Source organism: Coregonus lavaretus (assembly GCF_964263955.1).
Source record: "Coregonus lavaretus genome assembly, chromosome: 11".
Classification (NCBI taxonomy): Eukaryota; Metazoa; Chordata; class Actinopteri; order Salmoniformes; family Salmonidae; genus Coregonus; species Coregonus lavaretus.
In genome coordinates this window covers 51,586,303-51,721,980 of record NC_139998.1, presented here as the reverse complement: position 1 = coordinate 51,721,980, position 135,678 = coordinate 51,586,303, and the positions used below count along the sequence as shown (strand labels likewise).

Here is a 135,678-nt window from a genome sequence, read left to right as displayed (position 1 = left end):
AGATGCTGTCTTTGAAGACGGCATTGTTGCTCGCTTTGACTACTGCTAAGCGTGTCAGTGATTTGTGTGCTCTTTTGATAAGACCCGACTGCCTTGCCATTAATGGTGATTTGAGCAGAGCGGTGTTACGTCCTAACCCGGCATTTATGCCGAAGGTTATTAAGAGCTCATATAGATCACAGACCGTGGAGCTGTGGGCGTGTTACGTTGAGCGCACAGCAGTGATTAGGTCATCGCCTCAGCTGTTTGTGTCACGCCCTGGCTCTGGGGACAATGTTATGTTGAGCCAGGGTGTGTAATTCTATGTTTGATTTTCTATGTTGGGCTGAGTGACTCCCAATCAGAGGCAACGAGTGTCAGCTGGGTGTCTCTGATTGGGAGCCATATTTAACTGTCTGTCTTTCACTTTGTGTTTGTGGTTTCTTGTTCGTATTTGGTTGTGTAAACCGTAGACATCACGTTATCGTCTGTTGTTTTGTTCATTCATTAAATAATATGTTCACCTTCAACGCTGCGCATTGGTCTCTCCCTGACGATCGTGAAAGAAGAAACCACCAAAACCAGACCAAGCAGCGTGTCCAGGAGCCATCGCTAACAGATCTCCGTGGCAACCTCGACTGGGTCAAGCCTAGTGAGGAGCAGAGAGGGTGGACTTGGGCACAGTGGAGGAAGAGCTTAGACTGGGTCAAGCCGAATGAGGAGCTGAAGGGCGTCGATTGGAAGCAGAAGAGCGAGAGCTGGGCGAGAACGATGGAGGCCTGGCCCACGGGGAGGAGAGAACCCCAGAAATTCTTTAGGGGGGGGCTCACGACGTCGGACCAGCAGGAGGCCGCGATAGAGCGGTCCAGTGGGTTGCCAGAGGAGGCCGCCGGGTTATGGGGGCCACTGGTCGAAGAGGGGATGGAGGAAGTAGAGGCACGGCGAGAGGTACTGGCGTGTGTTGCCAGTCCGGTCCGGCCCGTTCCAGATCCCGGTGTAGGGCCAGTGGTGTGTGTCCCCAGTACAGTCCGGCCCATCCAAGCTCCCCGCACCAAGCCAGTGGTGTGCGTCGTCAGTCCGGCACGGCCCGTGCCTGCTCTCCGCACCAAGTCTATGGTGCGTTTCGTCAGCCCTGTCCGGCCCGTTCCTGCTCTCCGCACCAAGTCTGTGGTGCGCGTCGCCAGCCCAGTCCGGCCCATCCAAGCTCCCCGCACCAAGCCAGTGGTGTGCGTCGTCAGTCCGGCACGGCCCGTGCCTGCTCTCCGCACCAAGTCTATGGTGCGTTTCATCAGCCCTGTCCGGCCCGTTCCTGCTCTCCGCACCAAGTCTGTGGTGCACGTCGCCAGCCCGGTCCGGCCCATCCAAGCTCCCCGCACCAAGTCAGGGGTGCGCTTCGTCAGCCCGGTCCGGCCCGTTCCTGCTCCCCGCACCAAGTCAGTGGTGTGCTTCGTCAGCCCAGTCCGGCCTGTTTCTGCTCCACGCACCAAGCCTACGGTGTGCGTCGTCAGCCTGGTAAGGACCATTCCTCCTCCACGCACCAGGCCAGGGGTGCGCGTCGTCAGTCCAGCACAACCCGTGCCTGGGTCATGTCCGGAGCCGGATCCGCCGCCTAGGCGGAGTGCCCACCCGGTCCCTCCCCTGTGGGATTTAGTTGGCGCGGTCGGAGTCCGCGCCTTTAGGGGGGGGTACTGTCACGCCCTGGCTCTGGGGACAATGTTATGTTGAGCCAGGGTGTGTAATTCTATGTTTGATTTTCTATGTTGGGCTGAGTGACTCCCAATCAGAGGAAACGAGTGTCAGCTGGGTGTCTCTGATTGGGAGCCATATTTAACTGTCTGTCTTTCACTTTGTGTTTGTGGTTTCTTGTTCGTATTTGGTTGTGTAAACCGTAGACATCACGTTATCGTCTGTTGTTTTGTTCATTCATTAAATAATATGTTCACCTTCAACGCTGCGCATTGGTCTCTCCCTGACGATCGTGACAGTTTGTTTGTCACGGTGCGGCTGCACTAGGTAGACCACTTTCGAAACAGCGTCTGTCTCATTGGCTTTGCAAAGGCATTGAGACAGTTTATGAGGCAGCGGGGCGACAATTGCCTCAGGGTATAAGAGCCCACTCCACTCGTGGAGTAGCGGCTTCTACTGCCCATTTCAGAGGAACAGGGGTAGAGGATATTTGTGCAGCGGCGTCGTGGTCGTCACCGTCTCCATTTATCAGTTTCTATCTCTTGGATATGTCTTCTAACTCTTTGGCTTGGTCTGTACTCAGCGTAGCTGATGGGAGACCTTGAGCTAGGAGAAAGGAATGCAGGACTAAAGAGGTAGGTCTCTTTCAGGTCCGCTCCTGTTAGAGGGAGACATATATGACATGACTCCTGAATGACATGTTCAGTACAGTAGAGGGAATGTTATTAATCTGCCCACCAGTGTTACTGAGTTGGGGCAGGATGATGAGGGAAATAGTTTTTGTAACTTTGTTACATTACTATTAGACCGGTCATAAAATATTGACGGAATTGTGACGTCATCTATCTGCTGGTTCAGATTAGTATGATTCATATTCTGGTTATCTGCCCACTAGACATTGGCAATGCCATTGGACTAGGTGGGGTGGATTTGTACCGAGGACACAGTAAATTGTGACACAGTGTGTCACATTACTGTGGGACTTGGTCGCAGCCATTGCTAGGCCCGACCTTTTCATTTAAGTGGGAAGTGTTGGGCTCGGCAGGGAGTACATTTGGTAGAGCATGGCGCTTGTAACGCCAGGGTAGTGGGTTCGATCCCCGGGACCACCCATACACAAAAATGTATGCACGCATGACTGTAAGTCGCTTTGGATAAAAGTGTCTGCTAAATGGCATATTATATTATATTATTATAAAAAAGATGCTGGAGGAAACAGGTACAAAAGAGCTATATCCACAGTAAAAACGAGTCCTATATCAACATAACCTGAAAGGCCGCTCAGCAAGGAAGAAGCCACTGCTCCAAAACCGCCATAAAAAAGCCAGACTACGGTTTGCAACTGCACGTGGGGACAAAGATCGTACTTTTTGGAGAAATGTCCACTGGTCTGATGAAACAAAAATAGAACTGTTTGGCCATAATGACCATTGTTATGTTTGGAGGAAAAAGGGGGTAAGCTTGCAAGCCGAAGAACACCATCCCAACCGTGAAGCACGGGGCAGGCAGCATCATGCTGTGGGGGTGCTTTGCTGCAGGAGTGACTGGTGCACTTCACAAAATAGATGGCATCATGAGGAAGGAAAATTATGTGGATATATTGAAGCAACATCTCAAGACATCAGTCAGGAAGTTAAAGCTTGGTCGCAAATGGGTCTTCCGAATGGACAATGACCCCAAGCATACTTCCAAAGTTGTGGCAAAATGGCTTACGGACAACAAAGTCTAGATATTGGAGTGGCCATCACAAATCCCTGACCTCAATCCTATAGACAATTTTTGGGCAGAACTGAAAAAGCGTGTGCGAGCAAGGAGGCCTACAAACCTGACTCAGTTACACCAGCTCTGTCAGGAGGAATGGGCCAAAATTCACCCAACTTATTGTGGGAAGCTTGTGGAAGGCTACCTGAAACGTTTGACCCAAGTTAAACAATTTAAAGGCAATGCTACCAAATACTAATTGAGTTTATGTAAACTTCTGACCCACTGGGAATGTGATGAAAGAAATAAAAGCTGAAATCAATTATTCTCTCTACTATTATTCTGACATTTCACATTCTTAAGATAAAGTGGTGATCATAACTGACCTAAGACAGGGAATGTTTACTAGGAATAAATGTCAGGAATTGCGCAAAACTGAGTTTAAATGTATTTGGCTAAGGTGTATGTAAACTTCCAACTTCAACTGTAGCTGTTATAAAGGCTTTATGAGTGCATGATTAAGGACACCTACAGTAAAGTGTTACAAGCTAACTATTTTCTCATGTCCTTTGTTTGAGCATAATACTGTACATTTGACATTTTGGCATTACTGCTGTGGAGTATGTAGAACAGTGAATACACTGTAAGACCAGGGACTCCCATTTACAATATTTGGAAACTCCAGAAGAAGGGATCTAATTCTGCACTAGACAAGATACGAAACACCATCATGGTGTTTTCAACCTTTTCCGGGTTAGTGCTCCCAGTCTCTGGCAAGGTGCTGCACAACTCTTGATTATGTGGTGTTACAACACACCATGTCATGTTTCAGAACACCTCAGGATGAACGTTTCAGAACACCTCAGGATGAATGTTTCAGAACACCTCAGGATGAATGTTTCAGAACACCTCAGGATGAACGTTTCAGAACACCTCAGGATGAAGGTTTCAGAACACCTCAGGATGAACGTTTCAGAACACCTCAGGATGAATGTTTCAGAACACCTCAGGATGAATGTTTCAGAACACCTCAGGATGAACGTTTCAGAACACCTCAGGATGAAGGTTTCAGAACACCTCAGGATGAAGGTTTCAGAACACCTCAGGATGAATGTTTCAGAACACCTCAGGATGAAGGTTTCAGAACACCTCAGGATGAATGTTTCAGAACACCTCAGGATGAAGGTTTCAGAACACCTCAGGATGAACGTTTCAGAACACCTCAGGATGAACGTTTCAGAACAACTTAAATCTGTCCCAATACCCTCACAACCATGTGTTTCAATACTCCAGCAAAGTTAAGCTTTCATCTCCTTTCAAGGTGGTGGCAGCTCAGTTGCAACTCGTTTTAAGTGTTACAAAGCACTTCATTTTAACAGCGTGTACAGCCGATTTCTTTGGAATTCCCTTTCGTGAATTAAAATGTTTGGATTGGCCAGTTTGCAATGACTCCCTATTTACTGAAAATATTCGGACGATTCAAACTCTAACCCTATAACCTATGACAGCTGTTTTTAAGGCATTGTTCTCATGACTTATGGGAATGGGGAAAAACAGTGTTGCTATTTCCTGTCCATACTTTCGCTCTCTTTTCCCTCAGATCACGTGTTTGATGTGAGCTATTTGTGTGTGTGTCAGTGATGTGAATAGTGTGATCTCTAACCACTATTATGGGAGCTCAATGTACTGGAAAGGCTTAATCACCAGTCACCATTGTGATGAACTTGGTGCTTTTCAGCAATTCATTCTCTTTTGTTCGCTGTTTGTTTTATTTTGGCGTGGAATTTATTTGCCTGGCTACCCAAACTCCTTGCTCCGACCAAACTCTACGCCACGCCCACAGACGTTAGTTTCTGCTCCGCAATGAGTCTGGATCTGAGTACCTAACCGACGATTTCTGGAACGGAAAAACATTCTAGCCATTCTGATTGGTCCCAGAAACCGATGGGTTGGACCAGAGCCAGAACACATTTGGGTAAAGTGGCGTTTTGAAAATTCGGCATTGGCTTTGATACTCTGATTGGTTAGAGATGTTCCAATCGCTGATTACTTTATTTTGTACAACACCCGTCATTTTGAAGTCACCACAAACAACTTCAATGATGGCGGTCTCAGACTGAAGTATGTAATGAATGATAGAGCAGCGAAATAATTCAGTTTGAGTCATCAGGCAAGGAATTTATGTCATTAATTATGTCGTTAAATATCCAAAGTATTTTGAATTTGTGCCCTTTCAGATTTGATAACCCTTTCAGGGACTTAATCCTAGTACTTTGTTTTTCAAAGTACTTATAGTTCTAAAATCTGCAAACACAATTGTAATGGGATAAAGCAATTGTATTGAAGAATAGGCAACTTTCTTCAATGTTGATAAATGAATCCCTTATACAATGTTTCATATTGATTCTGTTTTTAAAACTGAAGAATAATATACTGTCATTATAAGTTACTGTCCCTTTCCGTTTGACCTACACCTCAAACCACTCATCGGGAATGCTAACTATGTCCCAATCATTGTGGTTTTGTTTGTCATGGCAGTTTGTGAAATTACTGGCTCTATTTTTTTGAAGGACCATTGGAAAGATCATTTCGAAACGATAATGTGTTACTACACTATGAATGATATTGAGAAATGTGTGGCAGCTTCCTGTTTTTAGGATGGCAAAGGAGGTAGTCCAGCAATACTTAAACATATCTGTCCTTATTGTCCTGTGATTCTTGTTTCTGCTTTTTTCAATGTGTTGACACATTTGAGTGATAGAAATGTGTCTTGTGATGTGTGGGGTCACCCAAAACAAATAACATTTTCATCAAACACACCTGTTGGCCTACCAATATGTCTCTCAGCAATTAAATAGATATGAGCCTATTAGGATCACTCAGAATGGCAAATTTGTATAAAGATGGTACAATTCAGATATGAGGTCATTGTTTTAGCACGATCCACTGACTGTTTAAACTATGGCGCGAAACATGGTTCAATGTGCCAATAAATCAGCAAAATCGATGTTTTCGGTTTTTCAAATTGCCGGCGTCTTGAACCTAAAATTGGGATCATGTATACTCTGCTAATGACCATACAAAAAAAGAGTAACGGAGAGCAATGTACAATACGGCGAAGTTAGCAAAATGAGGAAGTGCATGGGGGCCGCCATCTTTACACACCTCCACTATTACTAGTGGGAGTGGCAGGAATAAGATAATCTTATGACAATAAGATATTTTTATTCAGGTGGTTAGGCCTACTTTCCCCGGCTGCAAAAACAGTATGACCTCTATCAACTGGAACATTTCTGTCAACCTAATAAGCCATGATCCCTTTCTTCCCCACTCTTTAGATGCAGCCTATCTCTGTATAGCTGAAAACGTGCATACTGTCACCATATGGCCATGACTTTAAGTATATGTTATGACTTTATCCTGTGATAAAGAATTGCAAATGGCTAGGATGAATAAAAAGTTGCTTTGCTTATACTGTAGCAGGGGAATGTACCAACTGCTACGGGGAAACATGGTTCACCCAACATCATTGAGAAATGGTTTGCTAATTCTGTGTAGTCATCAATACTACTGACAAGAGTTAGCCTAAATCTGTAATGCTCTGGCCCTTTGGACCAATGTAGTGGCTGTCCTCTCCCCCTAAGATAACCATTATTGGTGTCTGTAGTTCAACCCTCACACCACTGGCAGGAGATTAGATATGCATAATGAATACAGTGCCTTGCAAAAGTATTCATCCCCCTTGGCGTTTTTCCTATTTTGTTGCATTACAACCTGTAATTTAACAGATTTTAATTTTAATTTGGATTTCATGTAATGGACATACATAAAATAGTCCAAATTGGTGAAGTGAAATGAAATGAAAAAAATTACTTGTATCAAAGACTTATAAAAAAAAAATAACGGAAAAGTGCTGCGTGCGTATGAATTCACCCCCTTTGCTATGAAGAACCTAAATAAGATCTGGTGCAACCAATTACCTTCAGAAGTCACATAATTAGTTAAATAAAGTCCACCTGTGTGTAATCTAAGTGTCACATGATCTGTCACATGATCTCAGTATACATACACCTGTTCTGAAAGGCCCCAGAGTCTGCAACACCACTAAGCAAGGGGCACCACCAAGCAAGCGGCACCATGAAGACCAAGGAGCTCTCCAAACAGGTCAGGGACAAAGTTGTGGAGAAGTACAGATCAGGGTTGGGTTATAAAAAAATATCAGAAACTTTGAACATCCCACGGAGCACCATTAAATCCATTATTAAAAAATGGAAAGAATATGGCCCCACAACAAACCTGCCAAGAGAGGGCCGCCTACCAAAACTCACAGACCAGGCAAGGAGGGCATTCATCAGAGAGGCAACAAAGAGACCAAAGATAACCCTGAAGGAGCTGCAAAGCTCCACAGCGGAGATTGGAGTATCTGTCCATAGGACCACTTTAAGCTATACACTCCACAGAGGTGGGTTTACGGAAGAGTGGCCAGAAAAATGCTATGTCTGGCGCAAACCCAACACCTCTCATTACCCAAGAACACCATCCCCACAGTGATGCATGGTGGTGGCAGCATCATGCTGTGGGGATGTTTTTAATCGGCAGGGACTGGGAAACTGGTCAGAATTGATAAAATGATGGATGGTGCTAAATACAGGGAAAGTCTTGAGGGAAACCTGTTTCAGTCTTCCAGAGATTTGAGACTGGGACGGAGGTTCACCTTCCAGCAGGACAATGACCCTAAGCATACTGCTAAAGCAACACTCAAGTTGTTTAAGGGGAAACATTTCAATGTCTTGGAATGGCCTAGTCAAAGCCCAGACCTCAAGCCAATTGAGAATCTGTGGTATGACTTACAGATTGCTGTACACCAGCGGAACCCATCCAACTTGAAGTAGCTGGAGCAGTTTTGCCTTGAAGAATGGGCAAAAATCCCAGTGGCTTGTTGTGCCAAGCTTATAGAAACATATGCCAAGAGACTTGCAGCTGTAATTGCTACAAAAGGTGGCTCTACAAAGTATTGACTTTGGGGGGGGGGGGGGGGGGGGGGGGGGTGAATAGTTATGCACGCTCAAGTTTTCTGTTTTTTTGTCTTATTTTTTGTTTGTTTCACCCCCCCAAAAAATGTGCATCTTCAAAGTGGTAGGCATGTTGTTTAAATCAAATGATACAAACCCCCCCAAAAAAATCCAGGTTGTGAGGCAACAAAAAAAAAAAAGAATGAATACTTTCCCAACCCACTGTAAATTGTCAGTGACAGTCTTCTAAATCTAAAATAACTTCAGACAATGTTGGCTTTATATTGACACCTTTCCAAGGTTTTATTCCACTATTCTTGTCTGAACTGTTTCACCACAATATTGTACTTTTAATGACTCAAGTGAAAATGCAGTATCAAAACAAGCGACACATAATCTACTCCTTTGCTAAGGAAGAGGCTCCAGTTTATTGTGGTGTTTCTGCTTCCTGATATTATGGAGTGTTTCCTGTTTGTGAGTAGTGCTCCTAGGGCTTTCATTGCCTGGTTGAGACGGTACATCCTGTACATGGTAGCCGGAATCAGGACCACGCCTGTGGCCACCAGCAGGATATGGAGGGTCATTTACATTTACATTTTAGTCATTTAGCAGACGCTCTTATCCAGAGTGACTTACATTTACATTTACATTTTAGTCATTTAGCAGACGCTCTTATCCAGAGCGACTTACAGGAGCAATTAGGGTTAAGTGCCTTGCTCAAGGGCACATTTACGTCATTTAGCAGACGCTCTTATCCAGAGCGACTTACAAATTGGTGCATTCACCCTATAGCCAGTGGGAAAACCACTTTACACCTTTTTTTTTTTTTTTTTTTTGGGGGGGGGGGGGGGGGGGGTAGAAGGATTACTTGATCTTATCCCAGGTATTCCTTAAAGAGGTGGGGTTTCAAATGTCTCCGGAAGGTGGTGAGTGACTCCGCTGTCCTGAGGGAGCTTGTTCCACCATTGGGGTGCCAGAGCAGCGAACAGTTTTGACTGGGCTGAGCGGGAACTATGCTTCCGCAGAGGAAGGGGAGCCAGCAGGCCAGAGGTGGATGAACGCAATGCCCTCGTTTGGGTGTAGGGACTGATCAGAGCCCGAAGGTACGGAGGTGCCGTTCTCCTCACTGCTCCATAGGCAAGCACCATGGTCTTGTAACGGATGCGAGCTTCAACTGGAAGCCAGTGGAGTGTGCGGAGGAGGGGGGTGACGTGAGAGAACTTGGGAAGGTTGAACACCAGACGGGCTGCGGCATTCTGGATGAGTTGTAGGGGTTTAATGGCACAGGCAGGGAGGCCAGCCAACAGCGAGTTGCAGTAATCCAGACGGGAGATGACAAGTGCCAGGATTAGGACCTGTGCCGCTTCCTGTGTAAGGCAGGGTCGTACTCTCCGAATGTTGTAGAGCATGAACCTGCAGGATCGGGTCACCGCCTTGATGTTAGCGGAGAACGACAGGGTGTTGTCCAGGGTCACGCCAAGGCTCTTCGCACTCTGGGAGGAGGACACAACGGAGTTGTCAACCGTGATGGCGAGATCATGGAACGGGCAGTCCTTCCCCGGGAGGAAGAGCAGCTCCGTCTTGCCAGGGTTCAGCTTGAGGTGGTGATCCGTCATCCATACTGATATGTCTGCCAGACATGCAGAGATGCGATTCGCCACCTGGTTATCAGAAGGGGGAAAGGAGAAGATTAGTTGTGTATCGTCAGCGTAGCAATGATAGGAGAGGCCATGTGAGGATATGACAGAGCCAAGTGACTTGGTGTATAGGGAGAATAGGAGAGGGCCTAGAACTGAGCCCTGGGGGACACCAGTGGTGAGAGCACGTGGTGCGGAGACAGCTTCTCGCCACGCCACTTGGTAGGAGCTACCGGTCAGGTAGGACGCAATCCAGGAGTGAGCCGCGCCGGAGATGCCCAGCTCGGAGAGGGTGGAGAGGAGGATCTGATGGTTCACAGTATCAAAGGCAGCAGACAGGTCTAGAAGGACAAGAGCAGAGGAGAGAGAGTTAGCTTTAGCAGTGCGGAGAGCCTCCGTGACACAGAGAAGAGCAGTCTCAGTTGAATGACCAGTCCTGAAACCTGACTGGTTTGGATCAAGAAGGTCATTCTGAGAGAGATAGCAAGAGAGTTGGCTAAAGACGGCACGCTCAATAGTTTTGGAAAGAAAAGAAAGAAGGGATACTGGTCTGTAGTTGTTGACATCAGTGGGATCGAGTGTTGGTTTTTTGAGAAGGGGTGCAACTCTCGCTCTCTTGAAGACGGAAGGGACATGGCCAGCGGTCAAGGATGAGTTGATCGAGGTGAGGTAGGGGAGAAGGTCACCGGAGATGGTCTGGAGAAGAGAGGAGGGGATGGGGTCAAGCGGGCAGGTTGTTGGGCGGCCTGCAGTCACAAGTCGCAGGATTTCATCTGGAGAGAGAGGGGAGAAAGAAGTCAAAGCATAGGGTAGGGCAGTGTGAGTAGGACCAGCAGTGTCATTAGACTTAACAAACGAGGATCGGATGTCGTCAACCTTCTTTTCAAAGTGGTTGACGAAGTCATCCACAGAGAGAGAGGAGGGGGGGGAGGATTCAGCAGGGAGGAAAATGTGGCAAAGAGCTTCATAGGGTTAGAGGCAGATGCTTGGAATTTAGAGTGGTAGAAAGTGGCCTTAGCAGCAGAAACAGATGAAGAAAATGTAGAGAGGAGGGAGTGAAAAGATGCCAGGTCGGCAGGGAGTTTAGTTTTCTTCCTCTGAGCTCTGTTCTGTGAGCTGTTCTGTGAGCACGCAATGAGTCATCAAGCCACGGAGCTGGAGGGGAGGACCGAGCCGGCTGGGAGGATAGGGGACACAGAGAGTCAAAGGATGCAGAAAGGGAGGAGAGGAGGGTTGAGGAGGCAGAATCAGGAGATTGGAGGGAGAAGGCTTGAGCAGAGGGAAGAGATGATAGGATGGAAGAGGAGAGAGTAGTGGGAGAGAGAGAGCGAAGGTTGCGGCGGCGCATTACCATCTGTGTAGGGGCAGAGTGAGTAGTGTTGGAGGAGAGCGAGAGAGATAAGGAAACAAAGTAGTGGTCGGAGACATGGAGGGGAGTTGCAGTGAGATTAGTAGAAGAGCAGCATCTAGTAAAGATGAGGTCAAGCGTATTGCCTGCCTTGTGAGTAGGGGGGGACGGTGAGAGGGTGAGGTCAAAAGAGGAGAGGAGTGGAAAGAAGGAGGCAGAGAGAAATGAGTCAAATGTGGACGTAGGGAGGTTGAAATCCCCCAAAACTGTGAGGGGTGAGCCATCCTCAGGAAAGGAACTTATCAAGGCAGTTAGTGAGTGCATACATTTTCATATCCTAGCATATGCCCCGTCGGACGGGGAGAGATTCAGAGCTCAGAGGTTAGAATGTGTGGTCGTCGTCGAGAATGTCAGTGGTCAGTGTGGTGGTTGGAGTGCCCATGAATACCCTTGTGGTGATTCTGACACTCTCAGTAGGAGCTTCTGTTTGTTGGATTGATGGAGCCTCGGACGCAGACTCTGTCTCCCTGGGAGCTGATGCTTCAACCATACTAGAAACATTAATGAATTCAGTCGAAGAGTGGGTGGTTCAGCTGCTTGAGGATGTGGTAACATACAGTTGAAGACGGAAGTTTACATACATCTTAGCAAAATACATTTAAACTCTGTTTTTCACAATTCCTGAAATTGAATCCTAGTAAAACTTCCCTGTCTTAGCTCAGTTAGGATCACCACTTTATTTTAAGAATGTGAAATGTCAGAATAATACTAGAAAGAATGATTTATTTCAGCTTTTATTTCTTCCATCACATTCCCAGTGGGTCAGAAGTTTACATACACTCAATTAGTATTTGGTAGCATTGCCTTTAAATTGTTTAACTTGGGTCAAACATTTCAGGTAGTCTTCCACAAGATTCCCACAATAAGTTGGGTGAATTTCCTCCTGACAGAGCTGGTGTAACTGAGTCAGGTTTGAAGGCCTCCTTGCTCGCACACGCTTTTTTAGTTCTGCCCACACATTTTCTATAGGATTGAGGTCAGGGCTTTGTGATGGCCACTCCAATACCTTGACTTTGTTGTCCTTAAGCCATTTTTCCACAACTTTGGAAGTATGCTTGGGGTCATTGCCCATTTGGAAGACCCATTTTCAACTAAGCTTTAACTTCCTGACTGATGTCTTGAGATGTTGCTTCAATATATCCACATAATTTTCCTTCCTCATGATGCCATCTATTTTGTGAAGTGCACCAATCCCTCCTGCAGCAAAGCACCCCAACAGCATGACGCTGTCACCCCTGTGCTTCACGTTGGGATGGTGTTCTTCGGCTTGCAAGCCTACCCCCTTTTTCCTCCAAACATAACGATGGTCATTATGGCCAAACAGTTCTACTTTTGTTCAATCAGACCAGAGGACATTTCTCCAAAAAGTACGACCTTTGTCCCCATGTGCAGTTGCAAATCGTGGTCTGTCTTTTTTATGGCGGTTTTGGAGCAGTGGCTTCTTCCTTGCTGAGCAGCCTTTCAGGTTATGTCGATATAGGACTCGTTTTACTGTGGATATACAGTCGTGGTCAAAAGTTTTGAGAATGACAAGTATTGGTCTTCATATAGTTTGCCGCTTCAGTGTTTTTAGATATTTTTGTCAGATGTTACTATGGTATACTGAAGTATAATTACAAGCATTCCATAAGTGTCAAAGGCTTTTATTGACAATTACATTAAGTTTATGCAAAGAGTCAATATTTGCAGTGTTGACCCTTCTTTTTCAAGACCTCTGCAATCCCCCCTGGCATGTTGTCAATTAACTTTTTGTTTGTCCACCCGCCTCTTGAGGATTGACCACAAATTCTCAATGGGATTAAGGTCTGGGGAGTTTCCTGGCCATGGACCCAAAATGTCAATGTTTTGTTCCCCGAGCCACTTAATTATCACTTTTGCCTCATGGGAAGGTGCTCCATCATGCTGGAAAAGGCATTGTTTGTCACCAAACTGTTCTTGGATGGTTGGGAGAAGTTGCTCTCGGAGGATGTGTTGGTACCATTCTTTATTCATGGCTGTGTTCTTAGGCAAAATTGTGAGTGAGCCCACTCCCTTGGCTGAGAAGCAACCCCACACATGAATGGTCTCAGGATGCTTTACTGTTGGCATGACACAGGACTGATGGTAGCGCTCACCTTGTCTTCTCCGGACAAGCTTTTTTCCGGATGCCCCAAACAATCTAAAAGGGGATTCATCAGAGAATTGACTTTGCCCCAGTCCTCAGCAGTCCAATCCCTGTACATTTTGCAGAATATCAGTCTATCCCTGATGTTCTTCCTGGAGAGAAGTGGCTTCCTCGCTGCCTTTCTCACACCTGCCTGCTGCCATTCCTGAGCAAGCTCTGCACTGGTGGTGCCCCGATCCCGCAGCTGAATCAACTTTAGGAGACGGTCCTGGCGCTTGCTGGACTTGCTTGGGCGCCCTGAAGCCTTCTTCACAACAATTTAACCACTCTCATTGAAGTTCTTGATGATCCGATAAAGGGTTGATTTAGGTGCAATCTTACTAGCAGCAATATCCTTGCCTGTGAAGCCCTTTTTGTGCAAAGCAATGATGACGACATGTTTCCTTGCAGATAACCATGGTTAACAGAGGAAGAACAATGATTTCAAGCACCACCCTCCTTTTAAAGCTTCCAGTCTGTTATTCTAACTCAATCAGCATGACAGAGTGATCTCCAGCCTTGTTCTCGTCAACACTCTCACCTGTGTTAACGAGAGAATCACTGACACGATGTCAGCTGGTCCTTTTGTGGCAGGGCTGAAATGCAGTGGAAATGTTTTGTGGGGATTAAGTTCATTTTCATGGCAAAGAGGGACTCTGATCACTCTTCATAACATTCTGGAGTATATGCAAATTGCCATCATAAAAACTGAGGCAGCAGAATTTGTGAAAATTAATATTTGTGTCATTCTCAAAACTTTTGACCACAACTGTAGATACTTTTGTACCTGTTTCCTCCAGCATCTTCACAAGGTCCTTTGCTGTTGTTCTGGGATTGATTTGCACTTTTCGCACCAAAGTACGTTCATCTCTAGGATCCTGAGCGGGATGAAGGCTGTGTGGTCCCATGGTGTTTATACTTGCGTACTATTGTTTGTACGGATGAATTTGGTACCTTCAGGCGTTTGGAAATTGCTCCCAATGATGAACCAGACTTGTGGAGGTCTACAACATTTTTTTTCTGAGGTCTTGGCCGATTTCTTTTGATTTTCCCATGATGTCAAGCAAAGAGGCACTGAGTTTGAAGGTAGGTGTTGAAATACATCCACAGGTACACCTCCAATTGACTCAAATGATGTCAATTAGCTTATCAGAAGCTTCTAAAGCCATGACAACTTTTTCTGGACTTTTCCAAGCTGTTTAAAGGCACAGTCAACTTAGTGTATGTAAACTTCTGACCCACTGGAATTGTGATAGTGAAATAATCTGTCTGTAAACAATTGTTGGAAAAATTACTTGTGTCATGCACAAAGTAAATGTCCTCACTGACATGCCAAAACTATAGTTTGTTAACAAGAAATTTGTGGAGTGGTTGAAAAATGAGTTTTAATGACTCAACCTAAGTGCATGTAAATTTCCGACTTCAACTGTAACACTTAAACTCTTCATGTAGTAGTGAGCAGTGGATGGAACAGATTACCACATATCACATCCGTCCGATCACTAACCACAAGTTGCTTAAGGGCCCAGAACACCTGGGGCGGGATGTGGGCGATCTGGTTGTTGTGCAGTTTGAGCTCCAGGTTGGCCAGCTCATCGAAGGTTCCTTCCTCCAGCTTGTTGTTGTAGAGCATGAGTGTTACGAACCCTGTGGCTTTAAAAGTACGCCGACAACCAAAAAGCTACCATCAAACACAAAAATGTTTATTGTAAACACACAGTAAATGTTTGGGGAAATGGGGCTGAGCAAGACACAAGGAATGAAACAATAATGTCAAAAACCCCTAAACTGATCTTGCCTGCCTCAAGAACCACTAAGCTTACTACTAACTACACAAATAAACAGTGGGTGGTCCGCTCAGGTCTAACTAGTGTTTTTAGACAAAGTTTTCCTACGGGTAGTGTATGCCCAAAGGCAACTTGCTAAAAATCCCCTTTTCCAGGAACAAACAAACAACATAGTTACCATATGGAGTAAAAAGCAAATGAGTGAGTACACAAAAACCACAACTGACTGGCTTTTTAAAACCATGGGATGTGACATGGTAATTAAAAACCAGAAACAGGATGTGCAATACAGAGGAGTGTCCACTGATTGGTCCACCTCAGCAATCAGCAGACGAACGGATGTCGGACACACCAACGACCACCAATCAGGAAAACAAGGGACACCTGTGATTAGGGCAGAAGGAGAGGAGAAACAAATACACACACAGGATACCTGTATCCGTAACAATTAGGAACTGAAGCCATGTCAGTGAGTGGCACACGGTTGGGGGCAGCTGCTGCAGGCAGTTCCCCCCCCCCAGGTTGAGGAGGACGACGTCGGAGGCAAGTTGAGCGATGGCGTTGTTGCTGACCTCCAGCTCGGTCAGGCTGGCCAAACCTCAAACAGCACGGGCCAATGGACTGCAGACGGTTGGCGTCCAAATGGAGCTGCTCCAGGCTGACCAGGGAGGGAGGTTGACTTTGAAGGACAGCATGACGGAAAGGAGTTGCAAAGCCACGTGGAAGGCATTGCTCAGTTGCCCCAATCACTTCCACCAAGGGTTAGCTAGCGGTGATTTTAAGTTAGTTGAAGTTTGGCTGTTTAAAGAAAACCAAACAATTGAATAGTTTCTCCTGGCCCATAGACTACTTTTCCATTGTAAAATACTGAACTTCCTCTTTAATTGGCTTCATTCACAATTTCAGAAGACTAGCCTAATTACCAATATAAAACCTTTCCCTCAATCTTCTTGTTTACTTTAAAGACTTGGAAATAATTCATATTCAGTAGCATTAAGCAAAATACAGTACTATAGTTACTGTATTACAGAATAATGGAAAGTAGTAGTAGCAATGAAATCTGCCCACCTTTCAAATGAGACACACCACAGCAGTCTTCCTCTATGTTGTGATGTTTTTGTTTCTTATATGCCTGGTATTTGAGAGACTTGGAGGATATATCACCATTTCCATATCGTTTTTTTGGGAGGGTGCTAGGACCATATGCAAACCTGTGTTCCGGTCAAAAGGCTGAACATGGGAAGATAAGACCCATATTACAACATGTCAGTTATAGACTGGATGGTAGCCAATGCTGCTCCCTGTTCCCCGTAACATCCACTGAACCGTCCTTTCTTATTTTGGGTCTGCTTGCGTGCATTTGTGTGAGGCTGCAAGCTTTGCTGTTTTGTCTGCGTTTTTATGTTTTGATTAGGCCATCCGTGATCAATAGTTCAACCTATCCTGTTGTCAGCTCTACCATTCTACAGCTGCAGGTGAGTCAGTGGTGCTTCACGGTCACAAGTCACCAGTTTCTCTCTGAATATCCATTTGTTGTTTTCTGACAGTGTAGCTGATGGCACAGTTTCCCAGAGGCTTCCTTCCACTCTCATCCATCTCTCTACATGATTCAGATAGAGACTTATCAGTAAAGCTGCCCTTTGTTCAGGCCCGACCTATGACTCAGCTCCCATACGCACCACCACAGTGACAATGGGGAGGAGAGGCAGAGACCATGGCAGCAAAACAAAGTCAAAAGCAAATTCCATACCTACTATAATTATAACTATAACCGTACTATAATTAGGATACATAGTGTTACCACACAATTTACTAGTTTCTTTATTGCAAGCATGAAAAAATATGGTGTATTACTCTACTGTACATAATAGCCAGGATTGTTTCTAACTGTTTGACTTCATCTCTTTTGACTGAGTGACACATTTTTATAACTCAGTCCAATAATAATATCTGCCAGAATGAGTCCAGAGAAAATATTTATCTTGTACTAAACTGCCCATCATCCTATCAGTTTTTCTTCCTGAAATAACAATTACACATTTAGCCAAGACAAAGGTTAGCATGATAATATATTATTTATTCAATGTTGGAAACAGTAACACATTCAAAAAGCAATACCTTATAATATTTGACTGTGGAAAGTAACATGAATTGCGTCACCGCCCCCATTTACCACTAGGGGAAGACAAAGTCAATGTGTTGAGAAGAGGACGGTTCCTTCGAATGTGGAAACTTTATGGACCAAGGCCTTTGCCAGCAGATCTTTGGTTAAGACAACAACACTCTCCATCTTAGAGAAATGCTAGTAAACCCTAGTCATCTCAGATGTTCAATTCCTGTAGTAGCATCTGATGCAGTATATCCAATACAGAACTGATGAGGTCATTATGCATTAAATACAACACCAATGAAATGTCACTTATGCCCACCGTGATGTAGACCCCGAAATCATTGCACCTTTATAAATACCTGTAGACATCAGGTATATGACAACTTCAGCAATACAATGTGTGATGAGTGCATTAGTTACGTTACAACATTTCGAGAATTGGTGATGGTAACGGAGGAGTTGTGTTGATGTCTGTGAGCGTGGTGAGTCTTAAGGCATTGGAGGGTTAGGGCGACGCAGCAGGACTCAGGACTCAGTAGAGGCTCTCTCCCTTAGGCTGTCATACACAGTACTTCCAGAAACAATCTGTGGACACAGAAAAAAAACGCTGTTCAGTCTCTCTTGCTCTATTAGAGGGAGGAATATATCATTTTGTTTTAAAACTAAGTCCACTACAGTAAATAAAATGTGTTACGACTAGAAGATTATTGCGATAATAATAAGCAATAAATAACTTGCACTCACCCCTTTTCCTTGGAATGGACTTGTCCTCTGCTAATATGTTGGATGACAGCTCCAGACCCTCCTTCAAAGCCTCTAGCTGCAATGAGAGAACACTGGTCACAGACGGCCAAAGGAACACTGTGCTGGTCTCTGTGGAAGGTGCCTTTTGCTGGTGAATCATACAAAGATGACATCCAAAGGGAATTTCTCCAGAGAATGTACAAAGTACCTCAGTCAAAGGTAGCTGTGTTTATCTGTTCGTCTCATGAACCCATAAAAAGTATCTTATCTGCTAAGGATATGACTGCACATCACTGCACATCTAATATTTTACTGTATTTTGTAACAAAAAACCCTTTAATGCCCTACCTCCACCAACTCTGCTAGTTTGTTGTCCAAGTGTAAACCTGCAGAGAAGCAAATCAGATAACATCACAACAAACCTGAGAAACACTTGGTCAACCCATGTGTAGTATTATACGGCATCATCTACATGAGTATGTGTAGTGATATTTATGTGCTGCTATACTGTAAATGCCTTACCTAAAGCGTAATTTCTTTCAACAGGTTCTAAGCTTTTATGTAGTAACAACGCTAGAATCTTGTTCTGGCCATCTGTGCCTTCCCTTGGGTGATAAACATGGTTTCCTGGATATGTGGGAAATGAAAATGCATATGTGATTACTATAAACAAATCTAGAATGACACAATATTCACTTAAAACTGATCCACATTCACAGTGTAGTATTCACAGTATTGCTAGAAGAACAATTGAATTGGCAAGCAAAAACATTGTTTTCCACATAATACCAGTAACACATTCATCCTCTTTACATATGATTCGGAACTATCGAGTCATGTTCTGCATGATAATGTATTCTCTGAGCTTGTCAATAATTAAATTATTAATATATGAAAGATGAATGGCTTGTCAAATGTAACGACTATTGAAACTACCTGTTGCACATCTTGTGTGCAATTTGCCCCAATTATTCACCAGGAGAGCTTTCTCATGCCTAAATTTTAACAACAAACAGTGCATGCAAGCCAGTGATGGAAAGGAGCCCGTGGTTGCATCCTCAGATTGTCTACATCGTCAGGTAGTCTATGCCTCAGAAAACCCAGCTAGTACACGCAACAAGCTACCACATTCACCAAGCCAGCAGACTCACCAGGGTTGAAGATGCTTCTCCCCTCCACACTGACTACCCCTTGTAGGAGCAGAAAGGCTACCAGTCCCAGCCAGTAGTTCACAGAGACAGCCCTGTCCATGACAACGAAGCAACTGTCCCAAAGAAGTGTTCAAGTATCAGCTGGTTCTCAACCTGCCCAAAGGATCTACTGCCTTTGGTCCATCCCAACCATACTTTTATCCTCTCTGACGTGGAAGGAGGAGACGGGGGCTCAGCCCCCGGTGCACTCAATCAATAGGTAGTCACCGTGAATTTCGTCTATGGACCACTGTCCTTTGCAAGAGGGATGTTGTAGTGTCTGACCAGCCTGGTCTCATAGACTAGATGTAAGATAGTAAATGTAAATCGGGGACACTCAAATTAGTATGATATGTTATGTTTGGTATGGTTACATAAGACAGATTGTTACTAAAGGCAAAAACAAAAGTATGATGGTTGGTCGGGGTGGATGGGTGGGCATATAACGCGACTGTCTAGCAACCCAAAGGTTGTGAGTTCAAATCTCATTACAGACAACTTCAGCATTTTAGCAACTTTTCAACTACTTTCTACTTTTTAGCTACTTTGCAACTACTTAGCATATTAGTTAACCCTTCCCCTAACCCTAACCTAAATCCATTTAGCTAACCCTTCCCCTAACCATAGGGCGGCGCAAAATTGGCCCAGCGTCGTCCGGGTTTGGCCATCATTGTAAATAAGAATTTGTTCTTAACTGACTTGCCTAGTTAAATGAAGGTTAAATAAAAATAACAAATAAATAAACCTTAACCCTTTTAGCTAACCTTAACACTAACCTTAACCCCTAGCCTAGCTAACATTAGCCAGCTAGCTAGAGTTCATAACATATCATATGTTTTGCAAATTCGTAACATAGTGTACATTTAGCAAATTCCTAACATATTGTACGTTTTGCTAACTCGTAACCTATAATATGAATTGTAATTCGTAACATATCATACGAAATGGGTGATGGACATCCACAAATTAATACATACCATACGAAACCTAACATATCATACTAAATGGAGTGTCTCGGCTGTACGTACAGAATAATACAAAAATACTCAGAGACCAGGTTGGGCTGACAGAAATATGACGATCTGGATCTGGGGCCAGAGGCCCTTCATCAACGTGACAGATACAAAGCCAGCAGAGTGAGGAAGTTGTCAATCACCTATTATTTACGGGAGTGGACAGTCAGATGTTCCTGGCACTTTCAGTCCTTTACTTTTATATGAATGAGCTCCTTAAGAATGTAGAGGGAGAATCTTGGACAGGGGTAAGAGTATGAGAAGGGAATTGATTCTGTCCCTATAAAGTGCACCATGCCCGGAGATGAGCTCTTCAGTCTTGGCTCCAGGTCTGAGCATCAGCACCAATGTGGAGCTGATTGAACATCCATCACGAGGTCAAACCACGCGACCCTGGCCTGTCTGTTGCATCCGGAATTCACGACTCAATGCCTGTGTCAGTGTAATGGCTGCTGTATTTATGTACGGTAGTTTTAGTTAAATTAAGTGTCTGGCACTCATTGTGTTTGGCTTGTTTCCCTCATAAAGCTTATTGGCTGCTATTTCATTGACGCCTTGTGTCTTCCGCTGAGGAAGTTATTGATGGCTAGTCGTGTCTTTCATCCAGAAATCCATCACATATCCATCTCCTTATGATACGGATTTTGGAACTTGAGGACGTAGAGAACTTGGTTGAGTGAGCCACAGTGAATGATATTGCATCTTGTGAAGGAGTTCAGTCATTTTGTTGAAAATATAATCAATATCTTGATGGATCTCCAGGCATGACTCACATTGCAGAGGACAACATTCTTAGACACTGTGTGTTCTTCTGTACGATGCTCTTCTGGAATCATTCAAATCAAATTGTATTTGTCACATGCGCCGAATAAAACAGATGTAGACCTTACCGTGAAATGCTTGGACCATGATAGTTTGTTGGTGATGTGGACACCAAGGAACTTGAAGCTCTCGACCTTCTTCACTACAGCCCTGTCGATGAGAATGGGGGCGTGATCGGCTCTCCTTTTCCTGTAGTCCACGATCATCTCCTTTGTCTTGATCACGTTGAGGGAGAGATTGTTGTCCTGGCACCACACTGCCAGGTCTCTGACCTTCTCCCTATAGGCTGTCTCATCGTTGTCGGTGATCAGGCCTACCACTGTTGTGTCGTCGGCAAACTTCATGGCTACAGACGTGAGTGCTATGGGTCGGTAGTCATTTAGGCAGGTGACCTTGGTGTTCTTGGGCACAGGGACTATGGTGGTCTGCTTGAAACATTCAACAGATTACGTTCTATAATGTTGTCAAAGCAGACGTTACTGGTTTGACAGATTGGCCTGACAAATTGTTCTTATATGAGAGTCATATCTGATATACTTGGAGTGTTATCTCTATAGTGAATGTCTATTTAGATTTATACAACGGGTGGGTCTAATCCTGGATACTGATTGGTTAAAACCGCATTCCAGCCGGTGTCTATTTAGAATGACATGGCTTATCTTTTCATTTTGTTGGGATGATAAGTCATTTGACAATCCATTTGATGACCTTGTTTAGAGAACAGAGAGATCAAGACTACCAAGCAGTGTTTCCAATCTGTCAGTCTGGTTCATACCATGAACTCCAGGAGCTCTGCATCTCCATGTATTGATTTATAAGGTGGCTGTGTGTGTGCAGGATGAGGAGCACCAACATGAGTGGCTATGTGTGTGTAGGAGGAGCAGTAACATGATTTATCTAAGGTGGCTGCTGTGCAGGAGGAGGAGGAGCAGTAACTCATTTGATCAATCAATATGTGAAGAGGTCAGTGCCATTCAAAAGTGAAGGCCCACTGACATCTGCAAAAAATGTTTTACATACACCTGTATGCAGAGGATACTGTTATGCATGCTATTGCCCCCACGGTTGACCAAGCGCTTTCAAAGCTACAATCGGCCTTTATTGCTTTGCAGAAAGCCTTTGTTGAACTGAAATTGGTGCTTAATGCAGGTAAAAACCAAGCATATGTTATTTTCCAAAACACTTTAAAATGTATCTGATGATTTACAGTATGCATTATGTACATTGGATGGTGCACACATTGATCGTGTCCCTGTTTATAAATATCTGGGCATCTGGATTGACGAAAAGCTATCTTTCAAAAACCATATTGATGATTTAGTTAAGAAGTTAAGAATTCAAAATGTGCTTCCTGTATAGGAATAGGTCATGCCTTTCATTAAATAGCAGAAAACAAATCATTCAGTCAACATTCTATAAGAACGCAGCTGCCACTGTACTGAAGCCATTGGACGCAGTTTATCACTACCGCTTTATTATGGGCGACATGTTCAGTGCACATTTACATTTTTACACATCACTACATTCTGTATCAGAAAGTAGGCTGGCCCTCTTTGAAGTCTCATGGATTGATGCATTGCACTCTTATTGTTTAGAAAGCCTTGCACAAACATTTGCAGTACCTTACTTCATTGTTAACCTATAGATGTACGAGTTACCAGACCCGGTCTCAGGGATGGCTAACTCCGGAGATCCGTTCCATCTCCACTGATTTAAGTAAATCTGCTTTTAGTTTTTTTGCACCTTACGTGTGGAATAATCTCAAAATCAAAAATGTGATGATTTGGTTCCTCTATTCAGACAGCTGATTTAAATGCGTTTGTTTTCTATGAATGTGTTTTGTATCTATGTTTTGCTTTTCATAGTGTATCGATATGTATATTCTTTGTAATTAAAGGGCTCTTCTGTAAAAGAGACCTCTCTGTCAAAATAAAGGTTCATAAAATAAAATAAAAAACAAGGAACACTCAAAGACCATTAGCTTTATGCTATGGTGGTGCATTATGGTTATCTGGTAATAGCATAATTGATTGAACTGCCAATAAACTAAAACACTTTAATTGGCCTCATCTGTCACAATCATTCTCACACAGTGTAACTTTTAGACAGCCAGGGCTTTGATAATTATTATGCTTGTGTAATTTGGTCCTGCATTTAACAGGGGAAGCAACTGTGACATCCATGCAGAAAGGAATATTGTGACATATGCTATCAGAAACCGTGCGTGTGTGTCCGTGTCCTCCCCAGTGAAGATTTAAATCAAACAATTCATTTTGAAAACTGATTGAAATGCAATTTGCTGGGACTGGAGATGGTTCTCAAAATTGTCAACAACTATCTTATTCATTACTAATTAGGTATTGTTAGGTAAAAACCCAAGTGATTACAACTATGTCGTGTGCAAATCAGGACATGTTTTTATGTTGATGTTACACTTTCACTTTCTGTTTAGTTTTTACATAGATAAATAGCCTAATCTCCTCTATTGTCTTTCATTCCTCACATATTCAGCAGTGAATGATATGACCCGCCCTGCGTCCCGTAGCTGGCCTTGAAGCTAGCCAGCAAACTAGCCAAAAAGCTAGCTAATGAAATCCACAGCTGCAAAGGAGGAGGAGGAAGAAATAGTGGGAGGGTCTGTGAAAGAGATGCCCACAAGAATCGGACTGGCGAAGCGAGGTTTCGAGGCGGCTAGTTAACTACCGAAACTAATCAAAGGGACACCCGTACCAGTACTGGAATCATCAATTGGGTTTATGACAAAAAACTATAAATCAGATTCCGGTACTGTAACCTTCGGGAAATCGTAATTCAACGTGAACGGCTTTGACACCTCGCTGACAACATGGCTGAATTTAGCATCGATCAGAACAAACTGCCTGGAGTAAAAGAAGGTAAGGTTTGCTAGGTAGCTACTTAGCAGCCAGCTAGATAAACTGTAGCTAGAGCTAGCCTTGCTTGTTTACACCTGTCTGACAGGTGGTTCTTTTTCACATTTTAGGTGTCAAGTGCCTGCATCCTATATGCTTCATATATGTTTGTTTTGTCAAATAGCAAGCTAGCCAATTTACTTAACAGTGACCCAGTGTAACGTTAGCTATCTGACTTTCATGTTTTTGCTGGTTAGCTAACTGGGGACAAATACATTCACACGTGATTCTGGAATTTGGAGTGATTGTGCGAGTTTTTAACTGTCTGGCAGCTAACGTAGCTAGCTGTCTGTAGAGGTGGCAATGGAGTGTCGACTTTTACTGCAAACAGTCTGCTTTCCCCTGGCTAGCTAGTTATTGTATTCAAGGGCATTCTGGTGGTTTGCATGTCAAGTGGTTGAGCCAGATGCTGTCCCTCAATCTCTCCAGGAATGCCGTCTGGACATCTAAAGATATAACGTTTCTCCCCACCTGTTCCCTTGACAGATGAATATACAGATTGTTGGACAGTGCTATGTTGTCCCACCTAGTTATGTAGACAAAAATATGCAATGTTAGTGTGCAAAACATTCCCAAACTAATTTCCTTTACTCACAATTAAAGGTTTCCTCAAAGTGGCCTAGCTAAAGGTGATTTAGTTTTGGGCCACAACAAAATGTTATTCAGAATTTGAAGAGTGGTGGAGATTGGCCAGCCCTAATTCTTCTCCAAAACAATAGCACATACAGTGTCAAAAAAAAAAAAACGCATGTCAAAAATGTTATAAATTGATATGCATTTTAATGAGGGAAATAAGTATTTGACCTCCTCTCAATCAGAAAGATTTCTGGCTCCCAGGTGTCTTTTACACAGGGAACGAGCTGAGATTAGGAGAACACTCATAAAGGGAGTGCTCCTAATCTCAGCTTGTTACCTGTATAAAAGACACCTGTCCACAGAAGCAATCAATCAATCAGATTCCAAACGCTCCACCATGGCCAAGACCAAAGAGCTCTCCAAGGATGTCAGGTACAAGATTGTAGACCTACACAAGGCTGGAATGGGCTACAAGACCATCGCCAAGCAGCTTGGTGAGAAGGTGACAAGTTGGTGCGATTATTCGCAAATGGAAGAAACACAAAATAACTGTCAATCTCCCTCGGCCTGGGGCTCCATGCAAGATCTCACCTCGTGGAGTTGCAATGATCATGAGAACGGTGAGGAATCAGCCCAGAACTACACAGGAGGATCTTGTCAATGATCTCAAGGCAGCTGGGACCATAGTCACCAAGAAAACAATTGCTAACACACTACGCCGTGAAGGACTGAAATCCTGCAGCACCCGCAAGGTCCCCCTGCTCAAGAAAGCACATATACATGCCCGTCTGAAGTTTGCCAATGAACATCTGAATGATTCAGAGGAGAACTGGGTGAAAGTGTTGTGGTCAGATGAGACCAAAATGGAGCTCTTTGGCATCAACTCAACTCGCCGTGTTTGGAGTAGGAGGAATGCTGCATATGACCCCAAGAACACCATCCCCACCGTCAAACATGGAGGTGGAAACATTATGCTTTGGGGGGGTCTTTCTGCTAAGGGGACAGGACAACTTCACCGCATCAAAGGGACGATGGACGGGGCCATGTACCATCAAGTCTTGGGTGAGAACCTCCTTCCCTCAGCCAGTGCATTGAAAATGGGTCGTGGATGGTATTCCAGCATGACAATGACCGAAAACACACGGCCAAGGAAACAAAGGAGTGGCTCAAGAAGAAGCACATTAAGGTCCTGGAGTGGCCTAGCCAGTCTCCAGACCTTAATCCCATAGAAAATCTGTGGAGGGAGCTGAAGGTTTGAGTTGCCAAATGTCAGGCTCGAAACCTTAATGACTTGGAGAAGATCTGCAAAGAGGAGTGGAACAAAATCCCTCCTGAGATGTGTGCAAACCTGGTGGCCAACTACAAGAAACGTCTGACCTCTGTGATTGCCAACAAGGGTTTTGCCACCAAGTACTAAGTCATGTTTTGCAGAGGGGTCAAATACTTATTTCCCTCATTTAAAATGCAAATCAATTTATAACATTTTTGACACGTGTTTTTCTGGATTTTTTTGTTGTTATTCTCTGTCTCACTGTTCAAATAAACCTACCATAAAATTTATTGACTGATCACTTATTTGTCAGTGGGCAAACGCACAAAATCAGCAGGGGATCAAATACTTTTTTCCCTCACTGTAACAGCTGTTGAGATATGAGTGGACAATACAGACAGACCATATCACACTTAAAACAATCCCTTTGTTTGGATATCTCCTTCAAATATCCTGTTCCTCTGTATGCTTTCAATCTGTTCGGATTGGGGATGTGGAACGCACTGTCTCTTCCTGCGATTGGGAAACAGCTGCATGGAACATTTGACATGCTGGTCTGGAAGAGAGCACGAAGGGAGAACGTGCCTTTCCATTGCTCTGCGGCTGTCTCCAGAGAACCATCCAAGTGATACATATGGTTGTTTGAGATGGTTCCCCCCCTATTTGTTAATTTCTTTCTGCTTACATATGACAAAAGGATTTATATTCACAGGGAAAATAAGAACTTATTGCTAGCCTCGGTTAACCCACACTGTTGCGTCCAAAAGTTATTTATTCCAGGCCTGATCTAGGCCTATTCCTAGGCGTGCAACCTCAGCACGTTTCATGGTAGACAGTCATTTTGCTTTGTTCTTTGTCCTTGATCCATGCCTGATACAGTAGAGGGCCATGCAATGAAACATTGACTAGACATTGAGGCACATTTAATGGAGAAATAACAATGTTCAGTAGGCTAAGTCAGTGCTAGATTGAATCTCCTGGGGGTTTTGTTCGATTTAAGAGATTAGGCATATGGTTGAAATGAGGTCAGTGTTAATCAAAGCTTATGTGAGCCTGCCTGGGGTGGGGGTTTTATGGAACGGGACCTAGTTCATCCTCTCTCACTACGACACAGCCATCTATCTAACCCCCCCCCCCCCCCCCCCCCCCATTCGGCCCATTATCTATTAACCCCAGTGGAGCTGCCCTGCCCAGCAGTGACATGTCAGGGGAGTTTGATTCACTATGGGGCTTTCCATTAATCATATAGGCTCTGGGTTGTCTTCACATTGCACTACAGCAGCTGACACACACAGTGATTTGAGAAATACTGCTGCACAGTGTGTGGACTGCTGCTTTTGTCATTAATTATGTATGATATGGATGAGGTCATCTCTGAGAACAGATTGTGGCTTGCCTTGCTGTGTGAGGTTGAACTGTGGCAGGCTCGCTAAAATGCTTTCGAGTAGCAGAGAGAGGGAGGAGAAATAGTCAAATGTAGGCCTAAATGGTCAGTGGGATAACCAAGTTGACATAGCCTAAAGATGGCCCTATGTCCCCGAGATTGGTAGGGCTATTTGAATATTATTCGAAAGAAACATCTGATATGGTAGTCAAATTAGGCTAGACGTTAGCCACACACTGCCAGTAACAGATACAGTGAGGGGGGGAAAAGTATTTGATCCCCTGCTGATTTTGTACGTTTGCCCACTGACAAAGAAATGATCAGTCTATAATTTTAATGGTAGGTTTATTTGAACAGTGAGAGACAGAATAACAACAAAAAGATCCAGAAAAACGCATGTAAATGTTTTTATAAATTGATTTGCATTTTAATGAGGGAAATAAGTATTTGACCCCCTCTCAATCAGAAAGATTTCTGGCTCCCAGGTGTCTTTTTATACAGGTAACGAGCTGAGATTAGGAGCACACTTTTAAAGGGAGTGCTCCTAATCTCAGTTTGTTACCTGTATAAAAGACACCTGTCCACAGAAGCAATCAATCAATCAGATTCCAAACTCTCCACTATGGCCAAGACCAAAGAGCTCTCCAAGGATGTCAGGGACAAGATTGTAGACCTACACAAGGCTGGAATGGGCTACAAGACCATCGCCAAGCAGCTTGGTGAGAAGGTGACAACAGTTGGTGCGATTATTCGCAAATGAAAGAAACACAAAATAACTGTCAAATCCCTCTGCCTGGGGCTCCATGCAAGATCTCACCTCGTGGAGTTGCAATTATCATGAGAACGGTGAGGAATCAGCCCAGAACTACACGGAGGATCTTGTCAATGATCTCAAGGCAGCTGGGACCATAGTCACCAAGAAAACAATTGGTAACACACTACGCCCTGAAGGACTGAAATTCTGCAGCGCCCGCAAGGTCCCCCTGCTCAAGAAAGCACATATACATGCTCGTCTGAAGTTTGCCAATGAACATCTGAATGATTCAGATGAGACCAAAATGGAGCTCTTTGGCATCAACTCAACTCGCCGTGTTTGGAGGAGGAGGAAGGCTGCCTATGACCCTAAGAACACCATCCCCACCGTCAAACATGGAGGTGGAAACATTATGCTTTGGGGGTGTTTTTCTGCTAAGGGGACAGGACAACTTCACAGCATCAAAGGGACGATGGATGGTGCCATGTTCCGTCAAATATTGGCTGAGAACCTCCTTCCCTCAGCCAGTGCATTGAAAATGGGTCATGGATGGGTATTCCAGCATGACAATGACCCAAAATGCACAGCCAAGGCAACAAAGGAGTGGCTCAAGAAGAAGCACATTAAGGTCCTGGAGTGGCCTAGCCAGTCTCCAGACCTTAATCCCATAGAAAATCTGTGGAGAGAGCTGAAGTTTCGAGTTGCCAAACGTCAGGCTCGAAACCTTAATGCCTTGGAGAAGATCTGCAAAGAGGAGTGGGACAAAATCCCTCCTGAGATGTGTGCAAACCTGGTGGCCAACTACAAGAAACGTCTGACCTCTGTGAAGGGTTTTGCCACCAAGTACTAAGTCATGTTTTGCAGAGGGGTCAAATACTTATTTCCCTCATTAAAATGCAAATCAATTTATAAAATTTTTGACATGCGTTTTTCTGGATTTTGTTGTTGTTATTCTGTCTCTCACTGTTCAAATAAACCTACCATTAAAATTATAGACTGATCATTTCTTTGTCAGTGGGCAAACGTACAAAATCAGCAGGGGATCAAATGCTTTTTTTCCTCACTGTAGGTACATGGTTAATTACTTATTTATAATCACAGCTTTTTTTGTATCCTCCGCTAAAATGTCCACCACAGTTTTGCGCCAGTAATAGCAAATTCACTTAATAGCACTTCCAGATTGATTCCATTCCAGTTAAACAGAAGAGGCTTAAGTACAGTTTATCCAGCCTATGAAACAGAAGCCATTTTGAATGTTCTTCAGCAAACATTACCTGTGTTACTCACCTTGAGCATGTTCTAGATGAAAACAGCCCCTACGGCTACAGGGCTCTACACAAGTGTATCTGCTTTGTTTGACTGATGGAGTTAAATGCAAAAAGACATTGGCATGTCTTTTCGAATAATCATTTTCTTGTTGGGTGTCAACTGATTGAGATGGGTTGTGGTGCATACAGGTTTATGAGAAATGCACTAGAACTTAGTTCCCTGTAGCCAATTGGCCCATACGTACAGTAGGCTAATGCCTATTATGGTTTGTTTGCTATGACCGGCTTTTTGTGATTAGGGTAGGGCTGTGAAGGTCATGGAATTTTGGGTGACGGTAATTGGCCAGCCAAATGACTGAGGTCTCCGTAATAATCGTTCGAAAAGCAAAAAAGAAAGCTCATTTCGTCCGCTCCTGACTGCACGTGCTGCCATAGAAGTAGAACGAATAGAAAGGACGTCCCCATTCACGTCAATGAGGGCATAATGGGTGAACTTTTGCCCATACGAGCAAAGCTAGGTCGAAAATATACAGGTTAAGACAACTTTGTTACAAATCTGGGACCGGCATCGTTAATTAGCATAGTTGGTCCCATTGTTGCAAAGAGTTATGGTATATTTGAATCCCGTTGTCTTAACCTTTGTCATATTCAACCTAGGAGCAAAGCAGGAAGTAAAAGCCGGAAGTGTACCCCATAGAAATAACAATGAATCAAAAGGGTGTCTCCATTCAAGTCAATGATTGCATAATAGGTGAACTGGCATCCATTTTGAGTGTACCCATGTCAGGAAGTAAAATCAGAAAGTGTACCCTTCAATCTGTGCTGTGATTTATTGAGTCAACTCAACTGACATTACAAAAAATACATTCCATTGCATGAGCCACATCAGTTAGCATCATTTGGGGGGGTTGTGGGTTCGATTCCCACGGGGGGCCAGTATGAAAAAAATATATATACAGTGGGGAAAAAAAGTATTTAGTCAGCCACCAATTGTGCAAGTTCTCCCACTTAAAAAGATGCGAGAGGCCTGTAATTTTCATCATAGGTACACGTCAACTATGACAGACAAAATGATTTTAAAAAAATCCAGAAAATCACATTGTAGGATTTTTAATGAATTGATTTGCAAATTATGGTGGAAAATAAGTATTTGGTCAATAACAAAAGTTTCTCAATACTTTGTTATATACCCTTTGTTGGCAATGACACAGGTCAAACGTTTTCTGTAAGTCTTCACAAGGTTTTCACACACTATTGCTGGTATTTTGGCCCATTCCTCCATGCAGATCTCCTCTAGAGCAGTGATGTTTTGGGGCTGTCGCTGGGCAACACGGACTTTCAACTCCCTCCAAAGATTTTCTATGGGGTTGAGATCTGGAGACTGGCTAGGCCACTCCAGGACCTTGAAATGCTTCTTACGAAGCCACTCCTTCGTTGCCCGGGCGGTTTGTTTGGGATCATTGTCATGCTGAAAGACCCAGCCATGCTTCATCTTCAATGCCCTTGCTGATGGAAGGAGGTTTTCACTCAAAATCTCACGATACATGGCCCCATTCATTCTTTCCTTTACACGGATCAGTCGTCCTGGTCCCTTTGCAGAAAAACAGCCCCAAAGCATGATGTTTCCACCCCCATGCTTCACAGTAGGTATGGTGTTCTTTGGATGCAACTCAGCATTCTTTGTCCTCCAAACACGACGAGTTGAGTTTTTGCCAAAAAGTTATATTTTGTTTTCATCTGACCATATGACATTCTCCCAATCCTCTTCTGGATCATCCAAATGCACTCTAGCAAACTTCAGACGGGCCTGGACATGTACTGGCTTAAGCAGGGGGACACGTCTGCACTGCAGGATTTGAGTCCCTGGCGGCGTAGTGTGTTACTGATGGTAGGCTTTGTTACTTTGGTCCCAGCTCTCTGCAGGTCATTCACTAGGTCCCCCCGTGTGGTTCTGGGATTTTTGCTCACCGTTCTTGTGATCATTTGACCCCACGGGGTGAGATCTTGCGTGGAGCCCCAGATCGAGGGAGATTATCAGTGGTCTTGTATGTCTTCCATTTCCTAATAATTGCTCCCACAGTTGATTTCTTCAAACCAAGCTGCTTACCTATTGCAGATTCAGTCTTCCCAGCCTGGTGCAGGTCTACAATTTTGTTTCTGGTGTCCTTTGACAGCTCTTTGGTCTTGGCCATAGTGGAGTTTGGAGTGTGACTGTTTGAGGTAGTGGACAGGTGTCTTTTATACTGATAACAAGTTCAAACAGGTGCCATTAATACAGGTAACGAGTGGAGGACAGAGGAGCCTCTTAAATAAGAAGTTACAGGTCTGTGAGAGCCAGAAATCTTGCTTGTTTGTAGGTGACCAAATACTTATTTTCCACCATAATTTGCAAATAAATTCATTAAAAATCCTGCAATGTGATTTTTCTGGATTATTTTTTCTCAATTTGTCTGTCATAGTTGACGTGTACCTATGATGAAAATTACAGGCCTCTCTCATCTTTTTAAGTGGGAGAACTTGCACAATTGGTGGCTGACTGGTCGGCTATGAAAAGCCAACTGAGATTTATTCCTGATTATTATTTGACCATGCTTGTCACTTATGAACATTTTTGAACATCTTGGCATGGTTCTGTTATAATCTTCACCCGGCACAGCCAGAAGAGGACTGGCCACCCCTCATAGCCTGGTTCCTCTCTAGGTTTCTTCCTAGGTTTTCACCTTTCTAGGGAGTTTTTCCTAGCCACCGTGCTTCTACACCTGCATTACTAGCTGTTTGGGGTTTTAGGCTGGGTTTCTGTACAGCACTTCGAGATATTAGCTGATGTAAGAAGGGCTATATAAAATAAAATTGATTGATTGATTGACTAAATACTTATTTTCCCCACTGTATATATATATATATACTGTAAGTCGCTCTGGGTAAGAGCGTCTGCTAAATGACACAAATTTGAATGAACATTCTACATTACCATGGCAAACCCGCATCAGTTGATAGAACATTCCAAAATACCATGGAAATTATTGCATCACAGTACCAGGCAGCCATTGCGAGTGTACCCATGAGTTTACCAGCCAGGTTTAGAGGTTCCAAGCCCATTCTATTAATCGTTTGCTTGTTTTAGCAAGGGGCAACAAAGTTTCATCACCTTGTTAAAGCTGACGGCTTTTATTTATTTTTACGGTTATGACGGTTATTATATTTTCATGACTGTCTTCATCCATAACCGTCGCTTATACGGTAATTGTGCCAGCCCTAGATTAGGGTTAGCCTATACAATCTGGTTGATCCCCTTAAGTGATGAAGATTATGCAAATAATGCTGGTTATCATATGAATATCACGTCAGCACTACTGTTAACGCTAGCTTGCATGATGACTGTTGGTTCAGTTCTCGTTCAAGTGATACCTAAGGGAAAACCTACAGTGCTAACTGCCAGAGATGTCCATCATCACAGACAGACTTTCAGATTCCTTCCATGAGTTCCACTCTTCTGTCTGTCATTTCTGCTCATGTGATTCTTCTTGTTCTCTTGATCTGATTGGTCTTAAGCTTTGGCACTTTGCCACTTCGCATCTGCTTAGTCTCCGTCTGGCATTCTGAATGCTTTTTAACAGTGTTGTGCTGCCTGTTTGGAAGCTGCTGCCTCCCTCCTCTTCCCCATAAACTAATTAAAAGGTTTGCATGTCCTCAGCAAAAGTTAATGTGGTGTCAGAAGTGGCCCAACATGTGCCAGATACAGCAAATAAAGAGCTTTGCTATTCTGACTAAGAAGGCTCATTATAGCAAACTCTTCTGACTTGGCCATGCTGTTGTGCCTTTTCAGTTCTTAGACTTAATAACTTATTACTGTCCGTGTGCTTTTCTACCTTTCTAAAATGTAGATTTACCACAGCAAGCGTAGGCTTGATCTAGGTAGGCCTATACACAGTCCAGAAAACGATGTGGCCTAGCCTAATTCTAAATGAGCAAAACTGTTGTTGATTGTTAAAAAAAAAACTTGCCGCTGCCAACAGAGTAAAATCATCAATTTTTATTTAGCCTAGCTGATTTCACCATGAAAGAACAGGTTCGCTTGCTCAAGCCCAGTTTGAGTTCATGCTTTTCTCTTTATTTACAGAGCGATTTTAAAATACAGGCTCTTCTTTTAGGGGCCCTATTTGAGACATGGGCTGGTTCAGCTTCTCCTTTGTCTTATAGCTCTCTGAACAGGTATTAGACAGCGATGGCTTGTTAGTGCAGCAATCGTCCTTTTGACTACCAAGCAGGTCATGGACTTCCCCCTCTGTGGGCCTGATATTGTTACAACGGCCTTGCCATTGCTCCAATTGATGCTGTAGTTCAGCCCCAATAGCCACCGTCAGTGCAAAGTGTAAGATTAGTACGCAAGGTTAAATTGGGGAGCTTGTGTTATTAGGGTTACAAAACCCTTGTTGGTTGGGCTTTTGGTGCTCTGTTCAAGTTCATTTCCTGCCCTTGATCGGGGCGTATCTGTTGTTATCAGTGCTGTATTAGAACATCATGTGTAGGTGGTGTGCACAATGTCTCGTAACATGGAACAATGGTTATCAAGCTGAGTTCATACAGCACCAACAAAAACAGCTTCTCAACAGGCCTTTTGGTCTGTGTTTCCATAAGAACTTCAGCCATATCGCAACAACAGACATAGCTGTGACACAGACATAATATCGCAACAACATAGACATAGATGGCGTATTTAGTAGAAATCGGTACAAAACACCTCAAGATAAAAACATAATATTCAAAAGACTAAATATTAGCATTTCATATATTCGCAGTTAATATAATTCAATCTGGATAATAACACAAAACAGATCATAAGGCTAGAGAAATATATCGACAAATATTACAACAACACGCAACACCCAAATATGACTGAAGACAAGCGTGGAGAGCCAATCCCCAAAAGGAAACGCGACTCATCGACTGATACAGATGATATATGCTTTTCACCACTGGGTATGGTAAGTGTGGAAAGCGACCTGTTGAAGTCGATAAATGACAAATTGGGCATACTAGAATTGGTCAGTAAAGAGTTGAAAGCGAGTCTTCAAATGAGTGACGAAAAAGCTTTGGTAATGGAGAAAGAAACCAAAGAATTAAAAGTGACAGTCTCTAAAATGGAAACGGACGTTAGGGAACTAAAAAAGCAGAACAACCATCTGAGAGAAGCCTTACTAGACATCCAAACTAGATCGATGTGGGAAAATCTTGTACTTACGGATATTCAGGAAAAGGAGGGAGAAATAACCGATAATATTATGAAGGACTTCCTGCATACAGCGCTACAAATCCCACTCGAGGCTGTCGATAAAATTCAACTCGAACGTGTACATCGTTTCGGAAAAAGAGGACAGAAATATGAGCGCCCAATCGTTGCCAAATTTGCTTTTTTTAAGGATAAAGCTATGGTGAAAAGCCTAGGAAAAATACTTGCTGGCACGAAAATAGGCATGAATGATCAGTTCCCGAGGGAGATTGTAGAAAGGCGCAAAGTTCTGTATCCAATCTTCAAGGAAAACAGATTAAAAGGGAAACGTGTTGCACTAGTGGTGGATAAATTATATATTGACAACCAAATGTTCAGAGACACAAAGACTACTCCATGGCTATTCTAAAAGTTGTAATAGAGGAGTCAAATATTGGAGCACCTGATACTAGCAATGATAGGGATTGTAATATTAAATAACATTTATAGTAAGTATAGTATTTTATAAAAGGATAAAACGATATAACAAGCAGAATAATACATCTTTAAATACAAATAATTAGAACATGTTTTTTTTGGCGGGAGGTTGTTGTTTTGGCGGATGGTTGTTGTGGTTGGTCCTGTGTTCTCTCTGGCGTCCTTTCCCCCTTGCGGCAGATGTGGATGCGGGTGCGTTTGCACGCTCGGCCCTTTTCTTCCGCAGTCAACCATGTGGTGTGCATTTTTGTGTTTGAAAAGGTGCGGCGTTAAGTGAGTGAGAGGGGAAATGGTTGCATATCCCAGAGCCGACCGGGGGTCTATGAGCAGGGGTAGTGAGAGAGCTTTCAATTTTGTGTAGATGAGGGATATACATTTTTAAATATAGTATACATCTAATCTAATTTTTCATTGTCCTATCATGATGGAAAGATCCCTAAACCTATAACCTGGACACCCACCTGAGCGACCCATACACCAAAGAGAAGTTCCCATCTCTTTTATGGACCTGCTGTGAATATGCAGCCTAAACAGATAAATAAATGCGGTCAGAGACCTACTTGAGCAGCACCGCCCCCTCAAGATTCTGAGCCTGCCTGGCAGGGTTGGTCCTACAAAGCCAGAGCCCCCTGATGGGAGAGCATAATATACAAGGAAATTCTTAAAGCTGCTAATGAGAACCTTGACGACCTTTTACCTAGCCGGTGGGGATTCCGGTGGGGTACACCCACCCAGGTAGTGGCAGTGCTGGCAACACTGGCTGCAGTAACCCATGGGGAGGGGGTCACACTCGGACAATCAGAGAGTGGGTTTATCATTGTGGCACAAAATAATCAAAGGTCTGACCGCATGGAGATGCTTGGGAAAATGGTTACAACAGGGGATCAGAGTGTTTGTGTCTCAGGTGAAGAGGGTGGATCTGATCTCCATCACCTAGGACTTGACATAGATTAAGTAGATTAATCAAATCTCACATTGTTATCAATTTCTGCTCAATCTGCATGCTTTGTCAATCAGCTTTAACTGTATGTGCACTCGTAAATCAAGTTATTTCTCGAGTTGGGCTCTGGAATATAACAGCCGTTGAGTATCTGATTTAATGGTGGATTGTGGAGGAGGGGGGTTGAGTGTGTTGGAGTATGTGAGTATGTGCTTGTCTGGCATCTGTTGTGGGGGGGGGGGTATGGGATGAACCACGGGAATTATTTGCTAGGATAATAATTGCTTGTCAATGAATTAAATGTAATACAATGGCAATCCGGGTTATATGTTAGAATCCTACGCGTGAACTGCCGACATTATTACGCATATTAATTGATAATGATGGAAAATAGGATATGCATAATTTAAAAAAAATAGTTATATATATATATATATATATATAGAGAGGTGAAAGCATTGGAAATGCTTTTGGCGGTTAATCTGCTTCTGCTTTGTGGGTGGCACTGTGTGCTGTTTTCGATGGATGGCCTCTCGGGGCCTTAGGGATGCGGAGGGACGTGGGTGGGATGCTGATCACTGGGATGACTGCTCAACTTGGGATGGGGAGGGGCTTTAGCGGGGGAATTAGTGGAGAATAATTGAAGGGTTACTCCGTAGCAATGAAAATATCACGGTACAGCTATATGGACACTCAATCATTACGGTATTTTTTATTGGTAAATTTACAAACCTATATATATATATATATATAATGATAAATAGACTTGAAACTTGTATCTCATTATGGTGAAATAAGTATAGCCAGTTATAATTGTAATGGCTTAGCTGATGATAACAAAAGAATAACAATATTTACATGGCTCAAAGAGAAGAAATATATCTATTGTATACAGAAAACTCATTCAACAATTCGAGATGAAGTAGCGTGGAAAAAAGAATGGGGGGGGGGGGGGGGGGGAATATACTTCTCCCATGGGCAAAGAAATTCAAAAGGGGTGATGATATTAATTAATAGTAATTTCGATCTGAATGTGCAAATTGTCCAAATAGATACGCAAGGTAGATGGATTATTTTAAATATGTTATTGGACCATAAACAGATATGGCTCATTAACCTTTACGGACCAAATAATGATGATCCACAATTCTTTGACAATATATATAATAAATTATCAAGCCTGCAAGCAACTCAAGACAATATTATTATGGTGGGGGATTATAATACTGTTTTAAATAGCTCAATGGACCGTAAAGGAAATCACACCACAAACAATCACCCACATGCTCTTAAGGAAATTGTGAATGTCATGGATACATTAGAAGTAGTAGATATATGGAGGCTTAAATATACTGATCTAGTGAGATATACATGGCGGAGACTGAATCAAGCTAGTCGTCTTGACTTCTTTCTTATCTCATTCTCGTTGGCACCAAAAGTAAAAAAAAGTGTTGATAGGGGACAGAATGCGGTCAGACCATCATATAATAGGCATATACATTACTCTTACTGAATTTCCACGTGGGCGAGGATATTGGAAATGTAATCAAAGCCTATTGGATGATAATTTATTTATAATTAGTACAAAGGCATTTATAACTGACTTTCTCCAACATAACATAAGCAAATCCCCTTATTGTATGGGACAGTTTTAAATGGGCCTTTAGAGGCCATGCAATTCAGTACTCATCTCGAAAACAAAAGCAATTTAGGTCAAAAGAGCTTATACTAAGAAAGGAAATAGAAAGCCTAACAGAACAGATAGATGGCAATAAAAACTGTAACATAGAGGCTCAGAATAAATTAGAGGAAAAACAAAAAGAAATGGAGAAACTTATTCAAGAAAGATCAAGTGTAATATATTATAAAAATAAAGCAAACTGGATGGAATATGGGGAAAAATGCACAAAATTCTTTTTAAATCTTCAACATAGGAATGCTACCAAAAATAACTTAATGAAACTGGTTACAATTGACGGAGTCACCCATCATTCACCAAATGATATTTTGAAGGAAGAAACAAAGTACTTTAAGCATATGTTTTCTTTTCAGTCGCCTCCATCTCCTCTAACAGAAGCTAATTGTAGAGATTTTTTTTCTATTGATTAATGTCAAATTAACAGCCACAAAAGACTCATGTGAAGGTGAAATTACAGAGGAGGAACTTCTGGATGCAATTAAAGACTTTAAGTCTGGGAAAACTCCAGGGTTGGATGGCATACCAATCGAGGTATACCAAACCTTTTTTGATATACTAAGAGGACCGTTATTAGCATGTTTTAACCACTCCTATGTAAATGGTAGATTATCTGACACTCAAGAAGAAGGTCTGATCTCATTATTACTGAAACAGGATACAAGTGGAAAATATAAAGATCCAGTCCATTTACAAAATTGGAGGCCCCTTACACTTCAGTGTTGTGATGCAAAAATCCTAGCAAAATGTATAGCGCATAGAATTAAAAAGGTATTGTCGGATATTATTCATTCTAATCAGACAGGTTTTTTACATGGAAGATACATTGGAGATAATATAAGGCAAGTATTGGAAACAATAGAACACTATGGAAAATGTGGGAAACCAGGCCTGCTATTCATAGCAGACTTCGAAAAGGCATTTGATAAAGTTCGACTGGGGTTTATATATAAATGCCTGGAGCATTTCCATTTTGGAGAATCTCTTATAAAATGGGTCAAAATCATGTATAGTAACCCTAGGTGTAAAATAGTAAATAATGGCTATTTCTCAGAAAGTTTTAAACTGTCAAGAGGAGTGAAACAAGGTTGTCCACTATCGGCATATCTATTTGTTGTGGCTATTAAAATCAGATCCAATAATAATATCAGAGGATTAGAAATACAGGGCTTAAAAACAAAGGTGTCATTGTACGCTGATGATTTCATGTTTTCTTTTAAATCCACAACTAGAATCCCTCCACAGCCTCATAGAGGATCTAGATACATTTTCTAACCTCTCTGGATTACAACCAAATTATGATAAATGTACTATATTACGAATTGGATCACTAAAAAATACAATTTTTACATTACCATGTAGTTCACCAATAAAATGGTCTGATGGTGATGTGGATATACTCGGAATACATATCCCAAATGAAATAAATGATCTCACTTAAATACATTTTAATAGAAAGTTAGCAAAAATAGATAAGATCTTACTACCATGGAAAGGAAAATACCTGTCAATTTGTGGAAAAATCACCCTGATTAACTCTTTAGTATTATCCCAGTTTACCTATTTGCTTATGGTCTTGCCTATGCCTAGCGAACAGTTTTTTAAATTATATGAGAAAAAAATATTCAATTTTATTTGGAACGGCAAGCCAGACAAAATTAAAAGGGCATATTTATATAATGAATATGAATTCGGAGGACAGAAATTATTAAATATTAAAGCATTAGACCTATCACTAAAAGCTTCAGTCATACAAAAGTTATACTTAAATCCGAACTGGTTCTCAAGCAAATTAGTAAGATTGTCTCACCCAATGTTCAAGAAAGGCCTTTTTCCCTTTATTCAGATTACAACAACTCATTTGCAGTTATTTGAAAAGGAAATAATCTCCCAAATATCACTATTTCTAAAACAAGCCATAGAAAGTTGGTTGCAATTTCAATTTAATCCTCCAGAAACGACAGAACAAATAATGCAACAAATATTGTGGTTAAATTCAAATATACTAATTGACAAAAAACCTTTATTTTTTGACAGAATGTTTAAAAAAGGTATAATCTTCGTAAATGATATCATCGGTAGGACTGGTGGAGTTATGACGCACATGCAGCTAACAAAAACATATGGAAATGTCTGCTCTGCCCAAAATTACAACCAAATAATTGCAGCCTTACCGCAAAAGTGGAAGAGGAAAGTGGAAGGGGGAGAAAGTAAGGAACTTGTCTGTCGGCCTTGCATTAAAGAACATAATTGGTTAAGGAAAACTGTGATTAATAAAAAAGTATATCAGTTTCACTTAAGGACCAAAGGATTGACAGCCGTCCCATATAGATTGCAAAATAGTTGGGAAGAGATCTTTGACGTACCGATCCCATGGCATAGTGTTTATGAACTGACACGCAAAACGACACCGGATTCAAAAATTAGAATCTTTCAATTTAAATTATTATATAAAATTCTTGCTACCAATAGAATGTTATTTATATGGGGCATACAATCTTCCCAGCTCTGCAGATTTTGCTGCGAAGAGACAGAATCATTAGATCATATGTTTTGGTTCTGTCCGTTTGTAGCTTGTTTTTGGACACAGGTCCAGGAATGGCTAAAGGATTGCAATATTTACCTGGAGCTAACCTTGCAGATTGCATTACTGGGTGATCTGAAAAGTCATAGTCAATCAATCAATAATATAATAATACTTTTAGCAAAAATGTTTATTTTTAATTCACAATCTGTAGAAGCAATGAGAATAGAAAGGTTCAGAACTTTTGTAAAACATCACAGTACGGTTGAAATATATATGGCAAATAGAAATCCTATATGGATTGTGTTAAGAGATAGATGGGAGGTATTGAATAGAGTTGAAGGATGGGACTAACAAATAACAACAAATAATAACAAGATAGCTAATAATGTAAGCATACTGTGTACATAATAAGTATATAGGTTGTATGTTGGGAGCTTTTGGGAAAGAGCACAGTTAGAAAGATATGGCATATAGAAGCAAACCGGATGGACATCATGAAAATGATCGGAGAGGTTGAGAGTAGAAGTAGTTCAGGAGCAAAAAAATAAATAAATGTGTGTATCTATATATACAGTGGAGAGAACAAGTATTTGATACACTGCTGATTTTGCAGGTTTTCCTACTTACAAAGCATGTAGAGGTCTGTAATTCTTATCATAGGTACACTTCAACTGTGAGAGACGGAATCTAAAACAAAAATCCAGAAAATCACATTGTATGATTTTTAAGTAATTAATTTGCATTTTATTGCATGACATAAGTATTGAGTCAAATGATGTCAATTTGCCTATCAGAAGCTTCTAAAGCCATGACATCATTTTCTGTAATTTTCTGTAATAATTCTGCCAAATGGGTCTTCCAAATGGACAATGACCCCAAGCATACTTCCAAAGTTGTGGCAAAATGGCTTAAGGACAACAAAGTCAAGGTATTGGAGTGGCCATCACAAAGCCCTGACCTCAATCCTATAGAAAATGTGTGGGCAGAACTGAAAAAGCGTGTGCAAGCAAGGAGGCCTACAAACCTGACTCAGTTACACCAGCTCTGTCAGGAGGAATGGGCCAAGATTCACCCAACTTATTGTGGGAAGCTTGTGGAAGGCTACCCAAAACGTTTGACCCAAGTTAAACAATTTAAAGGCAATACTACCAAATACTAATTGAGTTTATGTAAACTTCTGACCCACTGGGAATGTGATGAAAGAAATAAAAGCTGAATTAAATAATTCTCTCTACTATTATTCTGACATTTCACATTCTTAAAATAAAGTGGTGATCCTAACTGACCTAAGACGGGGAATTTTTACTAGGATTAAGTGTCAGGAATTGTGAAAAACGGAGTTTAAATGTATTTGGCTAAGGTGTATGTAAACTTCTGACTTCAACTGTAACTTCCGAAGTGTGGAGTAGTATTGCCTATTTTCATTTTACAGTTGACAGATAACCTTCAGAATGATATCCTAACCTCCTGTCTCTGTCTACAGTTGTTCGGGACTTTGCTGTGCTGGAGGACCACTGCCTGGCCCATAACCTCCAGGAGCAGGAAAGTAAGTATACCACCACACCTGAGGATGACCTGGAGTCCGCTTTACTCTCCCATCCCTAATGGTTTCAGGTGGTCTTGGCTGTTCCCAAAGCATCGCTCCCAGGTCAAAAGACGACAAACCTTACGTTGAATTATTTTGGAAAAGGCTGAGTACTTTGGGCTGGGATCTGTTCCAATGAATTTAGGTCTTTATTTTCCTTTCAATCTGGATGCAGACAGTCAGCTTCATGCCCAGTAAACCCCCTCCATCGAAGTCTCATTATCTAGATTAACACTAACTATTTTAGGCAAGCTGCTCCTCCAGTCTAGAAGAAGCACATTGAGCTTCCTTTGCAGCATATGGCTATTTAATATCAAGTATTCCAAGCACCTATTTAGCTATCTTTACGGGAATACAGACTATTCAAATGTTCCACACACACCAATGCTCTCGTTTTCTCCCCTGAATATCGGTCATGTCTGACACCCTAAATCTCAACGTCAGTGGTAGCAGGCAGTAAAGCAGCTGTAAAACACAGCTGCTAGGCTGCAGCCACAACAATGGCACACTCGTTCTGTGGTGGGTGTTAGCGGGCTGGGCATTTGCCCACTGTGTCTGGATCATGTTATTAATGCCCGTCTGCAGTAGGACAACAAACCAGTCCTGTCTGGTCTCTCTCTGTCAGACTGGTCAAGTCTGGGTGGATGTTAGGCCAGCACAATCAGTTTAGCAGGGATTGGTGATGTCATCAGGGAAATGTTAGAGATTCTATGATTTTCCTTGAGAAACCTGTGTGTATGTCTGTGGTGTTTGTATCCCTGCATGAATTATTGTCTGAGTGTTTGAGTTAGGGCTGGGCGATATGGCCTAAAAATCATATAGTGATTCTTTTATTTATTTTTTCAAACGTACAATATATATATTGCGTATCAACAAAAATATAATAATACATGTTTTCTTTAAACCATAAGACCCACAATTGTTTTGTCAAAATAGTTTTAACCTGCTTTATTTCTTGCAATAATCCCTGATCTGGCTTTCAAGTCTGTCAATGAAAATGCCCTTTTTAGTTACAAACTTAACTAGATCCATGCATAATCACTAATAATGACTAACTTCTTGTAGCAGGCATTAGGCTATAGAAAATTAACACAGGTCTCATCAACAATCTCTCAAGCCCATGTGCTAGTGATTAGCCAGCTAATCTTTATATTTCAAGTTTAGCCAACTTGGATATATTTACTAGCTAACAGAGTTGAACAGTTGAATTGTTATGAAAACACCATTCTGCTTTTCTTCAATTGTTTGAAAAGCATGTTAGCCTGTCCACTTTGTTCAGATGTTGAAATCAAGTGGCCTACCTTATTTCTCAGAATGAGAATGAGTTGCCAATTCCGTATATAATTGTGTTATGATAATTATGCTTATTGCACATTTATAAAACACAGACTAGACAGCTAGTATAAGTCTTTGGCTAAAATGCCGCTAGTGGTACGCTAATGCCTTGCATGACTCACTGAGCATTAATTTGCCAGAATCAATGTAAATTGATACTCGTTTTAGTAGTGTCTGCTCTGTGCGCAATTTGAGTAGTTGAGACCTAAAAAGGGTATCGTTAGAAAAGTTAACTCCTCTATTACAGTAAAATAATGTCTCAATGTGTGTTGGTGTCCATATGAACGATTATGTTGGACCAAACCTCAAATGCAAATAGCAAGTTGAAACCGCTTGTCAGAGAGGAAGATGTGATCGCTCAACCTTGTTGGCGTGAGAGGCAGGGGGAGGGCTTGGTTGTGTGTAAATCATAGAGGAAGTGGTAAAGCAAGAGTGAAGCTAAAGTCTGTCCAAAATAAGGCCAAGGTGTTTCTATGGGCTTATTTTGGACCTAAGCTTGTCGCTTGCCTTCCCGCCTTTGGGACAACGACTCCCATTGTTAGGGCAGAGACATGCATCTCATCATTATATACAGATCTCTGGTGTAAATGGGAAGGTGCACAGAGACACGAAGGAGGCCAGACCAAAAATACAACATGAGAACAAGCGGACATAAACTCTCATAAAAACGAAAAATAACAGAACGTTGGGACAGACATTTGGAATATTGCGCAAAAACATACACTACCGTTCAAAAGTTTGGGGTCACTTAGAAATGTCCTTTTCAATTTTTTGGTCCATTTTTAAAATAACATCAAATTGATCAGAAATACAGTGTGGACATTGTTAATGTTGTAAATGGCTATTGTAGCTGGAAACGGCTGATTTTTAATGGAATATCTACATAGGCGTACAGAGGCCCATTATCAGCAACCATCAGTCCTGTGTTCCAATGGCACGTTGTGTTTGCTAATCCAAGTTTATCATTTTAAAAGGCTAATTGATCATTAGAAAACCCTTTTGCAATTATGTTAGCACAGCTGAAAACTGTTGTGCTGATTAAAGAAGCAATAAAACTGGCCTTCTTGAGACTAGTTGAGTATCTGGAGCATCAGCAATTGTGGGTTCGATTACAGGCTCGAAATGGCCAGAAACAAAGAACTTTCTTCTGAAACTCGTCAGTCTATTCTTATTCTGAGAAATGAAGGCTATTCCAAGCTAGACACAAATGTATTTGTCCTCTTGCTCAGTTTTGCACCGGGGCCTCCCACTCCTCTTTCTATTCTGGTTAGAGCCAGTTTGTGCTGTTCTGTGAAGGGAGTAGTACACAGCGTTGTACGAGATCTTCAGTTTCCTGGCAATTTCTCGCATGGAATAGGCTTCATTTCTCAGAACAAGAATAGACTGACGAGTTTCAGAAGAAAGTTCTTTGTTTCTGGCCATTTTGAGTCTGTAATCGAACCCACAATTGCTGATGCTCCAGATACTCAACTAGTCTCAAGAAGGCCAGTTTTATTGCTTCTTTAATCAGCACAACAGTTTTCAGCTGTGCTAACATAATTGCAAAAGGGTTTTCTAATGATCAATTAGCCTTTTAAAATGATAAACTTGGATTAGCAAACACAACGTGCCATTAGAACACAGGACTGATGGTTGCTGATAATGGGTCTCTGTACGCCTACAGTGGGGGAAAAAAGTATTTAGTCAGACACCAATTGTGCAAGTTCTCCCACTTAAAAAGATGAGAGGCCTGTAATTTTCATCATAGGTACACGTCAACTATGACCGACAAAATGAGAAAACAAATTCTAGAAAATCACATTGTAGGATTTTTACTGAATTTATTTGCAAATTATGGTGGAAAATAAGTATTTGGTCAATAACAAAAGTTTCTCAATACTTTGTGTTATACCCTTTGTTGGCAATGACACAGGTCAAACGTTTTCTGTAAGTCTTCACAAGGTTTTCACACACTGTTGCTGGTATTTTGGCCCATTCCTCCATGCAGATCTCCTCTAGAGCAGTGATGTTTTGGGGCTGTCGCTGGGCAACACGGACTTTCAACTCCCTCCAAAGATTTTCTATGGGGTTGAGATCTGGAGACTGGCTAGGCCACTCCAGGACCTTGAAATGCTTCTTACGAAGCCACTCCTTCGTTGCCCGGGCGGTGTGTTTGGGATCATTGTCATGCTGAAAGACCCAGCCACGTTTCATCTTCAATGCCCTTGCTGATGGAAGGAGGTTTTCACTCAAAATCTCACGATACATGGCCCCTTCATTCTTTCCTTTACACGGATCAGTCGTCCTGGTCCCTTTGCAGAAAAACAGCCCCAAAGCATGATGTTTCCACCCCCATGCTTCACAGTAGGTATGGTGTTCTTTGGATGCAACTCAGCATTCTTTGTCCTCCAAACACGACGAGTTGAGTTTTTACCAAAAAGTTATATTTTGGTTTCATCTGACCATATGACATTCTCCCAATCCTCTTCTGGATCATCCAAATGCATTCTAGCAAACTTCAGACAGGCCTGGACATGTACTGGCTTAAGCAGGGGGACACGTCTGGCACTGCAGGATTTGAGTCCCTGGCGGCATAGTGTGTTACTGATGGTAGGCTTTGTTACTTTGGTCCCAGCTCTCTGCAGGTCATTCACTAGGTCCCCCCGTGTGGTTCTGGGATTTTTGCTCACCGTTCTTGTGATCATTTTGACCCCACGGGGTGAGATCTTGCGTGGAGCCCCAGATCGAGGGAGATTATCAGTGGTCTTGTATGTCTTCCATTTCCTAATAATTGCTCCCACAGTTAATTTCTTCAAACCAAGCTGCTTACCTATTGCAGATTCAGTCTTCCCAGCCTGGTGCAGGTCTACAATTTTGTTTCTGGTGTCCTTTGACAGCTCTTTGGTCTTGGCCATAGTGGAGTTTGGAGTGTGACTGTTTGAGGTTGTGGACAGGTGTCTTTTATACTGATAACAAGATCAAACAGGTGCCATTAATACAGGTAACGAGTGGAGGACAGAGGAGCCTCTTAAAGAAGAAGTTACATGTCTGTGAGAGCCAGAAATCTTTGCTTGTTTGTACGTGACCAAATACTTATTTTCCACCATAATTTGCAAATAAATTCATTAAAAATCCTACAATGTGATTTTCTGGATTTTTTAAAATCATTTTGTCTGTCATAGTTGACGTGTAGCTATGATGAAAATTACAGGCCTCTCATCTTTTTAAGTGGGAGAACTTGCACAATTGGTGGCTGACTAAATACTTTTTTTCCCCACTGTATATAGATATTCCATTAAAAATCAGCCGTTTCCAGCTACAATAGTCATTTACAACATTAACAATGTCTACACTGTATTTTTATGTTATTTTAATGGACAACAAATGCTTTTCTTTCGAAAAAAAAGACATTTCTAAGTGACCCCAAACTTTTGAACGGTAGTCTACATTTTGAATTAATCAAATGAATTTGATGTATCGGCCAGCTTAGTTTGAGTATTTTTAGATGAATGTCATCTTTGCCATGTAATTTCTTTGTGTCCGCCTGTGTGTGTGTTGTTGCACTATAATTGGCTGCCTCCCAGTATTCCTTAGCTGCTGAGGTCAAAAGGTCACTACCCAGAATAGATGAAAGCCCATGCTTCTGAGGCCAGACATAACAAGGCCTTCCTCTTAGTTGCACAAATAAACATTATCCCCCAGATGGCCAGATATTCTGGGGAGATTTTAAGGTCTAACAAGTCAGCTACACTGTATGCGTTGCCATTGGCATTGTGTCAGTGTACCGTTCTACCTGCTAAACCAGAAACCAACCGAAATCAACCTTTTTTTCCAATCAATTTGACTTTTTTTTTTAAACTATCTACATAATGGTAATCATTTATTTGAATGGTAAATCTCTATTGATAAACTTGATAAGTCAAGATGTAGCCTAGACCTATTCACAATATAGGTTAATGCATATTCAGTAGGAGTGTGTGCATGCATTGAGTTATTTATACTAAACTAAAATATAAACGCAACATGCAACAATTTTTTACGATTTTACTGAGTTACAGTTCATATAAGGAAATCAGTCAGTTGATATCAATTCTTTAGGCCCTAATCTGTGGATTTCACATGACTGGGCAGGGGCACAGCCATGGGTGGGCTTAGGAGGGCATAGGCCCACCCACTGGGGAGCCAGGCCCAGCCAATCTGAATGAGTTTTTCCCCACAAAAGGGCTTTATTACAGATGGAAATACTCCTCAGTTTCATAAGCTGTTTGGGTGGCTGGTCTCAGACGATCCCGCAGGTGAAGAAGCTGGATGTGGAGGTCCTGGGCTGGCGTGGTTACATGTGGTCTGCAGTAGTGAGGCTGGTTGGACGTACTGCCAAATTCTCTAAAATGACGTTGGAGGCTGCTTATGGTAGAGAAATGAAAATGAAATTCTCTGGCAACAGATCTGGTGGAGATTCCTGCAGTCAGCATGCCAATTGCACGCTCCCTCAAAACTTGAGACGTCTGTGGCATTGTGTTCTGTGACAAAACTACACATTTTAGAGTGGCCTTTCATTGTCCCCAGCACGAGGTGCACGTGTGTAATGATCATGCTGTTTAATCAGCTTCTTGATATGCCACACTGATATGCCACACCTGTCAGGTGGATGGATTATCTTGGCAAAGGAGAAATGCTCACTAACAGGGATGTAAACAAATTTGTGCACAATTTGAGAGAAATAAGCTTTTTGTGCGTATGGACAATTTCTGGGATCTTTTATTTGAGCTCATGAAACATGGGACCAATACCTTACATGTTGCGTTTTATATTTTTGTTCAGTATAGCTTGTTTGGCTAATTTCATGGGGCTACAGATGAAAAACTATCTGTTCCCCTAGCATTTGGGACTTACACTGATCAACAACATTTGCATAGAAAAGGCAACCCCATTGAAATTGAAATGAAATATGGTTAGGGTAGGGGTTAAGGTTATGTTTTAGGGTAGGGACGTCCCAAGGATTCCGTATCCATGCACCATCAGTTTGGGTCCGGGTGGATGATCCCGGTGAGACATTTTCTGTAGAACGACTGTGAAAAGGTCAGCTCTGATAACTTTTTAAAGGACATTCTTCCCTTATTATTATTATTATTTTATTTTGTTAATTATTTATTTCTGGGTAAGTGTCTAAGAGCTGTGCATACCTGGATTGTACAAAATCTGCACATTATTATTTTTTAAATTCTTCAGGCTCTGTCAAGTTTGTTGATCATTGCTAGGCAGCCATTTTCAAGTCTTGCCATAGATTTTCAAGTCAAAACTGTAACTAGGCGACTCAGGAACATTCAATGTCATCATTGGCCTAATGGTGAAATGTCAGATTCCAATATGTGCCCTTCTTTGCAAGGCATTGGAAAACCTCCCTGGTCTTTGTAGTTGACATTCACTGCTGGACTAATCAAATCAAATCAAATGGTATTGGTCACATGCGCCGAATACAACAGGTGCAGACATTACAGTGAAATGCTTACTTACAGCCCTTAACCAACAGTGCATTTATTTTAAACAAAAAAAGTAAGAATAAAACAACAACAACAAAAGTGTTGAGAAAAAAAGAGCAGAAGTAAAATAAAGTGACAGTAGGGAGGCTATATATACAGTAAAATAAAGTGACAGTAGGGAGGCTATATATACAGGGGGGTACCGTTGCAGAGTCAATGTGCGGGGGCACCGGCTAGTTGAGGTAGTTGAGGTGGGACCTAAGGGACCTTACAGATAATTGTATGTGTGGGCTACAGAGATGAGGTAGTCATTCAAAAATCATGTTAAACACTTGCAGGGGGCCTCTCGAAACTGCGCTGTGCCACTGCTTTATTCTTGACTAGGGGAGGGGTGAGACTTGACTAGAGCAGGGCCACCGCTAAATTAATGCAGTGGAAACACTTCCACCACATTAGACTATAAACTAGGGCCTTGTTATGCCTCAATGATTTCCCTTTATTGTCCAGCATCACTGTCTCATGCATTCTGTGGCATTGACCAATGCCATCTGGCCCTCTTGGATGCCAGCCACAGAGAACTGGAAGAATTAGTCTATACAGAGACTTCTGAGGCCACGCCAAGGTTGAGTAAACACAAAACCTTTATCCTGAGTTCTTAGAAATACAAGACGACAGACAATAGTAATTTGTTTTCCCCCGGAAAAAAAATCTAGCGTTGAACATAACAATATATTTTGTTCTCTGATGTCGTATGTTTGCCCTCAATTTTGTGTGGCACCGAAAACCCACTACACAATCGATCACCGTCGTCCTAAAATCGATATGTCAGCCTATTGGTTTCCTTCATATCACTCTGATTTACTGCTTCCCCTCGTTGTCGTCTCGCAATCTCAGAGTAGGAACTTTATGGAGCCTCTCTAGTAAATTGTGGTGTAATTTGGTCCTTTTCACTTGGAACCTACCAGTGGATCAATAACCAGTCCAGTGGAGCTGAATGAGTAGCAAGGGATTGAGTGATGCTTCTCCACCTATTTTGGTCCGGGAGTGCGTCAGCACCGAGGATTTAGAACCTTCCCTGTCCAGGTCTGTTTCATCACATGGAGCCAGCCTTGGAATGGCAGCTCGTCATTGAGTTTATCACGTGGGCTAGTTTGTCATAACCAAGCTCAATGAGTCAGGCCTGTAACGAAGCATCTGTGTTTTCTTTCCTCCTACATTAAACATGCTACTCCTCTTGTAAAAATGTCCAAACTATGCCAAATAAACACACTCTCGGCTCAAGTACTTGCGTCCGTGACCTGCGGTTTAAAAGACACCAAAACAAATAAACTGGGGGTTGTCAATGGTGTTGTCCATTTCGTTCCTCAGCGTTGTGTATGAAAAATGCATGCACTCACTAACTGTAAGTCGCTCTGGATAAGAGCGTCTGCTAAATGACTAAAATGTAAATGTTGTGGTTTGGCCAGATGACCTGTGAGAGCGTGAAGAAGAGATTCATGCCTTGGTTGTGTACTGATTCTGAGTGCTGTGTTTGTTGCCGTGTTTGTCCCCGCAGTTGAGAGCCACTTGGCGTCCAACATCCACAAGAGCCGTCTGGTGCAGCAGGACGTAGCGTTGGCCAAGCAGCTGCAGGAAGAGGAGGACCGGAGGGCCAAGGCCAAGGCCTACAGACAGCACCGAGACATGTGAGTGAGATAATATTATACACATCATTCCACCACACATTACTATGACCATGGCACCACAGCAGACATTTGGTCGGATGTGGGAGAATAAACAGACACTCACTGTAACGGGAATTTCCAGGTGAACCAAAAAGGAGAGCGGTCGTTGATATTATCAATCAAAGATAAACCCCGTTTAATACAAGAATTTAAGGAGACGCCTTCAGAACAGAAGCATAGAAAATGTCTCACTGGCCTCTTGGAGACATCCCCTTTATAGTCTAATCATACAGTACCAAATGTTCTCTAAACATCAGCCTGAGAGGCTTGTACGAAGTCAAAACAATGGACGGTGACTTTGCCAGCTGCTACAGAATCACAGTGTTCATAATGTCATCAATGCTATAATAATCAGTGTGTCCTTGTGCCTTCATTAACTCTGTCAATCACTATCAAATGATATGAGAACAACCCATAACATTCCGTATCAAGTGTAGTGACCATCAACCCCTTCACAAATCAGTGTCACAAAGAGAACACTGGAAATCATGTGTGTTGCAGAAAGGGAAAACAAATAAATATGCTAAGCATTGTGTGAATTACTCTTAACTGAATATGAACTTTATTCATCTTAAATATTCCCAGTACACACACACACACACACATTCAGTATGCTACTTTAGGCTCTAGAGATAGCACAGGGTACCTCATGGAGACTCACAATCTAACTCACACCTTAACCTTAAAGTCAGAGACAGCATAACTGGTGTGTTAAAATTGTGAGTCTCCCTGACGTACCCTGTGCTATCTCTAGAGCAGGACTGCCCAACCCTGTACCCGGAGAGCTACCGTCCTGTAGGTAACCCGATTCATCTTATCAACCTGCTAATTATTATAATCAGGTGTGCTAGATTAGGGTTGGAGCGAAAACCAACTGCTGGGGTTGGAGTGAAAACCTACAGGAGGGTGGCTCTCCAGGAACAGGTTTGGGCAACCCTGCTCTAGTGTCTAAGGTACATTAAGTCACACACATACTGTTTTTTACATTATGGTTGGGTGGTTTACCGTATTTTACTATATACCGGTATTGATGCATGCCCCGGTTTGGATTTTTACTTTACCTTCTATAATGGTATTTGTTAAATGTGATAGGCTGTGTGTAATGTCCATTTTTTATAATTTGATCTGCTACTTGAGTCATATCTCTCTCTCCATGCCGCTTTCCACACAGACCTAGCCCCGCCCCCTGTCACTCGAGGGCATTTGTTGTTGCTCGACTACAAGGCACTTGAGTTCAGTCTGCATGGTCAATGGAGCACATGTAATAATGTTGATGACAACGATGCAGTTTCCACTTTGCTTCTTAATATAAATCCAGAAGTGTTCTATAAGAACACTATTAGTTTGTGATTCTTACATCTGCAAACAGCTAGTTTGTCTTTTCTTAGCAAGTTGTCACTGAACCGTGTTAGCCGCTAATCGCTAGTTAGCTGGCTAGCTAATAAATGTACCGAGTCAGAGCAAACATAGCTAGCTATACAGCCTGATACCAGTGATGGTGTAGGCCTAAATCAGCATGTTGTTTGTGCATCAGGAAACACTGACCAACACTTTGGTTCCTACCTTGTCACAATACAGTGCATTCGGAAAGTATTCAGACCCCTTGACTTTTTCCACATTTTATTACGTTACAGCCTTATTCTAAAATTGATTAAATTGTTTTTTCCCCTCAACAATTTACACACAATACCCCATAATGACAAAGCAAAAACCGAAAAAAAAAAAGAAAAAAAAAAGGAAATATCACATTTACATAAGTATTCAGACCCTTTACTCAGTACTTTTGTTGAAGAACCTTTTGGCAGCGATTACAGCCTCGAGTCTTCTGGGTATGACGCTACAAGCTTGGCACACCTGTATTTGGGGAGTTTCTCCCATTTCTTCTCTGCAGATCCTCTCAAGCTCTGTCAGGTTGGATGGGGAGCATCGCTGCACAGCTATTTTCAGGTCTCTTCAGAGCTGTTCGATCGGGTTAAAGTCCGGGCTCTGGCTGGGCCACTCAAGGTCATTCAGAGACTTGTCCCGAAGCCACTCCTGCGTTGTCTTGGCTGTGTGCTTATGGTTGTTGTCCTGATGGATGTTGAACCTTCGCCCCAGTCTGAGGTTCTGAGCACTCTAGAACAGGTTTTACATTTGTCATTTAGCAGACGCTCTTATCCAGAGCGACTTACAAATTGGTGCATTCACCTTATGATAGCCAGTGGGACAACCACATTACTATATATATATTTTTAAAAAAATGGTAGGGGGAGGGTAGAAGGATTACTTTTATCCTATCCCAGGTATTCCTTAAAGAGGTGGGGTTTCAAGTGTCTCCGGAAGATGGTGAGTGACTCCGCTGTCCTGGCGTCGTGAGGGAGCTTGTTCCACCATTGGGGTGCCAGAGCAGCGAACAGTTTTGACTGGGCTGAGCGGGAACTGTGCTTCCGCAGAGGTAGGGGGGCCAGCAGGCCAGAGGTGGATGAACGCAATGCCCTCGTTTGGGTGTAGGGACTGATCAGAGCCTGAAGGTAAGGAGGTGCCGTTCCCCTCACAGCTCCGTAGGCAAGCACCATGGTCTTGTAGCAGATGCAGGCTTCAATTGGAAGCCAGTGGAGTGTGCGGAGGAGCGGGGTGATGTGTGAGAACTTGGGAAGGTTGAACACCAGACGGGCTGCAGCGTTCTGGATGAGTTGTAGGGGTTTAATGGCACAGGCAGGGAGCCCAGCCAACAGCGAGTTGCAGTAATCTAGACGGGAGATGACAAGTGCCTGGATTAGGACCTGTGCCGCTTCATGTGTAAGGTAGGGTCGTACTCTGTGAATGTTGTAGAGCATGAACCTACAGGATCGGGTCACCGCTTTGATGTTAGCGGAGAACGACAGGGTGTTGTCCAGGGTCACGCCAAGGTTCTTTGCACTCTGGGAGGAGGACACAACGGAGTTGTCAACCGTGATGGCGAGATCATGGAGCGGGCAATCCTTCCCCGGGAGGAAGAGCAGCTCCGTCTTGCCGAGGTTCAGCTTGAGGTGTTGATCATTCATCCACACTGATATGTCTGCCAGAGATGCGATTCGCCACCTGGTTATCAGAAGGGGGAAAGGAGAAGATTAATTGTGTGTTGTCTGCGTAGCAATGATAGGAGAGACCATGTGAGGATATGACAGAGCCAAGGGACTTGGTGTCATCAAGGATCTCTCTCTACTTTGTCTCCCAGTCCCTGCTGCTGAAACACATCCCCACAGCATGATACTGCCACAGCCATGCTTTACCGTTAGGGATGGTGTTGGCCAGATGATGAGCGGAGCCTGGTTTCCTCCAGATGTGACGCTTTGTATTCAGGCGAAAGAGTTCAATCTTGGTTTCATCAGACCAGCGAATCTTGTTTCTCATGGTCTGAGAGTCCTTTTGGTGCCTTTTGGCAAACTCCAAGCGGGCTGTCGTGCCTTTTACTGAGCAGTGGCTTCCGTCTGGCCACTCTACCATGAAGGCCTGATTGGGGGAGTGCTGCAGAGATGGTTGTCCTTCTGGAAGGTTCTCCCATCTCCACAGAGGAACTCTGGAGCTCTGTCAGAGTGACCATCGGGTCCTTGGTCACCTCCCTGACCAAGGCCTTTCTACCCCGATTGCTCAGTTTGGCCGGGCGGCCAGCTCTAAGAAGAGTCTTGGTGGTTCCAAACTTCTTCCATTTAAGAATGATGGCGGCCACTGTGTTATTGGGGACCTTCAATGCTGCAGACATTTTTTGGTACCCTTCCCCAGATCTGTGCCTCGACACAATCCTGTCTCGGAGCTCTACGGACAATTCCTTCGACCTCATGGCTTGGTTTTTGCTTTGACATGCACTGTCAACTGTGGGTCCTTAAATAGACAGGTGTGTGCCTTTCCAAATCATGCCAATCAATTGAATGTACCACAGGTGGACTCCAATCAAGTTGAATAAACATCTCAAGGATGATCAATGGAAACAGGATGCACCTGATCTCAATTTCGAGTCTCATAGCAAAGGGTCTGAATACTTATGTAAATATGATATTTCTGTTTATTTTTTATACATTTGCAAAAAAAAAAACTGTTTTCGTTTTGTCATTATGGGGTATTGTGTGTAAATTGAGGAAAAATATATATTTCATCCATTTTAGAATAAGGCTGTAACGTAACAAAGTGGAAAAAGAGAGGGGGGGTCTGAATACTTTCTGAATGCACTGTAACTCCTCCCTGGAATTTTCATTCGTTGTCATGTCAAACAACGCAGTATTCATAGTTCCCACTAATATATTCTAACTAAAGAATTATAATAATCATTCTATTTCCATGATTCCAACAGTTTCCCCAAGTGATCTAAATCGCAAGTCAAATTGCAATTGCCACATTAGCAATGAGCCCTTCCTGGTTAAATAAAGGTTAAATAAAAAATAAAAAATTAGGTAAAGAATAAGGCCTAGATTGTTTGCACATATCTTGCAGCCCTACAGGGCAGTGCGAAAATGATCTGAAATGAGTGCAGAAATTGATGAAAATGCTGAAAAATTATTTTGGGTTGAAGTTTAATTGAACAGTATAAAACAATCAGAATGGAGAGAGACCCATTGAAATCACTTAGAAGGTATGTGTTGCCACCCTAAGGTCACGCACTACTCATAAAGCACATTTTAAAAATTATATTATTCAAAAACATAAACATTTGAAAAATACAGTGATCTATTTTGTTCATATCGCCAAGCCCTATTATACTCTACCGCTCACGTTTTCTCTCTCTCTCTACCGCTCTCGTTCTCTCTACCGTTCTCTCTCTCTACCGCTCTCTCTCTCTCTCTCTACCTCTCTATCTCTCTACCGCTCTCTCTACCGCTCTCGTTCTCTCTCTCTACCGCTCTCGTTCTCTCTCTCTACCGCTCTCGTTCTCTCTCTCTCCACCGCTCTCGTTCTCTCTCTCTACCTCTATCATTCTCTCTACCGCTCGCTCTCTCTACCACTCTCGTTCTCTCTACCGCTCTCGTTCTCTCTACCGCTCTCGTTCTCTCTACCGCTCTCGTTCTCTCTCTCTCTACCGCTCTCGTTCTCTCTCTCTCTACCGCTCTCGTTCTCTCTCTCTCTACCGCTCTCTACCGCTCTTGTGCTCTCTACCGCTCTCTCTCTCTACCGCTCTCTCTTACCTCTGAGTCAAGAAACGTGCCTATCTTTCTCAAGTACGTTATGTCACGATTCCAAAGCTATACAATATTACAGATGGCATGTTAATTATCTTTGAAAAGATTGGTCATGTTGTACTTCTTGTTGACGAAATTCATGCTAATGTTGGGTTTTTGAGCTAGCGCCCAAATTACTCCCATTCACTCCTTGAAGGAGAGCTCTCCTTCGCCCAGAATGTACCGCGTGGCCCATTGACGTAGCATGGGCAACGTACACAATGGCCGTTAATACGATTCCAATGGAGTTTCCCAACTCCGACAAAACTCAAGGAACATTATAATTGTTTTGAAATAATCTCTCCAGTTTTATATCTGATGAGGTTGAAGCACTTCTGAAACCATGTTATGATCTTAGTCAGATATCACTGTACTGCACAGCAAATGGCTCAGCTTCAACATTTTAGTCATACCCGAGCCCTACCCGTACCCTAGTTATTGATGAAAAAACAGGCTAATTAAACAACACACCCAGGTCACTGGAGCTGAGGCTATATTCGTGACAGATCGGCAGCCAGAGACGACCCATCTGACTAATCTCTGATCCGTTATAGCCTTCCTGGCACCTCAGCCGCCCATCCCTTTTAGAATACACCAGAGCCATCTTCGAGTAGGAGTGCAGGTCTAGGATCAGGGTTCCCCCTGTCCATATAATCATATTCACTATGATTTAAAAGACACCATCCTTGATCCCTCAAATTCAAATCTTGACTTCGGAGCCAGTTCCACTGCTTTATTTTCATTCATCACCTCTATTCAGGGACTGATTTTAAAGTCGTGCAATTCATTATCAAGTGGAACAGCAGTACGGCCGACCTCGTAGGGTAAGATTGAAATACCCCTATCCTGGATCAACACTCCTACCCTGAGATAATAAAAGCTATTAAAACGTTATTACACTGGCTAAATCTGGGTCGTATTCATGGAGACCAAACGAAAGACAACTGAAACCGGGATGGACAATCTGAACTCGTCCAATAGGAAATGTATGTTTTTGTTTTCCTTTGCAAAAAAGTTTTGCAACGGTGTACACTAATGAATATGCCCCCTGCAACACAGACAGGTTCTAGCTGCGTTCTCTAGCGGGGCCATTCAGACATCTTCTAGCATGGCAGGCTGACTATCATCATTATCAGTTCTGAAATGTGTTGAGGCTTTCTAAGATATGAACGCCTACCTGGGCCAGAGAGAGAGATGCTATCGGTCAAAGCACTTGATTAGTCAACGGTAGCACTTGTGTTCAGTGATAGCCTTGTCATTGCCATCAGCGCTGTGAAACGGGGTTGTTTGGCTGGAAATGCAGAGACCATTGTATCACAGCATACTGTATATACTACCCATGAGTTTGTGTAGATGTTAGAGGCCGGCAGGTAGCCTAGCGGTTAGAGCGTTGGGCCAGTAACCGAAAGGTCGCTGGTTCGAATCCCCGAGCCGTCAAGGAGAACAACATTTACCCTAGTTGCTGTTGATAATGACGGGGAGTTGGAATATGCAAAAAAAATACATTTTAGGACAAAATATATAAGCATTATTATGGAAGGAGAAGCAGGAACACCGGTGCACAGGTCTTGTCTCATCCATTGGATTGAACATTGTTCTCATAAAGCCACGTTCTGAGATATCTGATTTGAGTTAAGCAGAACCTTGGGCAGGGTGCAGGTTTTGGGGCAGTTGAGTTTTTTGTTGTGTATCCGCTTCTTCTAATGGTGTTTTCTCATCTTATTTGTCTCACACCCACACACACACACACACACACACACACACACACACACACCTAGTGAGCGCAGTGACAATGAGATTGCCCAGGAGATTCAGGTTGAACTGGTCCGACAGGCAAAGCAGCAGCGGATGCAGGAGGAGAAGGATGCGGTAAGTGACACTACACCCCTCCCCCTTCTCCCTCCTCAACCAATCAACATGGGCATACCTCCTCTTCCCTCCAATCACCAAAACTGTAGTATCGATGGGTCACCACGGATGGGTCACCCGATTGGCTTATTGAACTCCACTATTGGTGTTACAGCCTGTACTTGTTTATTCTACTTTAGTGTTAGAAAGAATGTCTAGCCCAATGGTGACCTCATGTCTGGTGACCTCATTATTGCCGTATGTACTTTAGGGCTATTGGCACTGGGTTCAAATACTATATAGAACAGAAATACAAACGCAACATGTAAAGTGTTAGTTTCATGAGCTGAAATAAAAGATCCCAGAAAATGTCCATGAGCACAAAAAGCCAATTTCTCTCAAATGTTGTGCACAAATGTCTTCACATTCCTGTTAGTGAGCATTTCTCCTTTGATATGCCACACCTGTCAGGTGGATGGATGATCTTGTCAGTGTGGCATATCTAGAAGCTGATTTTAAACAGCATGATCATTACACAGGTGCACCTTGTGCTGGGGAAAATTAAAGGCCACTCTAAAATGTGCAGTTTTGTCACACAACACAATGCCACAGATGTCTCAAGTTTTGAGGGAGCGTGCAATTGGCATGCTGACTGCAGGAATGTCCACCAGATCTGTTGCCAGAGAATTGAGGGGGTGCGCGCAGGTTGCCGATGAGTATTTATGTCTGTAATAAAGCCCTATGCACTCCCAGGCCCACCCATGGCTGCGTCCTTGCCCAGTCATGTGAAATCCCTAAATTAGGGCCTAATGAATTTATTTCAATTGACTGATTTCCTTATATGAACTGTAACTCAGTAGAATCTTTGAAATTGTTGCATGTTGTGTTTTGATTTTTCTTCAGTGTATTTGAAATCATTTCAAATACTTAAAGCTGAAATATGTAACTTTTTGGGCGACCCGACCAAATTCACATAGAAATATGTGTTATAGATCTGTCATTCTCATTGAAAGCAAGTCTAAGAAGCGGTAGATCTGTTCTAAGTGCGCTGTTTGTATGCTTCCTGATAAGTTTATTTTTTGCGTCTTACTTTCGGTTGTGGAAACCAGCTGAAAATACAATGTTTTTGGTTATTGAAAATATATTTCACATTGGTTTAGATGGTACAATCATTCTCTAGACGATAAATTGCTTGTTTTGTCACATAAACAGAAATTAGGCCAACTATTCGAATTTTAGCAACCAGGAAGTGGTGAAGTGATTTCTGGGTATTGCACCTTTTTTAATCTGTGCTTGAGTCTACTTGGTTCCATGGAACCAATAGAATAATCCCAAAACTTCAAACCCTCCATAATTGGCACTAGCCCAGGCAGGCTAAAGCAAATGCTGAAAGTATTTGTAAGATTACAAATTGTATTTGAATCCAGGACTGATTGGCACTGGGCAGGGCCATACTGCTGATTCCACCTACTCCTTTAAGTTCCTTATTCACAGGGAAAAAAAGCCAAATATAGGGTAAAGATAACAAGTGGTGGTGTCAGCAGTTTGGAGGGGTTTGTTTATTTGTGTGTGTGTGTCTCCATGCACGTTTCCAGGCCATCGCTCGTAAACTGCAGGAGAAGGAGATGAAGGGGGAGAGGAAGCGACAGAAGCAGCTGGAGGCTAACTTTGAGGAGGAGTACTACGAGGATAAAGGTACTAGAGCGCCCCCTGTCTGTGGATATAGGATTATATTCCTGTTGGCGTGAGAGATTAGGATTATATTCCTGTTGGCGTGAGAGATTAGGATTATATTATTCTGTTGATTTACATTACATTTACGTCATTTAGCAGACGCTCTTATCCAGAGCGACTTACAGAGCGAGTTAGTGAGTGCATACATTATTTTATTTTATACTGGCCCCCTGTGGGAATCGAACCCACAACCCTGGCGTTGCAAACGCCATGCTCTACCAACTGAGCTACATCCCCGCCTGCCATTCCCTCCCATACCCTGGACGACGCCGGGCCAATTGTGTGGCTACGACAGAGCCTGGATACGAACCAGGATCTCTAGTGGCACAGCTAGCACTGCGATGCAGTGCCTTAGACCACTGCGCCACTCGGGAGGCCAGGGGTATGGGATTATATGGAGGGAGGGGTATGGGATTATATTATTCTGTTGATGGAGGGAGGGGTATGTGCCACTCTGGGTATCTATATAAGGGTGGAGTGGGTGGGTTATCAAATTGGATTGGATTGGAAAGATCATACATCATATGTGATACAGTAGTGTGTGTGTGTGTTCTTGGTCAGGGATGGAGTGTTGTGTGGAGTAGTGTGCTAGAATAGAGTTGATTTAGGACGAGGGTTTAGGAGAGCTGTTTTAAGCACATAGTTGACCTTGAGGTAGAGTTGTGTGTGTGTGTGTGTGTGTGTGTGTGTGTAGGTACTGAGGAGTCATTTGTCATCTTGCTACCTTCTTCTCTCTCACACACACACACAAATACCGCGGTTCTGCTCCTTAGTGAGCTGAGACTGTGCTTTTGCAGGGCTGTGAGAGCAGCTTCGACTCAACTGCAGCAATCAGGCTCCATTTTAAACTGATAGAAGCTCGCCTAATGTCAGAACTTCAAGGAGCCTTTTGGCAGTTCATGTTTCTTCCATTGTGGGTTCCAGTCTCCCCATCCCCTGCATGTTATTTTAATGTCTCATTGGAAAGCGTAGGTGGGCAAAAAATTACTAATTGCAGAACAAGCTCTGGTGTCCTCTGGTACATTCTAGTACCTTGATTCCACCTGAAATACACAGCGAAATTATTTGAATACTTTACCAGATTGGTAAAATGAGTTGTGGTATTGAGTAGAATGACTTTCAGAAAATGACTGAAAATGTATGAATTCAGTGTGTCATTAGTTGTTTTGGATATCGCCTAGGCCTATATGATCAGGACTGTCTAAGGAAGATAACCTTTTTGAACATTAAAGGGATACTTCTTGATTTTGATAATGAGTCAGATGAACTCGTGGATACCATTTTTATGTGTCCGTGTACAGTATGAAGGAAATTGGAGGTAGTTTAATGAGCCAATGCTAACTAGCGTTACCCATAGACTTCCAGTCATCTGCTAGCATGCAGGCTGTGGTTACAGTATGTAGGTTAGTTGTGGATGGCACGCGTGCACACACACAGGTTTCCTCCTCCGTCTCTGTGCGTTCGGTATGAGCAGGGCTGAAGGGGACGGTCACTGCTGTCAGGAATGTTCTGCCGTCATGTCGTCTTTCCACACAAGTCTCCTCTTTCCTAGTGAAAGGCCTCTTCCTTTAGCTGCGTGCCCAACCCAGGGCCGTAGCCTCAAAGCTTCTCAGAGTAGGAGGGCTGATGTTGGATCCGTTTTGCCTTTTTAGAGCACGATGAATAAGATTACATGGACACTGGGGAGCTGATCCTAGATCAGCGCTCCTACTCTGAGATGCTTTATGAGTATGGGTCCAGAGCTAAAGCCCCTTATACAGTACCACCTCACCCTGCTCTCTCATTTCATACTGTCTAGCTGGGTTGGCTTTAGAAGCCAGTGTTCTCTTTGTATTACACAAACATTCTCCCATGGTGTGTGTGTGTGTGTGTGTGTGTGTGTTAGAGCTGGGACGATAAACCGCACAATTCTCGACACCAACCACTTTTCATGGACGCTTTGCTGATATCGTTCATTACAATAAAACGTTTGAAATTAAATATGTTTTCTAATATGGGTGATTTGTTGATGGGACAATTCAGAACTACAACATTTAATGTAGTAGTTTTAAGGGTAATAAAAAAAAATAACTGTGGTGCACATTAATGTTAGAAATGTATTGTTCAATTGATCGTTATCGTGATAATTCAGTCATTTTGTCGCAATATGGATTTTTTTTCTCCATCAACCACCTCTAGTGTGTGCAGGCCCCTCCACACACGCTCTGCCACGTCTTATCTCGGGCGAGTCATTTCTTCAGGCCGTGTTATTGGCCACCCTTCTCAGGAAGTGACGGGCGCTGCCTGGCTGCCATGTTTGTCTTAGTCCTCTCAATCAGAGAGAAACGGAGGTTGGTTTAGCGTTCAGCCTCTGCAGATAAACCACTGGAAAGAGGGGCGGGGGGGTGAGGTGTGAAGAGAGGAAGGAAAGACATTTGTCTACGTTTTTTTATTGAGAGAGAAAAGCAGCCCAGAGTATCATTTCCACACTTAACTACTCAGTCAGCTTATAAGACTTTGACAGTTGACTATGATGGCAAAGTAGTTGGCTAGCTACCATAATACAGAGACCAGCCCAACATACTATTATGTTGAGGGTGCAGAGCATTTTAAATGATTATGTAATTAACAAGACATTAGGACTACGTGATTTCTACCTCGCCTTTATTTAAAGAGTAAAAAACAGAGTTGTTTCTGTTGATCAGGTGAACCTCCCAACTGCTGCTGGATGACTGACATTCCATTCGGCTGACGACAGACACACACTTTCACACACACACACACACACAGACACTTTCTCACACACACACACACTTTCACACACACACACACACACACACTTTCACACACACAGACACACACTTTCACACACACACACACACACACACACACGCTTCACACATTGTTTGTTTTCACTCAAATGCAGGCCTGTGATTCGTCAGTGCATATTAGGAAGGTTAACTGTGGTTGTAAAAGTTAATTTACATTTGAGTCATTTAGGAGACGCTCTTATCCAGAGCGACTTAGTTAGTGCATTCATCTTAAGATAGCTAGGGGGGACAACCACATATCACAGGCATAGAAAGTATGTTTTTTATCAGATACAGTGTTTTATATATACAACTGTTAATGTGTTATTTATCCAGAGCGATTTACAGTAGTGAGTGCATACATTCTCATACTGGTCCCCCCGTGGAAATCGAACCCACAACCCTGGCGTTGCAAACGCCATGCTACTGAGCCACACTGTGCTTCACTTCCCATAACCGGATGATTCTTCTCATAGCCAGTGTTATGACGTTTCTAGTGCCTCCAACACATGGAAGATTTTGATTCTCTTCGATACCACACATTCTAGGAGCTTGTGTTTACTAAATACCACTAAATCATAGTCCACAGGCAGTAGGACGCGATAGTCCAGCATCCCATTATGACATAGCTAGACCACCATCCGCGGGGGACGAGCGGCTCAAATGCTCACCTCCCCAAAATTCCCAACAAACGCATCTCTTGGTATGCTCCTCTATTCCTTTAAATGTGTTGACAGTTGGAGAAATGGCTTGAGCTGCGCTGAGAATTTGAAAAGTATGAAAGTCAACGGTCCAATGTTCTAAAAATGTGTTTGGAACTCTAAGACACCTCATACATCCATGATGCTGTCCATTACATAGGCCTGCCTACCACACATTACCATACTAGGTCCATATTGTCCATTACTTTATCATGGAGGTCACTTTCAGTGTCACTGAATGTCATATGGATACCTGCATGTCATCCCTTCTCCCTGTCAGAGGTGCTTGAATCAGTAGCTTTGTTTGACCAGAGCCATAGATCTAAAGGGATCGGAAAACTACCCTCCATTTTGGTTCCAAACTTCACATGACGATTACATTTTACTCTGCATTTTAACTTGGATCCAATTGTCTGCGAACCTTTGGAGCCAAAATGGCACCCATTTAATTATCAAACTTAAACTGAGTTTTAGGAATGGGAATTGCCAGGGCCCTTACGATATTATCACGATACTTAAGTGCCGATACGATATGTATTGCAATTCTCAGGATTCTATATTCTGCAATTAGCCTAGCAGTTAAGTGTTGGGCCAGTAGCCAACTAGGTGCAAAAATATTTCGTGTCCATGAGCAAGTCACTTAATCCCAATTGCTCTGGATAAGAATGTCAGCTAAATGACTAGAATGTATATGTATTGCGATTTGATTTTGCAAACATATTGCTCACGACCATATGTCTGCTGCAGAGAGACCAGAGAGCATGAGAAAATTAATTTAGATCAGTCATGTAAAGTTCTGAAAACATGTTGGCTCACTATTTAAAAAGAAGATGGAGAAAAAGTAATAGGATGAAAAATACCAGAGTTTTGGCGCATGTACAGCCGACTAGCGCTAGCTAACGTTAACCTATTAAAAAAAAGTCTAATAATAAATGACTTTTATTGCGCTATGTAACTGTTTCGATTATTTCCCCCCATCACTACTCAGTTTGCTGAAACTGTATATCCATGGTTCAGCATTTAACATTGTCCATGATAAACCCTCACTGCCCTCACATGCAGGTGCTGTCACTTATAACCCTGTGTACTCACTAACCAACCCAGCTTTACTGACATCTCTGTTATTGTCTTGTTCCATCCATCCTTGTCTTCCTTCCATCTCTTCATATCCACCCACCCTCCCTCCCCTCAACCCAGCCATCCGAGCCCCTCTGGACCTGGATGACAAACCCAGGCAGCCTGGTTCTAACTCCCACTCTTCAGAGAGAGACTCTGCGGAGCCTAGCACCAGCTCTCTTTCCAGATACCCCGAGCACCATTTAGAGAGTAGGGGAGAGGGTAGCAGGGGCAAGCATGGAGACACACACCCTGAGCACCACCACTCCAATAGCAGGGGGAAACATGGGGACAGGTACCCCGACTACCACCACCCCGATGAGGGTAGAAGCAGAGGGAAGGAGGGCCGGAGGAGCAGAGACCCTCAGGGGTCCCAGTCTACTTTCTTTGCGGACAGCCATGAGCCCAGGAGACACAGAGAGGATAGAGGGGAGGAGGGGGAACGGGTGGTGAGGAGGAAGGAGAGGCCTGCCCGGCCACCACCGCCATTCCACAACCCTGTGAAGAGAGACGAGGCTTGGGATAGAGAGAGAGACCGGGAGTGGGAGAGAGACATACAGAGAGAACCCAGGAAAAGTGAGAGAGACGCACCGAGACAGGAAAGACACGGGGAGCGATCGCTAGACCGAGAGCATAGCCGAGACAAACCCAAACACAAAGAAAAAGACAGAGAGAGAACCAAGATCAGGGAGCGAGGTCTGGATGAAGACCAGGACGAATCCATCCCCAGTAGCCGCAGCCGGGCCTGGAACGGTGGTGGGGAGGAGGCCCCTGGCAGTGGGGATGATGAGGGGGGGCCCAGGGCCCGCCTGACGCTCCCCTCTGGCCCCATTGAGCTGTGTGAGGAGGATGTGATGGGGAGAGAGAAAGGGGAGAGGAGGGGGCACAGGGACCCTGGGGAGGGCCCCAGCACAGGCAAGGAGCACTCCCATACTCGCCCCGCTCCCAGGAACCCAGGTACGGCCTGGCGTCGGGCCTGTGGCCGACCGTGTGTGTGGGGCCTTGATTGTCCCATTGCTGGGAGCTGCTGGTGGTGGGTTTTCGCTCCCTAACTCTAATCATTCATCAACAATAATCTTCATCATCTTGATGTAGCAGCTTTTACTCCTTTCCAGATCCCATGATCATTATGGTGTAATTCCACTGTAATTCACAATAAAAATCTCTGATTAATAATAAAAGGCCCTGGTGCCAAAGGCCTCCGTTGTGAAACAGTTGAATCAGCTGCTGGTGTGTAATTGTGTGTGGGGTTGATTTCTCAGTCTGGGGAGCTGTGGTGATTATAATAGAGTTCGTACATCAGGGAACACATGACAGAACATGCCCAGATAGAAATGTACTGCGTAGAACAGACATGATTTTAGTATTGATCAGCTCCTGTACATTTCTTTCTGCAACCTTCTTACCGTTGCACTCCAATTCTATTCCTCAAGGGCTTCTGTCGCTGTGCAGTTTTATCCCTGTCTAGCCTACTCACCACAACTGATCCAGTACTGGCATGGATTTGCCATCGATTTGTGCACACTTACCTTAACTCTGACCATAAATCAGCCCTGGAGGAATCAGAGTTGGGGATACAGTAGTTATCTCATCCACTGTAGTCCGGTGTTTCCTGGTCTTGGGGACCCAAAGGGCTTCACTTTTTAGTTTTTATCCCTTGCTCGCACACACCTGATTTCAAGTTAAAGGCTTGATGATGAGTTGATTAGTTGAGTCAGATGTGTAGTGCAAGGGCAAAAAGAAAAAAAAGGGCACTCCTTTGGGTCCCCAGGGAAACACTGCTCTAGTCTACATACAGCTGGATTGACTCTGTTGTATGTGGCGGCCCCTGCAGGTCGTATTGTGCAAGGAGGACCAGGGGGTCGTGGAGCAGTGGTAGTGGCAGGGGAGTACGGGCTGGGCGAGGCCACCCAGGGCATCACTAAGCTGGACCTGCGGGACCAGGAGCTGCTGGACATGGAGGTGGCCCGGAAACTACAGGAGGAGGAGGTGAAGGTGAGAGAACTGGTCAATGACAGAATGACATCTTATAACACAGTTATTAGGACAATATAACACTCTCTTATTACAACATCATAAAACCCTTGGGACAACATGGTAGCTAAAACTCTGTCCCATCGTTCAGTTAACATACCCCCGGAGTCCCCTATGTCAAGACACATTTAGTTACAGCAGCATTGTAGATATGTTCTGTATTTGAATGGTTTCGTGTTATATCTTAGGGGTTCTTTGATATCAATTTAACTTCAAGAATTCAACAACACACCCCAAAAAATTATCAAGAAAGAAATATTCAACAACAGACTTTAGATATCCTGACCAGTGTCGACGTTGGTAGCTATATTCAGTAGACCTCAGCTTTATATTGTGCAGCTTCAGATGTCTGTGAAAGGCTCGTCTCAACAGTCACTTCCTATGTTATGTCATGACAGAGCCCAGGGAACAGAACGTTCTGTGCTGAGGGGAAATATGACTCAATTGGTTCTTAATTGTTTTCCGGTTCCAGGCAAGCAAGATGGACAAGCGTTCGGCCCAAGTGGCTCAGGATGAGGTGAGTGGACGGCCGGCCGCTTCTCTGTCTGGAGCAGTCGTCACTGACCGACTCGCTTTCTCACGCTCGCTCTTTCATTTTCTCTCACTGTCACTCAAGTCTCAACTTTTAACAAATCAACAAAGCCAGGTATTGAGTGTAAAAATGGTTTACCTTTGTTAAATAATAATTATGCCTTTTGGTCAGTGTTAACCTGGGGTTTTCAAATCTCACCACATCGTGGTTATATCACCGATCGGTGTATGGCAGAAGCCATATGACGCAACAATATGTGCCTGAAAGGGGCAATCTGGGATTGGAAAAACAACAAACTGTCACCCCGCCACTTGTTTTGGGAAACAGCTGGAGAAATGTAACCACTCTCAAATTCATTGGGACAAGGAGTGTCTGTGTTTGTACTAGAACTGTATAGTAAACGTGGTATTGGTGTTGTCAGGAGATAGCCCGGCTGCTGATGGAGCAGGAGAAGATGGAGTACAAGAAGTCCAGAGAGAAGGAGAAGCAGAAGCAGGGGATGAGGCCGGAAGAAAGGGGGATGAGGCCGGAAGAAAGGGGGATGAGGCCGGAAGAGAGGGGGATGAGGCCGGAAGAGAGAAGGAGGCCAGAGGGAGGAGACTACAAGGTGACTCGTTTTTCTGGAATGAGATGACTGATTAATAACACTTATTTCACCACTGCATGTGCAGAATTTTGATCAAGTGTCATCAAGATGGTATGTTGGTCCCTCCTATGGATTCATTTGTGTTGATATGATCTGTGTGTTTTACATAGGAGTGCTGTAGTAAGAGCAGCACAGTTTCCATTTTAGTCATTCAGCAGACGCTCTCATCCAAAGCAACCTACTGTTAGTGCAGGTTTATTGGCACAGTTTGTTATCAACTTGTTGATAAGACCAGACCAAAGATAGTGTCTGTGTGTGTTCCAGCCAAGCTCAGAGGAGGTAGTGCGTCCCAGACTACGAGAGGAGGAATACCAGAAGCCCAGGAACCACCAAAAGCCTGCCAGGTAGTGGCCTCACTATATTAATTAGCCTGCCAGGTAGTGGCCTCACTATATTAATTAGCCTGCCAGGAACGGGCCTCGCTCTGTCAATTAGCCTGCCAGGCACGGGCCTCGCTCTGTCAATTAGCCTGCCAGGCACGGGCCTCGCTCTGTCAATTAGCCTGCCAGGCACGGGCCTCGCTCTGTCAATTAGCCTGCCAGGTACGGGCCTCGCTCTGTCAATTAGCCTGCCAGGCACGGGCCTCGCTCTGTCAATTAGCCTGCCAGGCACGGGCCTCGCTCTGTCAATTAGCCTGCCAGGCACGGGCCTCGCTCTGTCAATTAGCCTGCCAGGCACGGGCCTCGCTCTGTCAATTAGCCTGCCAGGCACGGGCCTCGCTCTGGCAATTAGCCTGCCAGGCACGGGCCTCGCTTTATTAGCTACATTACTATTACAACATTAATAAACCCTTATTACAACATAACACTACTTATTACAAGGGTTGGGGTCAATTCCATTTCAATCCAATCAATTCAGGAAGTGCACAAAAATTTGGAATTGGAATTTGGTTTAGGCCTACTTTCTGAATTGAAGTGGAATTGACCCCAACCCTGCTTATTACATTATTACACCGTTATTACAACATTAAATAACCCTTTATTACTGGAATACACCCTTGTTACTACATTAATACACTTATTACAACATGAATATATCCTTATTACAGTAATAAACCCTTATTACATGAATACACCTCGTATTGCAACATGAATACACCTCGTATTGCAACATGAATACACCCCTTGATGCAACATTAAAATACCCTTTTTCCAACATGAATACACTTATTACAAAATGAATATGCCCTTGTTGCAACATGAATACACCCCTTGTTGCAACAATAATACGCTCTTACAATAACATTATTACAATGATACTCTCTTACAACATTATTGCACCACTATTACAACAATGATACACTCTAACAACATTATTGCACCCCTATTACAACAATGATGCGTTCTTACAACATTATTACACCACTATTACAACAATGATGCGTTCTTACAACATTATTACACCACTATTACAACAATGATGCGTTCTTACAACATTATTGCACCACTATTACAACAATGATGCGTTCTTACAACATTATTACACCACTATTACAACAATGATACTCTCTAACAACATCATTACACCCCTATTACAACAATAGAATGGCCTTAAAATATATTTTCTATCGCTCTCTCCCCTCTCACAGGCCTTCTCAACCTCCTCCACATGACTATGAGAATGTGGAGTCCATCTACAGCTGCTCAGAGAGCCACTATTCTTCCCGCACTCCGGCCAGACCTGAGGCTGCTTACAAAGGTACATTCAGCTACTGGATGCCCAGGCTCTTTTTGGGCCTTAACTCAGGCCTCAATCTAAAACCCAAAGAATGCAGATTGAACACTTCTCATACAGCTAACTTTCTATCCAGCATACCACGTGGTTGGCATACACCAAATTCATTTCTTAGAGAGCTCCTACCATATTTCTTAGAGAGCTCCTACCATTATAGCCAGTGATTATGTTATTAGGTTTTAAAGATCAGCCTCTCTCCCCCGATCTCTTCTAGGTGTCTACTACAGACAGTGACCCAGGCTGCCTAAGCCGTCCATCAGTGAGTTAATTTTTTTTATTTTGTTTGTTTTTGTAAGTTTACTCTTCATTGCTGTATTTGAAGAAGAAAAAAACTCCCATGACTTTCTATTGTCCACAAGCCTTGGAACAATGTACCTAGCTGAAACCCAAACGCTCTCATTTGTTTCCTTCTTTTAACTGACGACGACAACAAAGACAACCCAAAGGAGATGCCTTGTGACATTCTAACTCCTGCTGGCTCTTAACTGTGGATGATGATGTTGATTCTAAGATGTATTTATTTTTTAAAGAGGGAAATGTTCCTGTTTTGCTGTAGTCGTCGTTTGCTGGTGTTTCCGTCCGTCTGTGGACCATGCTCGTCATGGTGGATCAGGCCTTTGCTGGATATATAACTGCAATCTCTGTCTCTGTATCAATGGCGGTCTATGGGATGTGCCTGTCTTTGGATCCAAAAGGGTGGCTGCGTGGTTCTGTGTACTCCCAGGCTCCAGTTCTCCTGGTCCCTTGTATTGTGCTGCACATCAAGGCTAAACAAAATGACAGGCCCGGTCCAAAACGCTATTATATCAGGATAATGGATCTTTGTGTTTAACGTCTTTCCAGTCCGGAAGCGGATGGTGATCATATGTTGACTTCTGACTTGTTGCTGTCTGTAAGCTCTCTACTTTTACCTGTGTGTTCCTGTGTCTTTCTAAGGAGCTGGTGTATATAGCTGCTTGGAGTAATGACTTGGAGGTGGAAGTGGAGCATTATGGGACATACTGCTATGATTGTGTTTCTACGTGCATGCTTACTGAAAGTGTACTCTCCTGTGTGCTGCAATTCTGTTCCCTCTGCGAAACTCTGACACTCTCTCTCTGTTAGTCAACAAGAGCACAAGTCACTGCAAACGCCAATCAGTTGGTTTGTGGATTAACAAAATATGCTATTTTAAATGTTACCCCTAATATATTTGATCAGATGTTCCGTCAGTATTTGATTTAGTGATATCTGCTTACAAACTGGCATCGGCACATGCTCTCAGCGCTAAGACAAGTGGACCAGTAAGAATTGAATGCATGTACATTTCAGATCTGTGCCAAACATAACATTGTGCTTGTCTTGTAAGAGCTGTGTTCACTAGGAACGGGACAAAATGGGGAGGGACCAACCTGAATTTGTCCAATAGAAACTCTTGTTTTTGTTGTAAAACGTTTTCCATTGCGATATGTTTTGCTACAATGTGCACTAATTAATACAACCCAGGTTGTGTTTTCCTAACCAACCGTGTCCATTGGTTGAACGGTTGACTCGTTGGTCACCTGTTAGAGTGCAAGTCACATCTGAATTACTGTTTCTGCATTTTATTTAGTTTATATAATTTTATTTTGTCTTATTTTATTTGGCATCACTCTTTAAAAGGCATTTATCTCATTTCCTGTACATTCCATTCCTGATTAAATGCATTCACTCTCTCGGTCTCTCACACACACTCACACACACACACCACTCTCTAAGAGGGTTATCACTTCCTGTGTGTGTAACAAGAGTAAACATTCCCAGGGTAAACATTAGTGTGGAGGGAAGTATCAGTCATCCACAGAATCAACAGAGAAAGTGAGAACATGATGTTATTCCACTCAAAGGGACCTTTAGACTCAGACAGCTGGGTGGTAGGGTTAACTTCTCAGACAGCTGGGTGATAGGGTTAACTTCTCAGACAGCTGGGTGATAGGGTTAACTTCTCAGACAGCTGGGTGATAGGGTTAACTTCTCAGACAGCTGGGTGATAGGGTTAACTTCTCAGACAGCTGGGTGATAGGGTTAACTTCTCAGACAGCTGGGTGATAGGGTTAACTTCTCAGACAGCTGGGTGATAGGGTTAACTTCTCAGACAGCTGGGTGATAGGGTTAACTTTTCAGACAGCTGGGTGATAGGGTTAACTTCTCAGACAGCTGGGTGATAGGGTTAACTTTTCAGACAGCTGGGTGATAGGGTTAACTGCTCCATGGCCAGTTTAGTCTTCTTCTTTTTTTAAATGTATTGAATGAGGATGGTAATAGTGGCAATAGATTAAACACTTTTTGATTACCAGACATCATACTTTAATAGGATCCATGCTATATCAAAGGGATTACAGGAGACTATATAGGGACTTTTAGAGATAGAATGCGTCCCAGATTGCACCCTATAGTGCACTACTTTTGACCAGGGCCAATAATGCTTTGGTCAAAAGTAGTGCATGAATAGGGTGCCATTTTGGACGTAGACATACTGTACTGCCAATCGTCATGTTACCGCCATGTTCATATCATGTATTATAGCCTAATTATGGTTTATTACACACACACAAAGAGTAATCACAGTTTCCAGTTTGATCGAATTCAATGTTTAATTATGATTCTGTCGTATTTAGATTTTTGATAGTCTATGATGGTCTTTTTGTTGTTGATGTACCTTGTCCAAGTTGGTAGCATCTGCCTCAAGACTTTTTCGAGACTCTTCTGTGCGTGTCAAAGACATTCTAGATTTGTAAAATGTTCTCACTGTTGTAGGATGGACAGGATTTGTGCCATACGGATGTTTTTTTCAGGGACTTGTAGATAACAGGGAATCTCAGCTCCTTTTAAGGTAATGACAATTGAGGAGGATTGGTGTAGAACCGCCCAGAACTGAGATGTGTATCTTTTTAATGTGGTAATAGCACCATCTTGTGGACATATTGAATACCAAATTAAAACATGTACCGTATCTGATCAGATAGTGAGTGCATGTTGGTGATTTCTGTATAATGATTGTCCTATATGCTTTGAGTGCAATCTGAACCGAAGTCAAGTGTAATGTTTTTGTTTTGCGATCCAGGGCCTGAATGCAATCTACAAATGAAATAATTAGTGACTGTGTTGGCACTTACTGTAACTGAGACTGTTTTGTATCATGAACTGAATAAACAGTTGACATAAACATTGACATTTGCATGTGTTTATTCACTAAACATTTATGTCCAATTCTTTGGTGTCACTCACTATTTGTTCTCTAACTTCAGGTTCTGTATCACATTTCTATCAAAAATATTGGAGACCAAAGTATGATGCAAAGAACAAGTCATAAACCATTAAAAGGTCCAACTAGCCTAATGTGTTTAGGTGCATGTGGTGCCATTGGCTCTCCTTGGAAAGAATAAAGCAAGATTCAGACTCAGGAATTTGCTTAACACATTTATTCTGCGAGTTACAGGTTTAGTTGGCAGATATTGTACAACACGTGGCTGAAAATCATATTGCAAGAGTTGTTCAACAGCCCTGTATCCCTTTCCATTGACAATCAAAGCACAATTATTAAATGTCAGTGTATAGTCAACCATACTCTACGCCCCAATGTGCTGTCATTACTCAAAACCTTTGAGGAAACCTGTTGCACTTAATATATTGTAGTACAGCTACTTAGTTATTTTGTAGTCATTAACCGATAGTCACTGTGACCCTGTAGGGGGTCCAGATTTGAGTTCTATCAGTTGAACATTTTGAGTAATACTCCCACTAAGCCACGCCTCCAAGATAATTTCCCAGTGTGCCTTGCCTTTTCGAGTGAATTGTAGAGTTACCAACCATGACTGTATTTGTTAGTGACAGAGACATGGTTGTTGAATTCATTCATTTTCAGGCCTGTGTCCTTCACCAAGTGAGTTCCCTGGCGAATATTATAATTAAACTTTATGACAATACATTACATATCTCATAAGGCCTTATATGAGGCCTAGGTTTACCCTCATACAGTGGCCTGAAACTCAAGGTTTACAGGCCACATCAGGCTTGCAAGTAGGGTAGCAAAATTCTAGTAACTTTCCCCAAATGACCAGATAAAAAAAGAAATATCCTGGTTGGAGGATTTCCAGCAATCTTCCAACCAGGATTTCTGGAAAACTTGGGAAATTTACTGGAATTGTGCAACCCTACCTGCAAGTCACATATAGGTCATTCAGAAAGTATTCAGACCCTTTCACTTTTCCACATTTCTTACGTTACAGCCTTATTCTAAAATGGATTAAATAAAATAAAATTCTCATCAATCTACACAAAATACCCCATAATGACAAAACGAAAAGTTTTTTTTTTTGTGTGTGTGTGTGCAAATGTCTTACAAATAAAAAACAGAAATACCTTATTTACATACATTTTCAGAGCCTTTGCTATGAGACTCGAAATTGAGCTCAGGTGCATCCTGTTTCCATTGATCATCCTTGAGATGTTTCTACAACTTGATTGGAGTCCACCTGTGGTAAAGTCAATAGATTGGCATGATTTTGAAATGCCCACACCTGTCTATATAAGGTCCCACGGTTGACAGTGCATGTCAGAGCAAAAACCAAGCCCTGTCGAAGGAATTGTCCATAGAGCTCCGTGACAGGATTGTGTCGAGGCACAGATCTGGGAAGGGTACCAAAACATTTCTGCAGCATTGAAGGTCCCCAAGAACACAGTGGCCTCCATCATTCTTAAATGGAAGAAGTTTGGAACCACCAAGACTCTTCCTAGAGCTGGCCGCCCGGCCAAACTGAGCAATCGGGGGAGAAGGGCCTTGGTCAGGTAGGTGACCAAGAACCCGACGGTCACTCTGACAGAGCTCCAGAGTTCCTCTATGGAGATGGGAGAACCTTCCAGAAGGACAACCATCTCTGCAGCACTCTACCAATCAGGCCTTTATGGTAGAGTGGCCAGACGGAAGCCACTTCTCAGTAAAAGGCACATGACAGCCCGCTTGGAGTTTGCCAAAAGGCACCAAAAGGACTCTCAGACCATGGGGAAACAAGATTCGCTGGTCTGATGAAACCAAGATTGAACTCTTTGGTCTGAATGCCAAGCGTCACGTCTGGAGGAAACCTGGCACCATTCCTATGGTGAAGCATGGTGGTGGCAGCATCATGCTGTGGGGATGTTTTTCAGCGGCAGGGACTGGGAGACTAGTCGAGATCCTTGATAAAAACCTGCTCCAGAGCGCTCAGGACCTCAGACTGGGACGAAGGTTCACCTTCCAACAGGACAACGACGCTAAGCACACAGCCAATCTTGATCCAAGATGGCGTAGTAGTGCGGTCCTGTATTCTGTTGTGTCATCGTGTAAATAGCCTGTTTTTATTTTGTTTTTTGTATTTTTTCGTATATATTTCTCTCACTTTCCATCCTTTAACTAAATATACTTTCCTGCAACCCGCCTCACCCAATGTGGAACGGATTCTATTATTTCTTTATTTTTATCAAGAACCTACGGCTGAAACTAGCCAGCTAACTAGCTACTTGCTATTAACCACCGTCAGCAGTCTTCACCACTGTCCGTGGCCTGCACTACCTACCAGCCAGCTCTAGCCTGGACAATTATCGGCCAGTCTGCACAGCGTGCTATCGACCCAGAGCATATCGGAGTTTCTGCCGGAATCACTGAATCACTGGACCTTAACACCGGACCATCGCAACTAGCTAGCTGCAACCGAATGGCTGTTGTGGGATAATCACCACTGGATTCACATGTCCCGACGTACCAGTTAGCCTTGAGCTAGCCTCAAGCCAGGCCCATCTCCCGGCTATCTACCTCTCTGTCAACCGGATGGGACCTCCTAGTGTCGACACGGAGCCCCGCTGATCCATCACGACTGGTCTGCCAACGTAATCGTCTGATGTGGTTTCAACAGGCTTCCCGTTGCGACGACCACGAAGATCCATCTGCTAGCCCCGGCCCGCTAGCACGCACAATCAACAGCCGTGCCTCCTGCTCGCCTGTGCTGTAGCAGCCACTGAACTGCTCCCGGACTCACCTATTGCTGTTCACTGGACCTTATGATCACTCAGCTACACAGCTAATGCCTGCTGGACTGTTCCTTTACACGGTACCCCATCCTGTTTATCTGTTTAGCCTCAGCCCAAACTTTTGTCGCCATTACCAGTTGTTGTCTTAGCCCTCTTGAATAACACCTGTTGCGTTATGCCTCTCTCCCATGTCAATATGCCTAGCCTATTGCTGTTTGGGTTAGTTCTTATTATACAATTTCACTGTAGAGCCCCAAGTTCTGCTCAAATTCAGATAGCTGATGTCCTGAAAGAGCTGCTAAATCTGGACCCCTACAAATCAGCTGGGCTAGACAATCAGGACCCTTTCTTTCTAAAATTAGCCCCGAAATTGTTGCAACCCTATTACTAGCCTGTTCAACCTCTCTTTCGTATCGTCTGAGATCCCCAGAGATTGGAAAGCTGCCGCGGTCATCCCCCTCTTCAAAGGGGGTGACACTCTAGATCCAAACTGTTACAGACCTATATCCATCCTGCCCTGCCTTTCGAAAGTATTTGAAAGCCAAGTTAACAAACCAATCACTGACCATTTCGAATCCCACCGTACCTTCTCCGCTATGCAATCTGGTTTCCGAGCTGGTCATGGGTGCACCTCAGCCACGCTCAAGGTCTTAAACGATATAATAACCGCGATCGATTAAAGACAGTACTGTGCAGCCGTCTTCATCGACCTGGCCAAGGCTTTTGACTCTGTCAATCACCGCATTCTTATTGGCAGACTTAATAGCCTTGGTTTCTCAAATGACTGCCTCGCCTGGTTCACCAACTACTTCTTAGATAGAGTTCAATGTGTCAAATCAGAGGGCCTGTTGTCTGGACCTCTGGCAGTCTCTATGGGGGTGCCATAGGGTTCAAATCTCGGGCCGACTCTATTCTCTGTGTATGTCAATGATGTCGCTCTTGCTGCTGGTGACTCTCAGATCCACCTCTACGCAGACGACACCATTTTGTATATATCTGGCCCTTCATTGGACACTGTGTTAACAAACCTCAAAACGAGCTTCAATGCCATACAACACTCCTTCCGTGGCCTCCAACTGCTCTTAAACGCTAGTAAAACTAAATGCATGCTCTTCAATCGAATGCTGCTTGCACCCGCCCGTCCGCCTAGAATCACTACTCTTGGCGGGTCTGACTTAGAATACGTGGACAACTACAAATACCTAGGTGTCTGGTAAGACCGTAAACTCTCCTTCCAGACAAACATTAAGCATCTCCAATCCAAAGTTAAATCTAGAATCGGCTTCTTATTTCGCAACAAAGCCTCCTTCACTCATGCTGATAAACATGCCCTCGTAAAACTGACTATCCTACCGATCCTTGACTTCGGCGATGTCATTTACAAAATAGCTTCCAACACTCTACTCAGCAAATTGGATGTAGTCTATCACAGTGCCATCCGTTTTGTCACCAAAGCCCCATATACTACCCACCATTGTGACCTGTACGCTCTCGTTGGCTGGCCCTCACTACATATTTGTCGCCAAACCCACTGGCTCCAGGTCATCTATAAATCACTTCTAGGCAAATCCCCGCCTTCTCTTAGCTCATTGGTCACCATAGCAACACCCACCCGTAGTATGCGTTCCAGCAGGTATATCTCACTGGTCATTCCCAAAGCCAACACATCCTTTGGCCGCCATTCCTTCCAGTTTTCTGCTGCAAATGAATGGAACGAACTGCAAAAATCTCTGAAGCTGGAGACTCTTATCTCCCTCACTAACTTTAAGCATCAGTTGTCAGAGCAGCTTACCGATCACTGCACCTGTACACAGCCCATCTGTAATTAGCCCACCCAACTACCTCATCCCCATATTGTTATTTACATTGTTATTTATTTTGCTAATTTGCACCCCAGTATCTCTATTTGCACATCATCTTCTGCACATCTATCACTCCAGTGTTAATACTAAATTGTAATTATTTTGCACTATGGCCTATTTATTGCCTTACCTCCATAACTTACTACATTTGCACACACTGTATATAGTTTTTCTATTGTGTTATTGACTGTACGTTTTGCTTATTCCATATGTAACTCTGTGTTGTTGTTGTTTTTATCGCACTGCTTTGCTTTATCTTGGCCAGGTCGCAGTTGTAAATGAGAACTTGTTCTCAACTGGCTTACCTGGTTAAATAAAGGTGAAATAAATAAATAAAATAAAATAAGACAACGTAGGAGTGGCTTCGGGACAAGTCTCTGAATGTCCTTAAGTGGCCCAGCCAGAGCCCAGACTTAAACCCAATCGAACGTCTCTGGAGAGACCTGAAAATAGCTGTGCAGCGACGCTCCCCATCCAACCTGACAGAGCTTGAGAGGATCTGCAGAGAACAATGGGAGAAACTCGCCAAATACAGGTGTGCCAAGCTTGTAGCGTCACACCCAAGAACACTTGAGGCTGTAATCACTGCCAAAGATGCTTCAACAAAATACTGAGTGAAGGGTCTGAATACTTATGTAAATGTAATATTTCAGTTTATTTTTTAATAAATGTGGAAACATTTAGAAAAACCTGTTTTTTCTTTGTCATAATGGGGTATTCTGTGTAGATTTATTATTTTTTAAATCCATTTTCGAATAAGGCTGTAACAGAACAAAATGTGGAAAAGTCCATGGGTCTGAATACTTTCCGAATGTACTGTATTCTGGCTTGCAAAGTGATGTTTAATTTCTATTGGAATCCAGCCAGAGTGACGATATCCAAAAGTTGGATTTTTTTATTCACCCGCGACTTGCACTCATAATGACTCAAGTTTAGGAACAGTGTGAAGAGACTACCTAAGCCATTTAAAACTTGAACAAACATTTCAGTAACAGGTGCAAACAATCTAACTAAATGATTGGATGTTATTTATCTTTGTGTAGCATAAGATTAATCAATCACTCAATGTACATGCAAAAACACAGATATTAAAAACATTTAGAAAGAATCTACCTGCAGTAGAGCATGCTGGGTAAAACGTTTATTTGTTATCTTAACTTAAACAAATTGAGTTGATGTGACTTCTCATTTAGTTGTGAGTCAGTACCACAAACATTTTAAGGAATAATTACTTTTCATTGACTAAAATACATCTAGTAAGTTGAACTGAGTTAAAAATGCCTTGGGGTTTACAGTGTAATAATGTTACACTGAGAATTTGTGTTGTGCCACAGTCTATCTATCTTTCTTTATAGTTTCTTTCCTCTTGTCAGGGTAATGGGTTGGTCTGTGTATTCCCACTTACCTGTAGAGAGAGAACATGTATACAGGTATAACAGCATTCTCCTGGAAAAGGAGAGAATACAAAATAAATAAAAGAAGATGAAAGTGAGTCATGCTGGGTTGCCGTCATCAGGGAAAGTACAATGTCCCATTTTGTCTAACTCTTCCCTGTGAAGTGAATGAGGAAGGAGTGTTTAGTACTTCAGTGGAGCTGGTTCACCAACATACCTGACATTGTCATGGTTCACTTGGATGTGGCAGCACCACTGAGACTGCCCACAGTACGCTATGTCATAGAAGGGTTTTATTCTCCTTTGAGACACACCACTGCCCCCTGCCTGTAACCGTATGTATGAGTCTTATGGGCTTGTTTCCCAGACACAGATTAAGCCTAGTCCTGGACTAAGAAGCACTTTCAGTGAAGGATTTCCTTTGATCATGCTTGAAGTCTAGAATAAGGCTTTTTCTGTGACTAGGAAACCTTACCGATATCAGGCAAACTCTTCTCAGGTAATTAAAACCTTGTGTCTCCGACTTAACCAGAGGCATTTACACCTGTTGACATACCTGCTACACACACTACCAGAAACAATGACTGAAATTCATCAGCGCATCTCAGGCAAGGTTTCTAGCTGTGTGGGCAACTTGTAACACTTGGAAAGGACCCTGTGAGAAGTAGGCTACTGTTGTACATTGTTACAGTCCTCGGTGGAGATTTGTATCATTAGTGCTTTGTCTTATTGTGGTTACCACTATTGCAATACAGCAATATCATGGTTCGTTGTATAAGTATTACCATATATGTATATATATATGTGTGTGTGTGTGTGTGTGTGTATATATATATATATATATACACATACATACACACAGTTGAAGTCGGAAGTTTACATACACTTAGGTTGGAGTCATTAAAACTCGTTTTTCAACCACTCCACACATTTCTTGTTAACAAACTATAGTTTTGCCAAGTCAGTTAGGACATCTACTTTGTGCATGGCACAAGTAATTTTTCCAACAATTGTTTACAGACAGATTATTTCACCTATAATTCACTGTATCACAATTCCAGTTGGTCAGACGTTTACATACACTAAGTTGACTGTGCCTTTAAACAGCTTGGAAAATTCCAGTAAATGATGTCATGGCTTTAGGAGCTTCTGATAGGCTAATTGACATCATTTGAGTCAATTGGAGGTGTACCTGTGGATGTATTTCAAGGCCTACCTTCAAACTCAATGCCTCTTTGCTTGACATCATGGGAAAATCAAAAGAAATCAGCCAAGACCTCAGAAAAAATGTTTACATACAACTTAGCCAAATACATTTAAACTCAGTTTTTCACAATTCCTGACATTTAATCCTAGTAAAAATTCCCTGTTTTATGTCAGTTAGGATCACGACTTTATTTTAAGAATGTCTGTAAACAATTGTAGGAAAAATTACTTGTGTCACGCACAAAAACGAAACTATAGTTTGTTAACAAGAAATTTGTGGAGTGGTTGAAAAACGAGTTTTAATGACTCCAACCTAAGTGTATGTAAACTTCCGACTTCAACTTTATATACAGTGGGGAGAACAAGTATTTGATACACTGCCGATTTTGCAGGTTTTCCTACTTACAAAGCATGTAGAGGTCTGTAATTTTGACAAAAATCCAGAAAATCACATTGTATGATTTTTAAGTAATTAATTTGCATTTTATTGCATGACATAAGTATTTGATCACCTACCAACCAGTAAGAATTCCGGCTCTCACAGACCTGTTAGTTTTTCTTTAAGAAGCCCTCCTGTTCTCCACTCATTACCTGTATTAACTGCACCTGTTTGAACTCGTTACCTGTATTAAAGACACCTGTCCACACACTCAATCAAACAGACTCCAACCTCTCCACAATGGCCAATACCAGAGCGCTGTGTAAGGACATCAGGGTTAAAATTGTAGACCTGCACAAGGCTGGGATGGGCTACAGGACAATAGGCAAGCAGCTTGGTGAGAAGGCAACAACTATTGGCGCAATTATTAGTAAATGGAAGAAGTTCAAGATGACGGTCAATCACCCTCGGTCTGGGGCTCCATGCAAGTTCTCACCTCGTGGGGCATCAATGATCATGAGGAAGGTGAGGGATCAGCCCAGAACTACACGGCAGGACCTGGTCAATGACCTGCAGAGAGCTGGGACCACAGTCTCAAAGAAAACCATTAGTAACACACTACGCCGTCATGGATTAAAATCCTGCAGCGCACGCAAGGTGCCCCTGCTCAAGCCAGCGCATGTCCAGGCCCGTCTGAAGTTTGCCAATGACCATCTGGATGATCCAGAGGAGGAATAGGAGAAGGTCATGTGGTCTGATGAGACAAAAATAGAGCTTTTTGGTCTAAACTCCACTCGCCGTGTTTGGAGGAAGAAGAAGGATGAGTACAACCCCAAGAACACCATCCCAACCGTGAAACATGGAGGTGGAAAAATCATTCTTTGGGGATGCTTTTCTGCAAAGGGGACAGGACGACTGCACCGTATTGAGGGGAGGATGGAAGGGGCCATGTATCGCGAGATCTTGGCCAACAACCTCCTTCCCTCAGTAAGAGCATTGAAGATGGGTCGTGGCTGGGTCTTCCAGCATGACAACGATCCGAAACACACAGCCAGGGCAACTAAGGAGTGGCTCCGTAAGAAGCATCTCAAGGTCCTGGAGTGGCCTAGCCAGTCTCCAGACCTGAACCCAATAGAAAATCTTTGGGAGGGAGCTGAAAGTCCGTATTGCCCAGCGACAGCCCCGAAACCTGAAGGATCTGGAGAAGGTCTGTATGGAGGAGTGGGCCAAAATCCCTGCTGCAGTGTGTGCAAACCTGGTCAAGACCTACAGGAAACGTATGATCTCTGTAATTGCAAACAAAGGTTTCTGTACCAAATATTAAGTTCTGCTTTTCTGATGTATCAAATACTTATGTCATGCAATAAAAAGCAAATTAATTACTTAAAAATCATACAATGTGATTTTCTGGATTTTTGTTTTAGATTCCGTCTCTCACAGTTGAAGTGTACCTATGATAAAAATTACAGACCTCTACATGCTTTGTAAGTAGGAAAACCTGCAAAATCGGCAGTGTATCAAATACTTGTTCTCCCCACTGTATGTAGTCCTACACAGTATCAAACCTAACCTTACACTTTTATTGAAAGCAAAAAGTTATTCTGTGGCATTATCAATGTAGTGATTATACCAGTTACATACATTAAGGATTTTAGCCTGTGTTGAATTAATCAAATCTGATGAGGCTATCTAGGTTGAAACATTTAGGCTACTTTATAAAAAAATGTAGGCACCATTGCATCAGTCATGTTCAGGTGATTGACCGGTTATTCAGGTGTGTAGCCTACAAAAAGTTTCCATTGGCAGAAACTGTGAATCAGATACACTTGGAATTACTATTACCACACTAGGAATACATAGTGAATGAAAATCGTCAAGCATACAGCAATGAATATACTACTGACAGGTCCAGATGTGCATTGGCTAACTCACCTGTTGTGGTATTTCGGCATCATAAAATGTTCCATATAATAAACATGTCATAATACAGTGTATCAAGTAGAGAGTCAAGTAAATTTGAACTATGTAGATATCAAATGTTCCTGAAGAGCAGTCACTCATGGCTCACCTGAGAATTGAAAGTAAATGCAGACGTCCTGAAACGAGAACATGCCGTGTTGAGACAAGGAAAACTAGGAAAATACACACGCCCAGTTTTATCAGCTCAACGTTCGTGCACTCATTGGCGAGGACAGGCCAACTCCTAAAATATTCACCCGAGACAGCGGTTTTACTGTTGATGGCAAACCCAAGAAATAATCTTTACCTAGTTCCTTTGCCACTCCAAATGCGCTGAACCCTTTTTAATTCATGCCATTTTAATTTTTCTAACTTGAGCTGATAAGCCTTGGGCACGTCTTCAGGAAAAACCGGTAGAGGTGGTCACAGGCAAAGAGGATTTTTCAGAGTCAAGCAAGCAACTTCTGTAATTAAACCAGCCTTTTGATTAGTGTTCACTCAAACTGTGTGAAATTACTTCATAGTAGCCAACGGTTATGCTATTTCCCCTAAAAACGTTATGGTTAGCAATTAACATTGTCTCAGTGCATTGATTAACTTATTTCTACTGCACTGTAATTAACTGAAATGTGTCAATGTATGTACATTTTTGCCTTAAAATGCTAATGATTTCTAATGGAGCAGGAGTAACATGTTCCCTTCCCTTATGAAACAGGAGTAACATGTCCCTCCCTCCCTTATGAAACAGGAGTAACATGTCCCCCCCCCCCTTATGAAACAGGAGTAACATGTCCCCCTCCCTTATGAAACAGGAGTAACATGTCCCCTTCCCTTATGAAACAGGAGTAACATGTCCTCTTCCCTTATGAAACAGGAGTAACATGTCCCTCCCTCCCTTATGAAACAGGAGTAACATGCCCCCCCTCCCTTATGAAACAGGAGTAACATGTCCTCTTCCCTTATGAAACAGGAGTAACATGTCCCTCCCTCCCTTATGAAACAGGAGTAACATGCCCCCCCTCCCTTATGAAACAGGAGTAACATGTCCTCTTCCCTTATGAAACAGGAGTAACATGTCCCTCCCTCCCTTATGAAACAGGAGTAACATGTCCCCCCCCCCCTTATGAAACAGGAGTAACATGTCCCCCTCCCTTATGAAACAGGAGTAACATGTCCCCTTCCCTTATGAAACAGGAGTAACATGTCCTCTTCCCTTATGAAACAGGAGTAACATGTCCCTCCCTCCCTTATGAAACAGGAGTAACATGCCCCCCCTCCCTTATGAAACAGGAGTAACATGTCCTCTTCCCTTATGAAACAGGAGTAACATGTCCCTCCCTCCCTTATGAAACAGGAGTAACATGTCCCCTTCCCTTATGAAACAGGAGTAACATGTCCCCCCCCCCTTATGAAACAGGAGTAACATGCCCCCCCTCCCTTATGAAACAGGAGTAACATGTCCCCTTCCCTTATGAAACAGGAGTAACATGTCCCTCCCTCCCTTATGAAACAGGAGTAGCATGTCCCCTTCCCTTATGAAACAGGAGTAACATGCCCCCCCCCCCTTATGAAACAGGAGTAACATGCCCCCCCTCCCTTACGAAACAGGAGTAACATGTCCCCTTCCCTTATGAAACAGGAGTAACATGTCCCCCCCCCCTTATGAAACAGGAGTAACATGCCCCCCCTCCCTTATGAAACAGGAGTAACATGTCCCCTTCCCTTATGAAACAGGAGTAACATGTCCTCTTCCCTTATGAAACAGGAGTAACATGTCCCCCCCCCTTATGAAACAGGAGGAACATGCCCCCCCTTATGAAACAGGAGTAACATGTCCCCCCCTCCCTTATGAAACAGGAGTAACATGTCCCCCTCCCTTATGAAACAGGAGTAACATGTCCTCTTCCCTTATGAAACAGGAGTAACATGTCCCCCCCCCTTATGAAACAGGAGTAACATGTCCCCCCCCCCCCTTATGAAACAGGAGTAACATGTCCCCCCCTCCCTTATGAAACAGGAGTAACATGTCCCCCCCCCCCTTATGAAACAGGAGTAACATGTCCCCCCCCCCCTTATGAAACAGGAGTAACATGTCCCCCCCCCCCTTATGAAACATGAGTAACATGCCCCCCCTCCCTTATGAAACAGGAGTAACATGCCCCCCCTCCCTTATGAAACAGGAGTAACATGTCCCCCCCTCCCTTATGAAACAGGAGTAACATGTCCCCCCCCCCCCCTTATGAAACAGGAGTAACATGTCCCCCCCTCCCTTATGAAACAGGAGTAACATGTCCCCCCCCCCCTCCCTTATGAAACAGGAGTAACATGTCCCCCCCCCCCTTATGAAACAGGAGTAACATGTCCCCCCCCCCTTATGAAACAGGAGTAACATGTCCCCCCCCCCTTATGAAACAGGAGTAACATGTCCCTCCCTCCCTTATGAAACAGGAGTAACATGTCCCCCCCCCCCTTATGAAACAGGAGTAACATGTCCCCCCCCCCCCCTTATGAAACAGGAGTAACATGTCCCACCCCCCCTCCCTTAAGGAACAGGATTAACAGGTCCCCCCCAATCCTCCTCCCTTACAGAACAGGATAAGATGTCCTCCAATCCTTTTAGAACCACTTAGTGTTTTCTCGGAATCGGTTGGTTTTAAATGTTGTGGTTGTGGTGCCAGACCTAAATGACTTGAGTAAATACGTAGGTGTCTTGACTTTGAGTAATAGCCCATCTTAATTAACATTGTCATTGCCTGTATGATTCCTATTTGCAGAAACAATTTGTCAGTCAGTGTAATATCATTCCGGCCATACCCGCGGGAAGTAGTTTGGGGTTGGGGGTGCAGCAATTTTTTCGCAGACGGCTATAGAGATTTTATTTGGCCGCTACAGACGTCTATATGGATCTGCTAATACAGGACTAGTAAAGGCCCAGTGCGCAATTATCAAATTCAGGGGGTGATGCAGCACCCTCAGCACCCCTATGTCCCGCGGCTAGGATTCTGGCTACCCTCTCAGTAAAAGTGGTGGATCGGAAACATATTAACCTGCATAGTTATTTAAGATGCATCAGCAACCTGTTGAATGCTGGTATGTGGGTAAAGCTAGAGAGAGAGAGAGAGAGAGAGAGAGCAGGCATTCCCATCATTGGGTGTTAATAAAAAAATAGGCAGTGAACCGTTTGGCCCAGGGCGCTGTGCTCTGTGAGCTGTATGCTGTGCCTGATGCAGGAATGACATCGGACTGGTTTGAGAGCGTCAGTCCTGAGGCCTGTTCTAAGAGGGAGTCACCTCCAATACATGCCAAAGCAGTCCTCTGCATGTGTTCAATCACATCTCTGTTATAGGCCTCAGCCTACCATGAAGGGACTTTTTCCACTGCATTACTGGTGTTACTTCCTGTATGCCATTTAGTTAGTTACCTTGTAATTACTTTGGTGAAGTTAATGTATTCATGTAGTCTGTATCTGCAGATAAGCTACATAAAACAAAAAGGAAGTTTTAATGAAAAGAAACTGGACAAATTCGTTTATTGTATAGTTACTGTACATGTAGGCCTACATAATAATATATTGTAAATGCATGGTGTCTGTGCAACTTACTATAACCTATTAAGTGTGAGCAAATTACTGTATGTACATTTACATTTTAGCAGACGCTCTTTTCCAGAACGACAGATTTTTTCAACTAGTCGGCTTGGGGATTCAAACCAGTGACCTTTTGGTTACTGGCCCAACGCTCTTAACCACTACTCTACCTGCTGCCCCATGTTAGTTTCCGGAGAGCGACATTATTCTGTGAGATGATGTATGTGTCCTCTCTGGTCCAGTCACTGTCATACATATTATCAAACTTCACAGATACCCCAAAAATGCTGTTTAAATATCCTCAATGTGATTTAACTGATCAAATGCATTCTAGATCTACAGTCGTGGTAAAAAGTTTTGAGAATGACACAAGTATTGGTCTTCACAAAGGTTGCTGCTTCAGTGTTATGAGATATTTTTGTCAGATGTTACTGTGAGGGAAAAAAGTATTTGATCCCCTGCTGATTTTGTACGTTTGCCCACTGACAAAGACATGATCAGTCTATAATTTTAATGGTAGGTTTATTTGAACAGTGAGAGACAGAATAACAACAAAAAAATCCAGGAAAATGCATGTAAAAAATGTTATAAATTGATTTGCATTTTAATGAGGGAAATAAGTATTTGACCCCTCTGCAAAACATGACTTAGTACTTGGTGGCAAAACCCTTGTTGGCAATCACAGAGGTCAGACGTTTCTTGTAGTTGGCCACCAGGTTTGCACACATCTCAGGAGGGATTTTGTCCCACTCCTCTTTGCAGATCTTCTCCAAGTCATTAAGGTTTCGAGGCTGACGTTTGGCAACTCGAACCTTCAGCTCCCTCCACAGATTTTCTATGGGATTAAGGTCTGGAGACTGGCTAGGCCACTCCAGGACCTTAATGTGCTTCTTCTTGAGCCACTCCTTTGTTGCCTTGGCCGTGTGTTTATGGTCATTGTCATGCTGGAATACCCATCCACGATCCATTTTCAATGCCCTGGCTGAGGGAAGGAGGTTCTCACCCAAGATTTGACGGTACATGGCCCTGTCCATCGTCCCTTTGATGCAGTGAAGTTGTCCTTTCCCCTTAGCAGAAAAACACCCCCAAAGCATAATGTTTCCACCTCCATGTTTGACGGGGGGATGGTGTTCTTGGGGTCATAGGCAGCATTCCTCCTCCTCCAAACACGGCGAGTTGAGTTGATGCCAAAGAGCTCGATTTTGGTCTCATCTGACCACAACACTTTCACCCAGTTCTCCTCTGAATCATTCAGATGTTCATTGGCAAACTTCAGACGGGCCTGTATATTTGCTTTCTTGAGCAGGGGGACCTTGCTGCAGGATTTCAGTCCTTCAAGGCGTAGTGTGTTACCAATTATTTTCTTGGTGACTATGGTCCCACCTGCCTTGAGATCATTGACAAGATCCTCCTGTGTAGTTCTGGGCTGATTCCTCACCGTTCTCATGATCATTGCAACTCCACGAGGTGAGATCTCGCATGGAGCCCCTGACCGAGGGAGATTGACAGTTATTTTGTGTTTCTTCCATTTGCGAATAATCGCACCAACTGTTGTCACCTTCTCACCAAGCTGCTTGGCGATGGTCTTGTAGCCCATTCCAGCCTTGTGTAGGTCTACAATCTTGTCCCTGACATCCTTGGAGAGCTCTTTAGTCTTGGCCATGGTGGAGAGTTTGGAATTGGATTGATTGATTGCTTCTGTGGACAGGTGTTTTTATACAGGTAACAAACTGAGATTAGGAGCACTCCCTTTAAGAGTGTGCTCCTAATCTCAGCTCGTTACCTGTATAAAAGACACCTGGGAGCCAGAAATCTTTCTGATTGAGAGGGGGTCAATTACGTATTTCCCTCATTAAAATGCAAATCAATTTATAACATTTTTGACATGCGTTTTTCTGGATTTTTTGTTGTTATTCTGTCTCTCACTGTTCAAATAAACCTACCATTAAAATTATAGACTGATCATTTCTTTGTCCGTGGGCAAACTTACAAAATCAGCAGGGGATCAAATACTTTTTTCCCTCACTGTATGTGTATATACAGTTGAAGTCGGAAGTTTACAAACACCTTAGCCAAATACATTTAAACTCTGTTTTTCACAATTCCTGACATTTAATCCTAGTAATAATTCCCTGTCTTAGGTCAGTTAGGATCACCACTTTATTTTAAGAATGTGAAATGTCAAAATAATAGTAAAGAGAATTATTAATTTAAGCTTTTATTTCTTTCATCACATTCCCAGTGGGTCAGAAGTTTGCATACACTCAATTTGTATTTGGTAGCATTGCCTTTAAATTGTTTAACTTAACGTTTCAGGTAGTCTTCCACAAGCTTCCCACAATAAGTTGGGTGAATCTAGGCCCATTCCTCCTGACAGAGCTGGTGTAACTGATTGAGGTTTGTAGGCCTCCTGGCTCGCACACACTTTTTCAGTTCTGCCCACAAATGTTCTATAGGATTGAGGTCAGGGCTTTGTGATGGCCACTCCAATACCTTGACTTTGATGTCCTTAAGCCATTTTGCCACAACTTTGTAAGTATGCTGGGGGTCATTGTCCATTTGGAAGACCGATTTGCGACCAAGCTTTAACTTCCTGACTGATGTCTTGAGATGTTGCTTCAATATATCCACATAATTTTCCTTCCTCATGATGCCATCTATTTTGTGAGGTGCACCAGTCCCTCCTGCAGCAAAGCACCCCTACAGCATGATGCTGCCACCCCCATGCTTCACGATTGGGATGGTGTTCTTCGGCTAGCAAGCATACCCCTTTTTCCTTCAAACATAACGATGGTCATTATGGCCAAACAGTTCTATTTTTGTTTCATCAGACCAGAGGACATTTCTCCAAAAAGTACGATCTTTGTCCCCATGTGCAGTTGCAAACTGTAGTCTGGCTTTTCTATGGCGGTTTTGGAGCAGTGGCTTCTTCCTTGCTGAGCGGCCTTTCAGGTTATGTCGATATAGGACTTGTTTTACTGTGGATATAGATACTTTTGTATGGACAGGTGTCTTTTATACAGGTAACAAGCTGAGATTAGAGTGTGCTCCTAATCTCAGCTCGTTACCTGTATAAAAGACACCTGGGAGCCAGAAATCTTTCTGATTGAGAGGGGGTCAAATACTTATTTCCCTCATTAAAATGCAAATAAATGTATAACATTTTTGACATGCGTTTTTCTGGATTTTTTTGTTGTTATTCTGTCTCTCACTGTTCAAATAAACCTATCATTAAAATTATAGACTGATCATTTCTTTGTCAGTGGGCAAACGTACAAAATCAGCAGGGGATCAAATACTTTTTTCACTCACTGTATATATGTATATACATGTGTATATACATGTGTATGTATATATGTGTGTGTGTGTATATATATATATATATATATATACAGTGGGGAAAAAAAGTATTTAGTCAGCCACCAATTGTGCAAGTTCTCCCACTTAAAAAGATGAGAGAGGCCTGTAATTTTAATCATAGGTACATGTCAACTATGACAGACAAAATGAGAAAAAAAAATCCAGAAAATCACATTGTAGGATTTTTAATGAATTTATTTGCAAATTATGGTGGAAAATAAGTATTTGGTCAATAACAAAAGTTTCTCAATAATTTTGTTATATACCCTTTGTTGGCAATGACACAGGTCAAACGTTTTCTGTAAGTCTTCACAAGGTTTTCACACACTGTTGCTGGTATTTTGGCCCATTCCTCCATGCAGATCTCCTCTAGAGCAGTGATATTTTGGGGCTGTCGCTGGGCAACACGGACTTTCAACTCCCTCCAAACATGTTCTATGGGGTTGAGATCTGGAGACTGGCTAGGCCACTCCAGGGCCTTGAAATGCTTCTTATGAAGCCACTCCTTCATTGCCCGGGCGGTGTGTTTGGGATCATTGTCATGCTGAAAGACCCAGTCACGTTTCATCTTCAATGCCCTTGCTGATGGAAGGAGGTTTTCACTCAAAATCTCACGATACATGGCCCCATTCATTCTTTCCTTTACACGATCAGTCGTCCTGGTCCCTTTGCAGAAAAACTGCCCCAAAGCATTATGTTTCCACCCCCATGCTTCACAGTAGGTATGGTGTTCTTTGGATGCAACTCAGCATTCTTTGTCCTCCAAACACGACGAGTTGAGTTTTTACCAAAAAGTTATATTTTGGTTTCATATGACATTCTCCCAATCATCTTCTGGATCATCCAAATGCACTCTAGCAAACTTCAGATGGGCCTGGACATGTACTGGCTTAAGCAGGGGGACACGTCTGCACTGCAGGATTTGAGTCCCTGGTGGCGTAGTGTGTTACTGATGGTAGGCTTTGTTACTTTGGTCCCAGCTCTCTGCAGGTCATTCACTAGGTCCCCCCGTGTGGTTCTGGGATTTTTGCTCGCCGTTCTTGTGATCATTTTGACCCCACGGGGTGAGATCTTGCGTGGAGCCCCAGATCGAGGGAGATTATCAGAGGTCTTGTATGTCTTCCATTTCCTAATAATTGCTCCCACAGTTGATTTCTTCAAACCAAGCTGCTTAACTATTGCAGATTCAGTCTTCCCAGCCTGGTGCAGGTCTACAATTTTGTTTCTGGTGTCCTTTGACAGCTCTTTGGTCTTGGCCATAGTGGAGTTTGGAGTGTGACTGTTTGAGGTTGTGGACAGGTGTCTTTTATACTGATAACAAGTTCAAACAGGTGCCATTAATACAGGTAACGAGTGGAGGACAGAGGAGCCTCTTAAAGAAGAAGTTACAGGTCTGTGAGAGCCATAAATCTTGCTTGTTTGTAGGTGACCAAATACTTATTTTCCACCATAATTTGCAAATAAATTCATAAAAAATCATACAATGTGATTTTCTGGATTTTTTTTCCTCAATTTGTCTGTCATAGTTGACGTGTACCTATGATGAAAATTACAGGCCTCTCTCATCTTTTTAAGTGGGAGAACTTGCACAATTGGTGGCTGACTAAATACTTTTTTTCCCCACTGTATATATGTGTATATATTTACATGTGTATATATTTACATGTGTATGTATATATATATCTTAAAATAACATCAAATTAATCAGAAATACAGTGTAGACATTGTTAATGTTGTAAATGGCTATTGTAGCTGTAAACGGCTGATTTTGAATGGAATATCTACATAGGCGTACAGAGGCCCATTATCAGCAACCATCAGTCCTGTGTTCCAATGGCACGTTGTGTTTGCTAATCCAAGTTTATAATTTTAAAAGGCTAATTGATAATTAGAAAACCCTTTTGCAATTATGTTAGCACAGCTGAAAACTGTTGTGCTGATTAAAGCAGCAATAAAATTGGCCTCCTTTTGTGGGTTCGATTACAGGCTCAAAATGGCCAGAAACAAATAACTTTCTTCTGAAACTCGTCAGTCTATTCTTGTTCTGAGAAATTAAGGCTATTCCATGCGAGAAATTGCCAAGAAACTGAAGATCTCGTACAAGCTGTGTACTACTCATAGAACAGCACCAATTGTCTCTAACCAGAATAGAAAGAGGAGTGGCATGCCCCGGTGCACAACTGAGCAAGACGACAAATACATTAGTGTCTAGTTTGAGAAACAGACGCCTCACAGGTCCTCAACTGGCAGCTCAATTAAATAGTACTCGCAAAACACCAGTCTCAACGTCAACAATGAAGAGGCGACTCCGGGATGCTGACCTAGGCAGAGTTGCAAAGAAAAAGCCATATCTCAGACTGGCCAATAAAAATAAAATATTAAGATGGGCAAAAGAACACAGACACTGGACCACCAACTGCAATTTACCTATGTCCTTCTTTGCCGCACATGACCACACAGCTGGGCAGTAGTCCAGTTACGACAAAATTCGGACCTGTCTGGTCGACTGAGTTGTCAAGAAGGCAGAGCAATGCCCCATCATGGACAGACCTATTTTAGCAACCATTGAGTCTATATGGTTTGACCATGACAGCTTGCTATCTAGGATTACACCCAGCAGTTTAGTCTCCTCAACTTGCTCAATAACCGCATTCTTCAATAATAGATCTAAATAAGGTTTAGCGTTGAGCGAGTGATTTGTCTTAAAAACGATGCTTTTAGTTTTTTAGATATTTAGCACCAGCCTATTGCTATTTAGTCATTCTAAAAGGGACTGGAGCTCTATGTTAAGGGTGTCAGTTATTTATTTTACTGTTGCAGCCAACATGTATACTGGCTTTATTCAAGGTCAGTGGAAGGTCATTAGTTAAAATAAAAAACAATAATGGCCCTAGCCGGCTGCCCTGCGGTACCCCACACTCAAATGAATTTGTATTAGAGAGGCTTCCATTAACGAAAACCCTCTGTGTTCTATTAGATAGGAAACTCTCAATCCATAATAAGGCAGAGGATGCAAATCCATAACACTTAAATTTTTTCAGCAATAGGTTATGATAAATTACATTAAAAGCTGCACTGAAGTCTAACCGCTCCCACAATCATCAGTAATTTGTGTCAGTGTCGAGCATGTTGAGTGCCCTTCCCTATAAGCATGCTGAAAGTCTGTTGTTAATTTGTTTTCTGTAAAATAACTTTGTATTTGATCAAACACAATTTTTTCCAAAATGTTGCTAAGCACTTGTAACAGGCTGATTGGTCGGCTGTTTGAACTATTAAAGTGTGCTCTGCTATTCTTGGGTAGCGGAATTATCTTTGCCTCCCTCCATGTCTGAGGGAACACACCATCTTCTAGGCTTTTCCCACTTCTTCCATACACACTTTACGGAACTTAAAACTACAGTGCTTGTCTTTCATTATTTGGTTAATTATGCATGAATATGAAGGCTCAGCATTTGTTGTTTGCATGTCATGCCTAAATTTGCTAATCCTGTCAACAAGAAAGTTATTAAACTGGTTGGCAATATCAAAAGGTTTTGTTATTAACAAGCCATCTGCCTCGATGAAGGATGGAGCCATATTTGCTTTTTTGCCTAGAATTTCATTTAAAGTACTCCAGAACTTTTTACTATCATTCACTATCCACAGTATAGTTTCTTCTTATTTTTGTTTAGTTTTGTTACATGATTTCTCAATTGACTGTATGTTTGCCAGTCTGGTATGTTGTCAGACTTATTTGCTATTCCCTTTGCCTCATTCCTCTCAGCCATACAGTTTTTCAATTCATCATCTATCCATGGGGATTTGGCAGTTCTAACAGTCAGTTTCTTGATGGGCGCATGCCTATCAGTAACCGGAAGAAGCAGTTTCATAAATAACACACATCAGACCAAGAAATATCTTCGACATAGGAATCATTGCAAAACCTCTTATATTATCGTTTATACACAATTTTAGGTCCATTCTTTGGAACTTTGGTTTTTCTAGATATGTTTATTATATTATGATTACAATTTTTTTTTTTTACTGATTACTAAAAAAAAATAAAAAAATTACTACATCCGGTGGGTGTGGACACTGCTTTAGAGCAGATTTATGCAGCATTAGTAAAGATGTGATCAATACACGTGGATGATGTAGTTTGTTTGTAAATACCCAGGTAGGTTGACTAATAACCTGAACCAGATTCCAGGCATCGGTTTCAGCTTGGAGCTTCTTTTATTTATTTTATTTATTACCCCTTTTTCTGATATCCAATTGGTAGTTACAGTTTTGACCCATCCCCCTACGGACTCGGAAGAGGCGAAGGTCGAGAGCCATCCGTCCTCTGAAACACGACCCTGCCAAGCCGCACTGCTTCTTGACACACTGCTCGCTTAACCCGGGAAGCCAGCCGCACTAATGTGTCAGAGGAAACACCGTCCAACTGGCAACCGAAGTCAGCTTGCAGGCGCCCGGCCCACCACAAGGAGTTGCTAGAGCGACAAGGAAATCTCGGCCGGCCAAACACTCCCCTAACCCGGACGATGCTGGGCCAGTTGTGCCCCGCCTCATGGTTCTCCCGGTCACGGCCAACTGTGACACAGCCTGGGATCGAACCCGGGGCTGTACTGACGCCTCAAGCACTGCAATGCAGTGCCTTAAACCGCTGCACCACTCTGGAGGCTTGGAGCTTCTGTTTGAGTGGGCAGCTTGATGACAACCAGTCAATATTTAGGTCATCCAGAAAATATACCCCTCTGTTGATATCACATACATTATCCAACATTTCACACATATAGTCCAAATACTGACTTTTAGCACTCAGTGGTCTATAGCAACTTCCTACGAGAATAGGCTTTAGGTGAGGCAGATGAACCTGTAGCCATTTTACTTCCACATTATCTGACATGAGATCCTCTCTCAGCGTAACAGGAATATGACTCTGGACATACATAGCAACACCTCCACCATTTGCATTTCTATCTTTCCTATATATTCTATAACCATATATAGCTACTACTGCATCATCAAAGGATTGTCTAAGTGTGTTTCAGAGATGGCCAGAATATACTTTTTTTCTGATGTTAATAAGTTGTCAATTTCATTAACCTTGTTTCTCAGTCTACATATGATAATATGGGCCATTTCTTGTCCTTTTCTGGGTTGGTGTTTGTTTTTAGTGCTATTCTTAGAAGCTGGTCTGAGGTAGACATGTCAGACATTTACATTTGAGTCAATGGTACTAAGTGGGTTGCCCACAGTGGGCTTCTTCCTAAGGCAAACCGTTTCAGTGCAAACAGTTAAAGGAACATTGATTAGGTTGCTTCCATTGACTGCACTTATATTTCTCTGGGATATAATACAATTTCCATGTCCTCTGTTGCTTATTATGACAGGGAGGACTGGAGCGCTACCAAACCCAGACCGTCAGTCTCTTAAGAAGATATCTATGTTGATGGAGATAATCCTGGAACCCCTGCGATTAGGGTGAATCCCACTGGAACTGGTGCGCCTGGCTCCGATGATCATACCACGCTCAAAGTTGTTTAGGTCACTCATTTTGCCCATTCTAACGTTCAATCGAACAGTAACTGAATGCCTCGATGCCTGTCTGCCTGCTTTACAGTGGGGAAAAAAAGTATTTAGTCAGCCACCAATTGTGCAAGTTCTCCCACTTAAAAAGATGAGAGAGTCCTGTAATTTTCATCATAGGTACACGTCAACTATGACAGACAAAATGAGAAAAAAAAATCCAGAAAATCACATTGTAGGATTTTTTATGAATTTATTGGCATATGATGGTGGAAAATAAGTATTTGGTCAATAACAAAAGTTTCTCAATACTTTGTTATATACCCTTTGTTGGCAATGACACAGGTCAAACGTTTTCTGTAAGTCTTCACAAGGTTTTCACACACTGTTGCTGGTATTTTGGCCCATTCCTCCATGCAGATCTCCTCTAGAGCAGTGATGTTTTGGGGCTGTCGCTGGGCAACACAGACTTTCAACTCCCTCCAAAGATTTTCTATGGGGTTGAGATCTGGAGTCTGGCTAGGCCACTCCAGGACCTTGAAATGCTTCTTACGAAGCCACTCCTTCGTTGCCCGGGCGGTGTGTTTGGGATCATTGTCATGCTGAAAGACCCAGCCACGTTTCATCTTCAATGCCCTTGCTGATGGAAGGAGGATTTCACTCAAAATCTCACGATACATGGCCCCATTCATTCTTTCCTTTACAAGGATTAGTAGTCCTGGTCCCTTTGCAGAAAAACAGCCCCAAAGCATGATGTTTCCAACCCCATGCTTCACAGTAGGTATGGTGTTCTTTGGATGCAACTCAGCATTCTTTGTCCTCCAAACATGACGAGTTGAGTTTTTACCAAAAAGTTATATTTTGGTTTCATCTGACCGTATGACATTCTCCCAATCCTCTTCTGGATCATCCAAATGCACTTCAGACGGGCCTGGACATGTACTGGCTTAAGCAGGGGGACACGTCTCGCACTGCAGGATTTGAGTCCCTGGCGGCGTAGTGTGTTACTGATGGTAGGCTTTGTTACTTTGGTCCCAGCTCTCTGCAGGTCATTCACTAGGTCCCCCCGTGTGGTTCTGGGATTTTTGCTCACCGTTCTTGTGATCATTTTGACCCCACGGGGTGAGATCTTGCGTGGAGCCCCAGATCGAGGGAGATTATCAGTGGTCTTGTATGTCTTACATTTCCTAATAATTGCTCCCACAGTTGATTTCTTCAAACCAAGCTGCTTACCTATTGCAGATTCAGTCTTCCCAGCCTGGTGCAGGTCTACAATTTTGTTTTTGGTGTCCTTTGACAGCTCTTTGGTCTTGGCCATTGTGGAGTTTGGAGTGTGACTGTTTGAGGTTGTGGACAGGTGTCTTTTATACTGATAACAAGTTCAAACAGGTGCCATTAATACAGGTAACGAGTGGAGGACAGAGGAGCCTCTTAAAGAAGAAGTTACAGGTCTGTGAGAGCCAGAAATCTTGCTTGTTTGTAGGTGACCAAATACTTATTTTCCACCATAATTTGCAAATAAATTCATTAAAAATCCTACAATGGGATTTTCTGGAATTTTTTTTCTCAATTTGTCTGTCATAGTTGACGTGTACCTATGATGAAAATTACAGGCCTCTCATCTTTTTAAGTGGGAGAACTTGCACAATTGGTGGCTGACTAAATACTTTTTTTCCCCACTGTATATAGCAAGCCACGGCCACCGTGACTCACTGTCTGTAGGAGCTAACCATTTTGTTGAATGGGGTGTATATGGTATAAAATGGGCTTTTTGGGGCCATAATATGACGTGACCATGGCACCACCCTCAAGTGCCATTTAGGCCTGGCTCTCAGTACTTTGAGGCTGTACATTGTTCCCTGTCACCCGTCACTGCTGAAAGAACTGAATATGTACCGTAAGGCCTTTACCCCCAACCACAGGTCACAACCACTGTGTGGTAAGTCTTGTCACTTTTCCCAGAGGACCTATCAACGGAGCATCTTGGCTTTAAGGAAAGCTATGCAGAGAATGTCCTTATGGATGTGATAAGGTTTGAGACCCAGACAAGCCCATGCTTCCCCTCTGCTCAGGATTGACCCTACTGCTTCAGAGCTAAGTAGTAGGTCTGACGTGTGCTCAACATAGTCCAGCGATAGGAAGTCAACAGGGCTCATATCTACATTCACCTCCATTTCCTCTGTGTTTTCTGAGGTTCAGGTATACGCATAACACTTTTTTTCTCCAATGTCCCAGCACTCTCACTGGGTATTAGTAATAGGAAGCTTGTATCAACTCTCTGTTTTAATATAATTCATCATTCATCATTCTTGGCCCTTCAGATTACCACCTGCTCTGCTCTTGGTGTCTTGGTCTGCATGTACATTTATATAATCAGACCTAAATGGTCCCAGTGAACTGAAATAAGACCTAAACACGTACTGTATATTTCCTGAGATGCGGGCAAAAATGTTTTGGGATGACTTTTATTTATCTTTGCTTAAGTGTTTGGGGTGGAAAAAAAACGTTACCAATATTTTTTTTGTTGTTGAAAAAATATTGTTATTTATATTTTATTGTAAGTGCAAAATTGTCCTCTGTAGTGGTCATTAGGACGTAACTATGAAAAAAATGACATTAGTCAGTGGGTACAGTAGGTGAAAAAACATTTAACATTACAGTCAGTGGGTACAGTAGGTGAAAAAACATTTAACATTACAGTCAATGGGTACAGTAGGTGAAAAACATAGTTGAGGCATCCGGGTGTCCACCACAGAGGACATTTCTTGATAAGCTCTTATTTAGCTCTTATTTAATGTGAAAACATTATTACACAGCCCTGACAACTCACTTAACTATTCCTGAGATATTCACTTACAAGAACCAATTTGAATATCAAACTCACAAAAATGATAATTACACACACTTCTTTGCTAATTTTGACGGCAGCCATTTTTTATAGAACCAAGAAGATAAAGTTGTCAAGGTCACACCCCCACACGTGATATCACTGAAAAGCCCAGAATGTCCTCTCAAAGGGACATCAGGACTTAATACAGTGGCTTGTATGGCCTCAGAGATACGGAGCAATAACTGATGTCCACTAGACATTTTACATTTTAGTCATTTAGCAGACGCTCTTATCCAGAGCAACTTATAGTCAGTGAGACATGTTATTTATTTTTTTTATTTTTTTCATACAGGACCCCCATGGAAATCGAACCCACAACCCTGGCGTTGCAAACGCCATGCTCTACCAACTGAGCTACACGGGGCCAACTAGAGAGTACAAAAATGAATTGCTTGATCTCAGGAGGATAAACTGCTATTCATCCAATGAGTCAACGTCTCACTGCCCAAGAGGGAGAGCACTTCCCCATTTTAGTGGTTTCTTATCCACTTATGCTAGTCAGGAAGGAGGAAGAATTACTTTATTTCATGCTAAATTTAGATTGTTTCCTAGAATCACTGATAAGCCTTATTTATCTTTTTCTCCTCAATTGGTAGTTACAGTCTTGTCCCATCTCTGCAACTCCCATACGAACTCAGGAGAGGCGAAGGTCGAGACCCAATGCGTCCTACGAAACACGACCCCGCCAAGCCGCACTGCTTCTTGACACACTGCTCGCTTAACCCGGGAAGCCAGCCGCACCAATGTGTCGAAGGAAACACCTTCCAACTGGCGACCGAAGTCAGCTTGCAGGCGCCCGGCCCGCCACAAGCAGTCGCTAGAGCGCGATGAGACAAGGACACCCCGTCCAGCCAAACCCTCCCCTAACCCGGACGACGCTGGGCCAGTTGTGCGCTACACATTCCTATGGTGTTAAATCAGGTTGCTATCTCATAAAATATTTTTTGCATCATTGAAATGTTTCTTCTCAGACTGAAGCGTCTTTCAGGTGTGTATCTCTAGAAGCTTCTTTAAGCTGTCCCATTTTATGAACCTGTACACAGCTACAGTGCATTCGGAAAGTATTCAGACCCCTTGACTTTTTCCAAATTTTGTTACATCAAATCCTTATTCTAAAATGGATTCAATTATTTTTTCCCTCATCAATCTACACACAATACCCCATAATGGCAAAGCAAAAACAGGTGAACATTTTTGGGTGCAAATATATTCAAAATAAAAAACAAATACCTTATTTACATAGGTATTCAGACCATTTGCTATGAGACTGGAAATTGAGCTCAGGTGCTTCCTGTTTCCATTGATCACCCTTGAGATGTTTCTACAACTTGATTGGAGTCCACCTGTGGTAAATTCAATTGATTGGACATGATTTGGAAAGGCACACACCTGTCTATATAAGGTCCCACAGTTGACAGTGCACGTCAGGTCATAGGAATTGTCCGTAGAGCTCCGAGACAGGATTGTGTCGAGGCACAGATCTGGGGAAGGGTACCAAAAAATGTCTGCAGCATTGAAGGTCCCCAAGAACACAGTGGCCTCCATCATCCTTAAATGGAAGAAGTTTGGAACCACCAATACTCTTCCTAGAGCTGGCCGCCTGGCCAAACTGAGCAATCGGGGGAGAAGGTCCTTGGTCAGGGAGGTGACCAAGAACCCGATGATCACTCTGACAGAGCTCCAGAGTTTCTCTGTGGTGATAGGAGAACCTTCCAGAAGGACAACCATCTCCGCAGCACTCCAACAGTCAGGTCTTTATGGTAGTGACCAGATGGAAGCCACTCCTCAGTAAAAGGCACATGACAGCCCTCTTGGAGTTTGCCAAAAGGCACCTAAAGGACTCTCAGACCATGAGAAATAAGATTCTCTGGTCTGATGAAACCAAGATTGAACTCTTTGGCCTGAATGCCAAGCGTCACGTCTGAAGGAAACCTGGCACCATCCCTACGGTGAAGCATGGTGGTGGCAGAATCATGCTGTGGGGATGTGGGGATTTTCAGCGGTAGGGACTGGGAGACTTGTCAGGATCAAGGGAAAGATGAACGGAGCAAAGTACAGAGAGATTCTTGATGAAAACCTGCTCCAGAGCGCTCAGGACCTCAGACTAGGGCAAAGGTTCACCTTCCAACAGGACACCGACCCTAAGCACACAGCCAAGACAACGCAGGAGTGGCTTCGGGACAAGTATCTGAATGTCCTTGAGTGACCGAGCCAGAGCCCGGACTTGAATCCAATCTAACATCTCTGGAGAGACCTGAAAATAGCTATGCAGCGACGCTCCCCATACAACCTTACAGCGCTTGAGAGGATCTGCAGAGAAGAATGGGAGAAACTCCCCAAATACAGGTATGCCAAGCTTATAGCGTCATACCCAAGAAGACTCGAGGCTGTAATCACTGCCAAAGGTGCTTCAACAAAATACTGAGTAAAGGGTCTGAATACTATGTAAATGTCTTATTTCAGTTTTATTTTATTTTATACATTTGCAAAAATGTCTATAAAACTGTTTTTGCTTTGTCATTATGGGGTAGATTGATTAGGAAAAAAACAATTTAATCAATTTTAGAATAAGGCTGTAACGTAACAAAATATGGTAAAAGTCAAGGGGTCTGAATACTTTCTGAATGCACTGTATGTAAACAGAAATTGTGTTTAGTATGTGTCAGTGAAACATTTAAATACAGTAAACCTGGCTAGTCTCCAATACAAATTGCATACAAAACGTGGCAATCCTGAAAATGTAAGTCCATCACATAGGCCTAAAATCATCTGCATTGGTTGGATTTAAAACTGGTTTGGATTTTGTGTCCAACTGGGGGGGGGAAATCACCCAGGGTTTGATTTTCATATGGGTTGGAAAAACCTAATGATAAGCAAACTCATTTAACAACTCAGACTATGTGATAAACATATAAATATTAATTATGTGGAAGGCCATCTAATGAAATGGATAAACCACAATTATCTCAAGTTGGATGTGTCACTATAGCAGATTAACACACATTACAACTTTAGTTATGTACCGTGGAATAAATGTCTCAGTTGATTTCCTCTGAGTTCATTTTTTTTTTTTACAGGACATGAATGATAGCCTTTCCATCTATCTAAAATGTATGCACTCACTAACTGTAAGTCGCTCTGGATAAGAGCGTCTGCTAAATGACTAAAATGTAAAAATCACACCCATAATGAGAAATTGCTGACCTTTTCATTAGAAATCGATCTATGTATAACCACCAGTAGGCGCCAGTGAGCTGTCCCACAGACGGTTTAAATAGCCAAGAGTGGATGCACTACTCACTGAACACAGGTGCAAACGCTGAGAGTGTGAGATAACGGTCCACACCGCGGCAGGAATTGAACTATAACGGAGTTCGGTTTGCTTCAAGAGATTAAACAGACATTGAGATTCAAGGACATTTCATCAATTTCAAGATTAGATCTTACATTTTTCCACTGTTCATTTATTTGGTCTATTTTTCATCAACGCCCATTTTAGTAGCCTTTATTATCAAACGTTTGTCATCTCATCGGAATACCATGACGAGCTCTGCGGTTCAACTTCTCGGTTATGCTCTTACTTTGATCGGTCTTGTTGCCTCAATGATTGCCACCAATATGGTGGAGTGGAAAAGGCACTCTTACACAGAGAGCACGGTAACATCGAAGGAAACTTACCTGGGGCTGTGGATGTCATGCACCGTCGACGCCACCAAACACACGATGTGCGTCAATTACAAGTCACTCTTTCACCTGCCAGGTAAGTTTTCCATAGCGTCTGTCATCATCAACGCCATTCGTTCACTAGTGGTCACTCACCTTCAGAGCAGGCACAATATAGCTTAATATAATGGTAGGCTACTTGTTGATGTTTAATGCAATGAGAAGATATAAATATAAGCCTAATGTTAATAATGTTGATCATTAAAACTGATGACAGCTACCATTTATTATTACAAATAGTACTTGTTCACACACAGTTCAAGTGTATTTTCTTTCTCTTAGTAAGTTTCACACTGACTCATGACTTTGATATGGATGTGTTCAATGTAGCCATATTCAATGTTGGTGTATGTTTGACTGTTGAGTGTTGAGAGTATGGGTTGACCTCAGACATTTACCCTGTGTGTGTGTGTAGCGGAGATTCTGACCACCCGAGTGGTGATGATCCTCAGTGTCCTGTTGTCAGCCGTTGGGGTGCTGGTAGCCACGCTGGGGATGAGATGCACCCGGTGCCTGGAGGAGGATGAAGAGGAGAAGGATAGAGTAGCCATTGTTGGAGGATTCCTCTTCATCATCGCAGGTACAGTCGGCTACTTTATCATATCAGTAATGAAAGTTGTTTCATCCATTTTAGCTCTGAACAGTAAATGCTACATTGTGAAATGCCAAGAAATGGTCCCATCTGACATCACATAACTCCGTGCTTTAGCGTACAGCTCTGTACCGTAGCCCAAAATGCTGCTATTACCACTTGTACAACTGAAAATGCTGCTAGTTTTAACTCTAGGTTGAGTAGCAGAAGCTGATAATGAAATAGTGTGTAATAAGATGTTCTAATATTGTATTCTCTGTAGGTGTTCTGGCCATATCAGTAACCTCCTGGTTTGCCAACGCCATCATCCAGTCCTTTGAATTCTCAGACTCACCTACCTCCTTACATAACAGGTACTGTCCAGTAGCACGTATCAGAATTATCCATGGCTGTATGTGTTAAGACTCGTAATAGTCTTTAGACTGAGCCCTATCAATGCACTACTTTTGACCAAGGACCCATAGGACGGCTCTAGTCAGAAGAAGGGCGCAAAATACGGAATAGGATACCATTTGGGATGCAAGCTAAGAAACTACACCTGGCTGTAGTGCAATTTATATCAAATTGTTATTTAGAATTTGAATTCTACACATAGTTTATTCTGTGTTTTGCGGCTGATGTGGACTACATTCTGTGGTGTTGACTGGGTTTAATTTTTTTGTGTTTCTTGTTTAATCCGACAGGTTTGAGTTTGGCAATGCTGTGCTGGTGAGCTGGGCTGCAGGCATCTGCTCTGTGGTGGGCGGATCTCTCCTGGGCTGCAGGTGTCTGAGTAGTTGTCCCAAGGGCTCACTCTCAGTCTCATCCTTCACTCAACCCAAAGTAGTCCCTGGCACCAGGCTCGGAACCCACTATGTTTAAGGGGCCACACTATGCCTAGAGGAAGCCCTAGGTAGCTCAATTCGTTGAGGCTTAAACCAGAGAGCCTACTATTCAAACTGAAGGACTACAGTAGAGCAGAATACGTGTAATTACTCAAGTACTCTACTGTGTGTGACTCGCCTGCATTATGATTGTGAGAGTTCATTTGGGAGGTCTGTGTGCTCAATTAAAGTATTTTTTCTGATGAATTGTGTTTGGATGTGTGAAGATGGTTGGCTGTGGTCATGATGGCTAACACCTGCCATATCTCTGTTGTTTTCAACCTCAAGTCAAGTGCCTCCACTAAAGGAATTTTCAAATATCGCCAATGTAGCAACCATTTCATTATATAACATCACCAATGTACAATGCTGCAGAGTAGGGTTGCAACATTCCTATAACTTTCTCAAAATGTACAGGAGGGAATAAGCAGGAAATCCGGAATCCCCTAACCAGGGCTTCTGGGAAACCTAGGAATTTTGGGAATGTTACTGGAACAACTCTACTGCAGAGTAAGCGTCCATAAATATCAGCTTGACTGTGCCTGCTTGTGTTCTGTTGGGGCCAACAGTTTAGAATACACCTTCCATCAAATGATTTTCACTTTTACTAAGGGAAAGTAGTGGTTTGGACATGCAGATTGGTTGGTTGACCTACGGCACAGATTGCACATAACAAGCAACTTTCTTTTTCGATCTGAAAATGGCAAATGTGCACTTTAGAGTGTACTGTACTGCAATATTCCCTTAATTTAGTACTTGATCACGTGTTATATATGGTCAACTTGTCATGAATCTGCTGTATTATTATCAAGATGAATTTGCATAAAGATACTTCATTAGATAAAGATACTACTGCGTGTGTGTAATATTTTTTTACAGCCTTCAAATTATGTCCTTTTGACCTCTTCTCTTTGATTCTTTCAGGTTTCTATGACCTACTACCATACCCTGTTCACACTCAGTTCCTGGCACCTACTACCATACCCTGTTCACACTCAGTTCCTGGCACCTACTACCATACCCTGTTCACACTCAGTTCCTGGCAACTACTACCATACCCTGTTCACACTCAGTTCCTGGCACCTACTACCATACCCTGTTCACACTCAGTTCCTGGCACCTACTACCATACCCTGTTCACACTCAGTTCCTGGCTCCTACTACCATACCCTGTTCACACTCAGTTCCTGGCACCTACTACCATACCCTGTTCACACTCAGTTCATGGCACCTACTACCATACCCTGTTCACACTCAGTTCCTGGCACCTACTACCATACCCTGTTCACACTCAGTTCCTGGCACCTACTACCATACTCCGTTCAAAGGCACTTCAATCTTTTGTCTTGCCCATTCACCCTCTGAATGGCACTCATATACAATCCATGTCTCAAGGCTTAAAAATCCTTCTTTAACCTGTCACCATCTACACTGATTTGAAGTGGATTTAACAAGTGACATCAATAAGGGTATCATAGCTTTCACCTGGATTCACCTGGTCAGTCTATGTCATGGAATGAGCAGTTTTGTTAACTCAATGTATAATAATTGGTTGGAAAGTAAACACAATACTATACTTGCATCAGCATCAAATGCTTTTGCAAATCATCAAATATCTGCATTTTTCTCTCTCCATGACCAGGGTTATGTATCAGCTGTCCCATACACATGGAACAGGTAAGAACTGAAACGATCCGCCCTTGGTGGCCATTTTAGGGCAGAGTCTATATTAACCCGTTTCAATAAGACAATCAGAAACACTACTAATTCCTGGTCCTTTCAGTGAACAACCTGTCAGTTGGTTTGACATGTGCTCATGTGGCGGTAGGCCCTTGTTTCTCATGCCATTTGAAACATTGAATGTGTATTTAAACCAAATCACAATAGCCGGTTCCTTTCACACACACATCACACAATGATGAGATCATAATTTAATGTAATTTGCTGGACACAAACTAGGGGATAGGCTGCTCTTGTATTGTAAAACGCACCAATAGACATGACCTAATTTCTATATGTTGTCTGTGGGTGTATTCTTTCCAAAAAGTTATTCTGTCTGACTAGTTCTGTTGTTTTGCTCTATATGAAGGTCCTACATGTCTCCATGTGAGACTTATAACATACTTTAAAAGGCCTATTAAGATGACAGGTTATTTCATACATTTCTTAATGTTGACAGGAGGAGCCTAATACTGGACTAAAGCAGCCTAACGTTTCTCCTTATAGTCCAAGGACCTTACATGTTCTGTTTAAAGGCGAATTGGCTCTGGAAGCCAACACAGCCAAATACTCCCATCTAAACGTGAATCGATTCTCAGTTGCGTTACAGTTCTAGAAACATAAATCCCTTTACTTTCATATCACATCAAAATAATTTCACAAATGTAAAGTACACACTGTTTTACTGATTTTAACACAGTTGCAGACGACAGTATTTGTGGCATCTGTCTTCCATTTACACACAGGTGTTTGGAGATGCAGATAGTTAATTAGCACAGGTAGCCCACTCTCTTCCTTCTGTTTTCCGGAAACAAGCGCTGTAACATGGAAATGCAGTGGCTTGCGAAAGTATTCACCCCCTTTGGCATCTTTCCTATTTTGTTGTCTTACAACCTGGAATTAAAATTGATTTTTTGGGGGTTTGTATCATTTGATTTACACAACATGCCTACCACTTTGAAGATGCAAAATATTTTTTTTATGTGAAACAAACAAGAAATAAGATTGAAAAAACAGAAAACTTGAGCGTGCATAACTATTCATTCAAAGTCAATACTTTGTAGAGCCACCTTTTGTAGCAATTACAGCTGCAAGTCTCTTGGCATATGTCTCTATAAGCTTGGCACATCTAGCTACTGGGATTTTTGCCCATTCTTCAAGGCAAAACTGCTCCAGCTACTTCAAGTTGGATGGGTTGTGCTGGTGTACAGCAATCCTTAAGTCATACCACAGATTCTCAATTGGATTGAGGTCTGGGCTATGACTAGGCCATTCCAAGACATTTAAATGTTTCTCCTTAAACCACTCAAGTGTTGCTTTAGCAGTATTCTTAGGGTCATTGTCCTGCTGGAAGGTGAACCTCCGTCCCAGTCTCAAATCTCTGGAAGACTGAAACAGGTTTCCTTCAAGAATTTCCCTGTATTTAGCGCCATCCATCATTCCTTCAATTCTGACCAGTTTCCCAGTCCCTGCCGATGGAAAAACATCCCCACAGCATGATGCTGCCACCACCATGCTTCACTGTGGGGATGGTGTTCTCGGGGTGATGAGAGGTGTTGGGTTTGCGCCAGACATAGTGTTTTCCTTGATGGCCAAAAAGCTAAATTTTAGTCTCATCTGACCAGAGTACCTTCTTCCATATGATTGGGGAGTCTCCCACATGCCTTTTGGCAAACACCAAACGTGTTTGCTTATTTCTTTCTTTAAGCAATGGCTTTTTTCTGGCCACTCCTCCGTAAAGCCCACCTCTGTTGAGTGTACGGCTTAAAGTGGTCCTATGGACAGATATTCCAATCTCCGCTGTGGAGCTTTGCAGCTCCTTCAGGGCTATCTTTGGTCTCTTTGTTGCCTCTCTGATTAATGCCCTCCTTGCCTGGTCCGTGAGTTTTGGTGGGCGGCCCTCTCTTGGCAGGTTTGTTGTGGTGCCATATTCTTTCAATTTTTTTATAATGGATTGAATGATGCTCCGTGGGATGTTCAAAGTTTCTGATATTTTTTATAACCCAACCCTGATCTTTACTTCTCCACAACATTGTCCCTGACCTGTTTGGAGAGCTCCTTGTTCTTCATGGTGCCGCTTGCTTGGTGGTGCCCCTTGCTTAGTGGTGTTGCAGACTCTGGGGCCTTTCAGAACAGGTGTATATATACTGAGATCATGTGACACTTAGATTGCACACAGGTGGACTTTATTTAACTAATTATGTGACTTCTGAAGGTAATTGGTTGCACCAGATCTTATTTAGGGGCTTCATAGCAAAGGGGGTGAATACATATGCACGCACCACTTTTCCGTTATTTATTTTTTAGAAATGTTTGAAACAAGTAATTTTTTTCATTTCACTTCACCAATATGGACTATTTGGTGTATGTCCATCACATCAAATCCACATAAAAATCCATTTGAATTACAGATTGTAATACAACAAAAAACACCAAGGGGGATGAATACTTTTGCAAGGCACTGTTTGGCCGTGTGGGAACCCTAACCTTATAAAGGGGTGTATCAATGTAACTTGTTTTCTTGTCCATTTGTCCATGAAAAGTAGTGTTAGTAGTCTCATTTAACTAGACTACCCGGAAAGACCCAAGATGTACAGTTTAGGGATTTCAGTGGGTTTAGTCAATTTTTTTTACAATGCCAAAAATATCACATTCTAGATGAAAACTAATTCCATCCAGTGTGTATATTTTGAAATCAGAATAATCAGTAGGCACGTTGGTAAGCTCTCGTTTACCTTCAAACACTGTACTTCCACATACAGTACAATGATCTGAAATGATATAGGAGACACCGGCACTGTGTTTTTGCTCTGGTCTGGTTGGTCTGTGACAGGGTCAAGGTAAGGACCACAGGCAGGCTTCAGTAAGGATCCTATTAGTAGTGATGTGTGTAGGATTCAAAAGGAGAGGAGCCAGGGGAGTGGAGTTGATAGGGACATCTCCTGTTGACGCTCACTATAAATCAGTGTACATAAGATAGAACCCAGTTCACCCATATCTCTCTTATTAAACCTAGCTAGTGCATAAGGAGACATGATGTAATGCATTAGTCAAAATCTGACACCAGTGTGGTATTTGTGGCAAGGCCCAAATTAGTTTTAAAGGAAATCAAAAGTGTTAAGGTTTTGGGGTTTCATAGTCAACTAAATGCTATTCCAATATGAATGCTTTTGTGAAACCTTTCTTTGGATGTGCAATTGAGTAATACGCTGTAATGATTAATAAAGTTGGAAACCTGTTCAAACTACCCCAAATACAGTATTCCAGTAAAAAACTAAAAACATTTGAATTAATAAAAGAGCACCTATTGTCACGCCCTGGCTCTGGGGACTCTTATATGTTGAGCCAGGGTGTGGATTTTTCTATGTTATAGTTTTCTATGTTGTGTTCTAGTTCGTGTATATCTATGTTGGCCAGGGTGGTTCCCAATCAGAGGCAGCTGTAGCTTGTTGTCTCTGATTGGGGGCCATACTTAGGCAGCCTGTTTGGCACAGTTTATTGTGGGATCTTGTTCAGGAAGGTTTGTGTTCAACCCAGGACATCACGTATCGTTTGTTTTGTTGTTTTGGTTGGTGTTGTGTACTGCAATAAAGGAATGTACGCATATCACGCTGCGCCTTGGTCCGCTTCATCATCATGTAACGATCGTGACAGAAGATCCCACCTCGACTGGATCAAGCAGCGTGACGAGGAGAGAGGATGGACTTGGGAGGAGATGAGTGAGAGTCTGGCAAGAGCCATGGAGGCCATGAGCACGAGGGAGAGACAAGCCCCCAAAAAATTTAGGGGTCACGCCGTGGACGACGAGGCAGCAGGAGGCCGCGATAGAGCGGTTCAGCCGGTTAGCAGAGGAGGCCGCCAGATTAAGGGGGTCATTGGTCACGAGGGAGAAGGAGAGTGTAGAGGCACGGCGAGAGGAACTGGTTAGGCAGCAGAGGGAGCGGAGGTTTATGAGGAAACCCAGTCCCGCTCCTCGCACCAAGCAAGTGGTGTGTGTCACCAGTCCGGTCCGGCCCGTTCCTGATTCCCGCACAAGGCCAGTGGTGCCTGTTCCTGCTCCCCGCACCAAGCCAGTGGTGCGCATCGTCAGCCCGGTCCGGCCCGTTCCTGCTCCCAGCACCAAGCCAGTGGTGCGCGTCGTCAGCCTGGTCCGGCCCGTTCCTGCTCCCCGCACCAAGACAGTGGTGCGCGTCGTCAGCCCGGTCCGGCCCGTTCCTGCTCCCCGCACCAAGCCAGTGGTGCGCGTCGTCAGCCCGGTCCGGCCCGTTCCTGCTCCCCGCACCAAGCCAGTGGTGCGCGTCGTCAGCCCGGTCCGGCCCGTTCCTGCTCCCCGCACCAAGCCAGTGGTGCGCGTCGTCAGTCCGGCACGGTCCGTGCCTGTTCCACCGGTGCCAGAGCAATCCGCTCCACCGGTGTCCAGTCCAGCTCTAGCCAGCGGGGCCAGACCAGACCAGGGGCGCTACGGGGGGGTGGAGATAGAGTGGTGGTCACGCCCGGAGCCGGATCCGCCTCCGAGGTGGAATGCCCACCCGGCCCCTACCCTCTTGTGTTTGTGTGGCGCGGTCGCAGTCCGCGCCTTTGGGGGGGGGGGGGTACTGTCACGCCCTGGCTCTGGGGACTCTTATATGTTGAGCCAGGGTGTGGATTTTTCTATGTTATAGTTTTCTATGTTGTGTTCTAGTTCGTGTATATCTATGTTGGCCAGGGTGGTTCCCAATCAGAGGCAGCTGTAGCTTGTTGTCTCTGATTGGGGACCATACTTAAGCAGCCTGTTTGGCACAGTTTATTGTGGGATCTTGTTCCGGAAGGTTTGTGTTCAACCCAGGACTTCACGTATAGATTGTTTTGTTGTTTTGGTTAGTGTTGTGTACTGCAATAAAGGAATGTACGCATATCACGCTGCGCCTTGGTCCGCTTCATCATCATGTAACGATCGTGACACCTATGCATTAGCACTTTTGTTGTTGTGGTCTTTTTGGGAGATGCCATGAACTTTCTTAATATTTTCTACAGTATTCCAGTCATGCAGGATATCCCGTGGATTTACATCCCTTTCCTCTATTGTCTACCCACTGCCTGGAAGTTCAACATGTCACTGGCAGCTGAGTAATGTTATTACACTAGGTTGGCTGGCTAGATAAGCGATTCATTAGAAAGATAGGAATTACAGTAACTCCAGCCTCACCACTGTTTCATTATGAGATAGGCTGTGTGAGAATAGGACATAGGTCTAATACATAACACATTCACTAGTATTACTACTGTGTCCCTAGTAACAAAACAAACAGCAGTGAGGCTGGGGAAATGGCCTCCTATTCAGAACGGATGGGCAGCACACTCCCAAGGGACCCATAGCAACACTCCACCTTCTCCCGTAAGTCTAGAATTAGCATATCTAGGTCCGAGAATTGTCCAGACCTTCACCTTGGACCTAGAAGCAAGGATAGGACAAAATGATGTCAGAGAGGAAGAGGAGAGATGGTGGTATGCATAGGAAATAATGGTTTTGTGTAGTCCATTCAGTTCTATTAATATTAGGTCCAGGCATTGAGATACATTCTCTAGATGTATGTACAGTGGGGGAAAAAAGTATTTAGTCAGCCACCAATGGTGCAAGTTCTCCCACTTAAAAAGATGAGAGAGGCCTGTAATTTTCATCATAGGTACACGTCAACTATGACAGACAAATTTAGATTTTATTTCTCCAGAAAATCACATTGTGGAATTTTTTATTAATTTATTTGCAAATTATGGTGGAAAATAAGTATTTGGTCACCTACAAACAAGCAAGATTTCTGGCTCTCACAGACCTGTAACGTCTTCTTTAAGAGGCTCCTCTGTCCTCCACTCATTACCTGTATTAATGGCACCTGTTTGAACTTGTTATCAGTATAAAAGACACCTGTCCACAACCTCAAACAGTCACACTCCAAACTCCACTATGGCCAAGACCAAAGAGCTGTCAAAGGACACCAGAAACAAAATTGTAGACCTGCACCAGGCTGGGAAGACTGAATCTGCAATAGGTAAGCAGTTTGGTTTGAAGAAATCAACTGTGGGAGCAATTATTAGGAAATGGAAGACATACAAGACCACTGATAATCTCCCTCGATCTGGGGCTCCACGCAAGATCTCACCCCGTGGGGTCAAAATGATCACAAGAACGGTGAGCAAAAATCCCAGAACCACACGGGGGGACCTAGTGAATGACCTGCAGAGAGCTGGGACCAAAGTAACAAAGCCTACCATCAGTAACACACTACGCCGCCAGGGACTCAAATCCTGCAGTGCCAGACGTGTCCCCCTGCTTAAGCCAGTACATGTCCAGGCCCGTCTGAAGTTTGCTAGAGTGCATTTGGATGATCCAGAAGAGGATTGGGAGAATGTCATATGGTCAGATGAAACCAAAATATAACTTTTTGGTAAAAACTCAACTCGTCGTGTTTGGAGGACAAAGAATGCTGAGTTGCATCCAAAGAACACCATACCTACTGTGAAGCATGGGGGTGGAAACATCATGCTTTGGGGCTGTTTTTCTGCAAAGGGACCAGGACGACTGATCCGTGTAAAGGAAAGAATGAATGGGGCCATGTATCGTGAGATTTTGAGTGAAAACCTCCTTCCATCAGCAAGGGCATTGAAGATGAAACGTGGCTGGGTCTTTCAGCATGACAATGATCCCAAACACACCGCCCGGGCAACGAAGGAGTGGCTTCGTAAGAAGCATTTCAAGGTCCTGGAGTGGCCTAGCCAGTCTCCAGATCTCAACCCCATAGAAAATCTTTGGAGGGAGTTGAAAGTCCGTGTTGCCCAGCGACAGCCCCAAAACATCACTGCTCTAGAGGAGATCTGCATGGAGGAATGGGCCAAAATACCAGCAACAGTGTGTGAAAACCTTGTGAAGACTTACAGAAAACATTTGACCTGTGTCATTGCCAACAAAGGGTATATAACAAAGTATTGAGAAACTTTTGTTATTGACCAAATACTTATTTTCCACCATAATTTGCAAATAAATTCATTAAAAATCCTACAATGTGATTTTCTGGAGAAAAAAATTCTCATTTTGTCTGTCATAGTTGACGTGTACCTATGATGAAAATTACAGGCCTCTCTCATCTTTTTAAGTGGGAGAACATGCACAATTGGTGGCTGACTAAATACCTTTTTTCCCCACTGTATGTTCAATATCAATGGCTTATATAATAATTGATCTCTATGGGTCCAGGTCCATCCATAATGGATAATCACTATAATAATGCTCTGGGAGAACCATGAAGTTTGTCACAACGTCCTTACTGATTAAAGCGCTGATACTAGATACCAAAGGCTCTCAGTGCTGATCAGTATCTGGATAACATGTATCTGGATAACGTGTGAAATGCTTGATAATGTATGTGATATCAATAGAGGTATACTTTCTGGGTGATTTAAATATTGACTGGCTTTCTTTCATCAGGCTGCCCACTCAAGAGAAAGCTTCAAACTGTAACCAGTGCCTGCAACGTGGTTCAGGTTATTAGTCAACCTACCAGGGTAGTTACAAACAGTACAGGAATTAAATCAACATGTATTGATCATATCTTTACTAATGCTGCAGAGATTTGTTTGAAAGCAGTATCCAAATCCATTGGATGTAGTGATCACAATTAAGTAGCCATATCTAGGAAAACCAAAGTTCCAAAGGCTGGCCCTAATATTGTGTATAAGAGGTCATACAATACGTTTTGTAGTGATTCCTATGTTGTTGATGTAAAGAATATATGTTGGTCCGTGGTGTGTAATGAGGAGCAAACAGACACTGCACTTGACACATTTATGAAATTGCTTATTCCAGTTACTAATAAGCATGCACTCATTAAGAAAATGACTGTAAAAACTGCTAAATCCCGTGGATTGATGAGGAATTTAAAAATGTTATGGTTGAGAGAGATGAGGCAAAAGGAATGGCAAATAAGTCTGGCTGCACAACTGATTGGCAAACGTATTGCAAATTGAGAAATCATGTGACTAAACTGAATAAAAAGAAGAAGAAACTACACTATGAAACAAAGATAAATTACATAAAGAATGATAGTAAAAAGCTTTGGAGCACCTTAAATGAAATTTTGGGAAAAAAGGCAAACTCAGCTCCACCATTCATTGAATCAGATGGCTCATTCATCACAAAACCAAATGATATTGCCAACTACTTTAATGATTTTTTCATTGGCAAGATTAGCAAACTTAGGCATGACATGCCAGCAACAATTGCTGACACTACACATCTAAGTATATCTGACCAAATTATGAAAGACAAGCATTGTAATTTTGAATTCCATAAAGTGAGTGTAGAAGAGGTGAAAAAAGTATTGTTGTCTATCAACAATGACAAGCCACCGGGGTCTGACAACTTGGATGGAAAATTACTGAGGATAATAGCGGATGATATTGCCACTCCTATTTGCCATATTTTCAATTTAAGCCAACTAGAATGTGTGTGCCCCCAGGCTTGGAAGGAAGCAAAAGTCATTCCACTACCTAAAAATAGTAAACCCCCCTTTACTGGCTCAAATAGCCAACCAATTAGCCTGTTACCAACCCTTAGTAAACTATTGGGAAAGAAATGGTGTTTGACCAGATACAATGCTATTTTACAGTAAACAAATTGACAACAAACTTTCAGCATGCTTATAGAGAAGGACATTCAACAAGCACAGCACTTACACAAATGACTGATGATTGGCTGAGTGAAATTGATGATAAAAAGATTGTGGGGGCTGTTTTATTAGACTTCAGTGCGGCTTTTGACATTATCGATCATAGTCTGCTGCTGGAAAAACGTATGTGTTATGGCTTTACTCCACCTGCTATATTGTGGATACAGAGTTACCTGTCTAACAGAACACAGAGGGTGTTCTTTAATGGAAGCCTCTCCAACATAATCCAGGTAGAATCAGGAATTCCCCAGGGCAGCTGTCTAGGCCCATTACATTTTTCAATCTTTACTAATGACATGCCACTGGCTTTGAGTAAAGCCAGAGTGTCTATGTATGCGGATGACTCAACACTATACATGTCAGCTACTACAGCGACTGAAATGACTGCAACACTTAACAAAGAGTTGCAGTTAGTTTCAGAGTGGGTTGCAAGGAATAAGTTAGCCCTAAATATTTCTAAAACTAAAAGCATTGTATTTGGGACAAATTATTCACTAAACCCTAAACCTCAACTAAATCTTGTAATAAATACTGTCATGTGGAAATTGAGCAAGTTGAGGTGACTAAACTGCTTGGAGTAACCGTGGATTGTAAATGGTCATGGTCAAAACAAATTGATACAACAGTAGCTAAGATGGGGAGAAGTATGTCCATAATAAAGCACTGCTCTACCTTCTTAACAGCACTATCAACAAGGCAGGTCCTACAGGCCCTAGTTTTGTCACACCTGGACTACTGTTCAGTCGTGTGGTCAGGTGCCACAAAAAAAGGACTTAGGAAAATTGCAATTGGCTCAGAACAGGGCAGTACAGCTGGCCCTTGGATGTACACAGAGAGCTAATATTAATAATATGCATGTCGATCTCTCCTGGCTCAAAGTGGAGGAGAGATTGACTTCTTCACTACTTGTGTTTATGAGAGGTGTTGACATGTTGGGTGCACCGAGCTGTCTGTTTGAGCTACTGGTGCACAGCTCGGTCACCCATGCATACCCCACAAGACATGCCACCAGAGGTCTCTTCACAGTCCCCAAGTCCAGAACAGACTATGGAAGGCGCACAGTACTACATAGAGCCATGACTACATGACTACATAGATATAAAAAAACAGATAAAAAAACAACTTATGGAACAGCGGGGACTGTGAAGCAACACAAACATAGTCGCAGACACATGCATACACACACACAATAACATACACACTATACACACACGTACAGTGCCTTGCAAAAGTATTCATCCCCCTTGGCGTTTTTCCTATTTTGTTGCATTACAAGCTGTAATTTAAATTGATTTTTATTTGGATTTCATGTAATGGACATACACCAAATAGTCCAAATTGGTGAGGTAAAAAAAATAAGCAAGTGGCACCATGAAGACCAAGGAGCTCTCCAAACAGGTCAGGGACAAAGTTGTGGAGAAGTAAAGATCAGGGTTGGGTTATTAAAAATATCAGAAACTCCATTATTAAAAAATTGAAAGAATATGGCACCACAACAAACCTGCCAAGAGAGGGCCACCCACCAAAACTCACGGACCAGGCAAGGAGGGCATTAATCAGAGAGGCAACAAAGAGACCAAAGATAACCCTGAAGGAGCTGCAAAGCTCCACGGTGGAGATTGGAGTATCTGTCCATAGGACCACTTTAAGCCGTACATTCCACAGAGCTGGGCTTTACGGAAGAGTGGCCAGAAAAAAGCCATTGCTTAAAGAAAAAAATAAGCAAACACTTTTGGTGTTCGCCAAAAGCCATGTGGGAGACTCCCCAAACATATGGAAGAAGGTACTCTGGTCAAATGAGACTAAAATTGAGCTTTTGGCCATCAAGGAAAACGCTATGTCTGGCGCAAACCCAACACCATCCCCACAGTGAAGCAAGTTTTTCATAGGCAGGGACTGGGAAACTGGTCAGAATTGAAGTAATGATGGATGGCGCTAAATACAGGGAAATTCTTGAGGGAAACCTGTTTCAGTCTTTAAGTCAAGAGACTTGCAGCTGTAATTGCTGCAAAACGTGACTCTACAAAGTATTGACTTTGGGGGGGGGGGGGGGGGGTGAATAGTTATGCACGCTCAAGTTTTGTTTGTTTCACAATAAAACATATTTTGCATCTTCAAAGTGGTAGGCATGTTGTGTAAATCAAATTATTCAAATCCCCCAAAAATCCATTTTAATTCCAGGTTGTAAGGCAACAAAATAGGAAAAATGCCAAGGGGGGTGAATACTTTCGCAATCCACTGTACACATGGATTTTTGTACTGTAGATATATGGTAGTGGTGGAGTAGGGGCCTGAGGGCACACAGAATGTTGTGAAATCTGTGAATGTATTGTAATGTTTTTAAAATAGTATGAACTGCCTTAAATTTGCTGGACCCCATGAAGAGTAGCTGCTGCCTTGGCTAATGGGGATCCATAATAAATACAAATACAAATATTTCATGTTGGGTGGAGTAGCCATAGCGGTTAAGCGTGTTGGACCAATAACCGAAAGGTTGTTAGTTCAAATCCCAGGGTGAGCCAACTACTAGGTGAAAAATCAGTCGATGTGCCCTTGAGCAAGGCACTTAACACTTAAATGACTAAGATGTTAATGTAAAATGAGTGAGAAACTAATCTTTATCCTATGTGTTGCTGCCTACTCCCTTTGTACCAAGTGCATTTTAATAAGAAAATAAAAACACTGTAGAAAGTGCGGAAATATGATAGGAAGCGTTCATTATGAGTTGGCTCTAAAGCAAAAGTGAAAGTAAGGTGTTATGGTCCAGTAAAGTCCGGTATGGCGTCCGTACCAGCAAAATAAATAGAGGGGGTAGCCTCCTACGCCTTACCACAAAAACATGAGCCTTATCACAATAATTTAAAAAAATGTCAAGAATAAACAATTTTTTATCATTACCACATGTCAGATAAACATGAAAAATTTGCTATTGAACTTGAAAACGGGTGGTATAGCAAATGCTCCTAAATGCGATGTGGTTCGACGAGAACACTGACATTTTGTCAAGGCAGAGACATTGTTGCCTATGAAAGGAAGTTAGGCTAGCTAGCAAGCATTTTAGCCTGGTAGCCGAGGACAACAAAAACTAATAGTGTGTCCTGTATGACAGAGTCATGGACCGTTTCATCAACATGAAAGAGAGGAGGATGGCGTTTCTCTACAATATTTACATTTTAGTAGACCCTTTCATGACAACTTGAAGCAAGCGGGGACAACAGACTGGGTTAGGGAGATATTGAATATGTCCGTAAACACTCCAGCCAGCCGTCTGTGCCGGCAGCCCTGCGAGGGTTAACACGCTAAAATGTCTTATTCACTTCGACCATGGAGAACGAAAGCTCACAGTCCTCATGAGTGGTGGTGGCCGACGTCAGCAGCATTGTTTTCCTCGAAGCGGGCAAAGAAGGTGTGTAGCTTGTCCGGGAACAAGGCGTCAGTGTCTGCGACGTAATTTTAAAAGTTAAATGACAAATCTTTACGACTAGGCCCCTATTGAATTAAGGCCAGGCACCACAGGCTGAAATGAAAACTTTGCATCTACCTATCCATTTTGAGATTTGTTGGTATTTTGGTCCACTTAATATTAGTATTTTTAAAAAGTAAACATGAAAATGTCCGGAAATGTATAGTATATATTCATTATTTTATCATACTACCTTCATCAACTTTTTAATTAATTTTAACCACTTTAAAATGGACATACAGCAATAATGTCAAAGCTCACTACATTGAATTACACAGAATTTCAAAGCCCATTTCATAAAGAATGTAACAAACTGGACTACATTTAGTAACTCACTTTGAAGAGATGGTGATTGGGTCTAAATAGGCTTTTGCCTTTTGGCATTTGGCAGTCTTAATTCAGTGTACTTGTCTTTAAAGCCATTTCCTGAAAGTCAGACTCTTCCCACACGCCAACTAATTTCTCAGCTTCAGAAGCATCTGCATTCACCACATTCTTTGTGGTTATCCTTAGATACGGTATATTCTCCAGACTTGCCCAGAGGGAATTGTTGATATGCTGTACATTTTTTATTATAGATATAATTTTTTGGGGAAATATGCGCCAAAATTGCATTTTACATACATGTCTTTAGTATTTTACAGATAGAAAGATAAAAAAAAGTATTTATCCACAATCTGCTCTGGACAAGTCTGTTCCTGGAGTGTCTTAACAAAATGGAACTAAAATATTTCCAGTGTCCAGAAAAATGAATTCTCATGGTATACAAATATGAGCATATACAATAAGATATCGCCTCATTTCCATATTTTAATAAAATATTTCCGAAATGTTTTATACAAAAAAGTATTTGATTTGTGTCTACATTCAACTGGTAAAGTTGATTGTGATATTATTAAGAAAAAAGAAAAGAAAAAGCCTTATTAGGGTGCCTGGCCTTAATAGGGATTGTTGGTGCATGCGCTTATAGGAGGTCCCGTACCGAGAATAAATTAAATCTACTTTCACCCCTGCTCTAAAGTATTGTGGCACATTCTAAGATCAGGGGCGGATTCCGGGCTGAAGCCCCTAGGATCAGGCCGATGAGGGGCCCAAGAGGCAGCAAAAAAATGTGGGTCAAAAAACAATAAATAGTAACAATATATATACAGCTCTGGAAAAAATTAAGAGACCACTGCACATTTTTCTTAAATCAGCATCTCTACATGTATGACAGCCATTCCATTCCAGTGTCTGTTGAATTCCAACACAGGCACACCTCATTCTACTGAATTAGGTACTGATTAGGTGATCACCTGAACCAAATCTTATTTAACGAGGAAAAGTATAAAAACCACTGCTGTGGTCATCACTATCCTCTTGCAATAGGACCAGCTGGATGGCAAAAACAGTGCTAATAGTACCTCAAAAGTAATATTAATTTTAAAAAATACTATTGACCATGCCAAAAGAGTTGAAAAGGAAAGTTTTGAGTGAGGAAAAGAAGGGTTCAATTCTGGCTTTACTGGCAGAGGGATACAGTGAGCGTCAGGTTCTTTCCATCCTTAAAATCTCAAATACGGCGGTTCTTAAGAACAAGGTCAAGCAGCAGACATTGGGGACAACAAAGCTACAGACCGGCAGAGGGCGAAAACGACTCTCTACTGACCGGGATGACCGCCAACTCATTCGAATGTCACTCAACAACCGTAGGATGACATCAAGTGACCTACAAAAAGAATGGCAAACGGCAGCTGGGGTGAAGTGCACGGCGAGGACGGTTCGAAACAGGCTCCTAGGGGCAGGGCTGAAGTCGTGCAAAGCTAGAAAAAAGCCCTTCATCAATGAGAAACAGAAAAGAGCCAGGCTGAGGTTTGCAAAATAACATAAGGATTGGACCGTAGAGGACTGGAGTAAGGTCATCTTCTCTGATGAGTCCAATTTTCAGCTTTGCCCAACACCTGGTCGTCTAATGGTTAGATGGAGACCTGGAGAGGCCTACAAGCCACAGTGTCTCGCACCCACTGTGAAATTTGGTGGAGGATCGGTGATGATCTGGGGGTGCTTCAGCAAGACTGGAATCGGGCACATTTGTCTTTGAGAAGGACGCATGAATCAAGCCACATACAAGGTTGTCCTGGAAGAAAACTTGCTTCCTTTTGCTCTGACATTGTTCCCCAACTCTGCGGATTGGTTTTTCCAGCAGGACAATGCGCCATGCCACACAGCCAGGTCAATCAAGGATGGAGGACCACCAGATCAAGACCCTGTCATGGCCAGCCCAATCTCCAGACCTGAACCCCATTGAAAACTTCTGGAATGTGATCAAGAGGAAGATGGATGGTCACAAGCCATCAAACAAAGGCGAGCTGCTTGAATTGTTGCGCCAGGAGTGGCATAAAGTCACCCAACATCAATGTGAGAGACTGGTGGAGAGCATGCCAAGACGCATGAAAGCTGTGATTGAAAATCAGGGTTATTCCACCAAATATTGATTTCTGAACTCTTCCTAAGTTAAAACATTAGTATTGTGTTGTTTAAAAATGAACATGAACTTATTTTCTTTGCATTATTCGAGGTCTGACAACACTGCATCTTTTTTGTTATTTTGACCAGTTGTCATTTTCTGCAAATAAATGCTCTAAATGACAATATTTCTATTTGGAATTTGGGAGAAATGTTGTCAGTAGTTTATAGAATAAAACAGAAATTGTATTTTTACTCAAACACATACCTATAAATAGTAAAACCAGAGAAACTATACAAAAAATACAGAAGATAGCCCTATTTGGTAAAAGACCAAGTCCATATTATGGCAAGAACAGCTCAAATAAGCAAAGAGAAACAACAGTCCATCATTACTTTAAGACATGAATGTCAGTCTATCCAGAAAATGTAAAGAACTTTGAAAGTTTCTTCAAGTGCAGTCACAAAAACCATCAAGGGCTATGATGAAACTGGCTCTCATGAGGACCTCCACAGGAATGGAAGACCCAGAGTTACCTCTGCTGCAGAGGATAAGTTCATTAGAGTTAACTGCACCTAAGATTGCAGCCTAAATAAATGCGTCACAGAGTTCAAGTAACAGACACATCTCAACATCAACTGTTCAGAGGAGACTGCGTGAATCAGGCCTTCATGGTCGAATTGCTGCAAAGAAACCACTACTAAAGGACACCAATAAGAAGAAAATACTTGCTTAGGCCAAGAAACAAGAGCAATGGACATTAGACCAGTGGAAATCTCTCCTTTGGTCTGATGAGTCAAAATTTGAGATTTTTGGTTCCAACCGCCGTGTCTTTGTGAGACGCAGAGTAGGTGAACGTATGATCTCCGCATGTGTGGTTCCCACCGTGAAGCATGGAGGAGGAGGTGTGATGGTGTGGGGGTGCTTTGCTGGTGACACTGTCTGTGATTTATTTAGAATTCAAGGCACACTTAACCAGCATGGCTACCACAGCATTCTGCAGCGATACGCCATCCCATCTGGTTTGGGCTTAGTGGGACTATCATTTGTTTTTCAACAGCACAATGACCCAACACACCTCCAGGCTGTGTAAGGGCTATTTGACCAAGAAGGAGAGTGATGGCGTGCTGCATCAGATGACCTGGCCTCCACAATCACCCGACCTCAACCCAATTGAGATGGTTTGGGATGAGTTGGACCGCAGAGTGAAGGAAAAGCAGAAAATTCTCAAATATAAAATATATTTTGATTTGTTTAACACTTTCTTGGTTACTACATGATTCCATGTGTTATTTCATATTTTTCATGTCTTCACTATTATTCTACAACGTAGAAAATAGTAAAAATAAAGAAAAACCCTTGAATGAGTAGGTGTGTCAACTTTTGACTGGTACTGTGTATATATATATAGTGTCCCAAATGGCACCCTATTTCCTATTGTATATAGTGCACTACTTTTGCTAGGGCCCGTAGGGCTCTGGTCATAAGTTGTGCACTATGTAGGGAATAGGGTGCCATTTGGGACTGATCATATTTTAGCCTAGTATGGGGGTTCATTATTAGAGAGAGATACAATCAGTTTGGCTCCATGGCCCACACCAAAACTTAGAATAGATATCACAGTGAAACCGTAAATCTTATCCCTCTGCCAAAACATGCTTTATGCCCCTGAGCTCAGAGGAGTTGCCAACTTTTGAAAGGTATCCAAACAATGACGTTAATTTTTTGACTGGAGGAGAGTATGATGCCTTGCCGATTGTTGTTGCTGCTCATTATATCTAGCCTCAGATAATACCTGTATTAAATGGTCTGTATTGGCTAGAGACATTATGGTTCACCACAGTGCCAAACACATGTTTTCATTGACAGAGGTGCATACAGAGTTAATGGTAATCTACTGAGAAAGTTAACTGTAGTGCAAAGATGATCTAATTGCTGGCTTACTAAACCGATGTAGACGTAGGGGTGGGCCATGTACAGTGGGGGAAAAAAGTATTTAGTCAGCCACCAATTGTGCAAGTTCTCCCACTTAAAAAGATTAGAGAAGCCTGTAATTTTCATCATAGGTACACGTCAACTATGGCAGACAAAATGAGAAAAATAATTCCAGAAAATCACATTGTAGGATTTTTAATGAATTTATTTGCAAATTATGGTGGAAAAATAAGTATTTGGTCACCTACAAACAAGCAAGATTTCTGGCTCTCACAGACCTGTAACTTCTTCTTTAAGAGGCTCCTCTGTCCTCCACTCGTTACCTGTATTAATGGCACCTGTTTGAACTTGTTATCAGTATAAAAGACACCTGTCCACAACCTCAAACAGTCACACTCCAAACTCCACTATGGCCAAGACCAAAGAGCTGTCAAAGGACACCAGAAACAAAATTGTAGACCTGCACCAGGCTGGGAAGACTGAATCTGCAATAGGTAAGCAGTTTGGTTTGAAGAAATCAACTGTGGGAGCAATTATTAGGAAATGGAAGACATACAAGACCACTGATAATCTCCCTCGATCTGGGGCTCCACGCAAGATCTCACCCCGTGGGGTCAAAATGATCACAAGAACGGTGAGCAAAAATCCCAGAACCACACGGGGGGACCTAGTGAATGACCTGCAGAGAGCTGGGACCAAAGTAACAAAGCCTACCATCAGTAACACACTACGCCGCCAGGGACTCAAATCCTGCAGTGCCAGACGTGTCCCCCTGCTTAAGCCAGTACATGTCCAGGCCCGTCTGAAGTTTGCTAGAGTGCATTTGGATGATCCAGAAGAGGATTGGGAGAATGTCATATGGTCAGATGAAACCAAAATATAACTTTTTGGTAAAAACTCAACTCGTCGTGTTTGGAGGACAAAAAATGCTGAGTTGCATCCAAAGAACACCATACCTACTGTGAAGCATGGGGGTGGAAACATCATGCTTTGGGGCTGTTTTTCTGCAAAGGGACCAGGACGACTGATCCGTGTAAAGGAAAGAATGAATGGGGCCATGTATCGTGAGATTTTGAGTGAAAACCTCCTTCCATCAGCAAGGGCATTGAAGATGAAACGTGGCTGGGTCTTTCAGCATAACAATGATCCCAAACACACCGCCCGGGCAATGAAGGAGTGGCTTCGTAAGAAGCATTTCAAGGTCCTGGAGTGGCCTAGCCAGTCTCCAGATCTCAACCCCATAGAAAATCTTTGGAGGGAGTTGAAAGTCCGTGTTGCCCAGCGACAGCCCCAAAACATCACTGCTCTAGAGGAGATCTGCATGGAGGAATGGGCCAAAATACCAGCAACAGTGTGTGAAAACCTTGTGAAGACTTACAGAAAACGTTTGACCTGTGTCATTGCCAACAAAGGGTATATAACAAAGTATTGAGAAACTTTTGTTATTGACCAAATCCTTATTTTCCACCATAATTTGCAAATAAATTCATTAAAAATCCTACAATGTGATTTTCTGGAGAAAAAAAATCTAATTTTGTCTGTCATAGTTGACGTGTACCTATGATGAAAATTACAGGCCTCTCTCATCTTTTTAAGTGGGAGAACTTGCACAATTGGTGGCTGACTAAATTCTTTTTTTCCCCACTGTACTTTCGCTCTTTAAAGCATTGAGTGCCCTCTACTGGGGCAATAACAGCATTCATCCCTTCAGCAACATGTTGCATAGTTTGCAATTTTATCCATGAGTTAGCTAATCATCCATAGAGTATTTCATAAGTAAGAATTTGATGGATCACTTGGCAGGTCACCGATGGATTAATGAATTGCCAACAGGTATAGCATGGGAGGGTTAATATCACAATCCTTATGACTTTTGATCCTTATGATTTTGTGGTATGGAAATAGTTATTCTTCCCCATACAAAACATGGTTGCATTAATTCATAGATACTGTATGCTGTGTTTAGATCTTGTTGTTGAAAGGAATAAAGCAGGGTTCCCCAACTGGCGGCCAGCAGGGCGGGTGATTTTAAACCCCCCCCCCCCTAGTTTTGTGAGCAAAGAAAATACATGTATTTTTATTTTTTATTGTTGGACATAAATGACTGTAAAAGCACTAGCAAATCAGCGCCAACTGATTTTCATTTGGGAAATCTGTTACAAAGTATTCCTAAACATAATAGAGAGATATATGTGATCGTATACAAATGTAAGCAAGGTTTGAAAGGATTATGTTTTAGTCAAATATTATGTCTGGTTGGGCCTCTTGCGGTCAACTTGCACTCTACAAATTATTTGTAATTATGGTCCGGCCCCCTGATCGTCCGGCCCCCTGATCATCCGCTCAATAAAAAATCGGCCCACGGCTGTATCTAGTTGATGATCCCTGGAATAAAGTATTGTTGATATACAGGTAACTGCCAAAATAAAGGAAACACAAAGTGTCTTAATAGGGCGTTGGGCCACCACGAGCCGCTAGAACAGCTTCAGTGCACCTGGAAGTCTTCTATGATAAACTCATTTGGTGTTTTGTTGATGGTGGTGGAAAACGCTGTCTCAGGCGCCGCTCCAGAATCTCCCATAACTGTTCAATTGGGTTGAGATGTGTTGACTGAGACAGACAGACAGACAGACAGACAGACAGACAGACAGACAGACAGACAGACAGACACACACAGTCTTGTATTGCTATCCTTGAATAGAATTGATTCCCATCCAAAATCCTATTTTCCCTAACCCTAAATCTAACCCTAACACTAACCTTAACCCTTAACCTAACCTTAACACTTAACCTAACCCTATACCTAACCTCTAAGCCTAAAATAGCATTTTTCCTCAAATGTTCCCACTTTTCCTTGTTTTACTATCCTTGTGATGACTTATGGTACCCACAAGGATAGTTAAACAAAAAACACACATACACATAACCCTTTAAACCCCCTATGCTCCTTTAAGACCCCTCTTTCAAAGTCACTGAGATATTTTCTTCTAGCCATGGTAACCAAAATAATGAGCAACTGGGTATTTTTATACATGACCCTAAGCATGAAGGGGTGTTAATTGTTTAATTAACTCAGGAACCACACCTGTGTGGAAGCACCTGCTTTCAATATTTCTTTATCCCTCATTTACTTGTTTTCTTTATTTTGGCAGTTACCTGTATATTCCCATAGGGGCAAGTAATGAAGCTCTGGAGAAAGTACTAGAAAGAGTATTGGGACCTGCAGGGGGAGACAATGACTGAACATTTTGCAGGGGGAAACAGTGACTGAACCTTTTCAGAGCGGGTTACTAGAGTTGATCTGAGGTACTGTGGCGTTGTTCTGCTCTAGCCATCCTTCGATCTCAGAGATCACAGAAAATGTTTGGTTAAAAGAAAACAAGGAATTAAACGAGTCCCATTTAACATTGTGTTGGCAAAATATAGACTAAAAGGTAGGCATGCAGTGTAACTTTAGCCTACAGTTACAACAGTACTATAAAACTCTAAAACTGAACAGTAGTTACACTGTATCCTGTGTGTTACTAGTATAGACTATACCTAGATATGTTGACACTTTAAACAGTAGGCTACATCCAGATAGGATTTATAATTTTTTGTTGTGAAGTAGCCTATAGTGTGTGTTCCCTAATGTGTCCCTGACTGAAGTAGTCCAATTTCCGCCCCGCCATTACCGTCCGGAACATCTACCAAAGGACGCATTGAATGGGAATCAAACCTTTCTCAACTCTTAGCCTACCACGTGACTGTCACATCTTCTATCTGGACTCCGCAAGCCGCCCTGGTAATTTTATCAGAAGACGGAGGAGCTTGTGCAAACTGGTACGTGTGAGTAGTGTCACACCAACGATAACTAACGCCGAAGATGGATGTTGTGAATTTTTCCATTGGTTGTATCTTGTCGATTGTCCTTCAAGCGCTGTTGTTGTCTTCTTCATATGGTTTGTTGGAGCCCTACGACCTTTTATACAACAATGCCGTCGAAGCCTTTTACAGAAGTGACTATAAAGATGTGGTGCGATATATGGAGGGTGCGCTCAGCAGCTACGCAGAAGTCCGCCAGACTAAAGTCCGATGTCGACTGAGATGCCAGGATCAGCACCCGTTTGATTCCGCTTCCATGGACCTGCAGTTCTTTGACGTGGTTCTCCGAAGATCCAATTGTCAGAACGAGTGCATTGAAGAGAAAGTTGGAACACAGTCCATGCACAAAGTCAGTGAGGATGTCATCCAGGATTTTCACAGACGAATCCCGTACAACTATCTTCAGTTGGCTTATCAGAAGGTAAGATGCTTTTTAGTAAATCTCACCAACAACTTTTGATGAGGTTCTTTATTATATTAGTCCTCTTTATTAGGCTAGAATGCATCATTCGGTGTCCTACACAGGCTACTGCAAAAAGCTCGTGCGCAGCTGGATTTACAGCCAGCTGTTGCTGCTGCTGAGCAACGTGACGCTGTCTCTAACCAGCGAGCTGTTGGGTGTGATACAATGTTGCCCTTTCAGTGGCGAAACGAGAAAAGATACAATGTTACGCTTTAAGTATATCTGCTATAGCCACCTGTATCAGTTTTGTTGCAAATCATTTTTGGGACTTGGGTGAAACTTTGTTTTTGTCTTTCAGCCTTGTTCTCTTTCCCCAGCCCTGCTGTATCCAATTACTAGCGTAAATATAACACATAACAGGCTATTGTAGCGCAGGTTCGACACTGAGAGAGGCATTTCCAGCAGTTATATGAAGCATCCTCACAAAACGTGCTATTTCTCTAAAGCAAACACGACTTTCTCACACACGCACGTACACTACCAGTCGAAAGTTTTAGAAAACCTACTCATTCAAGGGTTTTTCTTTATTTTTACTATTTTCTACATTGTAGAATAATAGTGAAGACATCGAAACTATGAAATAACACATATGGAATCATGTAGTAACCAAAAAAGTGTTAAACAAATCAAAATATGTTATATTTGAGATTAATCAAATAGCTACCCTTTGCCTTGATGACAGCTTTGCACACTCTTGGCATTCTCTCAACCAGCTTCATGAGGTAGTCACCTGGAATGCATTTCAATTAACAGGTGTGCCTTCTTAAAAGTTAATTTGTGGAATTTCATTCCTTCTTAATGCGTTTGAGCCAATCAGTTGTGTTGTGACTAGGTGGGCGGGGGTGGTCCATATAGACCAAGTCCATATTATGGCAAGAGCAGCTCAAATAAGTAAAGAGAAATGACAGTCCATCATTACTTTAAGACATGAAGGCCAGTCAATATGGAACATTTCAAGAGCTTTGAAAGTTTCTTCAAGTGCAAAACTTTTGACCGGTAGTGTACATTCATAGTAGGCTTACACACACCGCAGGTTATGGAATTGGACCATTTAGTAATAGCCCCTCCCCCACTCCCTCTGCCTGCACCCATTCATAAAGTTTTCCAGACAATGCCTCTGCCATTGAATCGAAACAGGTACACACATCTGTGAACTTGTTTTCCATCTCAGAGAATTTCATGCTTCGTTTTTATGGCCGGATGGTGTGCATGTGCCTTGCCAACAGCTGGCAGCAGCTGCAGAAGTGTGTGTGTGTTTGCTTTGGCTACCAGTTACTCCTCGATTACCAACCGGCCCGTTCCACAGAAACTCCTACACTGGTACCTAATTACATGGTGGTGCCACCCAAATCCAGATCTAAAAACACAAACATGTATATGCCTAACAACATCTCAAAACTAGTGAATTATTCCGATCTCTAAAGCACCAACAACATCAAATACACCATTTTGTGGTCAGTTGATTGTGAAAAAGAATTAATGCAGAAGTACCCTCAAGTAAATTGAGAATCATCATTGCAACCTATAATTGTATTTAATAGCCTATAGCCTACATTTACACTGTGATCAACCCTTTCCCCAGAGCACTTAGCTTTGACTGTGGTGCTGGCAGATGGGTGTGGGAACAATGAGAAGATCTATATGAACTGTGAAGAAATCTCAAGTGCCCCCTTCACCGCCAACCTCCCCCTTTAACACTAGAACCACTAAAGCAGTTATTTTCGCTGCTCATGATTTTATATTTGTTATTACTCTGCCATTTTTTAATGTCATGCCCCCCTCCGTCCTTCACTTTTCCTAAATACGTCTATATAACACACTGTCCTTGTTAGAATCTTAATATCACAAACACAACTGGAGTCATAACCAGTTTTATGAGGGCATGTCATTTTTTAAAAGTGTTTTTCCCCCATTGCCCCTCCTTTTCTTGACAGGAGGGTCTGCTCCGCTCCTTCTTCTGACAGTTAAAAGTGCAGTGCCCAGCTGATAATCACCCCAATAATTGTCTCGAAACTGAACCTAAACTATACCAAAACTAATTTCACACATATAACAGCAGATGAACTAAATGAAGTACAGTATGATGGGGGAGAAAGGGTGAGTTGAGGAGCGAGGGGAGGCAAACCATGCACAATTATGTCATCACCAATTGTGAATGAAGAACAGGGCAGGCCATTTATTATATTGATCCATTCTAATTATAATCTTACAATGGTATGCACCCTATATCAGTCCGCCAAACCAAAGCAGTCTTATCAGTCTACTCTGGCCTACTTGGAGTAGGCTACACAGTGAGAGCATGCGTAATTGTACATGCTGACTAGCTTTCAATATCTGGGAAAATATCCACATTGGGCAGCAGGTGAGCGAGTGTCGGAGAATGTGATGATGAGGCTTGTGGAACTTTATGTTGGTAAGGGGAGAAATGTCACCATGGACAACTTCTAAACTTCACTGTCAATGGAGAACAAGTTGCTTGCAAAGAAAATACGTCTGGCCGGCACCATGAACAAAGATGGGAGCTCCCTCCCTCTGCGCTAAATAAGGCACACGCACAGCCATAGTCCCCCACAACGGTGCTGAAGAATGACAAGATGACGGGGACAGAATATAGAGAAAACCTGGAGACTATTACGCACTACAACCAAACAAAAGTATGTCAAAGTGTCAAGCAAGTGGAAGTTACCAAAATTGTTAGGAAAAGGGATAACAGCTAAATGAAATCCAACTGTTAGAACTTTGCAGTCAGAATGACTGCTCATCAGCTTGAAGGGAGGGGTCCGTCGAGACCCAGCGGTCCTAGTGTTAAGGTCGACACTGAGTGTACAAAACATTAGGAACACCTTCCTAATATTGAGTTGCACCCCCTTTTGCCCTCAGAAGAGCCTCAATTCATCAGGGCATGGACTCTACAAACTGTCACGCGTTCCACAGGGATGCTTATCCATGTTGACTCCAGTGCTTCCCAACGTTGTGTCAAGTTGGCTGGATGTCTTTTGGGTGGTGGACCATTCTTGATACACACGGGAAACTGTTGAGCGTGAAAAACCCAGCAGCAGCGTTGCAGTTCTTGACACACTCAGTTCCTGGCACCTACTACCATACCCCGTTCAAAGGTATTTAAATCTTCTGTCTTGCCCATTCACCCTCTGAATGGCACACATGCAGAATCCATGTCTCAATTGTCTCAAGGCTTAAAAATCCTTCTTTAACCTGTCTCCTGTCCTTCATCTACACTGATTTGAAGTGGATTTAACAAGTGACATCAATAAGGGATCATAGCTTTCACCTGGTCAGTCTATGTTATGGAAAGAGCAGGTGTTCCTAATGTTTTGTCCACTCCGTGTATAATAATAGGGGATACGTGTAGGTCATGTATTGTAGTTGCAAGGCCTATGATGTTTTCAAGCAGAATAATAGGCTCAAAACAAGGTGGTAACTAATGCCGCCATGGCTGTTTTCTAGATTGCCTCCTCCACCTGTCTCTGCATGTCTCCCTGCGTGTTGATGTCTTTATGAACTGGCTAACATGGCAGCACATCAAGGCCTTGAGGTACAAAGGTAGATCTGAGGCATTCCTATTGGCTGGCCTAATACGACTATCGATAAGAGCAGGCTCTGTGAATGTGTGTCAGTGTGTGTCGAGCTGGCGGCGCGTGGTGTTGTCGTGCCGGGGGCGCGTGGTGGTGTTGTCGAGCCGGGGGCCCGTGTGGTGGTGTTGTCGAGCCGGGGGTGGTGTCGAGCTGGGGGCGCGTGGTGGTGTTTGTGAAAATAAACAACATTCCTCCACTATTAAAAATTCCAGCCTCGCACACCCACCTCTAGACCCGGCCTCTGGCATAATGGCCCCTTTCGGCCTGGCAGCAGAAGGGCCCACAGACACCAACACAGACGCCAACTGTTCTATCCTAGTCAGACTGGTGCGTGTCCCCAATTCTCCCACCATTTAGCCAGGCAAATATTTTGTTTTCCAGTTGTTTGCTTTGCTAAAAGGAGAGACACGCCATGCTTGTGCAGGAGATAAAGGGAGACTCTTGTACAGCCCGTGGGCCTGGCCTGGGTAGCCCCCAATAGTAGCTGGTGGTTTGCCAGAGCTGGCTCTACAGCCTAAAGCCACAGCAGGATCAAAGGCCCTCAGCGGGCCCTGGACTCCCAGGACCTGGTCTCATCGGCTCCATTGGGCTCTGGGCTAGGTGCTCATCTCCAACACATCCTGGGGAGGGCGACAGGTAGGCCACTCTGAGGCACGTGTGAACTGGTGTGAACCAGAGATTCTAACCACATGCTATCCATATAAGCCCTGTAGGGTGCTGTTTTAAATGAAAGAGAAGGTAGTTGTTTGAAAAAGAAAACAGGGTTGCCTCTCTTTAATGACTTGTTTCCCTTGTTTTGAAGTTTTGTTTGTGGCTAGGAAAGTTATTGCGTTACTGTTAACTATTTATTGCCAATTAACCGCAACACATTTATAGAGACAAAGGAACGCAATAAAATTTGATCACTTGGGATATGACTAGGGTCAGAGGTTATATACGGTTCAAATGAGGCCAGATTTGATTTATAATTAACTAATTAAATTATTTGACATATGAGGATAGTCTGCCTTTGCAAATTCCATCTGGCCCACCATATGACACATTGGACTGCACGTCGCTCTGTATCTCATTGTGGATAAACTGATTTCCCATTGTCACTTTGTTTAGGAAACTTCCTCTCCCAGCGGGACTTTATGAGTGACACTAGGTCACCACAGTGTCTGGATCCTGCTGTTCTTGGAGCCACAGCATTCCACAGTATTTACTTTGTTTCTATTCGTATCTTTTCTTATTTCTTATTGTTGTTGCATTGTCGAGAAGGAACCTGCCAGTAAGCATTTTGTTGAACGGTGTATCAAATCAAATCAAATTTTATTTGTCACATACACGTGTTTAGCAGATGTTATAGCGGGTGTAGCGAAATGCTTCTATCCCGTACATTCGGCTAATAAAACTTGAAACGTTTATCACCAGTCTTTCACTCAAGGCTCTACACCCATGAGCACTCCAGATACTTGTTTTTCCACCGTGAATGATGATTTGATATCCATTCAGCAGGCTACCTGTTGTTGTTCAGCTCCAACCCTCTCCTACATAGATCTCCTCTGAGATTAAGACATGGTCTGGACTTCTGTGGACCTGAAACCTCTGCATTGATCAGAGTGGGTGCGTGTAACGGTGTTAAGGGACAGGGGGGGGGGGGGGGGGTTGTGACCCTAACCAATTACAAGGACTCATTTTCCACTACGCAACAGTGTAGTGATCATCGTGGCATCTGTCTCCTTGAAAGCGCTGTCGTCACCCTGATACAATTAGCCAACCTTAGCAAACCTTAGCCAACCTTAGCCAACCATAGCAAACCTTAGCCAATCTTAGCCAACCATAGCCAACCTTAGCCAATCAGCCAAAAAGAGAAGGAAAACGAGGAGTTGATGTATTTCCAGTTTGGGATCCCCACACCAAATGGAACCCCAGCTAGGAGAGATCCCCACACCAAATGGAACCCCAGCTAGGAGAGATCCCCACACCAAATGGAACCCCAGCTAGGAGAGATCCCCACCCCAAATGGAACCCCAGCTAGGAGGGATCCCCACACCAAATGGAACCCCAGCCAGGAGGGATCCCCACCCCAAATGGAACCCCAGCTAGGAGAGATCCCCACCCCAAATGGAACCCCTGCTAGGAGGGATCCCCACACCAAATGGAACCCCAGCCAGGAGGGATCCCCACCCCAAATGGAACCCCAGCTAGGAGAGATCCCCACCCCAAATGGAACCCCAGCTAGGAGAGATCCCCACACCAAATGGAACCCCAGCTAGGAGAGATCCCCACACCAAATGGAACCCCAGCTAGGAGAGATCCCCACACCAAATGGAACCCCAGCTAGGAGAGATCCCCACACCAAATGGAACCCCAGCCAGGAGGGATCCCCACCCCAAATGGAACCCCAGCTAGGAGGGATCCCCACTCCAAATGGAACCCCAGCTAGGAGGGATCCCCACTCCAAATGGAACCCCAGCTAGGAGGGATCCCCACCCCAAATGGAACCCCAGCTAGGAGAGATCCCCACACCAAATGGAACCCCAGCTAGGAGAGATCCCCACACCAAATGGAACCCCTGCTAGGAGAGATCCCCACCCCAAATGGAACCCCTGCTAGGAGGGATCCCCACACCAAATGGAACCCCAGCCAGGAGGGATCCCCACCCCAAATGGAACCCCAGCTAGGAGAGATCCCCACCCCAAATGGAACCCCTGCTAGGAGGGATCCCCACACCAAATGGAACCCCAGCTAGGAGAGATCCCCACACCAAATGGAACCCCAGCTAGGAGAGATCCCCACACCAAATGGAACCCCAGCTAGGAGAGATCCCCACACCAAATGGAACCCCAGCTAGGAGAGATCCCCACACCAAATGGAACCCCAGCCAGGAGGGATCCCCACCCCAAATGGAACCCCAGCTAGGAGGGATCCCCACTCCAAATGGAACCCCAGCTAGGAGGGATCCCCACTCCAAATGGAACCCCAGCTAGGAGAGATCCCCACCCCAAATGGAACCCCAGCTAGGAGGGATCCCCACTCCAAATGGAACCCCTGCTAGGAGGGATCCCCACTCCAAATGGAACCCCAGCTAGGAGAGATCCCCACACCAAATGGAACCCCTGCTAGGAGAGATCCCCACACCAAATGGAACCCCTGCTAGGAGGGATCCCCACTCCAAATGGAACCCCAGCTAGGAGAGATCCCCACTACAAATGGAACCCCAGCTAGGAAGGTTGGAGTTGGAAGCTGGGTTTTTTAGAGTGGAAAAATATAAAACAAATTCTCTCCCCCACATTTCTATTACACAATATGCTAGAGCAGGATCTGGAGTGTCTGGCATGGGAGAGCAGATCCTGGTATTGGACTCTGTTGCTCTAGTGGACGATTGAAGAGGATTTGAGCTGAGAAGGAGGAAGGGGTCGAGGGACTGAATATTATTTACACCAAACAGAAATCCATCCTATCAGGGTGATCCCAGGATAGAGAGAATTTATCTCTGGAACCTTTTGATAAGGGATATTACCCACTAATGAAGGATAGTAGCTTAGACCGGGAAGATGTATGGTGAAAGGGCCAGAGCACAACCTTGGTCTCCACCTTCCTGCATTAAGAGCCAGCTCTAGCCCACAGATTAAGGACCAGGAGCGATGCAGTGTTTTCCCCATATGCATTTATTAGCGGTGGCCCACTGCACTTTTAAATGGATAAACGTTGGATCAATGACTGGAAGTCTACGGGAACAGCTAGCATTTCATTGCTCGTTTTCCCCCGCTAGTAGCAGTGCACATTCATTTCTGCATGTGTGCCACTCCTGAATCCACCGCAGGTTGGTTGACTCTGAAGCGTGCCATAACTAACTTACTGCACTGTGCCCACGGTGATCATGGCTGGCCCTAGACAGAGTGGCACTTGGCTCGGCCAAAGACTGTCTGCATGACTGCATCTGAGACTGCATCTGAGCGGATAACAGCATAGCAGGAATGTGGGTGCACTCTCCCGAATGAACTGTTCTGTGTTACGGCATCACACTAATGCTCTCTACCTCATTAACAATCAGAAGGCTAGGGGAAAGTAGGGAGGACATTGGGAGGCACTGCCTAGAAGACTGCAGTGTTTGCGATGGGAGATGAGGCTGCAGAGAGAGAGAGAGAAGAGAGAGACCTGGCCAGGAGGTGACATTCTCAACTGTGTTGACATAATTGTTAAGCCTTAATCAATCCACAGAGAGAAGTTGGTTGTCCATGCACTCATTTCTGCATCCAGGAGCAGGGGTAGTGTACACTTGGTAGTGTACACTAAGGGCAGGACAGAATTGGTGCTTCTGCTGTTTGTTTGATATTGGTTCCAGCTCCTTGCTTTAGATCAACCTGGGAATTGAACACAATGACACACAGTGCAGTCGTAATCATGTCTAATTTATTGGAGGATCACAATATCGCTCGTCATGGGAGGGAGCAGTAGCCTGATCCAAACAGCCGGTGACCAGAGTGGAGGGTCTCTCTTAGTTAGTCTTGTTTTCATTAAAGAGGCATTCATCAGCTTGAGTGAATCCGGGTTCCGGGTTTGGCATTGAGGTGAGGCTCCGTGTGTGTGTGTGTGTGTGTGTGTGAGTAAATATGTGATGTGATTTCTCGTGTGGCCTGTGAGGGGACGAACTCTTGGGTGTCTCCTTGGGAAGGATCCTGCCTATGGAAAAAGACTAAGTCTCTTGCCAGGCCCAGCATCTGTTAAGCTTGACTAAATGTAACTATGTGCTGTAGGTTTGGATCAGCTGTGGGACCCTCCATCTTCTCAGTTCTGAATTAACTATCTGGGATGTGAAACTTTGACAGCTTTGTGAGGATGGACTGCTGTAGCCAGAGAGCACTTCCATAGAGACCAAAGGGCCATTTGTCTATGGAACTGACAGTTTACTGTTAATCCCACAGAACTACACTATGGGCTTTGAGGGGGAGAGGGAGCGGGCGAGAGAGGGGGAGAGAGAGAGGGAGAGGGCGGGAGTGCTCTGAGTTAGTGTTGGGGAGGAGGGAGAGCTTTGAATTGGGGTTGAGGAGATAGAGGGAGAGGTATAGAGATAGGTATAGAGGGAGGAGGGAGAGGTATAGAGGGAGAGGTATAGAGGGAGGAGGGAGAGGTATAGAGGGAGAGGTATAGAGGGAGGAGGGAGAGGTATAGAGGTATAGAGGGAGAGGTATAGAGATAGGTATAGAGGGAGGAGGGAGAGGTATAGAGGGAGAGGTATAGAGGGAGGAGGGAGAGGTATAGAGGTATAGAGGGAGAGGTATAGAGATAGGTATAGAGGGAGGAGGGAGAGGTATAGAGGTATAGAGGGAGGAGGGAGAGGTATAGAGGTATAGAGGGAGAGGTATAGAGATAGGTATAGAGGGAGGAGGGAGAGGTATAGAGGGAGAGGTATAGAGGGAGGAGGGAGATGATGAGGTGAAAGACTAACTGTGGTGGATTCTTCCTGGGTGTATCTCACTGTCCAGTCTGTCACAGTGGGGAGAAATGAGAAGGGGGTGGTGTACACTGGGTAGTGTACTCTAAGGGCAGGACAGAGTTAGTCACCACCAGTTTGGTGTTTTGACTGAGGTGACATTGTCCACAGTCAGCCACTGGCTGATGTTATGTTCTTGAATGGCTCTCTGTCTTAAGAAAGACTCAGTTTTAGAATGGACTAAGCCCTTGTCTGAGAAGTTTCCACATGGAAAGTGACATTCTCAGAGTTTGCTGAGGGATCTTACGTCAGTAGCTAATTCTGCCTGGCCATGTGCTATAAATTCAGCTAAGCTCTCATGTTGCTTCTCTTCCCTGCACAGTATTTCCTGGAAGTTCTGGAGAGCTGACGTGTTTAGGGTGGGTGCTACTGAGGGGATGGGGGGCAGAAAAGGAAGTACACTCTATTTTTACATATTTGGAGAAAAAATACTTTGAAATCGCCCTCCTTGTCTTTTAATTTTTTTCAAATCAATCTAGATGTTTCCTTTTTCTGTGAAGCCTGGACCATTGCTTAATTGTACATCTGAGGTGATTAGTTTAGCTTGTAGTTGGTGTGCTGCCCAGTCATGCGATTAATTGAACCCTGTTCTAGTGAATTGAGTTAAACTCAGGGAGAATGACTGCCCCCTCTCATTGAAGCCACAAAGTTCAAGGCCAACCATGGTACTGCAGGCATTGTTTGCAAAAAACAGGATCCTCCATTCATAGTGAATGGGAAAATGGCAATCTTCGTGCTCAATCTTAGTGTTAAATAAAAAGACAATCATAGTACCAATAATTGCTTCTATTACACCTGATGTATGTCCTATAACCAATTATCTTTTAAATCGCACACAGAAAAAGTTATAAGGATAATTGAGTAGCTAATGGCAGCCTGCAGTACCCCGGTCAGCCTTCAACTTGAGATACTCAATGAGAGGGGGCAGCACCGAGTCAGCCTGCAACAATTATTCCTGGAGTAGCTCAAACTGTGCATGTTATGTCTACATAAATCTCCCACACGAGACACCATCTTAACCGACTTCTTTGGCTTCAAATGCACTATTGAGTCTTCATATTGGAATGAATTGTGTCACGTGATCGATGGCTTTGTCCATTCATATATACAGTCATTGGTTAAACTTGATTTAAGTCCTCTGTAGAAACAAAGAACTGGGGAGCTTTGGTATGTTTATTTAAAAATATATATTTCACCTTTATTTAACCAGGTAAGCCAATTGAGAACAAGTTCTCATTTACAACTGCGACCTGGCCAAGATAAAGCAAAGCAGTGTGATTAAAAACAACAACACAGAGTTACATATGGGGTAAACAAAATATAAAGTCAAAAATACAACAGAAAATATATATACAGTGTGTGCGAATGTAGTAAGTTATGGATGTATGGCAATAAATAGGCCATAGTGCAAAATAGTTACAATTTCGTATTAACACTGGAATGATAGATGTGCAGAAGATGATGTGCAAATAATAATATAATAATATGCCATTTAGCAGACGCTTTTATCCAAAGCGACTTACAGTCATGTGTGCATACATTTTTACATATGGGTGGTCCCGGGGATCGAACCCACTACCCTGGCGTTACAAGCGCCGTGCTCTACCAGCTGAGCTACAGAGGACCACGAGATACTGGGGTGCAAATTAGCAAAATAAATAACAATATGGGGATGAGGTAGTTGGGTGGGCTAATTTAAGAATGGCTGTGTACAGGTGCAGTGATCGGTAAGCTGCTCTGACAACTGACGCTTAAAGTCAGGTTGCGATAGTATAGAAGTGGCCTGGTCCTCAGATGTCAGAGCAGATCCATATGTCTCTGATTACCCACTGGGATTCAATCAACACAGCCACACTGAAGGAGCTGATGTGGGGCTGGTGTTGTGCAAGCCATGTCCAATCAGACAATAGGACAAACGTAGTAGCGATGTTGGATGACATCTACATTGTGATGCATGAGTCTAATGGAGCAGCCATGTTAGA

General features: G+C 43.0%; 4 protein-coding genes across 10 annotated transcripts in view; 3 read left to right on the top strand and 1 right to left on the bottom strand.

The window, feature by feature from the left end:
- Positions 1-18,022: 18,022 nt before the first annotated feature.
- On the bottom strand, positions 18,023-19,458 carry LOC311136757 (urotensin-2B-like; the record flags this gene model as incomplete). Its single annotated transcript, XM_084171031.1, has 5 exons — positions 18,023-18,048; positions 18,208-18,283; positions 18,556-18,593; positions 18,730-18,834; positions 19,359-19,458. The coding sequence occupies 5 exons, from the start codon at positions 19,456-19,458 to the stop codon at positions 18,023-18,025; spliced, it is 345 nt and encodes a 114-aa protein (XP_084027157.1).
- A 4,413-nt stretch (positions 19,459-23,871) lies between these two features.
- LOC311137809 (uncharacterized protein) lies at positions 23,872-97,168 on the top strand. 4 transcript variants are annotated; one of them, XM_084172406.1, is made up of 13 exons: positions 23,872-24,126; positions 41,768-41,830; positions 50,219-50,348; positions 57,334-57,424; positions 58,999-59,098; positions 63,825-64,700; positions 65,578-65,738; positions 66,250-66,294; positions 66,731-66,916; positions 67,220-67,299; positions 68,544-68,653; positions 68,904-68,948; positions 97,150-97,168. In XM_084172406.1, the coding sequence occupies exons 1-12, from the start codon at positions 24,078-24,080 to the stop codon at positions 68,921-68,923; spliced, it is 1,911 nt and encodes a 636-aa protein (XP_084028532.1). In that variant the 5' UTR covers positions 23,872-24,077; the 3' UTR covers positions 68,924-68,948; positions 97,150-97,168. The 4 variants fall into 4 exon arrangements, with proteins under 4 accessions (XP_084028532.1, XP_084028531.1, XP_084028530.1 ...); XM_084172405.1 differs by lacking the exon at positions 97,150-97,168 and adding an exon at positions 69,626-71,877; XM_084172404.1 differs by lacking the exon at positions 97,150-97,168 and adding an exon at positions 69,125-71,877.
- A 2,988-nt stretch (positions 97,169-100,156) lies between these two features.
- Positions 100,157-102,884, top strand: LOC311136974 (claudin-1-like). Its single transcript, XM_084171310.1, has 4 exons — positions 100,157-100,617; positions 100,996-101,160; positions 101,435-101,525; positions 101,856-102,884. The coding sequence occupies exons 1-4, from the start codon at positions 100,398-100,400 to the stop codon at positions 102,031-102,033; spliced, it is 654 nt and encodes a 217-aa protein (XP_084027436.1). The 5' UTR covers positions 100,157-100,397; the 3' UTR covers positions 102,034-102,884.
- A 21,205-nt stretch (positions 102,885-124,089) lies between these two features.
- The window catches only part of LOC311137687 (prolyl 3-hydroxylase 2-like), a 127,056-nt gene continuing 115,467 nt past the window's right edge, over positions 124,090-135,678 (top strand). For all 4 annotated transcript variants that reach the window (XR_014613964.1, XR_014613965.1, XM_084172227.1 and 1 more), the window contains exon 1: positions 124,090-124,582. Coding sequence is in view for 2 of the 4 variants with exons in the window: in XM_084172227.1 (XP_084028353.1) it covers positions 124,163-124,582 (420 nt within the window). In the remaining 2 variants the exon portion in view is untranslated. The remainder of the gene's footprint in view (positions 124,583-135,678) is intronic.

What these genes read in the sequence shown, in the direction of transcription:
- LOC311136974 (XM_084171310.1), top strand. Translation starts at nt 100,398, where the DNA reads ATGACGAGCTCTGCGGTTCAACTTCTCGGTTATGCTCTTACTTTGATC. An exon ending in ATTCCTCTTCATCATCGCAG is followed by an intron (nt 101,161 to 101,434) that starts GTACAGTCGGCT and finishes TATTCTCTGTAG; the next exon opens with GTGTTCTGGCCATATCAGTA. An exon ending in CCTACCTCCTTACATAACAG is followed by an intron (nt 101,526 to 101,855) that starts GTACTGTCCAGT and finishes TTAATCCGACAG; the next exon opens with GTTTGAGTTTGGCAATGCTG.
- LOC311137809 (XM_084172406.1), top strand. Translation starts at nt 24,078, where the DNA reads ATGGCTGAATTTAGCATCGATCAGAACAAACTGCCTGGAGTAAAAGAA. An exon ending in CCCCGCTCCCAGGAACCCAG is followed by an intron (nt 64,701 to 65,577) that starts GTACGGCCTGGC and finishes CGGCCCCTGCAG; the next exon opens with GTCGTATTGTGCAAGGAGGA. An exon ending in CAGAGGGAGGAGACTACAAG is followed by an intron (nt 66,917 to 67,219) that starts GTGACTCGTTTT and finishes TGTGTGTTCCAG; the next exon opens with CCAAGCTCAGAGGAGGTAGT.